The sequence below is a fragment of the Euleptes europaea genome, chromosome 10 (genome assembly GCF_029931775.1).
Source record: "Euleptes europaea isolate rEulEur1 chromosome 10, rEulEur1.hap1, whole genome shotgun sequence".
Lineage (NCBI taxonomy): Eukaryota > Metazoa > Chordata > Lepidosauria > Squamata > Sphaerodactylidae > Euleptes > Euleptes europaea.
The window spans coordinates 32,619,752-32,763,930 of record NC_079321.1 but is presented as its reverse complement, the minus strand read 5'-3'; the positions used below and the strand labels follow the sequence as shown (position 1 = coordinate 32,763,930).

General features: G+C 42.4%; 1 protein-coding gene across 1 annotated transcript; it reads right to left on the bottom strand.

Annotated features, from left to right (window-relative positions):
* Positions 1-63,509: 63,509 nt before the first annotated feature.
* On the bottom strand, positions 63,510-143,186 carry EIPR1 (EARP complex and GARP complex interacting protein 1). The gene is made up of 9 exons (XM_056856365.1): positions 143,137-143,186; positions 134,946-135,029; positions 120,388-120,520; positions 99,361-99,517; positions 88,676-88,775; positions 85,944-86,080; positions 76,719-76,886; positions 75,416-75,583; positions 63,510-63,742 (listed from the first exon to the last, which is right to left on the bottom strand). Exons 1-9 carry the CDS (start codon positions 143,176-143,178, stop codon positions 63,568-63,570), a joined length of 1,164 nt encoding a protein of 387 aa, XP_056712343.1. The 5' UTR covers positions 143,179-143,186; the 3' UTR covers positions 63,510-63,567.
* Between the last annotated feature and the right edge of the window lie 993 nt (positions 143,187-144,179).

The following is a 144,179-nucleotide window of genomic DNA, read 5'->3' as shown; positions in this document are numbered from 1 at the left end:
ATACTTTGGAAAACTGAGTAAGCCTGGCACAGCGGAGAGCACGTGAAACCGCTGCCCGTTCAGGCAGGAGACCACACACATTGTAATGCACGTCCTCAGCTCTCTGCAGGACTCTGCATACGGCAAATCGGTCAGGGCACATTTAGCAGGGAAACGGTGTGTCTTGGAGCTCTCAGCTGAGTGGAACTATCCACGACATGATGCAACACAATGTATCATGGTGTGTCAAATTTTCCTAGCGCTCCAGACCCTGTCCCCTCATTTATCTCCTGATATATAATCCTACAGAAAATGTTTTCAGGAGTGAGATCAGCAGTATGCTGCACATTTATACTTTCAACTGCTGTAATTCTTGGCACACCTAAGTGCTTGAAGATAAAATGTTTCTCTCATATTACCCCCAAAACAAGGGCATGCAATATATTTTCCGTGAAGCACAAGCAATCAATTTCAGTCGTGTTACAGCCCCTGCACTCACCCCCAGCTATTCTAATGGTGAGGAGGTGGGGACTGTCCAGAAACCAGATAGACTTGAGTGTCTGTCTAGCCATGTTTATACCATCCTCATAGCAGGGTTACCCACTGGCCTGGAGAATAGCCTGTCCCTTTAATCGAGGTTTATGTGTGGAAATGGGCTACTGAAGGTTTTCATGGCATGATGGGGCTAAATAACATCACTAGGTCAATAACATCCCGTTAAGTCTCTATTAAAGGGACAGAACATCTTTTCTCCAGGCAGTTGGCAAACCTCCCTTATAGCAAATTCCTTATCCTTTAGAACAATTCACTGTAAGTTGGAGCCATCTTAGATGTGATTAGCGGCACTAAATGGTAAGGCCAGGGGATGGGAAATCCACAGGGTTCTTTATCCTCTTAAAGCACATACTGCCCATATGAGCTTTCTGCTGTTTGAACTGAACTGCAGGAGAATTTTATTCATTTATTTAGTAAGTACTTTTTATCTGCCCTCCATCCAAGAAGCTCAAGATGACATCCATCATTATTCCCTCCTATGTTTTATCTTCACAACAACCCTGTACTGCAGATTAGGTGGAGGGTGAGAAGCTCAAGATCACCCAATATGTTTTCACAATAAGTACAGATTTGAAACTGCCTCCCCCCAGCATTGTGCAACACTGAATGGATTATTGTCCAAACACAGCCAAGTCAGTCCTATAGAAATATTAGGTTTTCTCTACCTATCCCATGCTTGACTGCAACCAATGAAGAAACTCTAGGCTCCTCTCTCTTCCTGAATGACCCTGAAAATTAAAGCACTGGTGATCTGTCAGGTATCAGTACAGTTCCACTGAAATAAATGGATTATCAGTCAAGAAGAAAAAGAAGAAGAGGAGGAGGAGGAAGAGCAGAAGGAGGAGGAGGAGGAGTTGGTTTTTATATGCCGACTTTCTCTACCACTTAAGGAGGAATCAAACCGGCTTACAATCACTTTCCTTCCCCTCCCCACAACAGATACCCTTTGAGGTAGGTGGGGCTGAGAGAGCTCTAAGAGAGCTGTGACTAGCTCAAGGTCACCCAGCTGCCTTTATGTGGAGGAGTGGGGAAACAAATCCAGTTCACCAGATTAGCCTCCGACGTTCATGTGGAGGAGTGGGGCATCAAACCCGGTTCTCCAGATCAGACTCCATCACTCCAAACCACTGGTCCTAACCACTACACCATGCTGGCTCAAGGGTCTCTGGAAATACTGCCCTGGGACCTCCAAGGTTGCCACTGGGGTAGGGATACACTGAGCAAGCTGAACAGAAGTTTCGCCACCAAACTCAGCAGAAAACACAGTATGGACCATTACCATAAGATTAATCTTATGAACATAAAAAGAGCCCTGCTGGATCAGGCCAGTGGTTTATTTAGTCCAGTGTCCTGTCTCACACACTGACCCAACTAGTTACTCTGGAGGGTCAGCAATCGGGCATAGAGGCCGAGGTCTTCCTCTTATGTTGCCTCCTGGCACTGGTATTCAGAGGTTTACTGCCTCTACATGGAGTTTCCCTTTAGTCACCATGGCAAGCAGCCAATAGACATATCCTCAATTAATCTGTCTAATTTCCTTTTAAAGCCATCTATGCCTGTGTCCATCACTACAACTTCCCGCAGCAAATTCCACATGTTAATCCCTTGTTCTGTAAAGAAGTATTCCCTTTTGTCCATCTTGAATCTACTGCCCATCAGTTTCACTGAACTCCCAGACACTTCAGCCTTTCCTCATAGGAAAGGTGCTCCAACTCCCTAATCATTAGGGTTGCCAATCTCCAGGTATTGTTTGGAAAACAGCACTGGAGATCAAATGTACCAAAGATAACAAAGTTCATATATCGTGCTTAATCAACAATGACATACACATGTGGAGTACATAAACAGTGACATTTCACAAATATATACACTATATACAAAACATGTTTGATGCAGTCTCTGTGCAGCAGAATAATGCAACCTTCTTGGTATATATTTGTTACTACTGGTAATTGAGAAAGTCCATGAGGCACACACTTTAACAGTCCCAAAGATTCACTTTATGGGAATAGATGGGGGACGGCCGTTTCAAGGTCTTTTCTTCAGCCCCAATTTCATTCAAGTTTATGTTTCCAAGTCAATTTTCTATCTAGTACATCATCAATAGGTTTTCAGGTTCCCTGAAGGATACTCCAACGTGTAGCAGTAAGCTATGCTCATCCTTGAAGGAAGAAAAGACCTTGAAATGGCCGTCCCCCATCTACTACCATAAAGTGAATCATTGGGACTGTTCAAGTGTGTACCTCATGGACTTTCTCAATTACCAGTAGTAACAAATATATACCAAGAAGGTTGCATTATTGTGCTGCACAGAGACTGCATCAAACATGCTTTGTATATAGTGTATATATTTGTGAAATGTCACTGTTTATGTACTCCACTTGTGTATGTCATTGTTGATTAAGCACAATATACGAACTTTGTTACCTTTGTACATTTAATCTCCAGTGCTGTTTTCCAAACCATATCGGTATAGGCACGGAGGTGCCCCCTATTTTGAATTGTAACTTCCAGGTATTAGCTGGAGATCTCCTTCTATTACAACTGATCTCCATCCAACAGAGATCAGTTCACTTGGAGAAAATGACTGCTTTGGCAATTGGACTCTATGGCATTGAAGTCCCTCCCCTCCCCAAACCCCGCCCTCCTCAGGCTCCACCCAAAAAAATATCCAGGTATTTCCCAACCCAGAGCTGGCAACCCTGTTAATCGGGGGCGGCCGAGTACCATCGTCCGGGCCTACACACCAGCGCTGGGGCCACTCAAGTCAGCGTGCACCTTCCGGGCGCTGGCGTTGTGGGCCCCTGTGCTGACGGAGGTCTTTGTCAGCCTCCTAAGGGCTTTAGGCACGCCCGCTGGCGCGCCTCAGAAATGGGCTGTAAGAAAGGATGTGGAAGACTGAAAAAAATATATAGGGAGAGTGAAACAGCTGTGGATATCATCTAATAAATATATGAAAAATGGCTGAACTTTGATTATTTGGAAGGACTGTTATATTTTGTTTAATGTTTCCCCTCCCCAAGCATTGACATATTCAGGGTAGCCCTTTTACCATAAGTATACCGTAAGATACCGTAAGTATCTTCATGATTATAACTACAGATGTAAAGAGCAAACACAGAGACACTACCAAATTTGGAGTAGTAACAAACCAGCCCTCCAAAGTCCAGGATTCAAATGGCCTCTTTACATCAGGCTCTTTTCAAGCTGTCTGCCCGGTGATATTACTTGTAAATTTTGTCAGCTGCCCACTGTGTTTATTTTCCATCATCCCTGACCAAGCCTAAAGGAAAGCTATTTGTGCCACAGCATGATTCACGACTTAATAATATATAGTCCACACCCACATGTCAACAAGCACTTTCAGAATAGAATACAGAAATACAAATTACATTGTGGCATGGCCCCACTATATATGATCTATGTGTAGCAGTGCAATCCCAAACAGAGTTACACCCTTTCATGTCCATAGAAATCAGTGGACTTAGAAGGAAGTGTCTCTGTTTAGGATTGTGCTGTAATGCTCCTCTCCCGCTAACAATATTCATGTAATTAAAAAAAATTTTTTACTTCATTTATAGGGGAGGGGCCGTGGCTCAGTGGTAGAGCATCTGTTTGGCATGCAGAAGGTCCCAGGTTCAATCCCTAGCATCTCCAGTTAAAGGGACTAGGCAGGTAGGTGATGGGAAATACCCCTGCCTGAGACCCTGGAGAGCCACTGCCAGTCTGAGTAGACAATACTGACTTTGAAGGACCAAGGGTCTGATTCAGTATAAGGCAGCTTCATGTGTCAGAATGTGGAGACAAACCCGCCTTCGTGTAGTAATGCGACCAAGCTTTCCTGGGTTTGGCCAGTGAATTCACACCAATAAAAGCTAAACTGAGCTTTATTACAGGAAATTTAGTAAATAAAGGCTTGTAAAACATTGCATACAGTTCTTTGATGACAGGCAGAATGAAAATAATAAATCTAGCTCGCTAACTATTTACTGGGATCCTATGCAGCAAAGATGATTCTTGAGGCTTAAAGTTTCCAAAGTCTTTCTGGCAGTATGGAGGAGGAAAGGAACAAGGTAAGGGTAAGGAAAACTAACTTCTAACATAGCATTTCTTTATGGGAAAAGTTGACTGTAACCTGCTGACTCCCCCCCCCCCCACAACCAATCATTGGGCTGTTTTCACCTAATCTTCTAGGTGCTGAGCAATATGCTCCCCCCCCCAACCAGTACATTCTAGGAGGTGAGCGAACCACCCCTCCCAACCAGAACTCCCCAGCCACAACTGAAGATTTAATCAAGTTGGTCTGAGAAAATGTCCTTGCAGAGGCCTGATATATGTGCACCTGTGGAAAGCAAAATACAGGGCTAGGCTAGAAGATTCTCTCAAGAAGGATACTGCCTTGACATAGAAAACTTTCTAAAGCATGGCATAGCATTAAAAATGGCAAAGTCACAAAGCTAGAAGACAATGCAGTAAAAGCAAAACAAACATTGCAACACAATGCAATCCTAAAACACCTTCCTGGGCCGTTCTGCAATTCTGATCCCAAATGCCCTGCTGCACATTTCTGTTTTGCACAGCCTGTGGAATGACAAAAGTATGGCATTGAGAGTGGATGTATTGTCGAAGGCTTTCACGGTCAGAGTTCATTGGTTCTCGTAGGTTATCCGGGCTGTGTAACCGTGGTCTTGGTATTTTCTTTCCTGACGTTTCACCAGCAGCTGTGGCCGGCATCTTCAGAGGAGTAACACTGAAGGACAGTGTCTCACAGTGTCAAGTGTGTAGGAAGAGTAATATATAGTCAGAAAGGGGTTGGGTTTGAGCTGAATCATTGTCCTGCAAAAAGTAAGAGTGGATGTCTTGCGCTGTCTGATTGAATTGCCTTCTGTGTTTTGTAATCCACCTTGAGTGTCAATTAGAAAGGTGGGCTATAAACAAAGTAAATAAATAAATAAATAAAAACAATGTGGCATTCCCTGCTCTAGAGTAGGCACCAGCTCTACAGAAATGCAGTTCACAGGGGGATAATCACACCTGTATTCATGTTTTGTTTTTACTATTATGAGCCTCTGGTTACAAGCATGCTGTTGGTTCTCCAGTCATAAATTTATTTTCAAGAACCACAGTGTAGTTGGACAGTGCACTGGACTTGTATTGGGAAGCCCTGGATTCAAATCCCCACTTAATTATGATGCATGCTAGATGGCCATGGAGAAGTCATTCTCTCAGTTGGGCCTGCCTCACAGAGTTGCAGCAAGGACAAAATGGGGCAGCCCCCTGTAAGCTGCCCCCAAGTTCTGCGGAGAAAGTGCAGGGCAGGAGAGAGATGTGTGAACATATATAAATAGCTGCTCTCTCAGCTTGCGTTTCCTTGTGTTGCTTAAAAATAGTCCTTATCACAACCATGCACTGTAATGAAATGGCTCTGTGTATTGATTAGTGGTTCTTGAACTATGCATTTCATTTCACTTTACATTAGAGCTATGAATTTGGCTTCAGAGCCTAAGTGAGTTCAAACAGGGTTTTTCTGCATTTATGACGTAAAATTCAAACCTCACATCACCAAATTAAGCTGAACAATGTAAAAAGGGAGCAAAGACTGATGTTCTCAAAAACACAAAAGAATCATGTACTCAGTGCTAGGGCTTCCCAGAAGATACTTGGAATTCATACTTGCAGCCTTTGCATTTATTTAACTGATTCTTTGGTCCTCTGTAGATAATGTAATGGTATAGTCCTGTAATGCTACAAGTTCTCACTGTTTGAATAAAGTTGGGGACTCTTCAGGCTCAAATGTTCCGCCTTTCCTTTGTGTGTGGCTTGAAAATTAGATGCTTTCGTGGGAAGTCATAGTTTGTTTTTTTTCATCTGAATTACAAAAGATGGTTTGTTCTCTGCCCTGCAAACTCGGATTTCAAATGATAGGTTAATCCTGGGGATGGAGGCAAGAGAATAAAACCATAGTGTGTGCACACACACATAAACACACATGAAGCTGCCTTATACTGAATCAGACCCTTGGTCCATCAAAGTCAGTATTGTCTACTCAGACTGGCAGTGGCTCTCCAGGGTCTCAGGCAGGGGTCTTTCAGATCACCTACTTGCCTAGTCCCTTTTAACTGGAGATGCCAGGGATTGAACCTGGGACCTTCTGAGCCACATGTAGACACAAACAACAGGAGGCTGGCAAGAAATTCCCCAGACTACTTCCCATAATGGCAAGACATGGTTTGTTCTTACATATGACTCTAGACAGTGAAGTTGATGAGTATTCAACACAGTTGAAGTTGATGACTATTCTGACTGCCAAAAACATAGGAAAGCTAAAGAAGGGGCACCAAAATCACACCAAATGAAGTGTAGTATACAGTCTAGGGAACCATGTGCTTCCCTCAACTAGGGGCACAGGTTAGTCCCACCATACTTATCCCACTGATTTCAGTGGTGCTCGATAGTATGTCAAATGATAATGAGGGCATTTTTTGAATAGTGAACTCCAAGAGCCAATGTGGTGTAGTGGTTAGAACATAGATCTAGGATAGCCCCAAGTTCCAATCCCCACTCTACCATGGAAAGTCACTTGGGATAGTAACTCTCTCTCAGCCTAAGCTACATCACAGGGTTGTTGTTGTGAGGACAAAATGGAGAGAATAATGACATTGTGAGCCACTTTGGGTACTTAGAGAGCCAGCATGGTGTAGTGGTTAAGAGCAGCAGACTCTAATCTGGAGAACCAAGTTTGATTCCCCACTCCTCCACATGAAGCCTGCTGGATGACCTTGGGCTAGTCACCATTCTTTCAGAACCTTTCCAGCTCCACCTACCTCACAAGGGGCCTGTTGTGGGGGGAGGGGGAGGGAAGGCAATTGTAAGCTGCTTTGATACTCCTTATTGTAGAGAAAAGTGGGGTCTAAAAACCAACTCTTATTATTATTATTCTTAGTGAGAGAAGCAATGTATAAACCCTCACTGCATTCAGTCCAGACAAACCTATGCCTTTTTAGGGTTGTGCTCTGGAGAAAAGCAGCAACAACCTGTGTCCAACACTTGAAGAAGCTCGTTGTGCAAGATGCTGGATGCAGACAACAAAAATTCACCCCTCCCATACCATTTGTGCACCTCAAAAAGTCATCTAATTAAGTCACTGATGAACACATAAATAGACAAACATCCACATGGCTTTTTTTATTTTATTAAAAAAGGTAGACAATCTACTGGACATACACACAGAAGGGAAAACCTGACAGTTGATCCAGTGTTCATTTCACTGTGTTTACAACTGTCATTTCAGTTGTGAGGCCACCCAGGAGTAAGCTGGATCCATGCCATGGAAAGGTGAATTTTGTCTGTCTTCATACCACCTTTTCTTGGAAGAGGGTCATTGTCACCTTTCCTTTGGGCCCACAAGTTCCCTTATACATGGACATGAAAATGTCCTATTTCAAACCATCCCTAAAACCAACCAAGGGGTAAAGCATTGGGTTTTGGGTTATGTGGATTCTTCTTTAGAGTGGAAAATGTTTGTCATAGGAGTGACTCAACTCTATTGAAATATCAATATTAATTTATGACTGAATGTCAGCTGATACAAATGGGATGTGTTGGCGGCAAATTTATGTAAAACTATAAATCTTACTAAGATAGATGGATGCATACCTTGATGGGAGGGATTTATGGTAAGACACCAACTTTACTTGCTTGTTTACAACCCTTTCTGTGAGCCAGTGTCTTTGAAATCAAACTCTGTTTGATCCTTTTAAAAGTCTATTCCCATTTCAAAAGCTCCAGCAGGGAGCAACAAAAATGTGTAGAGCAGGTGAAATGAATCTAGGAAGACTGAAATCAGTGTTTGGCTCTGCTGTGTTACTTTTTACTGAAGGATCACTGCAGAGAGGTGAATCATCATCTTCCGCACTGTGCTTCGTTTCTTGAGGATATTTTCACGCATGCTCCCCCTCCTCTCGCCCCATCACTTCTGCTTCCTTTGGATCCAGATATCAGAATCTGTGTTCTTTCCTTGGTCATTCTGACATTAAAAAGTGTAGTAGTAGCTGGGGCAGAGGGGGGGGGGGCGGGAGAACGGAGAAGGGGAAATGGGAGCTACATGGGAGGAACAAGGTTTACACCCCATGATTAGGAATATTGATTGAGAAGAAAATAGGATGACATAGAAAGCGACTGCTTAATTAGTATACAGTTAGAGAAAAAGAGACGAGAAAAGGGAAAATTGAATAACACATTTCTAATACAATGGCCAAACTATTTATAGAGAGTCCAGAAGGCTGAAATAAAATATTCAAGCTAATGAACAGTGGGTATCTTAAGGGCAGCAACGCTGCAAAATTCTTTCATATGCTTTCTTCCAACTTCGTCAAGCCTGGAAGATGGCTTCCTACCTTGACTCAGCCAGTCTAGCCATCTGGATCCATGCCACAGTAACATCAAGATTAGGCTACTGTAATTCATTCTTCATGGGTCTGGCCTTGAAGGAGGTCCCAGTAAAGAAGGCTGTAGCTCGAATATTATCAAGAGCTAGACAGGGCATGCATATTACCCATTTTGGAATTACTTCACTGGCTGTCTATCAGTTCCCAGGTACAATTCAAGGTACCAAGTATCAGGTACAAATAGGATTGCCAGGTCCCTCTTCACCACCAGCAGGAGGTTTTTGGGGTGGAGCCTGAGGAGGGCGGAGTTTGGGGAGGTGAGGGACTTCAATGCCACAGAGTCCAATTGCCAAAGTGGCCATTTTCTCCAGCTGAACTGATCTCTATCGCCTGGAGATCAGTTGTAATAGCAGGAGATCTCCAGCTAGTACATGGAGGTTGGCAACCCTATGTACAAAGCCCTGCATGGCCTTGGACCCTCATATCTGCAGGACCAGTGTTCCTCCTGTGTTTTGCAATGATGAAAGCTCTGCTTATCTGTTCAGAGCCTTCTGCAGGTGCCACCTAGCAAACAGGCAAAATCAATGGCTACCCATAGATGTGCTTTCGCTGTTGTGGCTCCTACCTTGCAGAATGGACTGTCTAAAATTATGTACAAATTATTTACAAATTATGTTGATTCTATGACCTTAAGCAGATGATGAGAGGGAGGGCATCTTGAGCATCTTCTGGGCATGGAGTAGGGGTCACTGGGGTGTGTAGGGGTGAGGTAGTTGTGAATTTACTGCATTGTGCAGGATGTTGGACTAGATCACCCTGGTGGTCCCTTCCAACTCTATGATTCTATTATTCTTTCTATGTAAAACCGACAGGAGAGCTTTTCTATAGAGATAATAGGGTTATACTATAACAACATAGTTCAGGAAGGCACTTTATAAAGTGAAAGGAACTGTGGATTATACCGCTATGTATAGGACATATAATCAATTAGCTGCACATATTACCCTGTTGTCTTTTCATTGTTTTCTACTGATGTAGTGCCATTTTTCATTATATCCACACTTTGTATCATGCCTAGTATACTATGCTCATTCAGATTTCAGCAGTCTTAGTCTTAGTACATTGGTTATTCAGTGTCTCCTCACATTGATTATATTGACCTACACTGTGCTTATTAGATGTCTCTTCATATGGATTGTTATTGACAGTGTGCAATCTGCTTTGATTCTCAGTGGGAAAGGTGGACTATAAATACAGTAAATTAATTAACTAAGACCTAAGTGGTTTACTTCTAAGTAAAAATGAATAGAATTTATGTGCTTAATGGAAATCTAGTGTAACAGACAGAATAGTGTTTGGATTTGGAAGGTCAGGGGGCTACATGAAGGGAACAATTAAAATCACCTTCCTCTTGTAGAATATCCATAGGATCCAAGTAGGGATGCCAGCTCCTGCTTGGGAAATACCAGAAGATGTGGGGGTGGGGCCTGAGGAGGGCAAAGGTTGGGATGGGGAGGGACTTCAGTAGGGTATAATACATCTTCCAAAAGTGGCCATTTTCTCCAGACGAACTGATCTTTGTCACCTGGAACTCAGTTGTAATCCCAGGAGATCCAGCCATCACCTGGAGGTTGGAAACCCTAGATCCAAGCCATTAAAGTCTTGGTTAGTGGGGCTGCTCACAGCAGTGTCTCCTGTACATGCATGCAGAACTGGTTTCTCCCTGAAGTTCATTCCAGATTGTACACAGGGATAAAGTACAGACTGAGTATGCTTCATCAGTCAAGATATGCATGTTTGGATCCTCCTACAACTTGTATTTTTAGGTACTTTTTCAAACTATTTCATAACAGCAGGAAACCACACAATAGAAGCTGTGGCATATGGCATACATGTGTCCTCTCCTGATCTCCAGCACCCCTTCACAAATGAGATCTTGCATAATAGGGAATTTTGTTTCCCCCACGGCCTACTATTTAAACGAATAACCACATTTAAAATACTCCTGAGGAAGAACCAATTTAAAAAGAGTCATTCAGGAATTCACTGCAAATGAATTGCTGCCTCTCCAAAGACTTTTTCCTTAGTGTAGTGGTATTGAGCTTGGTTTTTGACATTAAGACTGAATAATGAGGGATTTGGATGCCTGTTCATTATCAGCCAGTCTAAACATGGCCGTGCTAGAGGGGAAAGAAAGCTGGTACACTTCTTGTATACTTTCAGTTGGTGAGCCAGAGTGAAATCACTAATACAACAAGTCTGAAACACCCTTCCAAAACTATTGTTGTTTGTATGCTTCTTTGGAAGAAGTCACGACAGCTGATTTATGTAGTATAGATTAATGGAGTGAAATGAAATCTTACTTTAGAGAGTTTAAACAAGACATATTCCAAGCAACTGTGCAGACGTCAAAGCCAAAGGGGACGGTGCGCATGACAAAGGATCACTGTCCACCCCGCTCTTTACTCTGTACTATGGGTTTAACTGGACAAGATGGTTGGATCTCCAAGTTGGCTTTCAAAGCTAAAGCACCACTTGGGGAGAAGGAAGTAACTTTCTCCTTTCACCTTTGCACAATGCTGCCTCTGGAAACTGCACCCAGCATTAGCCTTGAAATGCAGGGGGAGGGGAGGAAAGAGACATCTGACAAAGGTCTAAAATGCACTTTCTTCCCTGTTTCTTCCCTGTTTCACCCAGGATCAAATCTTCACAAACGGATGGGACCTTATTTCCTGTCTCGACGCCAAACGAACCCGGTTTTTGTAATTCATGAGTCAAACTGTCATCCCTGGCTTGTCTCAGATAAACACAGGCTGAGTCTTCCCGCGTCACAATGGCCCGCCTGACTCCAAACCCCTCCCCTCGTGACCTCTCCGCCTTTTTTTGAAACGACCAATCACGGGGGGGGGGGGCTTACTGACTTGCCAGGAAGTACGCGTCTCCCGCATTTTCTGTTTTCATGGATGGATCAGCACTCAGCTTCGCCCCAGATCATTCAAGGTAATGCGTACAGTTCCCCCCACCCCCAGCCCGGGTTCATTTTATCCTAGCTGGAACGGGGAAGAAAGTGGGCTAAGGGACCATGCGTTTTAGACCAAAGTGAGCTCTGACTCACAAAAGCACATGTTGAAATAAACATGGTTATTCTTTAAGGTGCCCATAGACTTCTGCTTTATTTTGCTACAACAGACTACCATGGCTATTGTAATGCCCAGATATAAAGGCTGGTATAAAATACTATGTACTCATATGCACACACATGGAAGCTTTGGGGAAGTTGGCATCCAGAAGCCATGAACCAACAAATCATGCTCTCTGTGCCTGGTACGGCCTTTCACCAGTAGAGAGCTCTGAATTACCTTCATCCTTAGGAATGTGTTTTCTACTTCCAAGATCACAAGCCCTAGCACTTGCTTAGAGACGCCTTCGGGCAATATCTATAGGCTATGCTAATTAGAGTGGAGTAGACACCAAATGTGCATTGGTGCTTTTGTGTATCAATCTGCTTGTCAGCAGCCATGGGCCTGCCCCATGCGAATGCATAAATGATACTAAGCTTCCTTTGTTTCTCTGGTGAGTAACTCTGCATCTTATTTGTGGGTTATTTCACCCCAGGCCTGTGTTTAGCTAAATAAAGACTGTTGCTTTTAACCTCCTCCTAGTTGTCTCTATTGGACTCTATAAGACAACCAGGCACTTCACTATCCTTCTGCAAGAGATAACCCTGTCCAGTGCTACAGCTTAGCTTTACCAACAGGAAGTTCTTAGACCCACAGCAAACTTCTAGCAGACTCTGAGGTTTCCAGCACCATATGAACAGGAGTCAGTGAAGTAACAGCTGGATTTCTTCTAACATGAGGTAGGAGGCTTTTTATTTTTAAAGGAGTTGTTTGACTGACCTTTCTTGTCTCCTTAATGTCACACAAGTCAGTGAACTGAAGAATAAAGTTCGGCTAAATCCAAATCTGTGCAGTGAGCCCCGCGCACGCACTTCCTTCAATTTGGTTTTCTTCCTGCTGAGCATGACGAATGGCTTCAGAGCTTTCTGAAGTTTCTGGTTGCAAAACATTCTGCTCAGATGTGCCTCCAAATTCAAATGAGTCACATAAAAAAAAAAAAAAACACCCAGATTGTGCTTCCCCCTCCCTTGCAACTATAAAATAATTTTTGTGCTTGACTTTGAGGCAATAGAACCATACCCAGCCTGAGAATACTCCCCTGCTTCTTTTTTACTCCTACCATAGATAAGAAAGAGAACCGCTTTGAAGAGCTTCTTAAATCACTGCTTAGCTTCTCCATATGACATTCAGGGTAACTATGCCAATGTGCACATGCTTCCTTCACCTCCTTTATATATAGGGTTGCCATCTCTGGGTTGGGAAATACCTGGAGGTTTTTGGGGTGGAACCTGAGGTTGGCAACCCTATTTATACACCAGTTTTATCTCCAAAGAAATATGGGCCAGGTATTTCAAAGGTGTACAAACTAATTTCCAGAGCTAATTGTCCTCCTCATTCCTCATAATATATCATTTTCCTGCTGCCCTACTGTCACTAGTAGACGGATTTTTCTAAAGTTTTCAAAGCAGCTCAACAGATACCTGCTGAAAACTAAAGCCTCCCTGCAAATGGTTAAGAAATTGTTCTTGGTATTAATTTGCACATGAGAGTGGACTTTGGTTGCTTAATTATAGAGATTTGTGTAAGTTCTCTGGAGAGGTGGCATCGACATTCCCCCCCCCCAAAAAAATGAATACATTGTATAATCTTAAAGTTAAAACAGGGCTTATAAAATGTTTGTGTTTTTATGCTGCTTGTGTTTTTAATTGTAAGTCACCTCGAGAAGGACTCTTGAAGGTGGCACAGAATAAGAAAAGGCCGAGTAGTGTGGTATGGAGAAGACAGAGAAACAAGCTTCTGAATGAGGACCACAATGATGGTGGAAATAACTCTTTTATAAGGCTTCTGTAAAGGAGAGTGGATGGAAGGGAAAAGAAGTGTCATTAAGATAAGCAGCATAAATTTAGGATGTTCACCAATGCCCATTACCTCCTGAAAATAACTGCAACTAGTGTCGAGGACCTCAGATTTCCTGGGGGAGGTGCCTTACTATTACTGCAGATCAGGGCTACTACCGCCGTAACACTAAGGAAGCCCTGAAAAACAATGTTGTGTGTACAGTTTGTTAAGGCGGAGGACTGAGAAGTTAAAATGATGACTCTAAATGATTTCAGTTCTCATGTATTGTCATGTACTGGAATGTTTATTCCCTTTCACAGGGAGGCATTTTAGCAGCTCTACAGTCTCAAGGCTGTTTTCTGAGTACGTCTTCATTGTCAGCTAACGTATTCTCGTCAGTGCTGGAAACAAGACTTGGCTTTTTCCTGGTTCAGGTCAAGGGAGTGTCAGTTCAATTTTAACTGATATATAACACTCTGCAGTCAGAGAAATTGATAATTTGCATACTTCTGAAAATTTTTCACTCTCCTCCCCTGTTCCCTTGACCCTTGCAGTAGTTCGAGTACTTCATTTTTAATGGTACCTTGATCAAAAGTAACTATTATTATTTAGTATAGCAACTGCTTCCATTTTTGCTGAGAGCAGTTTCAAGCAGCCCTCTCCTTTGCTGTTCTTTAATATTCAAACAGTGACAACCGTGGGAAGATTCCCTGTCTGTCCAGTCTATTCTGTTAAGCACTGGGGTAAACAAAACCAAATAAGGAAAGTTAAGGCCCTCAAATTTTGTCCTGCTTGAGAGCTTTCTGAGGCATGTGGTTGGGCAATTGCAAGAGGTGGAGCTTTGGTCTAACCCTGGATTGGCTTTTTGTTTTGGGGGAAGAAATGCTTTGGGGAAGAAGAAAGTAGTCCCAGGAAACACACTGCTGTTTGCTGTGGTTCCTACAGGCACCACATTGATGATCATTGCCCTAACTCAAAATTAGAAGAAAAGGTGTGAGTATGAATCAAGCCTCAGTGGTGTTTTTCACACTAATACATAGTAACAGGAAATGTTATAGTATGAATTATCTTGATCTTGGTGCCAGTGACACATCCTTACACTTAAGAATATTTTCTAGCTCCTTCATGGCTGCCCTTCCCAGTCTCAATCTCCTTCTGATTTCTTGGTTGCAGTGTCCCTTTTGGTTGATGATGGAGCCAAGAAATTGAAATTGTTAATATTTTCTATTTCTTCATCATAAACCTTAAAGTTTTGTAATTCCTCAGTCGACATTACTTTTGTCTTCTTGATGTTCAGGTGTAATCCTACTTTAGTACTTTCTGCTTTAACTTTCATCAGTAGTCGTTTCAAGTTTTTGCTGTTTTCTTCCAGTGATGTGGTGTCATCTTCATATCTCGAATTGTTAATGTTTCTTCCCCCAGCTTTCACTTCACCTTTATATAAAACTAATCCAGCTTTCCTTGTGATATGTTCTGCATACAGACTGAAGAGACAGAGAGATAAATTATATCCTTGTCTGACATTTTTGCCAATTGGGAACCATTCTTTTTCTCCCTATTCTGTTTTAACAGTAGCCTCTTCTCCAGAGTTGTGCTTCAAAACAATCAGATGTTGTGGCACACCCACTTCTTTTAAAACCAGCCATAACTTTTCATGATCCAAAAGCTTTGCTATAATCTATGAAACACAAGCTGATTTTCTCTTGCCTGTCTCAAGAACCAATGTAAATTTGCAATATGATAGCTAGTGTCTCTTCCTTTTCTCAACCCATCTTAAGGCGGGTTCTCAACATTTGACATTTCTTGTTCCATATATAGTAATAGTCTTTGTTGTAAGATTTTGAGCATCACTTTACTTGCATGAGAAATTAAGGTGATTGTCTGATCGTTGCTGCAGTCTTTGACATCTCTGTTTTTGGAACTGGAAAGTAAATTCAGCATTTCCAGTCTGAGGGGCATTGTTTTGTTGTCCATAATTGTTGGCATATCCTTGTCAAAATTTTGATGGACTCAATTTCTGTGGCTGGGAATAGCTCTATTCATATCTATTGTTTCTCCCAATTGCTCTCAGTACAGCTTTCACTTCACTTTCAAAAACTGTAGGTTCTTCTTCAAATATCACATCACAATGTTTACTAGGCAGACTAAGTTTGTGGTGTAGTTTGCCATTGCCTTTCCCAGTCGTCTACACTTTATCCCCAGCAAGCTGGGTACTCATTTTATTGACCTTGGAAGGATGGAAGGCTGAGTCATAGACCTTGCCAAATATCTGGATCAATGTCTCTTAAATTTGCCCTCTTGTGTCAGTCTAATCTTAAGAAATGAGCTGAAACTTTGCCACAGGCAGTCCTTTTCTTTTTCTTTAGGCCATTGTACTCTTCCATATTTGTCTATACAGTCTCCAGGACTAGTATCAAGCCAAGATACAGAAGGAAGTGATCAATTAACAAGTTTGGCTCTCTTTTGATGGGATCTTGTTTTAAACTCACCTTTCTTAGTAACCTCTCTTGGCTTTCTGTTGTTTTCAGTTTTACATATAAATGCATCCATCTAATGGATATACATTTCATGCATGAGATGAAGTGAACTCTGATTTATGAAGGATTATGCTAGAATAAAGATGCCACTGGACTCCTGGGTTAATATCTGCACTTGATTTTCCCCCCTACGGAGCTAATAGCTGCATGGCAGGAAGAAATCTAGATCAGGGAAATGGCATAGGAAGAAAGGGCTCAGTACCAACTCCCTAAGTGCCTTTTTTTACACATCAAATTAGCATTCTAAAGGTTTTGAAGAGTTTTTTTTAAGTACAGACATTTCTGATAACTGATAAGGCCATCGTATTTATTTTGTATAGAAAAGGGTAGCTTTGTCCGGGTCCAAGCATGGATTTCCTGTGTGCCAGCCAATCCATTTTGCTAGCTATTCTGCATATTCCATGGGTCCTTGTTATTTTTTATGAAATTACACACTTGGCTTGTGATGTCAGATGGCTGGTTAGTCTTTAAGTTGCCACTGGGCTTCTGATTTATTTTGTCAACAACCAAGCCTCCTTTGGAATTTACAGATATTACCAAAGTGCCATAATCAGCATTTATTCTTAACGTTTTGCCTGTGCTTTTATAAAAAGGCAAGGCCCCTGCCTGCAGTCACTTCCCAATCTAAATATGCCATCATCACAAATTTTTCAAATGCTGACTATATACAACCTCCCAATGCTCAGCTTATGAAAGTGAGAGCCTACAGATCCAGGCGCTGAAAGAAGTCACATGTACTCGAGCCTGCATGGTGTAGTGGTTAAGAGCGGTGGTTTGGAGTAGTGGACTCTGATCTGGAGAACCAGGTTCGATTCCCCACTCCTTCACATGAGCCACGGACGCTAATCTGGTGAACTGGGTTGGTTTCTCCACTCCTACACATGAAGCCAGCTGGGTGACCGTGGGCTAGTCACAATTCTATTAAGAATTCTCTCAGCCCCACCTACCTCACAGGGAGTCTGTTGTGGGGAGGGGAAGGGAAGGTGATTGTAAGCTGGTTTGAGTCTGCCTTCAGTGGTAGAGAAAGTCAGCGTATAAAAAACCAACTCTTCTTCTTCTTGAAATCAAGAATTCTTTCAAAATCATAATGCTATACTGAAAAAGTATATTATAATTTAGAGAATATAAACATGTTTATATAAGATTATAAAGCAGTTAGGACAATTCAGTAATGGTTAGCTTTTTTGTAAGTTTAAAGCACTTATGAGCGTGAAACACTGAGTAAAATGCAGTGGATCCAATGTTACAAAGTTATAACATTATTCATAGGGAAGACAGTAAGAGGGAAATTAAACTTCCTATGCTCACCCAGCTAAAGCTTGTTTTAGTATATTTTAGATTTTCTGTATGTATTGTATTGTCTGTGTTTGTTATGTATTTTATATTTGTTCATAGTTTTATAGTTATGAAATAAACATTTAATTTAAAAAAATTCTTTCAAAATCAAAGCACATTTGCCCTTGTTGATCACTACTAGTCAATCAGTACCTGATAAATGAGAAGTGAAATGAGAAGTGTAATTCTGCATCACAGCTAAAGATGTTGAATCACAGAGATCTCAGCAATCAAAAAATCAGGTGGAGGGAAAACGGCAACTATCTTGTACACATATCAAAACAAGAGAAGATGTTTTCTCTCCCTCAAATGGGAAAAAGTGTGGTGAAACTAGCCCAAAGAAGAAGAGTTGGTTTTTATATGCCGACTTTCTCTACCACTTAAGGAAGAATCAAACCAGCTTACAATCACCTTCCCCTTCCCTCCCCACAACAGACACCTGTGAGGTAGGTGGGGCTAAGAGAGCCCTAAGAGAGCTGTGACTAGCCCAAGGTCACTCAGCTGGCTTCATGTGCAGGAGAGGGGAAACACATCCAGTTCTCCAGATTAGCCTCCGCCACTCATGTGGAGGAGTGGGGAATCAAACCCGGTTCTCCAGATCAGATTCCACTGCTCCAAACCACTGCTCTTAACCACGCTGGCTCTCAAGAAAGCATGCAGAATGTGCACTTTTGATGCCCCTGGTAGTTATTTTTTAAAAACAGGCTATCCTAAGGATTCAGGGAAATAATAAGGCAACAGCCATATGGCCAAAACAAACTATTTCATGTCATACCACAAACAGGGCACAGGTTCACCTTGGAGTGACCTTGCAATTAAGCTGTTCTGGAAGCAGTTATACACTTGAGAACTGGGGGGAGATATAGTGACTAATGCAAAGCCCAGGAGCCCTCGGTTGACTAACAATGTGTTTTAAGCACCTCGAAGACAAACCTAGGAAAGCCTAGGCATCTCGTTATGATGGCTTTAAAAAATAATAATAATAAAGTTTGGAAAGAAAATGCACAGCACGGCTGGCAAGATCTCTCAGTATTATCACTGCCCCCTAAAGGGATGAAACAGAAAATAAAAAGGAGATTCTGAAATGCACGTTTAATTATTTCAGGCCCAAATTCTACTGGGGGGAAAAATCCGTCTCAAAATAATAACTAAATAACTGGAGAAGTAAATACAGGAATTATTGTGCTGTCTGCATCTCCCGTAAGAAAAGTATGATTGTGCCGGAGTCATCTTTCAGAGCTTATAGTAAACTACTTGAGGAAACTGGCAATGGGCTGTCAATAATTAATGCCCATACTCCATACAGTCAGAAGAGTAATAAAACTCCCTGCCCCTGAGGAGGAAAGAGATCCCTCGTAAGCAGAGCTGTAGCGAGGCCACATGATGGGCAGGCTACCTCTGTCACGCTTTGTCAAGGTGCAAGACACTTTTTTGGAAAAGAAACAAGAGTGGCTTATGAGAAGAACTCAGACGGGGGTGGGGGGTGTCTACATTTTAGAGATAAGCCTATATGGCCATTTTTTAAAAATTCATATGTTCTCACAGTCCTCGTTCCCACTGCTTTCATTGACGACTCTTGTATACCATTTCCAGCGTTACCCACATCTCATTGAATTCGTTGTAGCATTTCTTCCTATTTTTCTTTACCCTACACAAACATCCCAGACTTGAGAACTGATGTACCAGCACAAGCAGTGCTTAAGCTAAGTTGGTCCACCACATACTTCTGTGTAACATAACTAAACGTGATCCTATGTCCCCATGACATCACAGTAATGGCATGCCACAGTAATGGCATATTAAGTATGGGGTACACCAGACACCTTCAAGACAGTGAGCTTCTTTTAAGAGATCAGAAAATCAGCAAGCTTAGCCGTTATGGTAATTTAAAAACGGATACTTGGAAACATTTACTCCCTGATGGATGAGAAATGGGTTGGCCTTTCTCCACCTAAAGCAGATTACCTAGACTACACAGAATAAGTTACAATCATCATGGCTGATAAAAGGCCTAACTACATACTCTGTTTTCCCCAGGTCATAAGAACATAAGAAAGGCCATGGATCAGACCAAGCCATATCAAGTCCAGCAGTCTGTTCACACAGTGGCCAACCAGGTGCCTCTAGGAAGCCCACAAACAAGACAACTGCAGCAGCATTATCGTGCCTGTATTCCAAAGCACCTATTAAATAGGCATGCTCCTCTGATCCTGGAGAGAATAGGTATGCATCATGACTAGTAGCCATTTTTACTAGTAACCATGAATAGCCCTCCATGAACATGCCCACTCCCCTCTTAAAGCCTTCCAAGTTGGCAGCAATCACCACATCCTGGGGCAGGGAGTTCCACAATTTAACTATGTGTGAGGTTCTCCCTGGGTCCTCACAATGCATTGCATGTTCTGTGCTTGGTCCTTAATATTGTATCCTTAAAGCTAGGCATCAAAATAAAGAGGCAGCATATTAGTTTCAAACAAGAGCACAGATTATGTAATCAGGTTCTGCATTGACAACTTCCTTTCTCCCTGTTCCTGCCCACACTAAATTCTGGAGTAGACTAGGGCAGCCTAAATCAGCCCTAGAGAAAAATGCCCAGTCCCTTTAAACTCTGTTAAAATAGTTTGTGTGGAAATGGGCAGCAGAAACTTTTCATGGCTTGGAGGAAAATGTCATCACCTGGTAAATAACATGCTATTAAGGCTCTGTTAAAGAGACAGGATTTTTTTCCTCTAGGAAACCCTACATCCAGCAGACTGTAGAACTGTAGCCCAGTTCAAGAGTTCAGCAAGACAATCTAAAGGCTTTTTCCCCCCCGGTGCCATCACTTAACTGGTACTCTCATTTGGCACAACAAAACTTTTCCAAGAAGGCCAGTTTTTTGTTTTTTTTAAGTATTGGGGCCTGGCCAATATGTTTGGGAGTCAAAACAACAGTCAGGTATTCACCCTAACAGTGATACCACTGGTCCTCTGTCTACAATCTGTTTTACAGTGGTTCCTGTTGTCTTTATATTTCTGCTAATCTCTGTTGTTTTATGGAGTTGTTTGACTATAATTTTATGATGTAAAAACGATCCAATGAGCTCATGGAAGAAAGGATTATTTCCAGGTCAAACCACCTACTCAAAAGCATTACACTACAACGACTTTAAAAAGTTCTGCTTGTCAATGTATAAAGTTTATGAGGAAGCATTTTTGCTCTTTGGGGTATCTCATCACCTTCCACAGGATTAGTGAGGAAATTGCTAGTTTTTTTCAGTTTGAGGGACTTCCCTTTATTAGTACCAAATACATAAATTCCCTCTTTATCTGCGGCTTGAAAAAATTCATTTTGGGAAAGCTGTGTGCTTGAGGTAATATACCTTTCAAAGCATTTGATTGCTTCTATTTATTTACATTCATTATTGCATGGTCTCTAAATGAAAATATTAATGGAAGGCAACCTGCAATAATGTGCTAGTAACCAGGCAATCTTAAGCAAGTAAACCATTGACAGTTCAAGGGAGAATTTGGGTCAAGTCAATGCATGTAAGGATCACAGCTCATCTCCCACTGCCATAAGACCCTGTCAAGAATCTCAGAAAGTTCATCTTAAGAGAGCCAGACAAAGTTCATTCCTATGACTGGATGTGGGGGAGAAAACTCTGAAGGACAATTCTGTGACCTGCACACAGCTGTGCCAGAACAGACCGGCGTTCACCCCCAGTCACCATTTATGGTGCACTGGCATTAGCAAAGGCAGAAAAGAGAAAGAAAAATCTGTAATTCACAAAAAATGTTAACAGATTAAAAGTTCTGGCAGATATATAAAATTGAAACATATATATACATATATGTCCCAAGTAAATATATGTGTTATTTTTTAAAAAAAGCAATGACTGTAAATTTAAATGACTTTGAGACAAAGGAGGAGGAGGGGGAAAAAAACCTTTCCCCAAGGCCAGCCGGGCCTCTGTGGGATTCATTCAGATAGCAAGCACTAAATCTTGATTGATCCAGTGATCACTACAAATTATCGGTAAGCCCTGCATTAAACCAGGCCCCCGTAAATTGAAGTTGACAGTATTTATAACTGAAAGGAAAGTACAGCCAGTGAGCCTTTCAGACAGCGACCCACCAGGTAAGGTCAGGGTGCTCTGCAGCATTACTAGAGGCCGTTCTGCCCTCCCAAACAACAGGCAACTCCCATGACCATCATCTCATTCATTCAGAAATAAGGCTGCTTGCTTATGTTTCCTCAGATCAGCAGAGATAAAAAGGAGGAGTGGGCAGGGACAAATGTTTCTACTCTATAGGCTTAGTGTAAGCGACATGCCCAGAAGAACCGTAGCAGCCCCGGGTACTTCTCATCACTTGGAGAAATGAGGTGCGTGTGGGGGGTGGGAATGTCTATAGCTGTAGAATAGACTTCCTGGAAGTGGCCCCATTCCCTTGACCACTTCACAGGCAGATGGGAGGTTCTTCAACTTCATACTGATGCATGATGTCATTTCTGGTGCAAAACTGGAACAAGTGTCATTGTGATGGGGCAACACTCTAGGATTTGCCCCAAATTCCACAGTTTAATCATAGAGCTTTAGAAGAATCCTAGAGCTTCACCCCAACGTGATGACATCACTGCTGTTTTTGTGCATTGAGAAATTTGTGCATTGCTGCAATCCAGTGATAACTATTTATTTAAAACATTTATATGCCACCCCCAAATTGTCCTAACCCCAAATTTCTCCTGTTAGGGTGCCAGCTGTGGCTGTCAACCCTAGGTGCCCATAACAATATAAAGGGATTCTGGCTTAACCAAGAAGAGTTCAAGCATTACCCACTCAAACATATGCTATTTTTCATCTAGCAAAATGTTGTTTCAAAGTATATGGGAGAAGCAAGACTGGTGGGCTGGTGATGTAACCAACTCAGACAGCAAATTTGAAATATAGTTCAATCATCTTATTAAGTTGCTGTCATGGGTCAGTCTGTTGGGGTTTCCTCAGATGACAAAGACCTTGAAGCTGAAGGCTATGAAAGAGAGGAGCAGCAGCAGACTGAGCAGCCACAGGCAGAGCAACCTTAGGCAGACAGGTCCTCCCTGTGTCTGCAGCCATCCAGCACAGGAGACTCACCTGTGTCAGAGGTTCAGCCACAGGCAGTGCCACCAGAGAGTCCTCTGGAGCAGAGGTGCAGGAGACTCAGGGCACAGCTACATGAGCGAAGGAGTGCTAGACTGCAGGCCTAGTGAGGAGCACTCCCTGCTGACAGTGATAAGATTAATGAGCTTCACCAGGCATGGAATGCTAAAATGGGGGCTGCTGATTCCCCCCAGGCCTACTTAAGTAGGCCTACATCAAGTAGGTTTGGCTGTTGTGCAAGCAACTTGCCACCAACCTCCCTGTGTATTGGCCTTGTCTCCCTGCTATACTTTGGATTCCTTGGACCAATCCTGACTCATGCCTTGAACTGCCCTTGTCTGTATTTGTATCTTGGACTCTGTCTGAACCATAAATGACTTTAGACTGCTTCCCAGACTACGCTTCGAGCCTCTGACCCTTGCTCTCTACCTGCAGCACAGCAATTGGTATGATTTACACTGTGGCAGTGGTGCTACCTGGACATTGCCAAAGACTCCAAACATTTGGCACATTTATGCTGAGGTATGAGTAATGAGGCATAACTACTGCAAAAGTGCTCAGCCCACATGATTGGAGGCTGAGTCCTTGGGGACCATGAATTATAACTGTATCACCTTGACTTGAATGATTAAGTCCTTAATGCTGCCAGTGTAGGACTAAAAGTTTGCACACAATGCTTGGTAAAATACAGTTACAGGAGCAAGAGCAGAGACCAATCAGGACTCTCACTAGATGGACAGCAGTTCTTTGAATATAGCCTTAATCCATGGAAGCAGAATGGGGGGGGGGTTAAAAAAAGAGAAATTTTTTTCAATTCCATAATTTAAATGTAATAGAATTCTGTTATCTTTGGTGCAGAATTGTAACACTCAGAGGAAACGTAGTCTGTTTACAAAATTCCCAGAAGACAATGGGAAAATGTGCTTGCTACCCCAGGCTCAAGAAATGGATCATCCCTATCTCAAGCAGTTCACCATGGAGCCCAAGGAGGCTAGTTAAAAGGGGAAAGTAATGGGGCTAAGCTGAGACATTATTCCTTTCGAATGCCCTTCTAACACAAGTAAACTCTTTTTCCATACAACTGACAACATATCTCGGATTAATTAGGGATGTTGGACGCAGCAGGAATACATCTGGATATGTTTCTCATTAGAAGTATGCTGAAGACATTCAATAATTTGAGCAAGAAAAATAAAGACGTCCAAGGATCCAAAATATTTTGAAGTCTGCCAGTATAACTCTCGGAGCAAGGAAGTTCAGAGATTATCATAACTACCACTAGATCAGAATCTTTGCCTGGATATGTCAAATACACGGCGGGACACTATCTAATTGTAGAACACACCGATCACACACATCTCTTGCCTTTTATTTCAACATCAACCACAGAGAGTTACATCAGAACCCGGCCTTAAATTTGTGTCTCTCCCCTCACCCCCAGGGCAGTTCTGAATTCAACCCACATCATATTGTCTGGGACTCCTCCTGAACAGCACAGCAAGCTGTTATTAAAACACTCACCTGGGAAATAACAGGGCCAATCCTAACCTACCTTTATTAAATTTAAAGATGCTTCCAATAAATATATTTTTTTAATATGTCAGCAGATGGCACTCTTTATATTTACTATCTATATGCACATACATGGAACAATCCTTTTTATTCTGAATGCCACCAAATCACATAGCATTGGGTCAGCCTTGAACTATATAGTAAGATTCAGAAGCAATTCGGGGGCTTCATGGCACACAAAGAGAAAAGGGAGGTACAACAGGGGACATGTAATCAAACGTGGAGGGGCCATGGCTCAATGGTAGAGCATCTGCTTGGCATGCAGAAGGTGTCAGGTTCAATCCCCAGCATCTCCATTTAATGGGACTCAGCAAGTAGGTGATGTGAAAGACCTCTGCCGGAGATCCTGGAGAGCCGCTGCCGGTCAGAGTAGACAATACTGACTTTGATGGACCTAGGGTCTGATTCAGTATAAGGCAGCTTAATATGTCTGGATTACTCTGATGGAGGCTGGCAAGAACACCACCACCTCTCTCAATGTAACTGCAGAACGAGGAGGTGGGGAACAAGCCTTTATTCTCCCCGTTTACGACCTGCTTACAAACCATAGGACTTACAATCTTACCCATCTCTGCCTTGGCAGCCCTGATTGGACAGAATTGGGGAAATAAATATTGTTAATAAATAAATATAGAGGTAGGTTCTGTGGTCTCTAGAAAGCTGGATTTACACATGGGAAATCCAGGCTCAAATCCCTACCCAGGGAACACCTGTGTCATGCACTAACCTCATAAACCCAACTCCCATTTGTAGCAGTTTCTGGCATTGCTCTACTACTGAACCACACCCTTCCACATTCAGAAAAAGGTTTATGAAATCAGGAGAATGATGTTATACTACCGGATTCATTTTTTCCCCAAGAATGTCTTCTGTATGTATCATTCACACAATGAAGAACTGTTTTCCACTTAGATAGTTGCACAAGATCAGTGAGTTTACTGATGAGGTAAGATTTGACTCAGAGACCTCATCATTCACAGCTTACACCCTTAGCTGGTATATTACGTCACCATGTAGCAGCCTTATAAGAATCTTTAACAGTAATCCATTTGATGTTTTGTTGTCCAAATGGGAAAACATTACATTCTGAGACCAGTTAGGATTAAAGATTGGCAAGGCTTTGCCAATAAAAATACAATGCCATGATTCTTGTGTTTTGTTGCTTTCCCCATTACAGCTGTTCAGCACAGCACTTTGAATACTACTAGGCCTCACCAGAAAAAGAACGTGTGCCTTTGGGTTATTTTTTCCTGACTTTTGAGAGGTACTGTTCTTCTAAATGTGTTTCTGTGATCCTAAATGTGAATGTACTGACAGCTGCTGAACTGCTTTGTTTAGCTGTCACCGCAGCAGACTATAAAGTACTACAGTAAAATGGACACTTCGGTGTCTGACATCTGCCACACAGCTATTAACCGCAGTGCCAACAAAATGGTATTGCAGGATTAATTAATTTGGCCAGGTGCACACAGCAGAACACACACTTCACTCACATTTAAACATCTGGGCTTATACCCTGCAAGGGTTACCTTAGGCAAAAACACCCAAAGAGATTTTAAGGCATGTATCTTTGGATACCATGTGAAGCAATGCTTTCTAGAGGAAACACACACAACAGTTGTTCAGGAAAGTATGCCCCCAGGGTTTTAACATAAGTCGAAAAGAAAGTAACTAAAGAAAGTAACACTATACATGCTTAAAAGAAACATTCCGGAAAATGGTTCACATCAGCAGGTTTACCCTTCAGATTCCACGAGGCTGGGCCTCTGTGTGAAATATGGGCAAGAAAGATGGGATTTCTTTGTGAAATTCAGAGTTGGGTTGATAATAACGGTGATGACCGTTAACACTTTTACAGGCGCTGATTGTAAAATGTTCAGAGTGTTCCTCGCGGTCAGATGGATGGTCAGGGGGTGCCTAGCAACCGCAATGATAAAGACCCGTAGAAATACAGTTCTGCTTTGTGTGTGTGTGTGTGTGTGAAAAAAGTGTTTGCAATTGGTCTGAGATTAAAGTCTTCATTTGCTAACTACATGAAAAAAAATATAATTTTAAATGTGATCACTTTATGGAAACACATGGAATAACTTAGCAATGGATAATCATTAGAACAGTGATTTCCAAATGGCATAGCAAGGAATGTTACAGTGCATTCCCAAGGAGAGTTACTCCAGTCTAAGCCCATTCATTTCAATGGGCTTAGACTGCAGTAACTCCATTTAGGAATGCACTGTTAGTGTGCCATGAGAGAGGCTGAACTGTGCCTTGGAAAATGAAGCCAGCATATCAGATGCATCTGCTACTCTGCACAGTCACCACATACAGCTCTGGTGCCATCCATTTCTCACCTATGTATGAGCCCGATTATCAATCTGAGGGAATGAAGGACACGCCAGGATTCCCTGATGTGGACAATGCAATTGTTTCCAAGTGGGGAGGAAATTTCCAGAAGCATTGCCATTGCCCAGAAAGCCTCACCTGTGACCGCTAAGAGATTGAGGGTACAATGCCCAGAAGCAGAATTAATTGGGCTTTCCAGCAACTGCCTGCCCACTGTTTTGGAGGCAGACTGAGAAAATAAATATGGGTGCTTCCAGATGACCATTTTTGTAAGTTTTCTAGTGCTAGCAAGTGGTCATTGTTCACAATCTAGACCTTACTCTGGTAATCCTACTAATTGCTCCCTCCATGCAACTGCATTCCCTTCCCCTCTATGGAGCTGGATGCCTCACAGTACTGGCTTTCTGCTCCCTCTAGTATTGTGTAGAGCCAACTTTGCTTGTCTCCTCACCAGCAGCCCACCCTTTTTGTCTTGCTGCTATTTATGCTCTAGTAAGAGACTGTGTTCTTTCTTTTCAAAAAGCTGTATGTGAAGGAAAGCATTTCTCCACACTCTTGCACTGGAACATGGTACGCATGGTTTTTGAAAGTTCTGGCAGCAACAGTGAAGCTGACAAAGCTCTCACTCACCCCCTCTGGATAAACAGTGATGTAATTGACAGAGGCAGAGGAAAGGAGAGCAAATGACTGTGAAGATGACTTACGGTCACAAGCCAACTCAGAACACACAGGTGGCATGTGCATTTATGCAACATTGCAACAAACCTGCTCTTGAGAAAAGGTAACACTAGGGAAAATAGGGATCCACAAGAGCTTAGGAGAATTGTTGCCTGGAACAGGTGCATAGTTCCAGTGCGGGAGCAAATGACTTGTGTGGAAGTACCTTCAGTTCTTTCCATCATGGCTCCAGCTCTGTGGAATGGACTCCCTGAAGAGGTGAGGGGGGCCCCTCCTTGGGGATCTTCAGAAGGTGCTGCAAGTTCTGCCTGTTTGCCAGGGCTTTTGAGGGAGCTTGAATTGGCAGACATGTTTTAGAGAGAAAGGGGAAGAGGTTTGGGTTTGCTGTTTTATTTTTGGCTTTAACTGAAAATGTTTTAAACTATTATTGTAAGTTGCCTTGAGCCACAGAGAAAGGCAAAATATAAATGTTTGAATAAATGAATAATGTAGGCAAAGCCTGTTTGGCGGGGGAAAAACTCAATTCAACAGAAATCAAAATTATGCAGATGTTTCCATTTTTATTAGATAATTTTAAATCTTTCCAATAATAAGCAGTTGTCCTGTGTTACCTTACATGCAAGAGCTCCCCACTCCCATTCTTGAAAATTGGTCTGCAAAAAAAGAAATGTTCTGAATTTCTCACTACCCTAATAAAGAAATTAATGGGTTCCCCTCCAGAATTTTCCAGATGATGGCATGTTGCTATGGAAGTCACCCATTTCAACAATCTCTGGAAAGAAAGCACAGTACTATTAATACACCACTAATGAAAAGAAGTTCATAACCTCTTGGGGCCGATAAATTGGAATGCTGCAGATACAATGTTTTGCACGGAGTTTTAATCTGTGGAAATGATTGCTCAGAATCGTAATAGCCAACCCCACCAAGAGGCATGCTAGCCAAACATTCCCATCTAAACTTGAAAGTGATAAAATGTACCACAAGCCTAGCATGTTGAAGATACTCTTCCTGACCCAGTCCAGCCCTTACTGGACTTTCACATCTGAATAGCTACTGTAAACCAAACTGGCTAGCAGTGGATTTATTGTTATTGCTATTCGCCCCCTGGCTATTCTACAAATAATTCATTATTATCGTAGCACCAGCCAGTTTAGTAGCACCTGAATAGGACAATTCCTAGCAACATGCACTAAAAGCACAAGAGTAACTTGTGTTTCTTACATACAAAACAAATCACTATATTGTATTGAAATGGTCATTCCATTTAATTTGAACTTGTTAAAAGGATTCTTCAGCTCTTTGCTGCTCTCTTTTTCCATGTGTTCTGGCACATAACAGATTCCTTGCAATCTAGGGATTTTTAACATGCAATCTGCTCCAAGATATGATACTCTAAAATGCTATCAGAAGACCTTTGATTTTATGCATCTCACTAATTTACCTCTGACATCCTTTAAACTATCCATAAAAACTCTTCAGTGATGATTCCAGTCAGGTTTCAGTTTATCTGATTTTGATTTAAACCCTGCAAAGAATTATTTTGCAATGGAAACAAGACCTTTGCCATTAGTCTTAACCATTATAAATGTATGTGGATGGGTGGATGTTTCTTTTAACGTTGTAGGCTGTATCCATGTGACCCTGTTTTTCAAGGGGTGAAAGAAAATATTGTACAATAGCACACGTGTACCATTTTGTACACATTTTATTTAGAACATATTTTATGTTCTCTCCAGGACATCTGATCAAGGCAGCTTATAAGTAAACTATAATAAAACACCAAGAGATAAAACCAGGTAAAAATTAGCCAACTACTAACGCAGCATTAAAAAAAAATCAAAGTCAGAGTATAAGTACAGCATAAAATGTCTAATGGCTTCAAAAAGTCTCATAAAACAGGCAAGGGCCAACTGTAAAACATTTTGAAAGATCAACCCCTACTTAAAAAGGTATGTTTTAGCCTGGAGCCTAAAAGAGGGCACAGTTGGTGCCAGGCAAGCCTCAAGGAGAAGGACATTCCACAGATGAAGGGCTACCACTGAAAAAGCCCTGTCTCTGGTCACCACCCACCTCACCTCTGCAGGTGGGGGGCACAGAAAGCAAGGCTGATAAGGAGGATCTTAACTGGTGGGCTGGACAGTATGGGAGGAGGTGGTCCTTCAGGTATTTCACAGCCTTCAAGACGTTTAGCGCCTGATAGGTAAGAACAAGCTCTGCAAATTGTACCCAGAAACAAATGGACATCCAGTTCAGATTATTCAGCAAAGGACAGATACAATCCTTTTATACCACTACTGACAGTAGCCCTGCTGTTTTATCTTGGACTAGTTGAAGTTGCTCCAGAAGTAGTCACTACTCTGAAGATGCCTGCCACAGCTGCTGGCGAAACGTTAGGAAAGAAAATTCCAAGACCACGGTTACACAGCCCGGATAACCTACAAGAACCAATGAACTCTGACCATGAAAGCCTTCGACAATATTTTGCTCCAGAAGGTTGGACGAGAACCAACGGGTTGAAATTAAATCAAAAGAGTTTTCATGTAGACATTAGGAAGATTTTTCTAACAGTTAGAGCAGTTCCTCAGTGGAACAAGCTACCTCGGGAGGTGGTAAGCTCTCCTTCCCTGGAGGTTTTTAAGCAGAGGCTAGATGGGCATCTGTCAGCAATGCTGATTCTATGACCTTAGGCAGATCATGAGAGGGAGGGCACCTTGACCATCTTCTGGGCATGGAGTAGGGGTCACTGGGGGTGTGTGGGGGAGGTAGTTGTGAAATTCCTACATTATGCAGGGGGTTGGACTAGATGACTCTGGTGGTCCCTTCTAACTGTATGATTCTATTATTCTATTCTATGTTTGTGAACGGTTTTCAAAGGCAACCCCACATAGAACATATCACAGTAATCTAACTTGGATGTGATCAGAACATGGATCACTGTGGCTATATCACTTCTTGAGGACGAATCATAGCTGTCATATCAGCTGAAGTACTACATGCCACAGAGAAGACCTGTGCCTCCTACCGGGGTCAGGATCCCAAGTTCCAAACCTGTTTCTTCATGCGGTTCCCTTGAACTGCCGGATATTCCAGGGGCAACCATGACAGAGCCCATTTTCCTGATAGTACAAAGCCCTGGAGATCTAGAATTTATGATACCTGCTTACACCATATAGAGCATGAAGAATCAGGCCAACACCCAAATAGTGCTAGTCAATAAAGCATCACCCCTCCCCCCTCCCCCCAATAACATGGCTCCTTGTAGAAAGCTAGCTGCAAAAGCTGCTTTGTTCTTGCTGGTAATGTTGCAGTACCACTTAACTTCTTCTACCTTGACCTGAGCACGGAGGTAGAACAGTAACCACAACTTTTAATTTGTCTGAATGCAGGATTTCTCTGGTCTTAGTGTAACAGTGTCACAGCATAGTGCCTGAGAATGTGAACTGGGTGATCCCTGGTTCCAATCTTACTAACTGGGTCTCAATTAAATCCACTCCAGCTCCTCTTGCCCACTAAAATGTGGGCATAATATTGACCTAAATTACATCCGCAGACATTTTTGAGTATTCAAAAAAGACAAGCAGTTTAGGGTCAAGAACAGGGGCGTTTGCACATTGCTAGCTGTGGCACCGGGCCAGTCTTACCATTAAGCAGATTGAAATGGCTTCCTTCAAACAGCAGATTCTGAGATACCATGAAAGGGCAGCCAATTGTCAATTATTTGCTTCTAACCTCCAAGGGGAGTTTTATTTAGATTTGCTGCTGCAGGCACCAAAGGGTCCTGGGGGTTGTCTCTGAGGATATTCGAGTCTCAGGGAGAAGACACAGGCATGGAAATGGTAATGATCGTAGGTGAGCGTAGGCATAAAGGTGGGGGGAGAGAGAACACGAAAAGAGTCAGAGAAGAGGTGTAAGGGGAGACAAGGGAGAAGCTTGGCAGCAGAAAATAGAAAAAGCAATAAGGCAGCCGCAGGATCTGCCTAACAGATGAGACCTTAACAGGGGAAGTCTAACGCAGGGTCTGCTCCTGCCGTTTCTGTCTGTTTCCTGCTGGTCCACCTTTCCTGCAAATTAGGAAGGGACAGCAGGAGGTAGGGAAAGCATAGCAACAGCCCTCGCCAACATAGCTGGGGAGTGACATAGATCTCCCGGTTGGTGTCTGTCAGGAGGGTCTTTGCCATTGCCGACTTTGCTGTCTTTATAGCACTTTGCTGCTCCACCGCATAAAGCTCTCCCTCCAAAAGCTAAGCTCAGGGTAAGAAGATATCACATGTTTTTCACCGCCCTGAAATGGGTCCTGTCTGTGCATTTATCAAGGTATGAAAGATAGTTATGTGGATGTACTGACACTTCTCAATAAATAAAACGCATGCAGCAGATCACAAGTTATTGACAAAGTCAATACCCTTGGCTTGCCTCCTATCCTGGTGACTCATGGTAGGCTTTTGCTTGTATTTAGTTTAGAGTTTTTTCCCCCAGAGTCCTTTTCAGACATCCATGTGTACTGGGAGCCTGGCAACCAATACAGATCCTCCCGATATGCGTGGTTGCCATGATGTCGATGCACATATTTTGCCAGCACATATAGCTTTGGAACATGCAAGCTAACCACTGGGTTTCTCAGGGTTCTAAGTTGGCACATACTGAAGCTGTACATACCCAAAATAGAGACAGAGCCCCTGTTCACATGACATGGTGACCGTGCCTATTGGAAGCCTCATGGGCAGCCTACATGCGGGCTGCCAGGCTCCTGGGATGCAGGGATGTTACACCTGTATTTATTTTTAACAAACGCTAACAAAGCTTTTGCCTGTATTTAGGAAGGAGAGCCAAAATTCACACAGAAACCATATAGTCAATATTTGCAATTATATTCCAATAATTCATCCCCCAACAAACCATAAATACAAAAAATCCACAATAGTTGTATAATACAATTTCATCAAATATGATTAACAGGTAAGTATATAAATATTTCTATCAAACATTATTTCTTTCTTTTACAGCAATATATTCATTCATCAGATGCCAAACAGGCGAGGAAGACGGACGTTGCGTTCTTCATCAGTTCCTCTACCTTGATATCTTCAGTTGATATATACTCCCTTTCATCTCAAGTTACAATTCTGAACTCCCCATGGGTAGATAACTCCCCATGGGATGTGGGGATGTTACACCTGTATTTATTTTTAACAAACACTAACAAAGCTTTTGCCTGTATTTAGGAAAGGCCTGTTTGTTCTGTTAAGCAGCCCACAACTGACATATCAATGGCAGCCAAGCAGAGGGAATGCTAAGTAGGCAAACTTGTTCTGCAGTCTTTATTCACCTGGGAGGGACAGATTAGACTTGCCTCTGAGCCTTGATGAACTGAAAGTTCAACATTTCTTTTCCAAAACTGTAAAATTTCACACGAGTGACTTATAGTACAATGCTTTGCATTTCCTCACCTTCACGAAGAGCAATTATGAGAAGCAAGGACAGGGGGATGCCTGGCACAACTACATTGTGTTGTGTCTTTGTGCACATCACCAGAAGCTTCTTGTTTATTTCTTTAGAAAAAAGTATACTGCTCCACTTGATAGCAAAAGGGCCTGCCCAAACCTCCCGGACTGGAGCTGGCAACCCGCTGTGCAGACACTCAACTATTGTGCTGGCCGCGTGCCCGCCCCAAACGCTATGGGACAATCGCTGTGTGCTCCGTTTTCACGGACTCGTCCGCTCCTGCGAGCACCGTTCAGTTAGCAGCTAGGAAGCAGATGCAGGGGCAACCTCCGGTGAACCTGAGAGAAGCCATGTTCCTGTGCAAACCCTGTTCCAGCCGCAGCCATGCCATAGAAAGCAGACAGTCACGTAGTCGATGTCAAACACCCCCCCTTCCTCCTGCAGCAGCTACCGCTTAATGGGCCGTCAACAGCGATCTAGATATCAAGATGAGTCGTTCCTCTTGCCATGCCCAAGCGATCCTAGGACGTTTGCACAGATCGCACTCATTGTTCCAGTATGTTAATCTCGTCAGCAGAGAAGTTCCAGTTCATCACGGGTTGCAAAAGTCATTGGAATCAGAATAGATTTCCAAATTCTCACTACCCCACCCCAGTAGCCACAGCTTAGTCCTTTTGTCACCTTTTGCCACCTGGGAACCTAGGAGGGGTGAAACCCCTCTCCCTGCCCCCAGAAAAATAGTATAACTGGGGTGCCCCCTGCCCATTTAGCTCTCTTACGTAGCTCTCTTACAACGTCGCTAAGATCTCTCCTGGATCTCAACCTTAGGTCTTTACTGGCACCTCTGCCGTTGCTTTGTTGGTTTGGTTTGCGCAGCCTTATCTCGCTCCCTCCCGCCTTGCTGGTCAAGTCTACTGGAACCCCTGCCCCCATCTCAGTTTTAACTTTCAATCTGTTTTAGTCTGCCTGAGCTTGGACACCACCACGTCTGGAAGGTAAATATAATCCCACCAACAACCTCCTGCCACGTTGGCATCTGTGCTTATACTCCTCTCTTGATATTCCTAGATTCTCTGTATGATTGTGTGCACCACTGATTGATTGAAACGGACATAAACACGTTTAATTGGAAATCCTCTGTTCCTGTCTTTATTTTAAGGTCACAGTTACGGACTCTGGTAGACAAAGGTTGCGATACCGCTATAAAAATAAATATTGTAATTTGCCACCTTGCTTGCTAATTCCCCAAGTTAAAGGGCAATTTGGCTAACACACTCTAGAAAACTGCTTGGGGTGTCTCATGAAGTAAAACACAATAAAAACCATAAAACAGCATAAAAATCAAACTAACTTTTTTAAAAAAACAAAAAAACCCCATCCATTAAACCCACAACAGTCAGGAATGCCAGCAGCTTTTTCAGTGTCTAGTTATGATCTGAAATAAGGCTCATAGGATTTCATATATAATACTTGGAAGTCTGCTGTGCCTGACTTTTGATTCTTGACTCATGGATGAATGCTGCTACCACAAGAAAAAAAGAAAAAATGTTTAATGGTCCCGTTAAGAGCTGTTTTAAACACCTGTAGAAATCATCTGAGTTTTGTTCACAAAAGATACAAAAGACTATTGGAATTTCCGTATGGAGAAATTATGTGCTTATATGCCGGGGGCAAAATCCTAAATCCAGAGGATCATTTTCATTCAAAGTCTTCCATAGGAAGATACTTTGGCATGCATGATACAATCAGCCAATCACAGAGTTCTGAGATTCTTAAAAAATCAATCAACTTAATTCTTGTCACTTCCATCAAAGTTTAATTGCATTCCATTTCTTAATTAATGACACAGGATGCATCACAGTTTGTCCATCCTGTGGAGGATGTTTACTAGCTCTTTCTACTCAGTAGAATTATAAACGAGCCCAGCTTGTACTTTTTATACTGAGTTAAAAAGGTAAAGGTCCCCTGTGCAAGCACCGGGTCATTCCTGACCCATAGGGTGTCGTCACATCCCGACATTTCCTAGGCAGACTTCGTTTACGGGGTGGTTTGCCAGTGCCTTCCCCAGTCATTTTTCCTTTACCCCCAGCAAGCTGGGTACTCTTTTTACCGACCTCGGAAGGATGGAAGGCTGAGTCAACCTTAAGCCGGCTACCTGCAACCAACTTCCTTTGGGATCGAACTCAGGTCATGAGCAGAGCTTGGACTGCAGTACTGCAGCTTACCACTCTGCGCCACAGGGCTCTTATACTGAGATAGGGGTGCTTAAACCCCTAATCTGGACTCTAATCTGGAGAATTATTCATGGCTGCGTAACTGTAAACTGCTGTAGGCTTCTCAAATTTCCCATGTAAGCTTGGAATCTAACCCTGTAATTTCTTAAAACTTATTACCTATATCAGTGTTCCCTTAAATCTGCTTTAAGTACTTATTGCACTTCTGCCCTGCTCTTTCTCCAGCAGCAGCTTTCATTTAGAAGAAGAAGAGTTGGTTTTTATCCCCCACTTTTCTCTACTGCAAGGAGTCTCAAAGTGGCTTACAATCACCTTCCCTTCCCCCTTCACAACAAGCACCTTGTGAGTTAGGTGAGGCTGAGAGAGTTCTGAGAGAACTGTGACTAGCCCAAGGTCACCTAGGAGGCTTCATGTGGAGGAGTGGGGAAACAAACCCGGTTCTCCAGATTAAAGTCTGCTGCTCTCAACCACTACACCACGTTCCTATCCTAAGACCTGTTCAGGTTCTGCAACCAAACTGTATCATGTACCTTCAGGCCATCCCATATTCTCACCTCATCTTCATTGCTGGACTCCAAGAAAGAAAGCTGTGTAAATGGCTCAGAAAGGGAAGCTGGAATGTCCTAGGAGTTAAACTGTGGAACTCCCTGCCCCAGGATGTGGTGATGGTTGCCAATTTGGAAGGCTTTAAGAGAGGAGTGGACATGTTCATGGAGGATAGGGCCACCCATGGCTACTAGTAAAAATAGATACTAGTCATGGTGCATACCTTGTCTCACCAGTATCAGAAGAGCATGCCTATTATATTAGGTGCTGTGAAACACAGGCAGGATAATGCTGCTGCAGTTGTCTGGTTTGTGGGCTTCCTAGAGGCACCTGATTGGCCACTGTGTGAACAGACTGCTGGACTTGATGGGCCTTGGTCTGATCTGGCATGGCTTTTCTTATGTTCATATGTTCTTAAGCCGCACCCTTTCCCTTATTGGGGTGAAACCACAGTTGTTAATGGAGGTCAACTGGATGGTGTCTTACTTCTGAGGACTCCAGTAATGCAGTTGCAGTCATACACTATAGAGAGGCGTTTGATGTTCCAAAGCAGGTTGTCCAGAGGGGAAGGATCAGTGAAAGCTTGATAATGGCTAGGGCTTCCCATCTGAAGGGATCTGTCAGCTGCCAAATGGAAATGATCTATATTACATTCCATTAACATTACATGAGAACATTTGTGAACATTCCATTAACAATGAAAACATTCTGTTCTTAAAGAAACATCACCTTGTCATATTTGCTGGCTCAGGATTGCCTTCCATCTACAGCCTAGTTCTCACTAAGGCAGTAAATCATTGTCTGGATTCTTCCCAGTCAGACTGCAAGTGTAGACTTCCATGTTACAAAAAATAAAAAAATAAAATCCCGCCACAGAGAAAACTAGATGTTTTAGCCAAGTCTTCTTCCCGGCATTCGAATTTTCTACTGCAGGGATTTTGTCTTTTCTATGGTTTATGGCAAAACAAGTCCCTCAGCCACCTCTGCTCAACTATGGGGATGTTGAATTGATCCATCTGGCCCAATTCCGTCACCAGCCCTTAGTGACACATCCATCTCTCCTGCCTTATTCCATCATTCCCAACAGAAATAAACATCTTTTCCACGTTAGCCTCTATTGAAAGTAAACATTTTTCTCCATGTCTGCTGGCAACCCTAGCAGAAATTGAAAACCCACAGGGCACCTCTATTATATAAGATGGGGATCCCAGACCTAACCTGTGTGGTGTAGAGCCAGCATGGTGTAGTGATTAGGAGCGGTGGACTGTAATCTGGAGAACCAGGGTTTTATTTTCCCCCTCCTCCACATGAAGCCTGCTCGGTGACCTTGGGCTAGTCACAGTTCTCTCAGAACTCTCTTAGCCCCACTTGTCTGTTGTGGGGAGAGGAAGGGAAGGTGATTGTAAGCCAGTTTGAGACTCCTTAAAGGTAGAAAAAATTGGGGTACTAAAACCAACTCCTCTTCTATTCTGTAACGTGTGAATTTCCAATTCTATTGTGTTTTTACAAAGCAGCAGAGTTGCAGTTCAACATTTATGTTTTAAAACTGAAAATTCATCAATGCACCATTCCCAGAAGAGCACACAAGGAAGCAGCCAATGGTGAAGAACCCCTGCCTATAAGACCAGATGGTTGACAAAGCAGTAGACCCTTCATTTTTCACCTAGCCTCCCTTTAAAAACAACTCCTACATCCACATAGATTCTAAAGGGGACAAGAAAGGAGAATGAAGTGTGTGTGTGTGTGATTTCAAATTCTAACAGCTCTTTCCACAGCAGTTAGAATCAGTGAAATTAGGTCAGCTGACTGTTCCTCTCTGAATAGTGCCAGAAGCCCGCTTTTCAACAACATTTGTATTCAGCTTGTATTTCCTTAATTGTAACCAATTATCACACTCTGCCTTGAAGCAGATTACGCTAGCCTGTGCCTGAAGCCTATTGGAATTGCTGCCCCTGGCAGAGAAAAAAGAAATTGGACGTGTATTCTAGGCATATGGCGGCAGATGTGTTCCCTGATTTTATAGTGCATACACCCTGAGTAAGCACAGCTATCGTTTTCCTGGCTAGGTAGGTTAGACGCCAATTCAAAATTCTGACATTTTCTCTATGTTAGTTTCTGGAGTGCCCTGGCTTCTACCTGAAGTCAGGGAAGAGAGTGTGGCTCAGAGACAGACAACATGTTTTGCAGGCAGAAGATTCAGGTTCAAGTCCTGCCATCTCCAGTTAAAGGATTGCAGGTAACAGGTGTCAAGGGCCTTTTTCTACCTGAGACCTTGGAGAGTTGCTACCATTCACAATATCCTGGGCTACAAGGACCAATGATCTTGCTTGATGTAAAACACCTTCATAAGTAAGTGTTTAATAACCAGAAAGAACTGGTGTAGCTATATATTTGTATATATGTGTGTGCTTGATGAGCAACCAGAAGCAGAGATCTCCCTGGTCCAGTCCCTGGTTGCCATGGTGGAACAGCTAAGGGTTAGCTGGCTGAAGTTAAATCCTGTGAAAATGGAGGTCATGTGGCTGCAAAGTACTCTAGCTATGGGGAATATGTCACTACCATCACTCAACGGAGTCCACCTTTCTACTGTGGACTCCATTAAGTTTGGGGGTTTGGCTTGATCCTATGCTTTCCATGGACAAACAAGTATCCATGTTGGCTAGAAAGGCATTTTTCCATCTTCACTGGGCCCGACAACTTTCCCCATATCTATCTCAGTCTGACCTTGCCACATTGATCCATATCACGGTAACCTCTAGTTTAGACTACTGCAACACGCTCTACATAGGGCTACCCTTGAGGTCATTCCGGAAACTTCAGGTGGTACAGAATGCGGCTGCTAGGTTGCTAACCAAGTCATTATGGTCAGGTAATATCACACCAATCCTGAAGCAGCTGCACTGGCTACCAATTAGTTTCTGGATCCAATTCAAGATGTTATCACTTTCCTTTAAAGTCCTTAATGGTCTGGGACCCTCATGCCTATGGGACCACCTCTCCCATTACGATTCTCCCCACACCCTTTGTTAATCTTCACAAGGCTTGCTGGTGGTCCCGGTTCCCAGGGTAGCTTGACTTTATTCCACCAGGGGGAGGGCCTTCATGATTGTGAAGACATTCGTGCATGACAGGACTTGCGGACGTATCAGAGACTCTATAAGGCAGAATTATTCTAGCTTGCTTTGGGTTCATAATACATTCTTATTGTGGAGTATAGTTGGCTTGTGGGTAATTTTTGATGTTACTTTCAGGGATTCCTATAGTTTTAGGGAGGTGATTAGATTGGTATTATATATTTGTATTTTTATATGAGTCTACATTATTGGATATTTATTATATACTTTTGTAATGATTTTAATTGATCTAATTGATGTACCTGTTTTAATTGATGTAATTGCTCACTGTTGTAAACTGCTTGAACTCTTAGCTGAAGAGAAGCAGTATAAAAATGAAACAAATAAAACATATGGTTCTTGTTAAGCCATCTGTTTCTAACCTGGTAGGAAGTGAAATGCAAGAACTCAGCAGTAACATGACGACATATAATTCAACCAGCCTACGTAAATTAAAACAGCAGTTGCAGCAACAGTTACTACAACCTTGCTGGATCTGATTTCATTAGACATGGACCAGGTGAGGTTTCTAAAATGAATGAGAAAGCTGCTTTTTCAATTTTTTAAAACTGGACACAAGAAGTTGCCTTATACCAAGTCAGACCTTTGGTCTATCCAGGTCATCAATTTTCAGATTTTCTTATTTCCTTTTGGGATGTCTTAGAATAATTTAGTGGAATGATGCATCATCATAATCTGGTAGCACTGGTGCGGAGTGCCAAAGAATTCACAGAAGATAGAACAAGAAATTAGCCTTTGGGTTAGTCTTTCATCGGTACTGTCATGCTCGAGTAAGACCGCCAATATTTTCTATAAAGTCGAGAACTTAATAGATGCAGTTTTTGATAGGGGATGGCTTGGAATAATTCTCCGGTGATGCAACAAGCAGATCATTACTCCTGTAAAGTGGAGCTAGCCATTTTGAGATTTTTTTTTTAAAAAAAACCTTACTGCTTGCCATGATCAAGTAACCTTGAAGCCCTGTTGTTCTTACAGACAGATGCTAGTGCCTTATATTACCATGCTGGCTAAGCATGACCTCCAGGAGTATTACCGAGTTTTAATGTTTAGAAGTGCTGTCTGAGAGAGTAGCTTTGTTTACAGTATGGTCTATTTCATTGATGGACTCGGCAACTGTGAGCTGTCCATGGTACTTATACTCAGAATGAGGCTTTTTCTTTAGGGTTAATGAGTTTCAAAACATGGGACCAACCAGAACTGTGCCCTTTTCGTACTGATATTTTCTTCCACCTTATCATTCAATATGCTTCAATCCCCTTTTTATGGTTCTGAAAAAGACCATGTTTACCATAACTGTTCCCAAATATGGGTTCTCCTTGCTAAATTTGCATTTTTGCAGAAAGCACCGTGTAGTAAGGTTTATGAAATATTACTGTCTTATAAGTTCATGTACTTGTAAGATGCAAATAGGTAATTTATGTGAGATACCAATCATTGATGGGAAAGGGTTACACTGTAAAATAAACATGAAGTGGAAAGTTGATTTTAGTAATCCCATGGCTTCCTTTCCATCTGTACTGCTAGGGATGAATACAAGTCCTCCACAAAGAATTTGGTTTGGGGTTTTTTTTATTTTAGGTTTGCTTCGTCTCTGTAATGCTGCTTCAACAACTATTATAACCACACATGTCACATTTCACTCAATTTGTACAGAACTGCTTGAGTGAATATATGAACTGAACTGCAACATTCAAGTGTAAATGCATTTCCATCTGTGAAAAATTATCTTTGAAATACACATTTTGGTAACATTTTAATCTATGCAATATGTGAATAGTAATTCTGCAGTAATTTATGACCAATTAGATCACATGATGCCTTACCATTGCTGATCTAGAATTTATTTTCAATATTATAGTCATCCAATTAAAAGCAAAAGCTATAGGCTAAAATTCCAAAGCAATTAACTCACATTTTGTTAAGAATCAAACTTTGTCAACTTTGTTGAGGCTATTTGAACAATTAAGCTGATGGAGAAATTGTTTGCCTTCACTGGATCTGAAAGCTATATAAATTTGAAGTCCCCAGATCCAATTCCATCCTTGATCCCCATTAAATTCTTTTAAAAGTACAATGGGCTTAATTTACTGGTGGTGGCAGTTTAAATAGAATGTCAGTTGTCATCTTGATATTGTATTCCCAAGATGCCTCCCTTCTTAATTCGTTGTTTTCCCCCCGCTGAAAAGAAAATAGAGTTTAATACATCCAAATGCAACAGCATATCACCAGCGCCACAGAACCTGCATCTGTCATACATTCACATGCTCTTTTCATACATGGATGTTCGTGATAGCTCATATGAACACACACAGGGTACATTCTTAATTTTAAAAAACATCTAATAGATTTCTAGGCTGTCCTTGTAAAAATAAGGAACATTTACAAGAGGTGTTGATTCTCATCCTAAACTACCTCACAGGGTTGTTGGGAGGATAAAATGAAGGAGAGCAGAACAATGTAAGATACTTTGGGCCCCTATTGGGGAGAAACGTGGGGCATAAATGAAGTAAGTAAGTAATATGAGGGGCATCTATTATTGTTTATGGAAACCTGAAAATACAGAACATCCCACTGTGGAATCAGCAATGGATCCTTAAAATAAAAGAACAGCAAATTATGAAGGAACTCGCAGGATACATTTCCACATTTCTAAACACAACAATGTGCATATATGAAACAGTCATCAGCGATCAAACACCAGATCACTTTTGTATTTCCCATCACCGCATCAAGCGCAACGCTTTTCAAAGAAGGAGGTTCATATTTCAGCTGTTAGACATCAAACAATGAAATTCTGAGTGATGCAAACACGTAGATGCATCAGCCATGAGGTTGCATCTGAACCAAGAGCTTTTTACTCCAGTCTCACCATTTCAGCAAGAAACGGGAGGTGATTTCTAAAAAGAGAACATACTGGGGCACAAGTTATCCCCCTATTTTATCTCCATGCCATGTGCCAACAGGGTCCAGTCTACTATGTAGATATGAGGGGAGGCTGCAGGAGTTCACTCAGCTATCTAATAAGGCTGGGAAAATGAAAAATACCCTCTAAGTGGCCAAGCTTAGCTCTACAACCTCTGGATATGCATGAGGAGCAGAGAGACAGAAGCCCAGCTGAAGGAAACTCAACTGGACATTCTGTGTATTGCACATCTTTTTGTTGTATGTCAATTTAAGTATAAAACAAATACATAAATAACTGTGGCACAGTACTCCTAAGTCAGTTTTCCTAAGACACACTTGGAAATTAAGGAAGGAAATATTTTCCTGAAACTGCAAAGGAATACAAAAGTTAAGTCAAGTTATAGGAAGATACAGAAGCAAAACCCAAAAAGTTCACCCCTTTAGGCTCTTCATTATTTTAAAGAGAATATGGAGAGGTAGTGGCACGTATAGTCTGCTCTGCCAAGTTCCTTTAATTTTCCGAGATGGCTTTCTCCCTCAGCGTCAATGGCTAAGAATGGTGCGATCGAGCTTTACTTTAGTCTTCATCAAGCATTCAGTAGATTTGACAGCGTATGATAAATTTGTAGTCATAATTCATACCTTATTACAAAATTGTCTGAAAACCCAAGAAGCAATTTGAGCAAAGGGCATCCTAGCATTCGCAGTGTTGTTGGGCCAGTTTTAACCATGGAAACTCATTAACTGGAAAAGAATCAGATTTTCAGGGGTACTTAAAATGCTACAACAGCACAGAGGGAAGCATTGGGTGGATCCTGTGGGGAATTCCCATGGATGGATTGGGTTGATTTTTGTCAGTTGCCCCTTCCAGCTGCAAGCCTCTGATGATTCCCCCATGCTGTTCCTGGATGGAGATCATTCCCATGAGTGGAGATTTTCCATGGGATCCAAGCTATTGCCTTGTTATAAAAGAAAGTTGTCAATGGAAAATGGCGGCTGCAGTATCATCTTTTCGGTGGCTACCTTGTGATGAAGTGATGCATGCTTTATGAAAATCAAAAACACCACTTGGGAGATAAAAAATTAGGTTGAAAGATATTTCACGTCAGGAGTTGACAGCTAGCTGGTAGAGAGGAAAAACTCGAGTCCATTCTCCCCCTCTTATTGCCAGAAATAAATATTTTAGGCAGAAGAGGACAAGTAGAAGAAAAGATAGAAATATGAGGGGAAATTATGTAGAAAGGAAATATATGGACTGGCCTCAGCTGGCATTGCTTCCCCCCCCCCAAAAAAAAAGTCTGTTCATTGACTGAGGCCCCAAATTTTACAGAATTTGATTTATGCATGAGCTAGAAGATAAGTACTATTACCTTCCAGTGGAAAAGTATTTCACCTTGGGTAGAGTAATAATTATATCAGTCAGCTAAATAATGTGAACAATAAAATACCAACTTTACTGGGAAGCCATCATGACATGGCAACTATAGGAGATTAGGGTATCTAATTTATGCTTCAGGTCTCATTTGAATTCCTTGGGCATTTCTATCCGAGCTGTAACAGGCAGCTGCTTATAAATCATTATAATATGCACAGAATTTTCTGCACCAGCAGATTCAGACCTCTGTTCAGCTGGTCTGAGCCTTAAGAAAACAAAAGCCTTGGCACAAGGGTGGCTAACATTTAATGTACACAATGTGTAGGGTTCGCGGGCTTTACAAAGCGCAGGAGTCCTGCACTTGGAAAGACTTAACATGACTGATAAGGAAGCACCAGCCCTCCTTGCAGACACATGCCTGTCAACAAGAAAAAGGGTAGGCTCCAGAGAGATGTCTGGACTTTTCACAGGCATGCCGCATGCTTTAATTTGCCTTTCCCACATGTTCTTTTTTTTCTTTCCAGCAAATCATTTGCACTACATAGCAGACGCTGCTTGGAAAAATAGTCAGCAGCGACTCTGCTTTCAATTAGATGTTGGGGAGAGGGGGCAACGCCTGTGAGTTCCACAAGGCAGAAGAAGGCCACGTTCGGGGAATCACGACTGCAGCTAACTCGAATCCCATCACTCTGTGTGAGTGTATTGTTCGCTGCCCTTTCAAGACAGGCAATCACAGTACAGCATTCATTAGTATTCCGGCTGTCAAGTGGTGCTCAGTGGTTGTCTTGCACTCTCTGATTAAAAATTAAATAACATTAATGTTGCACCATCCCTCCATTGCCAGGTGCACATGATTGTTTGGGTTTCTTCCCCCCTATGTTGCGGGGTAATAAAAGCCAACAATTTGTGGGGGGGGGGGGGAAGAAACACTACACAGCATTACAAAATCCATACCTTTTCAAATATTGCCTACAGGGTGTTTCAGTTCCCCCAAAGGCAGCATGGAAGTTGGTGGGTGTTGGGTTTTTATTTTTTTATTTTATTTTTTTAAGGCACTGCAGTTCTTCCTGATCTTGAGTGGGGATGCAAGAAACAGATAGACGTGATTATGATCCTAATCGGGCCACAGGAAATGGCTCTGTGAACTACAACAAGCCGATCTGTTCACTGGGGGGACGTGAGCGATTGTCTTTCCCCCTGCTCTGCTTTGTCCTACCGTAACCTCCAATTATGAGGAGGATTGTACCGATATGTTTCCTCGCTTGAAAATATGACAACAACAGGGGTGGCTTGAATGCTCAGGCATTTTTCAGCCGAAGATATCTAATTCTTTTCACTGCTCTTTTCAGGTTGCAAGGCAGATGTGACACTAGAACTCTGCATTTTAATAAGCAACAGTTGAGCTATAGTCTCCAGTAAGGGCAATTTACAAATAGACAACAAGTTTTCGCTGACAGATCTCTCCTACTGGAAAAGACAGGAAGCTGCTGAGGAAAGGTGGGGGGGATCACTGTGTGCACTGCCAAATGGAGTATTCATGTTGAAAGCTCTGACTTTGGTGAAGGTTAAAAGAAAGAAGCTGCCACCAGACAGAGGACTTTTTTCCTCCTCACTTTCCTGTGTAAGTAGTAGTCAGAAACTTGGGGGTAACGGCAATGTTTGAGGCTAGAACCACCATGCAAATCCACAGGTTGTCTTTTACTTCCAACATTCCTGGATCTGGACAAAACAACACCTTTCTTCTACATATAAAAACAGGGTTGCCAGGTCCCTCTTCACCACTGGCAGGAGGTTTTTAGGGCAGAGCCTGAGGAGGGCGGGGTTTGGGGAGGGGAGGGACTTCAATGCCATAGAGTCCAATTGCCAAAGAGGCCATTTTCTCCAGGTGAACTGATCTCTATCGGCTGGAGATCAGTTGAAATAGCAGGGGATCTCCAGCTAGAACCTGGAGGTTGGCAGCCCTATATACAAACACTGTTTGGCTCAGCACTGTGCTAGATAAAATCTCTCACATCCATTCTGACTTGGACTCTGTGTTAGCATTGACAGGGTCTGATGCTGGCAGGGTGCCAGCTTGTCCTATTTTGTGGGATACTTTTAATCTATTCAGTCTGAGAATGCAGCTAGGACTCTTAACAGTTTGAGGCCTATCACCTGTTTGTGGCTCTTGCCCTTAAGAACATAAGAAAGGCCCTGCTGGATCAGACAAAGGCCCATCAAGTCCAGCAGTCTGTTCACACAGTGGCCAACCAGGTTACTTAAATCTTCCTGGGGGTGGGGGGTGGCTGACTGAATTCAAGAGCTAGTTAATGCTTCCTTAAGAGAGGGGGTGGTCATCACAGCCATGAAACACGCTGTGGTGTGTCCACTTTCTAAAGAAGCCTACCCTTGATCCAGGAGATCTCAGTAATTATTGACCAGTCTCAAATGTTCCATTCTTGAGCAAGGTGATTGAATGGGTGGTGGCTGGACAACTTCAAGCTTTCATGGATGAGGCATATTGTTTAGACCCCTTCCAGTCTATGTTTAGGCCTGGTTATGGGATTGAAATAGCCTTGATTGCCCTGGTGGATGACCTGCACCAGGAGATGAACAGAGGCAGTGCACCCATGTTGATTCGAAACCCTTGAACTGGGGCCTGGAGGCCGTTTTGTAGTGGATGTGAACTACTAAACTAAAGCTTAATCCTGAGAAGATGAAAGTGCTACTGGTGGGTGGAAGGTCTGACCCAGGATTTAAGGTATCACCCATTCTGGATAGGGCTGCCGTTCCCTTGAAGGAATAGGTCTGTAGTCTGGGGGTGCTCTTGGACCTGGGCCTAGCACTGGATAAGCAGTTGGCAGCTGTAGCCAAGAGTGCTTTTCATGAGCTTCAACTGGTTCACCAGCTGTGGCCTCTCCTGGATAGAAAAGATCTGGACACTATGGTGCATCCCCTGGTTACACATAGATTAGATTATTGCAATGCATTCTATGTGGGAAGAGTTCAGAAACTTCAATTGGTACAGAATGCTGCATCCAGGATGTTGACTGGAGTGGGTTGTTGGGATCATATCACTCCAGTCTTGACTCACCAACACTGGCTTCCAATTTGTTTCTGGACACAATTCAAGGTGCTGGTCTTGACCTTGAAAGCCGTAAAGCTGTGGTGCTGATTCTTTGAACATTTAGCCCTCTGCTTAAAAGGAAGATACAGCTGACCATGAAATTCACCCACACACAATGTTGGGAATGAATTTAAAGGCTTCCCCTCATGAAAAATATCTGAAGGATTCTGTGAGAATCTATACAGGGATTAGATAAGATTAATGAGATTTCCCAGAGCACTTTTACAAGTCCTTAGTCTTACCCTGAAGCACTTTTTTAACGTTCATATTCAGATTGTGTATTTGTTTTATTCATAGTCTACCTTTCTCACTGAGACTCAAAGTGGAGGACACAATTTAAAATACAGTAAGAACAGTAGGGAGCTGTAAGGAGATTCTGGCAAAGAAAACAATGCAACAGATTCGGAGAACTAAAACAAAGGTCAGAATCTCCATGTGACAGGAAGGGGATCTGTGATTGGATGATCCCCCAGTATGCAATTTAGCTTCAGAGCAGCTTCCCTGTGAGGGTGGAGGCAGTCATTTAAGAAGAAGAAGAGTTGGTTTTTATATGCCGAATTTCTCTACCACTTAAGGCAGAATCAAAACCAGCTTACAATTACCTTCCCCTCTCCTCCCCACAACAGACACCCCGTGAGGTAGGTGAGGCTGAGAGAGCATGACTGGCCCAAGGTCACCCAGCTGGCTTTGTGTCTAGGGGTGGGGGAACAAATCCAGTTCACCAGATTAGCCTCCACTGCTCATGTGGAGGAGTGGGGAATCAAACTCGGATCTCCAGATCAGACTCCACCGCTCCAAACCACTGCTCTTAACCACTACACCATGCTGGTCTCAAAAGACTTAAAAGGTTCACAATCCTAGGATTGCAATACCAGCCATGTTGTTATACTGCATTTCCTTTTCATCTGGTATTAAGAATTTAGAATCCCCACATGACAGATGCCACTATGATTTCTCATCAAGGGGATACGGATGAGCAAATGAGAATGGAACTTCGTAGCAGTCTTAATGCACGGGGCAGCCAGTGAGCCTCGCTGCCTGCACAAGAGCTCTGCCAGTATCAAAAGTCTGCAATCTTTTACCCGCAGAGGTTAGTCCAATAAAAAGCTATCATCTCTCCTGGGCTGTGCGTCTCAAAGCTAAAAGCGTCAGAGAGCCGGGCTTCTGACAAATGAATTGCAGAAGCTCTGGATTGTAGCAAAGGGCACTTCTCAGGCACTGCCATTCTTCACCAATTACAGTGCCGGTTTTTCCATATTGCATTATAAAGGAAACTGCTGAAACTGTGCAGGAAGAACTAAGATATATTAGCCTGGCCTGATCTTAAATCATTATAGCAGTGACAAGCGTTCCTCTGCATGAGGCATGAGGAGCAGCGAATAAGGTCAACGCATCCTTCTCCTTAGCTGTTAAAAACACCATAAGCCCGAAATGGGTGTCTGATATGCCCATCCTAACAACGTTCATCTTACAAGATTGCAATAAGATTTAGCTTTCTAATAATTTGGCTTGAGATGGCCTTGTTTCCTGGGAAAATAAATGTGCCCAGGATGGCAGTCTTCATTTATTATTTAAATTCAGAGACAGACCAGAGTGTAACAACAAGTAACTAACAAATTCAGATAAGGCTGGAGGGCAGTTTGGAGCACAGCATGGTGGGTAGGGACCGATCTCGTCAGATCTCAGAAACTAAACAGGGTCAGCCTGGGTTAGGACTTGGATTGGAGACCACAAAAGGAAGTCTAAGATTGCTATGCAAGGCAGGCAATGGCAAGCCACCTCTGAATGTCTCTTGCCTTGAAAACCATAGTGTTGCCATAAGTCGACTATGAACACATGAAGCTGCCTTATACTGAATCAGACCCTGGGTCCATCAAAGTCAGTATTGTCTACTCAGACCGGCAGCGGCTCTCCAGGGTCTCAGGCAGAGGTCTTTCATACCCCCTACTTGCCTAGTCCTTTTAACTGGAGATGCTGGGGATTGAGCCTGGGATCTTCTGCATGCCAAACAGATGCTCTACCACTGAGCCACAGTCCCACCCCTTTTATGACTTGATAGCAAAAAAAAATGTGGGTGGGTGCGTGGGAGAGGAATGCTGCTTGGTGTTTTTTTCACAAGTGGCTTGAATATTGCTCACTGACCAATTCTCCAACAAAAAACAACAACGGATATTTTGAGGCAAACATTGAAAATATTTGACTTGGCCTTACTTATGTCATGATCTTTGATGTGGCAAAGCTGTGCTTGTCTTCCAAATGACTTGTTTTTTCTGCTGGTGGGTTTCAGACACGAGAAGTGAACCCTGCTAGTAGAAAAATAGCCGGAGAAATTGGTGGAAAGGGCAGGGACTGTGGGCAGAGGAAAAGTTTAACTGCTACAAATACTGTGATTTTAATTGCTCCCACTGCCCAAGGCATATGAATTCTGCACAATCAAAGTTGGGTTGTGACTCTGTACTGTCTTATTCGACTGCCAGCTACCTTTCCTGAGGTCAAAACTCTGGGCAACTCTGGAGCCATATGCCTTTGGTTTTCATTCATTCATTTCACAGCTTGGATCCATTAGAGTTTTTCCATGGGCAAAAGGATTTCCACCCATGGAGCATGACTTTCGTATCTCCCCCTCCTGCTGCAGCCCAAAATGCCCCCTGAAATGCGGTTCCTGGGAGTCCCCTATCCCCAGGAACAGCTTTTCACGGGGCATTTTGCACTGCGACAAGAGGGGAGGATAGCAAGACCCAAGACATCCCAAAAGCACTACCAAAATGTGGGCAGACCCTTGCACTAATATCAATGCCTGTTTGCTCAGGGTTTATTAATGGATTCATGTGACTAGTTAAAACCTTGGGTGCCAAACCCCTCAGCAATCTTCCCCATGATTCTTAGTTCCCTAGCTCCCCAACTTGACTTGACTTACTTCAGAGTACTTTAATCATTAAATTGTCAGACCAGTATTAATACAAGAGATATTTTTCCCTTTGGAATGCAGAATGCTTCTTTTCTATTAAAAATCAGAACCAAATGTTTCATATGTCTCATCTATGCCTTTCCTATCCTTCTCAAACCTGTTGTATTTTGTACTTCTCTGTTCTCAGCTGCTCAGACCACTGACCTTCTTTAGTATCAACAGTATCCATGGGATCCCTGCCCAGAGTCACTACAAACAGAACAAGTTTTGGCCAGGTCACATGCAGAGCAAACACCAAATCAATACACACCTATTGTGACAAGCCTTTTTTTCCCCTACTCAGGGGATGCATACAGCCTCCTAAGATTTTTGGGATCTAGGTTTGTTTTTAACTATAAACCTTCCCCTCAGTTACCAGGTGTTCTAAAGGTAGCAAGTGTATAGGCTTTGGGTTTACTATCATATGGTAAGTTTTGTGGTGCACAAAGAGTTTATGAAGATCACTGATGCAGGATTTTAATATAAACAAAAAGATGTATTTATTTACAGGTTGGTCTCAAGGAATAGATCAGCAGCACAGGTCTCCAGGTAGACAAAGGAGAAACCTGCCTGAGGCATATAACTATAAATTAGTTATGGCCAGGGCTGTGCACCTTTTCTTCGATGTTTTTTTGGGTTTGGGTTTAATAAACCCATACATTTTTTAAAAAAATCTGAAAAGCCAAATTCCTTATATTTGGCTTTTCAGATTTTTCAAAACTTTTTGGGTTTAGTAAACCCAAACCAGAAAAATATGTGGCAGAGCCCAGCGTTCAGTTCTGTGCTGCCTGACCCCTCTGGAGTCCATGTGCAATTCGAAGATGGCCCAGCGTTCAGATCGCTGTGGGCCTTCCACCTCCAGAGCCCATGGACTTCAGAGGCTGCAGGCAGCAGCAATCCGAATGCAGATCCCCACTACCTGCCGCCTCCGAAGTCCATGTGGACTTCGGAGGCGGCAGGCGGTGATCTGAATGCAGCAGCCAGCAGGTAAGTAAGGGGGGAGGGAGCAAATGGTGGTGGGGCTAAAGCAGCCCCGAATAATGCTTACAAATTTGGCATTATTCGGGATCCAGTTTTTTGGCTCCTTTTTATTGCTGCAATTTTGTTTTACTGGTAACCTCCTTCCCCTGAAAAATACAGAAGTATTTTTCGGGTTTTTTCAGTTCGGCTTTAGCCGAATGTACCTCTAGTTATGGCTTTAGAGAGTAGTTACAATTTTCTTTAATGCTTTCAGGCACAAACAGGCTTTTACTGACTAGTCACTAGGTCGGATCTTCTCACATACTCAAGATTCTGCCCACACCAGCCTGCCCTTTCCCAAGAGTCAGACTAAATTGTACAAAGTCTGCTCATCCCCAGAGACAGGCCTAACAATCAGGTACTCTGTTCTCTCCCAGAGTTAGAGCTAAACCACTCTGCCACACTACCAGTCAGAGCTACCTGTCACTCTGTCTGCCCTTTTGCCTGAGCCAGATCTGAGCTGTCACAGCTCTCTCCTTGAGGCAGATGTGAACTCCCTTTCCTCTGCTTTCCTCCAACATCCCATCTCCCTTCTCAAAGGCAATTGGATGCTGGAGCAGCACTCCTCTAGGCTCATCTGAGTGGCTGTTTTTCCCCCTACAGGGGCAGGACAGCCTTCTGTCCATCACACCCATGTTTCAAATGAACGGAAAAATACGTTAACTGGACCTGGGACCTAAATTTTAGTTCTGTTGGCCTCTGAGGCCTGTAGATCTGGGGAAACAGCCAGTAGGTGGCAGCCTGAAGACTGTAGATGGTGTACAAGGGCATATGGGAGGAGGCAGTCCTTTTGATATTGCCAAAATCAATTTCACAGGAACAGATAGACAGTTTAAACGAAGCAACTGCTTCTCAGGAAGCCGCTGCTCTACTCCTATAAAATCAAGAGAAATTTGTCAACACACACACATTGCTCAAGCAGTTTGGTTTTATTGGCTTATTTTTTTAACTCTCTGTAATGGTTGCTCAGCATGGTTGACAGCAAGATTAAGAACAATTAACATGTTTAAGGGTGCGTATAAAGTACTTTAAAACAAGGGATTTGCTGGGATTCTCTCTCCCACACAATGAGCCTGGATCCCCCACCTAGGCAACACTTTAGATAGATGTAATTATTTATAAATCCTCCAATTCCCAGAAAGAGATTTTTGGGCAGCTCAAAGGGATTTTTTTTTTGGGGGGGGGGGATGGATGCAAGCCAAATGACACAATGTTTCTCTATCTTGAACCCTTCCCAAAATTTATAAACCACCCCAAAAAAAACTGCTTATGAGAGCTGAAGGACTCTCATGGATAGGGATGCCAACTCCAGGTGGTGGCTGAAGATTTCCTGCTATTACAACTGGTCTCCAGGCAACAGAGATTAGTTCAGTTGGAGAAAATGGCCACTTTGGAAGGTGGACTCTATGGCATTATACCCTACTAAGGTCCCTTCCCTCCTCAAACATTGCTCTCCTCAGGCCCCACTTCCAAAATCTCCAAGTATTTTCCAACCTGGAGCTGGCAACCCTCCTCATGGAAGGTGGGGGCTGCGACTGAAGGGAAGAATAAAAATTTCCTGCTCCATTTTCACCAAAGCTCACATAAGAATTGGGGTTTTTTTTTTGCTGATGTCTGCCCATTTCCCCTCCATCAGGATCAGCTTTTGGAGGGATTCCAGTAGGAAGAGGATGGTGAAATATATCAATTTAGAGAACCTGCCATGGTTTATCCAATCCAAGCCACTGAATGCAAAGTTTGAACAAACACAGAAAAGCAACCTATTCACCAAAGCAGACTTTAATATTTAGTTTAAAATGCCAGGTTCAAACTTACCTGGAAGTTCCTTTTCTTGGATCCTGGTGGAACAGTTGTTTATCAGGTACCATAATCCTTCTTTACAAATTAGGAGGGGCTAGAGTACCTTCCTTAAGGCTTCAAGCCAGGTGTACTTTATCAAAACTCTATGCTCAAAGTAAAATATTAGTCTTAAAACAACAAGATAAATAATATAAACTGGAACGACATGCCAGGATATCTGCTTAGGGCACTGGTTCCCAACCAGGGGTCCGTGGACCCCCAGGGGTCCGCGATAACTAAATTAAGGTCCGCGAAACAAAGTTATAAACCCATAATAAATTAATATTTTCAATTTAAAGTTCTCTATTATAAAAATATATATTCAAATATTATTCTAAGCTTAATGTTTAACTAACAGTTATGATTAAAGTTTATTTTCAAATTCTCTGAATTTTTATTTTGGACCTTGGGGTCCCTGCACTGAACAAAAAAGTCCTAGTGGTCCCAATCCCAGCCCCGCTGTGTGCCCGCTTAGAAGGCTCCAACCTCCCCCCCCACCACACTACAAGCCCGATTGGGCTTGTAATGTGGAAAGGGAGGCTGGAGTCTCCCTCCCAGCCCCGCTGTGCGCGCGCTTGGAGCACGTACACAAAGGGGCACATATAATGCTCAGCTTAGCACATGCTAAGTGGCTTCACTGAACTACAATATAGATGTCTTTAGTATAGAAAAGAGGCATGGCGCTGGCCAGAATATCCCAGTTCTATCTCATTTAGTTTTGGCTAGTATTGCCACCAGTACATTATTCCACAATCTTAATGTAGAGGATAATAAGGATGCTTAAGTATTGTTGAGAATGCGGTCTTTAAACATATATACTTGATTCTGAGCTATTGTTGCACTTCCATGATCATTCACTTCCTGGATTTTCCTGTAGGGATAACAGAATCAAGGGGATGAGTGTGTTACCACAATATCCAATAAGGTGTGGATCCAGCCTGCCTTCATTGTTATTTGTGTTATTTATAGTCCACCTTTCTCACTGAGACGCAAGGTGGTTTAAACAGTTTAAGTAAATACAATCAACAGGATGGGACACTGAATAACCAAAGCAATAAAGTTTGGATTGTGGAAATCTGAAAAGAAGCATAAATCTGAAAACAGAGCTGAAACAAATCTGAAACAAGCCATAAGCATGACCATGACACATTAAACGATGGTGAAATTACCTAGTAGGATCATACTTACAGCAACAGACAATACATACTGTTCACAGTAGTATAGTCTACAGCCCCTATCCCTATACCAAAGCATCTTTCTGAACCATTTCATTACAGTACCTGTTACCTGCTTAAGAAAGCCCTCCTGAATAATTCAGTATTGAATAGTTTGGGGAAAGCAGGAAGAGAAGGAGCCTTTTTGACCTCGTCAGTCAGCTCATTCCATAAGGTGGGCGCGACAACAAAAGGCAAATGTACAGGCAGTTATTGATTTTGCCCATTTGCAGGTTGGCACCTGCAGGAGGCCCTACTAAGATGAGAGAAGCTGTCGCAACGGAGCATAGGGAGAGGCAGTCCCGGAGATATGATGGACCAAGGCCATGAAGGACTTTGTATGTCATAGTCAATACCTTGAATTAAGGCAGGTAATTGATGGGCAGCCAATGGAGTGACTGAAGAACAGGAGTAATATGCATGCTCTGCCCAGCTCCTGATGATAACCGAGCTGTGGAAGGAGCATTCAATACACCAGCTTCTGGGCAGTGGGTGGTGGCATCAAGGGACACCTCTTGTTGAGCTGCCACTGGTGGCCATCGATAATGAATTTACCTGCTGTCATCGACTTAGATCACAGGCAGAGAAGCTCCATATTTGATGGGAGTAGAATTCAGTGCAATAGACCCTCCTTTTCTTGACTGAGGTTACAAGAGTCTTCATTAGTACCACCCTTGTTAAATTCCAGCCATTTTCTGAAATTCATAAATCAGTTTTCAATAACTGGCCATGATAGGTTTTCTTCTCCGCTTTTCCAGAACTGGAGGATCCAACTCCCTGGTACACGATTGTTAACAAAAACTGAAGCTCAGCCTTGCTGTTCACCACACCGTAAGATTTCGAAGTCCTCCAACCAAAGCTGTGAAGTGTGGTAGCTCTTATGGACCACCGCCTGCTGTCATAGGCATGTAGTGGGTTCTCAATTGGCAAGCAACGTCACTTTAAATGCAGTCTTGATATCAGTCCAATTGGAAAATTCATTGAAATGCCAAACATTACTTTTCCCTTTGTATGCCCTTTTCACCTCCTAATAATTCACTTCTTTATCAATAGCAGAAAGTTTATATTAGGACAGATTGTTCGTTACACCAGATTATCCAATTAAAGGACTTCATGGCTGTAATAGTTCTCTCACTCAAAGTAATTTTTTTGGCATAAAGCAGCCCAAGGTGGCAAAACTATGGCTTCTTTCTCCACTAGCCTGCTTATGGCTGAAATCCAAACATCACTTTCCTGGGAGTAAGCCCCACTGAATAAAATGGTACTTCTACACAGGCCCCTTTTGGATTGCTCCCAGAGTCAGGCTACAAACAGTGGATTATTCGAAATGTTTATCTTGATCAAGTCTTCAAATCAGCCTAAAATCTAGCTCAAATTGCAATTAGCAGATACAATTATGAACATTTGTAAAAAGTCCCTAAAAGGTTCGAGAAACAAACCACTGATCTCTTTGAGTCTGATATAGACATTTAAAAATGTTTTTCATACTTTTTCATTCTTTCCCATTTCCACTTTCCAAGCTGATCTTTCCCTGATCTTGTCGTTTCCATTTCACTTTTCATTCTGTATTTGTCAGTCTCCCTTTTATCTTTCCCTTCTCCTTTGTCTTTTTTCTCATTCTCCCAAACCTCTGTGTGTCATTTTCTTCTCACTTCACTAGTTCTGTCCCTGACAAAAGCGGCAGGTAGAATGAGCAAGAGCAGTGTGCAAATTGATATGGAAAGTATCTGTGGCTTAGAGTTCAGTAGTCCTCTAAGATTATGTCTGCCCCTCCAAGTCCACTTTAAAAAAACAACCATTCAGAGCAGTTCATAGAAGAAATAGATGTGAACACTTTGTGGGAACCAGCAGATCCTACAGCAAAACAGCTGTATTGATCTATCACTGCCCAGAGTAAGGTGTAAACAAATATTCTTCACGTCAAACAAAAAGAATCACAGTCATCACTGCAGCTGAACAGAACTGGCCAATTTCTATTACCCTCATTGCATCCAGCAAATTTTAGTCATGCGGTTACAAAAAAAGGTAGCTGTTCACAAGATTTTTTTGTTAAGGAACAGAAACATTGAAATACTGTGGGTATCTCCTTTGCACTCTGGAAAGGCAAAAAACCCACTGCCATTCTTTCCCTTAAGCTGTGGTGTTCTACACCATCTAGCCTTACCCTTTTTCTCTGCTGCCATGGGCACTCGCATGGCTCCACAATATGCCAACATTTTCATGGCAGATCTAGAACAACGTTTTCTGAACTCATACCCACTGGCACCTCTCCTTTACTTGAGATTCATTGATGACATTTTCTTTGTCTGGACTCATGGCAAAGAAGCCCTTGAAAGATTTCACCAGGCTTTCAACGACTTCCACCCCACCATCAATCTAACTATGAATTATTCTGAACAAGAAATCAACTTCCTAGACACCACAGTACGGATCCATGGGGGACACACAAGCACCACATTGTACCGGAAACCGACAGATCGGCAAACGTATCTACATGCGTCCAGCCACCACCCCAACCATATCAGACAATCCATTGTCTATAGCCAAGCCCTACGCTATAGTCGCATCTGCTCCAATCCTTCAGACAGAGATACACACTTGAGAGACCTACAGCAAACATTTTTGCAACTACAATATCCTGCAGATATGGTGCGAAAGATGATTGAGAAGGCCAGAATGATACCCAGGCACAACTTACTACAAGATAAGCCCAGAGAGAATGACAACAGAACACCTCTGGTTGTCACTTATAGCTCCCAACTAAAACCAGTCCAACGTATTATTAAGGACCTACAACCAATGCTGGATTGTGACACTTCCCTCACTGAAGCACTGGGGGGAATGTCCCTTTCTTGCTTACAGACAGCCGGCTAACCTAAAACAACTTCTCACCCATGATGATAAACTACTTAACAAGAACATGGACTCTGGCACCAAGGCCTGCAACAAACCAAGGTGCCAACTTTGCCCTCATATAGATTCTAGGAACACCATCTCTGGACCCACCAATGTCAGCCATACTATCTCAGGTTCATATTCCTGCTCATCTTCTAATGTGATTTATGCCATCACATGCCAGCAATGCCCTTCCACAATCTACATTGGACAAACAGGTCAGTCTCTTAGACAAAGATTAAATGGACATAAGTCTGACATCAGAAACCACAATATTCAAAAACCAGTGGGTGAACATTTCAACCTTCCAGGACATTCTGTTGCACATTTAAGAGTAGCAGTTCTCTTACAAAGGAATTTTAAAGGGAGATTGGAAAGAGAAACTGCTGAATTACAGTTGAAATTCAAACTAAAGTCAATGCATTTACCTGGGCTGAATAAAGACCTTGCATTCATGGCCCATTACCAATGCTGATTTCTCCACACCCATCTCTCCCCTGGACATCACAGACTCTTTTGCATATCACACCTAATCCAATCAAGCCTGCTATTCACATTTACATACTGTTCCTCTACTTAAAGGCCGATGGATTCACATTCTAGCTGTATCTGAAGAAGTGAGCTGTGGCTCACGAAAGCTCATACCCTACCAGAAAATATTTTTGTTAGTCTTTAAGGTGTTACTGGACTCTTGCCCTTTTTGACTACCACAAATAGAGTGTTTGGTGTACGTGAGGACAAATACTCATTTGTATGTATAAGTACACAACTTAGAATAACAAAATCATAAGAGTTCGAAGGGACCACCAGGGTCATCTAGTCCAACCGCCTGCACAATGCAGGAAATTCACAACTACTTTCCCACACACACACACACACACACACAGTGCCCAGAAGATAGCCAAGATGCCCCCCCCCCGTGAACTGCCTAAGTTCATAGAATCAGCATTGCTGACAGATGGCCATCTAGCCTCTGCTTAAAAACCTCCAGGGAAGGAGAGCTTACCACCTCCCGGGGAAAGTATGGGTGCCCAGGGACCTCTGTCCTCTGAGGAACTGGCTCTGTTGGAAAATTCTTCCTAATGTCTAGATGGAAACTCTTCTGATTTAATTTTAACCTGTTGGTTCTGGTCCGACTTTCTGGGGCAACAGAAAACAACTTGGCACCATCTATATGACAGCCCTTCAAGTACTTGAAGATGGTTATCGTATCCCCACAATATTGCAGCCTCACAGTGAGCATTTTGGAAACTGTGCAATCCTAACAACACTTTCCTGGGAATAAACCTTATTGAATGGAACTGAGTAGGATTCTGGGTAGACCTGTTCAGGATTGCTTTCAGTTGAGCCATTCCTTCTTCTTACCTTGGGGTTCTTTCCTTGTTTGGACCCCGATTTTTATAGGAAGACTGAATTTTTAAGTGACATGAAAGGACCTTCAGACAGTTATATTGGCATTCAGCAAAATGTACAATTTTGGATAAGAGGGAAAATCCAAATTAGACAGGTCTGGAACTACAAGAGGGGGAAAAGTCATTTCCCCCCTAACACTCAAAACATTAATACCTCAAAACCCCTTTAGAAATCATGTGTTTTAGATAGTGCTTCCACCACTTTAAAACAATTTAAAAGCCTTTTTAAAGCAAAAGAAAAACATAACCAATCGTGGATTCTTGAAAGGCACTTAGGGGGGAAAAAACAAAAAGAAAAGAGAGAGTGAAAAATCTACAATGAAAACCCCAGCAAATAAAGATCTGATCATCTTTCGGCCTGGATTTAATGGCAAAATACCCCAACAATAAGTTCTTTGTACATTCAGGAAGTTGTTTCTGTGCATGCCACCACTGGGTTAAGGTATGGCTTCCATTCACCATTTCACCTTTAGCACTCATTTTAAAGGCCATGGTCATTTCAGATTCTTTTTAAAAAGTGTGCCCTCACACACACATCCTCTGCACACACACAAAAAATTTCCATTGATTTCTGCAGGTTTTGCATTCAGTACCAAACATGCACTTGGAAATTCACAGTTCCTATTTGTTATAAAATGCAAACATTTCATAATTATACATAATAGGTCTGTTAATGGTGCAGGGCTGGGTGGAAAGTGCTGAAGAAGAAAGCTGAATGCCCTGAATGGTGCCAACCTAATGCTTGTTTTTTAATCTTTTCATTAAGCATTAAAATCTCAAAAGCCAAAGGCAGATAATGTTGTTTTATTAATAAAGAAGGGAATGGAATATGCAAATCATGGGTTGGATTCAAAGAGTGTCACCATATTCACACGACTGCTCTCGATCCAACCGTACGGTGAAAATATTAAGTCCTTTAACAGCAAATGACTCATCCCTGGGTACCCATAACACACACAGTATTTTCAAGTCAGTTCCTTTCCACAGCTTGTTTCTTTAAGATAAAAGTAAATTAGGAAAGTAGGCTACAATTGCAGCAATACTAACACTGGAATAGCCAGGTGTAAATTGTTAATTTCCTTTATTGTGCAGGGGGTTGGACTAGATGACCCTGGTGGTACCTTCCAACTCTATGATTCTATTATTCTAAGCCTGGCACCTCAGAACTTGAGGATCTGATTCAGGTCAATGTAAAACCCCACTTTCCTAAAAAAGAACTTATTTCCATGGAATTTAAAAAAATGATATGTGTTCAACACATAAGGCTAATTTAGATCAAAATGCAAATTCCCCCCAACCTCTTTTCCTTGAACTACAACTGCCTAATGCAGTCTACAGAGGGGAAAAATGCCAATTTCCTTGTATGTATTTTGTTCTCACACCCATCATTTTAGCATTTTATTCATACTTTAGAGGAACACACACAAGAAGACAACCCCAAATTATAAGAGCCTGTGCTAGCATATAGTTGCTCGATTAGGATACACTGAATACCTCTTATTGGGCAAGATTGACAAAATTCTTTATCTGAGTTTTTATGGCTCCTGATATTTCTCTATTGATGTTGTTACCTTTGACTTAGTTATTATACCACTTTCATATAGTTTTTTTTGGGGGGGGGGTTCCTATGCTTTTGACGAATACACTAACTGATGTAGCTGAGTGTCACAGACTATGACATAACTAAGACCAAACATTCTCATTTTTTACCTCAAAGTATCTATTATTTTAAATGCAGACCTGTCCAGTGAACAATATTCAAGTCACGTGAAAAAATGAGCAGTCATACATGTACACGTGAAGCTGCCTTATACTGAATCAGACCCTTGGTCCATTGAAGTCAGTATTGTCTACTCTGACCGGCAGCAGCTCTCCAGGGTCTCAGGCAGGGGTCTTTCAAATCACCTACCTGCCTAGTCCCTTTAATTGGAGATGCCGAGGATTGAACCTGGGACCTTCTGCATGCCAAGCAGATGCTCTACCACTGAGCCACAGCCCCTCCCCATTTTCTGTACCAGTTTCTTCTCTGCTGCTGTTCTCTGGTGGCTTCGTCAAATAAGATTACATGGCCTACACACCCAGTCTGACCCAGAGGTATCCAGGGTGTGGTTCAGATTCACTCAGGCTTGAATCGTCTCCACATTTTCATAACTATAGTCACCTCTGCTTCTAATTTGGGAGTTTGGGAGCTCTTTCTCAAAGGAGAGGGGGGCTGGGGCTTTGGGGCTTCCCTTCTGAAGCTGACATGGGGGGGGTGACCCTTGACAGGCAAGGAGCAAATCCCTTTTGCTGGGAAGATTTGGTGTGGGGGGGTGACCTCTGGTCTGAGCAGAGAAGGGAAAGGGTGCATTCACCCTAGATCGGTTTCAGAAAGGGAAATGCACTTGGGGAGGGGGCTCTTGGAGGGGCCATGGCTCAGTGGTAGAGCCTCTGCTTGGCATGCAGAAGGTCCCAGGCTCAATCCTCGGTATCTCCAGTTAAAGGGACTGGGCAAGGAGGCGATGTGAAAGACCCTTGCCTGAGACCCTGGAGAGCCGCTGCCAGTCTGAGTAGACAATACTGACTTTGATGGACCGAGGGTCTGATTCAGTATCAGGCAGTCATGTGTTCATATGTGAGCATTCCAGTGGTGTTCAGAGGCAATGCAAAATAACATGAAATTGAGATGTTAGCATTTGGAAGTGTATCCATGTACATAATAGCTGCTTCTGGTCCCTATCAGGGAGGAAAAATAGGATATAAATAAATGATCCACCAGGATCACCCAGGATGTAAGGATGCCCAAGAAACATTCTCGTAGTTTTACAGAGGATCTCCATTATGATGTTGCTGTCTTGGATGACGATGAAACTGACTGCGTATGCAGACACAGATTATCTAATATCATGGTGGATTATCTAGGGAATTGCCTGAATGGTCACTAAAGATGGTGGACAGTCGAAATATTGCAATGTTTGCAAGGAGTCCTGAAACTATTGCACAAAAGGGGACACTTCTTTAACAAAAAACAGTAAAAAACAAATGTGAATACCCTTTACTGAGCCCCAGACATGACTCACAGGTAATGTGGGAAAGGAAACAATCAAATTTGTGTGGGAAAGAACAGGTAACAGAGTGACATGCTGGGAGTCTGGTGATGATGTAAGCACAAAAATGAGGGCCTCTAATGTTAGCAAAGAGGGATCTTGGACCAGACTCTCCCTGGTTAAAAACTGGTTAATGTCTTCATACTACAATTTTCCTTCCACGTGTTAATGCCCACTGTTAGTATGATTACTAATTATTTGCATAGCACTTGCCATATATGAACAACAACCTTGTGAAGTGTGGTGCTATAGATCACTTCTACAGGCAAATCAGATCCATTCTCTAAAGCTTAGTTTCTTCAGTAAAAATACTCGCCCACACTTTTTAAAAAAATATAAAACCTACTATTTATTCATTAGTAAGAGTTTACTGCTGAAGCCAAGAAGAGCTCAAGCTGTTAGCTCCTGCAGAGTGTCAAGTTGATCTGGTCTGAAATGGATGAGATATTAAACCATGGAGGAAAAGCCCTAAGGGTGATGCTAATTACTGAGGAAACATGGGAAATGTTGGAATACAGGGGGAAAGAAAGAGGTAATAGGAGTTATAAATTTAGATCTGTAGTTTGTCTGCACAGGCTTATTAGTCAGCCAAGAGGGAAAAAAACAAAAAACCCAAAAACCGAGGGTTTACTTGGCCCTACAAACTGTCACATTTTTACAGTGTGTATTGGCAGCAATGTACACACATGAAAAATCACGTTTAGATGTGTTTCGATCCAGCTGCTGGGTAAAGACAAGGAAAGGTTAGGAATAGGCTGACCCTTTAAACATGAGCACAAGCAGTCACTATAGCAACAGCAGGAATTATAGGAGGAGGGTGGTATTGATCTCCCCCCTCCCTGGCCTAGCAGCATTTTTTCTCAGCTTATTTGGCCCTTACACTGCCTTCTGCACAATCACCGGAGCATGTTTACTTAAACCAAAAGTTAGGGAAATTATAACAGGAACAACAGGGATGAGATACTGGGTACCAATAAATAAAAAGGCGCTGATGTAAGTTGGTATTAGCCATGGTTCTTATCTGTTGTCTGGACGAATGCATTATTACAGCGTTTAAACTGAAGAGTTTTAATTTGATAGCCATGTTTTAGTTATATCGTTGTATGTGAGACCCTTCTGAACGAGATGGAGTACATGTATGCACTCTTGTTATTATTCTTTTCATGCCAATAAAGGTGACTGAAACTGAACGGGGATGAGAAGGAAAAGCAGGGGCACAAACATAACTGGCAGTGGACTGTGGTGGCACTTAGGTGCTCTTACCCAGGAGCAAGCCCCATTGAATACAGTGGGGCTTAGTTCTGAGAAAACATGCACAGGATTCAAAATATACAAACGGTGCCCCCGCCCCCAGATAATTGTTCTTTTAGCATTATACTAGCACTCAGATTAAGTTCTACTTAGGCTGTAACCAGTTATGGCTAGAATTCTGTGGGGGTTGGGGGTAGCTGTGCTGAGGAAAAGACACTGCTCTTTCCGCAGTTCCCGCCATTGCTGTTGCCCCATGAAAGAAGAACCCTCAAGTGGTGGGAATGAATACAAGAGGCAGTTGTTGGCTTGCTTCCTCTCATGGCTGTAAGGTGAAATTGCTGAGTATGAGCACATTCCAGTACTATTTTGAGGCACCACAAAGTTAATGAGAAGTCTGGATGTTAGCATTTGGGAGTGCCTATAGTTTGTCATTACAGCAGCAGCCAATTGGTACCCATGAACCAAAAGCCATTCTTTTTTATTATTTAAAATGTATTGTTGTTTGATATAGCCCTAAACAGAGGGAAGGAAAAGGGAAAGAGACAATTTGTTGATCCCAGTAATTTTTTTGAACAAAAGGTTTTCTGGTGTTTTAAATGCACCAATGAAATTAGGCTAGTATAATTTGCTCTCGCTGAAAACTCTAATTCTTCTTTTAGGTATATAAGTCCTTAATATCAAATAACCATGCACAGCTGGATACAGAATTGTTCCTGGGTTGTACCTCCTGGTAAATAATAGCTTAGAAACAATCCTGTCCAATCCTTTCCCTCCATACAAACTGGGATTCTAAATTGCATTTTAATCCATTTCTGGGGAAAAACAAACAAACATACAAATTGACTCACGTGCCTGAACTCGGATATCAATGCAAATCAAAGTTTGGCTGAATGTTTTCCAAGCCAGGATGCTCCATTGGCAAGGAGAAGAGAGATGCTTAGGGCCATCATGAACAAGAAAACTTGTTGCCATCTATGAATGAAGTAAGTGACTATTTGTTTGGGAGAGGTACAAACTTACTGATGCTATTTGTTTTAGTCAGTACATCCCCCTGCACCTGAGTACTGAATCACCCTGGAACCACTTGGGTGAAAGTATCATCACGTTTTTCATCCAGCTCTGGCAGTGCACATGGCTTCCCCCTCGCCCATTTTACCCTCACAACCACCCTGTGATGTAGGCTAGCTTGAAAAGTGACTGGTTAGGACAAGGTTTCCCTGTCAGCTTCATAGTTGACTGGGAATTTGAACTACATCTACCCTGTCTTAGTTGAACACTCCAACCCCTTAACCACATACGGTTTCTGAAACTGGAATTCGTTACTTTGGGGTCAGAGTGTTATTGTAAGAAGTCCATTTTCTCTGCACCCTGCCCTCTTTTCTTTTCCATATAAAAATATTTTAAAATAGATACCACTATAACATTCAATTAATTCAGGTAATACGACATATCACATACACACACAGGTAGGTTGTGACTGCTGCGGCTTTAAAACCGATCCGCACCACTTCAGCGACACATATGCCCACTGCTCAACAGAAAAAAAATACACATTTTATTTTCATTGTGGGTTTTTTTTTATTTTAAAATATTTACACCAGAAAGAGAAAGGTGGCTATTCCATTCGTGACACTTAATTGAGAAATTTCCAGTTATCAGCCAATATCAAAATAACGAACCTGAAGGAATGAGAGCAGATTTATAACAGTATGTGGTATTTAAGAGCTCTGGGAACTCTGTTAATAACAAGCCTTCCATCATAACTTAACGAGGCAAATAGCCATGGGTCGGCTGAGGACCATTCCACAGCGTAGACGCTGTCTTCATGTTCTTCGTAGGTAGCTATTATGCTGTCCTGAAGTGGCTCTTTAATCCTAGAATTTAAAAGAGAGGGGGGGAAAGAAAATCATTGAAGCGGCTCTGATTTATAAGGCTCTGAAAAATGTCAAGTTCCTCCTTAATAAGCAACATTTGCCGGTTGAGTGTGAGGGAATCCAAAAGGAAGGTGCTTGGCAGGAATAACTCTGTACTCATAACGCTTGGGGGATTTGCAAAAGTATCTTAGATCCTCTCTATCCTGTATCTGGAGGCTCATGGAGGGGTTACTACAGATATCATCATCCTAAGCAATTTTTTAAAAAGGCATCAGAGAGGCATGCTATGGCTTAGCTGGCTTCAGGATCACTTCAAATGGGCTAGCCTTTCACTGTATAGAGGCAAAAGGGGGTTCCCAGACGGTATTGAGAAGATGAGTAAGACAACCTCATCCTGAAATCAATTGAAATTGCTTTTTATTGAAGCAAGATATAAAGCTGCTCATTACTTTACCCAGAACATTGCCTTCTCACTGTAGTGATCCTTGTGAAGGAGTAGGGAAATCATCTGTTGCCTTTTTTTAAACCTGACCTCCCACCAAGGAGCTCAGAGTGGCTTTCTCTAGTTTATCCTCACGATTCTGCAAGGCAGATTAGGACTGGGAGAGACTCAGCAGCCCTAAGTCACCCTATGAATAGGGTTATGATCTCAGGTCTCCTCAGTTCTGGCCACTAACTACACTGGCTTGTCAGAAGAAAGCAGTAGCAAGCAGACGCACTGGTGTTCTATTTCCATATCCACCCCCCTCCCCACACACAGAGCAAGAAATTAAGCAACTAACAATGCAATCCTACACAAAGCTACGCCAGTCTAATATCGGTGGGTTTAGATTGGATCAACTCTGTACAGGAGTGCACTGTAGGAATCTCTTCAAACTACAACACGAGAAACATAACCAGTTCTTGGTGGAGCAAGGTAACATGTTTATTTAAGACGTTCATAACAATCAAAAGCTTTTAGAGAAGAAAATATGATGCTTTCTCAGCATCCCATGATGGCTCGGCTCTCAAACAGCTAAGAACAAGGTAGTTATGCTCACAAATTCCTCTCTAATGCAGGAAGGCATTAAGGATGCAAGGGATTTCACCTGCAGGCTCTGGAAGTGAGCATGAATCAGCATGGACATGCTATCTGGAGGGAGAAACTCGACAGTTTGCATAAAGTGCACCTCTCTGACATGGACTGCTAAAAGAAAAACTGGCAGTGGGGATCACTCTGTATGCCTAGTTGGCTTCCCCAATGGTGTAGTATGGTCTCTCCGCAAGTAATGGGCAATCTAAGAGAGTATTTTCATAATGGGGATCAAAAAGTGCAGAATGGCAAGCCAACAACACTGCTTCAATGCCAGCAATGCTAAGAAATGTTGGCATTTTCCAATTGTGCAGATCTTGTAGAAGTCTACCACCTAGCAAAAGTATAGTGACAGGTTATGATACGGATCTTTTGCACACAGCACCAAGTGATGGGGTGTATAAACATGACTATGGGAAGATTCATACATAATGCAACCCACAGTTTGTTATGGGAATAAGTCTGAGGAGTCCTTGAAATCACATCTCCCCACCTCCTGCCCTATCTCTTTATGCACAGCTAAAATATTTATTAATTAATGCCCTGGATGGCCCAGGCTAGCCTCGTCAGATCTCAGAAGCTAAGCAGGGTCAGCCCTGGTTAGTACTTGGAAGGGAGACCACCAGGGAAGCCCAAGGCTACTATGTAGAGGAAGGTACTGGCAAACCATCTCTTTTAGTCTCTTGCTTTGAAAATCGTACTGGGTTGCCACAAGTTGGATGCGACTTGACCGCACTTTACACACACACTGATGTGTTTTGGAGCCAGGGTGGTGTAATGGTTAAGAGCGGTGGACTCTCATCTCAAGAACCAGGTTTGATTCCCCACTCCTCCACATGAAGCCTGCTGGGTGACCTTGGGCCAGTCACAGTTCTCTCATAACTCTCTTAACCCATGCAGAGGCAGGCAATGGCAAATCACCTCTGAACATCTCTCGCCTTGAAAACTCCACGGGGTCGCCATAAGTCGGCTGCGATTTGACAGCACTTCACACACACAAAATATTAAACATTTTAATGACAAGTACTCTATGAATCTTCTCTACCCTCCAAACCAGAATTAAACTATAGTTTGGAGGGCACAACACAAAATCATAATTTGCCAGTCACAACTCATAGTAGTATATGAATATTCAAGAAATAACATATGAACCAGTCTGTATTTCCTTGAAGATGAGGAGATATAGCAGAAAGCAGAGAAAGAAGAATAAAGGCAGGGTGAAGCAGACTTTTCATATTAGAAAGGCTGGCATCTACATTCTTATCCAATGCCACTGTGTTTCTGCATATCCATGATACATCTGGCCTGTTCACAAGGCAGTGTTAATCAAGGATTGTATTACAATTTCCCCCACCACCATACTTTTATTACTTTTTCAGATATGCCTTACTACAAACTGGGAAATAAAAGAATTATCACAGCAGTCACGCATAGAAGTATGCAAGATACAGTCAAGATTCTACAAGAACCTCCTGGGCAAGGGCCTTTTTGGCTCTGGTCCCAGCTTGGTGGAACGCTCTGTCAAATGAGACCCGGGCCTTGCGGGACCTGAAGCAATTCCACAAGGCCTGTAAGACTGAGATGTTCTGCCAGGCCTACGGTTGAGGACAGCAATGCTTTCCATCTTGCTGGTCTCCCTCACCTTTGTTTTTATTATTTACCTATCATATTTATGTAGTCCCCATCCCTTCCCTTGCTGAGGGCATTTATTGTTTTTCTCTTACTTCTCCCTCTGAATGGGTTCCCACTATTGTTTATTGTGACATGGTCTTAGGGTGCCCTGGAAATTTTTAAAGAGATACTGTAGTTTTAAATTGTAAATTGTTGGGTTTTAAACTGTGCTGGAATGTTATAAGCCGCTCTGAGCCTGACTGAAACTTGTGAAAGGGCAGAATACAAGCCAAACAAACAAACAAATAAATACATAAATGCAAGTCAGTAATTTAGCAGGCTACAGGGAAATGCAATAGAAACAAAGGGAGAACTTAACACAGAATTATAGTGGACCTCCTGCCCCTGCTGCGCCCTTCCACCAGAAACGGCAATTTTTTTTTTAAACTGTGTTGTGGAGCACTATGAAGACAAGACTCCTAGTATGGTACCCTGTGCGCACAGCTAGAGGGGTTTATAAGGTATGGTGGCTGTCTGGTTCTGCCACAATTGCACAATGCTGATGGAAAGTTACAATTAAAATTGCTCCTACTGAATAAATGACAGCGTTAATGCTTCATTGTTCTCTTGTGTTCAACATAAGGAATGATTTACTTGTCATTTTTAGCATAATAGCTTAGCAACAAAACCAGATGCAGTGTGAATGTAAAGCCTTGTGATCATTTTATTGTTTTCTGGAGCCTAAAGATATTTAGCCTCCTGTACAATGTTGTCAGACTTCCTCTTAAACTGACACACCTGGCTTACATGAAAGTTGGTCATGTCCCCAGACAGCAATGTGCCTCCTGCAATGTTCACCTACTTATCCAAGACTCCATTATCCTGAAGGGTTTCGGATCTCTCTGAATGAACAAGGGAGCAATGCGTGGCGCACACCACTGTCAGGGGACGTGGCCGACTTTCCGTTAACCAGGAGGCAGGGGGTTAACAAAGGGTTCAATAAATAGGCATTAACAAACAGCTAGCTTACATCATTTCCTTCATGCCCAGTATTATATACTTCAATATACTAATGTTTTGTGCAACAATTAAAACTTAAGTCATAAGGAGGAAAGATTGCTAAAGAAAGGCACATGGCATTTGCAAAGAAACTACTGTTGTGCAATTCTGCTCTACTGGGTTATATTTAGCCTTCATAAATTGTTTTGTCTTTTGCTGAATCTCCCTGTGGGGATTCAAGTAAACTGGTAGAATGCAAAACGGAAAAAGCTCTTTATTTTTCCCTTTGTCTTTGTTTAAGCCACAGCCACACAAGATTGCACTTCAGGAAGACCCACAAGGTTTCTTCCCCATGCCACCTTGATCAAATGTAGCTCAAGTTTTGGATCATTGCTGTTGCTGAACCGAACAATAACCTAAGAATCTTCTCTATAAGGATGAAGATGACAGTATGCAACACGCACTAACAGCAGAGATGAAATGTCAAGGAGCTTTGAACCACTGTTTCAAGAGGTCTAAGGAAGGCCAGCCATATTTTATCCTTGCATTAATACAATGAAAAAAAGTTTCTTCCAGGCTTTATAGTGTTTTCTATAGTGTCTGGAGCGGTGGACTTTAATCTGGAGAACTGGGTTTGATTCCCCATTCCTCCACATGAGCGGAGGATGCTAATCTGCTGAACTGGATTTGTTTCCCTACTCCTACCCATGAAGCCAGCTGGGTGATCTTGGGCAAGTCACTCTCTCTCAGCCCCACCTACCTCACAGGGTGTCTGTTGTGGGGAGGGGAAGGGAAGGTGATTGTAAGCCGGTTTGAGTCTCCCTTAAGTGGAAGAGAAAGTTGGCATATAAAAACCAACTCTTCTTCTTCTTATCGTACCCCCTCACATAATGAGTCCTGATGCTACAACAAGTGCAATGTTGACATTCACATTCTGAGATCCAGTCTTGATCTACCTGAAGGAGAGCCAGCTTCAGCTTCATTCAAGAAGGAGAAAAGAACCATAATATCTTAAGCCATCCTAATAAGGAAAATTAAACCAGTATAACATGGCAAGGGACAAGCAGTAACCCCAAATTTTGTATTTACAAACTTCATGTTCTGTTTGATATGGTCTTGTTTTTATTAAACATAGCCTGCTCTATAAACAGATAGGTAACTAACTTTCTAAACAAGTACTGTTTACTCTGATACAGGAAAGTACTCCAGACAAGAATGACTGAAAGAAAGATCCTGATTTTTTTATTATGCGTTTGTCAGCCTAGTTGGCCAACTATAGTCTACAGAGGGCTGGGGAAATCACATTAACAGTCCCATATGGATTAAGACCTGTGACAGATAAGACAGCTGGTTCCTATTTCCCTTGTCTCCCATGTGAACAGCATGGGACCACTATCAAATAACTTGGCCAAAAGCTTCTGATGCACTAAAGTTTCATTCCATTGCCTAGTTTGAAGGTGAATAGCATTGCAGTCTGGTGATACAGTTTCTAATTATTGCTCATGCTAGCAAACGTTACAGTTTCATAGCACTTGAGACTCCATGTGGCCATCACCAAGTTCGACAATATCAAAATGTGGTTTTTAAAGCCAACAGAAACTGCCAAGCCATCAAAATGTTCAACATTAAACATCTGGCTGAAATGAAACTGTTCTGGTCAAGTAGCAACAGCAGGGGTGTTCAAGATGGCAGCCTGAAGTTCAAACAGAGCACCCAAACATCCTGAAGATGCCCTGTCTCTATAGGGCACAGTATTTTTAAAGACAGACAGAAAATCTTCAGTTTATCGTTCAGCAGGAAACATGAAAATATGAGCCAATAATTTGGTTCAATTGCAATCATTTAAACTAAGAAAACTGAACAAGTTCCAACTCTTTCTAAGTGAACAAAATTGAGTCTTATTGTAGAGATAACACAACTTCCAAACCACTACTGCTTTGGAAACCTACTGACTGAAAACTTTTTATACTTCAGTGTTCTTTTACACCGGGGGGCCACACTTATGCACATGCTCATCATTAACAAGAGTCAATTAAAATATACATGGCTGCTGGATACATGGCCGCTAAAATGCTACATCAATTCTTCCTATGATTTTAAATGTTGCCATTCACTCAGAGAAACATACCATGTTGTCTCAAAACTAGTATGGAATTTGGATTTGTTTTCCAGAAAAAAATGTGTGATGCTTGTTGGATTTGACCATGGATCTGTTTGTCTAGTATCCTACTTCCAACAACAGCGAGCCAGAGAAATCCCATGAAGGCAACAGCCTTCCCTGATTGATTCTCCCCTTCCTCAATAGCGGCATTTAGTGGCCCACTGCTTCTGATAGCAAAGTAGCTACCAGACCACGCACAGTCGAAGAAGAGATTTCTAAATAGGGGACCCTCCTAGATATGCAGAAAAATGTGACCTTGTAAATTAACCAAGAGGAAAAAAACAAAAATAAAATGGCTTGATGAGAACTAATATTCTCAGGAAAAACAGAATCTTGAGAAGAAGTTCAAGGCAAAGGGAGAAACAGAATTGATCTGTTCAAGACAATGAGAGCTTAGAGAATCCTGACGCTTCCAAATTGTCCCTGTCCCATGAATCCTTGGGGGGGGGGGGCGCTTGTCATGTCTAACAGGCATTGACAGAAGTATCATCTCTGAATTTGAGAATATAATTACCAGCATCACAACCCTTTTGTATAGAGTTATGGGGCACTCACATTTGGAATATTAAACACCGGCTACTACTCCATCAGCATATATGTGGTTAGGATTGCTGTACCAGATATTTAACTGTGCGTTTTCAGTGAACCCCATTAGCTATTTTGTTGCCCACTAGCCCAGTTTAGAGAGATCCTTTTGGATCCTCACCATCCTAATTTGTGTATCCTGCAAGCTGGGTTACATCCCTGCTCCCCCTTGCCTCCAGATTGTTTATGAATACTACATACCACTCAGTACAGAACCTAGGGACCCCTTACTGCTTAACTCCTTGCATTCACTTTGTAGCCTTTGGTGAAAGACTTTGAAAGACAATGCGTTGTAGTAGTTAGAGTGTCAGGCCATGACCACAAAGCAGAGTTCAAAACCCCATTCTGCTATGAAGCTGACTGAATGATCCTGGGCCAGATGCTTTTTCTCAGCCTAAAGGGATTGTTGTAAAGGAAGGTAGCATGGTACGGGCCAATCTAGTCAGATCTCAGAAGCTCAGTAGGGAGACATTAGGATGGGAAACCACCAAGGAAGACTGTATAGACTGTATATACCTCTGTTTCTCGCTTGCCTTGAAAACCCCTTGCTGGGGTTGCCATAAGTCGGTTGCAACTTGACGGCACTTATGTATGTAAAGGGGTTGTTGTAAGAATAAAATGGGAAGAGGCAAGGTGGATGAGGCAAGCCTTTTCTTTGCAGATAACTGGTTAGCTACCTTCCAATCTTCAGTTACAAGCTGCAGTGTTTTGTTATTTCTTGCTGGGCCAAACCAAGGTTGATCAACAGCATTATGTTAACAGCAGCCAGATGATTCTGTTTCTAAGAGTCCTAACTGAGTCCTGATTGTAGAGGTTAGAGGTCTGGGCTGGGATCTGGGAGACCCAGGTTCAAATGTCCACTCTGCCATGGAAGCTTGCTGAGCGACCTTGGACCAGTTGTGCTCTCTCAGCCTAAGCTACCTCACAGGGTTGTTGTGAGGATAAAATGGAGAAAGAAATTATGATGTAAGCCACTGAAAAGTGGGGTATAAATATCTAAATTAATAAACAAGCAGTTCACGGACTGTACATTATTTGCTATTTTGTCCCCAAAATAGAGCAGTCCATAAGATTTGTTCTATGGAAGCTATGAAAATTAAACAGAAGCTACGTATTTAAAGGCAGTATAGCTCTAAGTATAAACTCAGATATATACTTATTTGGTTTTTTTTAATTAGATTTATACCCTGCCCATTCCTGGCCACAGCCAGGCTCAGGGCAGCTTACAATGATTCAATACAACAGCAAAAAATCATAAATAAAAATGTATAAGCATAAAAATCTACATCTACCAATCGTTTAAAACCTATCTAAGCAGACTGGAAGCAGATAGCACCCTAAGTTCCTCCCCGAACGTGGATTAAAAACCAATATTATATAACATTTACCATAAGAGGGAGATCAACAGGCCCTAGTAGGCAGTGATACCAGTGGAAATAGCAGGAAGTAGGTAGATGGGAGGAGTTTGAGGGAGGGCAACAAAATCAGCATGGGGGTGGGGAAGAAAGAGAGGCCAGTGGTTGTATAGCCATCACTGCCCTCATCCGTATGCCTGGTGGACCATCTCCATCTGACAAGCCCTGCTGTATACTGCCTTTAGATAGTTTCCATTAAATTATCAAAGTAATGTTCGTGGGAGATAGGTGTAACAAATGCTTTATGTAATCCTTGTTAAAAAGACATTTAGCTAGTGAATACTACCACATTTTATGTTTTCATAAATTAACCCTGCCTGGTGTACTTTTTGCAGTCACTGAACACTATTTTCATTTGGGGCAGGGGAAGAGAAAAAATGTCTATAATATCTCAACTCTTATTTTTCAAAACTCAACTCAAAAGCCTGAATAATTTTAGCCTTTCTTCATAGGAAAGTATGGTAAGTCATTGAACACTTTCATTGCCTTTTGCAGTTTTTTTTTTTTAAGATGGATGATTACAACTATACTATACTAACAGAATGGGATCCTCATCTTCAGCACTGAAGAAAGTGTGTACAAGCAATTTTTACTGCCCTCTCCTTTCCATATACTGTGAAAAATTTCATGGAACCCCTCACAGGCTTCCTGTGAGTATTGTGGCAGATACTTGGGGTGGGGGGATAAAAACTAATGACAAAGAACTAATGACAAAGAAATGTAACAGGATTGTAGCCTGCTTCAATTATTATTGTAGGTATCACCTTGTTTGTCTATACCTGGTAATTCCCCTTCCTGCATCGTGTATACCTTGTCTTAGGAAAGCTCATTGCTCAGATTGTGTTCTAATTCTGGAATCCCAGTCATATTTGCTCCCTGATTGCAATGTTTCATATTCTATAATCTGCTTCAGATCTCAGGGAGAAAGGCAGGCTTTATGTAAAGTAAGTAAATAAGGGGTCCCTTGATTTTTTTAGAGTGTAAAAAAATGAAAGAGCTGGAAAAAGAGGAGCCACACACAACCATTCACATTGCAGCTGAAAGCATGACATGTGATTAGGCAAGACGCGGAGGCACTCTCAGTACTTTGCACGTGACGGCTCCTCCCTGTTGCAAGCCGTTCTTGTACAGCAGCCATATGGATTGAACAAGCTGTTTTTCCAGTGTTCCCACAAACCATCAGCAATGCTTCAGGAAGGAGTGGAAATCATGTCAATGGCCAACTCATGAGCAGCTTGTAGTGAAAAACAGCTGCTAGACAAGTGTAAGTAGTCTTCAAATGAATTCTCTTTTGTGCAAAATGGTCCCCAGTTTTTATTTGGTTCTTGCCCTTGCTGGCTGAATTTTTGATTTGTTATGGGCCCAAAGGACAGCAGAAACAGAAAAGAACTGATGACCAGATTTCTGTCTTAACCCCCCCCCACATGCCATGAATGGTCTAGCGAAGCATGTGCCTTTGCTTCCCCCCACCCCCCAAAAATTTTTTTTCACAAACACAGCAGGCAATATGTGAGGCTCACATATGTATATTCAGTATTATTCACTATTATGATATGGGCAGGTCTTCATTCATAAACATGTGGACTGTATCACATGCTATATTCTATGGGCGCTGCAGGCTCAAGCTAAACATTTGGTCCTGCATTTAAAAATGATACAAAATGGAAGCAGTGCAGCAAATGCCTTAGAGCAGGGGTGTCAAAGATAAGGCTCCAGGGCCCCTTGAGAGCTCTTATCCGGCCTGTAAGCCAGCTGAGGCAGCCACCACCACCCGCTCTCAAACTGGGCTGGTAAGGCAAGGCCCGGCCCAACCAAGTGACATTTATGTCATATCCAGCCCTCGTAACAACTGAGTTCGACACCCCTGCCCTAGAGGGCAAGCTAAAAAATTCCAAATGACATCAATCAGTTGGATGGCTACACAAAAGGGCAACAATGAGACATGCAACACAAAAAGAGATTAAATGTCACCATATTAAAAAAAAAATGATCCAAAAGTTTAAGAGGGAAAAATGGCTAAGTAGGCAACAGTAATCCTGAGAAAAATTTATGGTAATTAACTGAACATGTCAAGAATGTCATGCTAAAGCACAAAAAGACAATGTCATTTTTATTTGTATTTCTGCGATAGAAGCATTGTTTCTAAGACTGTGAGAATGCTCTGCTCTGCAATATTAAGACATCATCAGAAGTACTGTGTTCAGTTCAGAGCAGGATGTCGGTTCAGGGAGATCATAGAATCATAGAGTTGGAAGGGACCACCAGGGTCATCTAGTGCAACCCCTTACACAATGCAGGAAATTCCAAACTACCTCCCACACCCCCAGTGACCCATGCTCCATGTCCAGAAGATGGCCAAGGTGCCCTCCCTCTCATGATCTGCCTAAGGTCATAGAACCAGCATTGCTGACAGATGGCCATCTAGCCTCTGCTTAAAAACCTCCAGGGAAGGAGAGCTTACCACCTCCCAAGGAAGCCTGTTCCACTGAGGAACCGCTCTAACTGTTAGAAAATTCTTCCTAATGTCTAGACGGAAACTCTTTTGATTTAATTTCAACCCATTGATTCTGGTCCAACCTTCTGGAGCAACAGAAAACAACTCGGCACCATTCTCTATATGATAGCCCTTCAAGCAGTTGAAGGTGGTTATCATATCACCTCTCAGTCTTCTCCTCTTCAGGCTAAACATATGCAAGCTCCTTCAACCTTTCCTCATAGGACTTGGTCTCCAGACCCCTCACCATCTTTGTTGCCCTCCTCTGGACATGTTCCAGATAGTTAGCAAATTTGAAAGGATTCAGAGGAAAGCTATGAGGAGAATAAAACATCTATGGAAACTCAAGTCATTGGTGGGAGGACTAAAGAAATGGGGCAGGTTTAGCACAGCTAAGAAGTAGAGGAAGCAGGTAGGTTAGTAGATGTCAGTCATATAGCACCTTACAAGAAAGGTGGGGAGGACAACCGTTCACCACATTTACCAGTAGGCAAGAAACTAAGCAGTGCATTTAAATGACAAGGAGATATAGGTTTTAGGACCAATGTATGTATGGGGGAAGGGCTATGGGCATCTCCTTCCAAGTCTATGAAAGCCATTAGAGATACACTTAAATATGAAACTTCCCTGAAGGAGCAAACATAAACAATATAAAGTTACAATTTGCATATAATATTCCTTTCAAGTGTTGAAGTTTTTTTTTTTTAATTGAGTACATTACCATTTTAAAATATGGTGTGCTGAAGACCATGCAGAGAGCTTCCTCTCATGCAACATTGGGGCTGCTGGGCCCCCTTTCCTACTGCACCCCCCCCCATCTGAAAAGCAGCTCCCGAAAAGTTCAGGGGCTCACCGGAGTAGCATTCATTGCAGTACAAGGAGAGAAGTTCAATTAGCACAGAGGTACTGGGTATTTCGGTGCCACATTTTGAAGAGGCCATTGGGATTTTAATGGAACAGAAATCTGTTATTTTGTGAAACCAACACCACCTGCCCAGGAGACACAATTAAGGAAAGCCCAAAACTTTACCCTTTCAGTGTCATAAGGAGCCCCATTGAAATCAGCAGGCTCCTGCTGACTTGGCCCTGGATCCAAGTCAGTGTTATCATGCAACTTCCACAGGTGAAATAATGAGCAGTCGTGAAAGTTCTGAGAAGTGCCAGTACCACAGCCTTAGAAAGGTAACAGACCCCAGGAAGTTAAAACTACTTACCTATAAGGTACATACACAAAAATCCTAAAAAGTCAGTAGAAGTCAACTCATTAACTACCATGAAAACTAAACACAAAAGACAAGTTGATTAAAACAAACAAACAAACAAACAGGTTTCTCACTTGTCCTCCTGCTGGTGGTCTTCCTGGTCGCTCAGTTCCTCATCATCTACCAGGTGACCAAAAGGCTCAGAAGAAATGGACACCATGTTGGAAAGAATGACTCTGCTGTCGCTGCTGGCTGTAAGCACCAATTGGTCATGGGAATGATTGTAACGGACATTCCAAACCCTAAAGAAAGTTTTTTTAAAAAATAAACTGTCAGTAGAGTCACTGAATCACTGCTTATAAGGTACAAATAAACATGTTACAAAGACTTCAGAATGCTAGGCCAGTTCGCAGAACAGTATGAACACAAAATGTTTCCACGAAAGGAAAAACAACAGCCAAATATAACAAAATATAACAAAACAAAACCTGAATTATGTTTTAACTTGCTAAATAAAATCCAAATTTTAAACATCCTTACCGTGAACCTTGTAAGAATCCATAACACAAAGAGAGGCTTAAAGCCATTAACCATGTTTGCAAATGTACGTGTCAAGTTAATACCAAATGTATTCGGGCTTTCTGTTATTCCAACCATCTAATAATAATCTGCTGCATATGTAAAGACTTTTCTGTGAAGTCTCAACTTCAAGACCTTTACTAAAGTAGCTTCAGAGTTCAGAATTATTCAGCCAGAGATGCTGCCACCCTAAAGCATATAAAACTGGAAGTACACTTTGTCCCTTGGCTGTACAGGCATCTTTCAACATCAGTCTTTACTGAACAGGTTCATTAATCTCTGTTGTAGAACACATTAAAGCTACTTTACAATATATGGAGAACACCATTCTGCAACACAAACCAGTATTTACTAGCTTTCAAATGTACAAGCAGGGTTAATAGCCGTACTCTTCCATTTTGGAAGGAAACAGAAATATCTACAGCTCTACCTGAACTTGTCTGAATGGCTTTCATACCTGGACTACTAGCAGTCAAACAGATAAACTAGTGGTTTTCCAACCATGGGCTGAGATCCTCAGGAGAGCCACAGAGCTCTCCTCTCCCCCCGCCCCAGCTCCGGGTTACTATAATTTGCAAAGGTTTGCTGCTAGTGCACGTCCATTGAAAGCAAGGTAGCCAACTCCTTCTGCCTCTTTGCACGTACACAGAGTAGCAGCACAAAGGTGAGGTCTCTTAGTGTTCCACGTTCTTTGCCAAGGCAGAGCTTTTCTGTCCTGGTACTTCCATTCACATCCTTGCAGTTAAGTGGGTACCATGCTGCTGCTCCTTCAGGGGGTTAAAAACACAAAGTTCCAGGTCTGGAAAGGTTGAAAGCCACCGTAATAAGCCCCTTTAATCAAATATATATTAACTTTACCAGTGGGAATGCTCTTCTAGTGTCTTCACTGGCTCACTGACATTTCTGGTGTCCCAAAATTTCACTTTGCAGTCATCTCCACAACTAGCCAGATAGTACTGTTTGTTGGGATTATAATCAAGGTCCCGTACCAGCTGTCCATGAGCACTTTCTATGCAATATATTTGGCTGTAGGCAGAGGGGGGGGGGGGAGAGATACAAAAGTAGCTACATAACAAAAACTAGCCATACTGCTAACAGAAAATATGTTTGCTTCAATTCAGGGCCATGTTCACTCACTGCATTTGCTTTGGTTCAAGCAAACACATTCCGGGTTCAATCCTTAAAATTACTTCAGTGTTACAATGGAGTCTCTGTCTTTAAGCAGCTGGATCACCGTTAGTAAACAGATTGTATTTGGGAAATTAAAGTGTATGAGCACCTTGTTATAATGTGGTTCTAGTTATCACCCCACCATCTCAAACCCCAATATTGTGCAAGCCACTATCACCATCATCACCACGCTCACTTCCATTAAGGATAAACACCTGCTTCACCACAAATGCAGATGGGAAACACCTGCCCGTTATGCACACTGGTGCTGTCACTGAGCAGCTATGTCAATGCCATGTAAGAGAACATGCAGGTGAGGAACTGGCGTTCCACTTGATTCAGTGCAGTTAATTCAGGGCACCATTTTGCTACAGTGGAGACCAGGCAGGTCAGATCCTGGCTACAGATGTCTCAATCTAGTATTGATTCAAGGTGAACATATTCTTTAGGACAAACTCTCACTTTCCTACTAGGTCAGGGGTGTCGAACTCATTTGTTATGAGGGCCGGATGTGACGTAAACGTCACTTCGTCAGGGTAAACCATGCCTTGCCAGCCCAGATCGGGACTGGGGGAGGTGGCTGCCTCGGCTGGCTCACAGGCCGGATAAGAGCTCTCGAGGGACCAGATCCGACCAGCGGGCTGTATGTTTGACACCCTTCTACTAAGTTAATTCTCCAGGCATCTGATATGACATTCAACACTAACTATACCACTTGTAGGCAATCTCAACCACTTCCAATAATAGATTGGTACATATCTGTCTCTCAGGAGAGATGCAGATATTACAAAGCAACATGTTTGCCACCACATGCAAATATGGTAGGAAGCCATTGCTGACCCTGTAATCTTCAGCATCCACAGGTTAAAGGATCAGGTAGTAGGTAATGTGAAAGACCTCTACCACAGTCCCTGAAGAGCTATTCTTATCTAAGCAGATAGTACTGATTTTTGACGGACCAAGGGTCTGATTAAGTATGAGGCAGCTTCATGTGTTTCTGATACATGTACTTTTAAGACACCTTGAGTCCCAAACATATACATATGCACACACTACTGTTTTACAAATGTAGGTGAAATATTCCAGGCACAATCAGAATATCAGCTTGAAATAGTAGTACTTGGATCCACATACAAAAAAGAAGCAGGAACGAGCTTCAAACTTTTTTTAAAAAAATGATGTTATAGACATGATGATCCCCATGCATGAGAATGACAGACCCCCAAACTATTTTTCTTTTATTTCTACTAGGAAGAATACCAAATTGGATTTTAAGGGACTTAAGAAACATTCCATCCAAGACGCATGGTCAGTTGTCTCTGCAGCCAACTTTCTATGTCACTTACAAGTACTGTATTCCTAAATATTTACATCTGATAGTATTTTTTTTAAAATAGTTTTATTGTTAGAAAATACAAAGAAAAACAGATCACAATTAAACATGAAAAAGACAATACATAAATTACATAGACCAAGGAAAAAACTAGAAACAAGACAATAAAGACCAAAGAGAGAAGCCCTGCATGAACTTCATTTGCTAACCCCAATGGGTTAGCAATACATTCAATTAAATTTTCTGCTCATTAAGTCATAAAATATTGGTTTACCTAATTAAATTACTTATATTACAGTTAGAGGTTTTCCCGAAATAAATTAACAAATTACCCCACACCTTATTGAATTCTTTCTTCACCTTACAGCCTTGAATTACTCTGATATTAGAAATATTATTTTCCAAAATCATAAAATTATTTTCTGTCGCCACCTGTCCAACGTAATATTTTCTGCCATTTTCCAATTTGCAGCAATCACCAACCTCGCTGCTATAATAAAAAAACTTACTAATGTTTTCTGTATACAATTCCCATTTTCATTCAAAAATAGATTCAAAAGAGCAATCTGCAATGTGGATTCTATTTTTTCTTTGGTAATCACCTCAATTTCCTTAAAAATTTCTTTCCAAAATTTTTGTATAACTGGACAGTCCCACCACATATGAATAAATGTACCAATATCCCCACATCCTCTCCAACAATTCCTATCTACTTCCTTATTTATACAATGTAATTTTTGTGGGGTAAAGTACCATTTCTGAAATACTTTTATGCCATGTTCCTGAATTTTCATAGATATCGATTTAAGAGGGGGTCTTTTAAAAATTCCCTTCCACTCTCCCTCACTCAAATTCATTTGCAGCTCCCCTTCCCATATCTTCTTTAATGATGATGCAGTTTTATATTCCTGATCGATTAATATCTTGTATATTCTTAAAATCAATTTCTTTTCCTTTACATCAGTCTTATCAACTAGTTCCTCAAAGTCATTCAACGGCTTTTTCATTTGTTCTTGTATTTCCTTCTTACTCAAAAAAGAAGTTATTTGATATTTCCATAGCCCCTGACTTTGTTTAGGAAAGCCCATTAACTCCCCCTCTTCTTCTATGGTTTTCTTTATGTTTTTTAAAAACATCCTTTTATCAAGAGTCCTTTCAAATTCCCTTCCAAAACCTCTTAAGACCTAAAAATTTGGATGGAAGACAAAAGGTATTAAAGGGGAAGAAGTCGGATATAAATTCTTTTCCCATTTGTTCCAACATATAATCGGGCTACATAACGTAGACCAAGGAGTTGTATTTAAATTCTTCCCTCTTTTATTTTGAAGCAGCGCTTGAAGACCTACTTTCTCTAAATAATACAGATCCATATTTAATTTCTTTCTTTCTTTAGACAAAGAGACCAATGGAATAATATGTCTTAATTGATATGCTTTATAATATAATGTAATATTTGGTATACCCCAACCGCCTTGACCAGGTGCGCTATATCTTAAAAACTTGGAAGATCTTACATCTGATAGTATTAAACCTAATAATCCTATTGTAAATAGTGGCCAGCCCTGACCTGGATGGCCCAGGCTAGCCTGATCTCGTCAGATCTCAGAAGCTAAGCAGGGTCAGCCCTGGTTAGTATTTGGATGGGAGACCACCAAGGAATACCAGGGTAGCTGTGCAGAGGAAGGCACTGGCAAACCACCTCTGTTAGTCTCTTGCCATGAAAACCCCAAAAGGGGTCGCCATAAGTCGGCTGCGACTGGAAGGCACCTTACACACACACAAATAGTGGCCATAGGTAGAACTATAGGCCTTAAACTGCTACCTTTGAATAGAGATTATCATTCTGAACTAAGACACAGATTAAGAACATAAGAAAGGCCCTGCTGGATCAGATCAAGGCCCATCAAGTCCAGCAGTCTGTTCACACATTGGCCAACCAGGTGTCTCTAGGAAGCCACAAATAAGATGTCTGCAGCAGCACCATCCTGCTTTAGAAATGTCAAAAATCTGTGATCACAGTCATGCAGATTATGTATGTTGGTAGTAATACATTTAATTAGCATTAATTCCATTTTCCCCCCCAGCAAGATATGAAATGAGAGAGGTTTCTTCACTTTTCTGCAATATACAGGATCAAATACAACTGCAGAGTAAAGGAAAGGAGATCAAATAACAATAGGGAGATGTATCTGCCTTTTCTTCCCTTTCAGAGATACTGGCATAGGATGGGGCATAATGCAATTTCACAGGCGCTTGTGTGGAAACCAAGTCCAAGCTTGCATACTGCCAATGGAACTGTAGTAGCTGAGACATTTATCACCTCGTTTCCCACAACCCTCCTGCCTCTAGTAACCCTCTCTCTGAAAAAAGCAGCTTAATTCCTTGCACTACAAGATCATCCTCCCCTTTCCCCTCATTTCTGCTATGGAAAAGGGACAGCAATTCCACAGCAACAGCACCCCCTTTAGCTGAGTTGCTTGCTCTGTGATAGATGGGACTGAGAGCATACACCATTACTTCGCCGTTCATTAATGTCAGAGACACATAGCCAAATGTGATTTTCTTCACAAATAAGAATTCCTAGTTATTTAACCATCAGTAACCAGCCACAAAGTGTTGGATCTGCTGCACTAATGTCGGCATGAGGCCCCTTATGCCAGGCAAAGGTACCCGTTAGCAGAACAAATCCACGGGTGACAATGAAGTCTAGTTGTACAGAAAAGGTTACCAGAGATTTTGACATCATGATTCTCTGTACTGCACCCCTGCCTTTTGTTTAAGTAAAAGGTAAAGGTCCCCTCTGCAAGCACCGGGTCATTCCTGACTCATGGGGTGATATCACATCCCAACATTTACTAGGCAGACTTTGTTTACAGGGTGGTTTGCCATTTCCTTCCCCAGTCATCGTCCCTTTACCCCCAGCAAGCTGGGTACTCATTTTACTGACCTCGGAAGGATGGAAGGCTGAGTCAACCTTGAGCCGGCTTCCTGAAACCAACTTCCGTCAGGATCAAAGTCAGTTCATGAGCAGAGCTTGGACTGCAGTACTGCAGCTTAACACTCTGCGCCACGGGGCTCCTTTTGTTTAACGCTTCTGATATTGAAGTGTTCGGTTCTGTGAACCATGGTACTAGTGTAAGCTCCACCCACCACTATTAAGATTTTAAATACATGAATTGAATAATAGGGATACAGCTCAAACCACAAGATATGACTCAATTAAAGGTATTACACGCAAGTGAAACAAACTGCACTGTTCAGGAAACAAAGCTGGAAAGTTCTGAAAGGAATGAGGCTGTGGTTGAGTGTTTTCTGTTTCTGGTCCTTTTGTAAGAACAAAGACACTGAAGTCAAATTATGGCCACAATTAGCTCAAGAACAAACAGAAAAGTATTCTTTTTCCCTCTGTGACACATCTTTTGCACACTGGCAACAAAATTACAGGAGCCACCCACCCCTCCAAAAGGCTCATTTAAAAAATAATAATAAATTTTATCTATACCTTAGCACATGTTCAATGTAACTGGATTAGGGAAGAAAGAGATAGTGTTTGGGAAGAAGCAATGAGATAATGGAGAAGAAGAGGAGGTGATGTGAGAAGGGAGCATTGAACACATGAACACACATGAAGCTGCCTTATACTGAATCAGACCCTTGGTCCATTAAAATCAGTATTGTCTACTCAGACCAGCAGCGGCTCTTCAGGGTCTCAGGCTGAGGTCTTTCACATAATCTACTTGCCTAGTCCCTTTAACTGGAGATGCCGGGGATTGAACCTGGAACCTTCTGCATGCCAAGCAGATGCTCTACCATTGAGCCACGACCCCTCCCCATTCAACTCTGATACAGTTAATTAATATGATGCCAGTTCTAGTGCAGGCCCACAAAATTGCTCCCAACTACAAGCCTTGTGCCTCTTCTAATAAGCATGGCGGCTCCCATTCTCCCAGCCTTGGAGCTTCGGAGGAGAGTGGTGGGGCCAGCCATGAAGGTGTGCTGCGAAGGTGTTGCAAGTGCTTCGAAAACACACCATGACACAACTAAACCCCCTCAACCTATAGCTAAATTGGGAATCGGGGAAAGGGGATATGGAGACACTCTAAGTACCAAACCTCAGCAAAACACTGGGGATTTATTTATTTGTGTTATTTATACTCTGTTCTTCTCACTGGGACTCCAGGAAGATTACACAGAATACGTCAATACAGTTAATAGGATAGGGTATCCAATAAACAATGCAATAGGATTTGACTTCTAACCAGCCAGAAATCTGAAACAGAGGTGAAGCAAAGTATAAGACTGCGACTGAATTAAAGGAACTGTAGGGTCATGATAATCTTAGATTTTGCTTGGCTAACAAGCCAACCAAATTTTTAGATGCCTGGCTAAGTTTGCTGCCCAATTTTTTTAAAAATTGGCCCTGCCCTTTCAAAAAGAGAGTTCCCAATTCAGATAGCAGGACAGTGCAAGGAGTGAGAATCATGTGTAGAAGCTTAGAAGGAAACAAACGGGTTGTTTTTTGTTTGCCAGATGATGGCTTCAAAAAGCAAGAAGCCTCCATGTTTTACAACCATCCTCGGGCAAGCTAAACACAATGATTCCCCCCTTTCCATCCATTCTTGGAATTCTGACAGCATTCCAGTTGGGCCAGTTCAAGCAGGCAAGCTCTGGCAGCCCAAAGAGAGGTGGAAAGAGAGAGGATTCCTACCAGTTTCCTATCATTTACCAAAGAAGACCTTCTGTCTCCACACCTATCACAGTCCCAAGGATGGCCGGAAAGGGGAAGCCTGCTCTACCCCTTCTCAGCCTCCCACTTCCAATCATCATTGCTGCCATTTCCTACCCTCTCACACAATGGTGCTTCTTATCATTGTCCACGAGTCCCTCCTCCTTCCTTCCATATGCTTCAGCTCCTCTTCACCTCCTGCTTCTGCCCCGCCCTCTTCCTTCAGCCCTCCTGTGACTGTTTTCTCCTCATCCTCTCTGCTGATCCTTACTCATGTTTATTTGAAGTGGCTGGCAAGGGTGACATTATGGGGAAAGGGCAATTGCTCATGACTGGAAATGCCACTCACTTTTCTCACCTGCTGCTGTGCCCGGCCAGCCTCCCTTCCCACTACGCTATGACTACCTACCTCACTGGGTGGGGGAGGTGGTGGCAGCTTCTCCTCCTCCCCCACCCACCTGAACCATTTCTGACTCAATACTTCACCATCAACCTCTGAGCCCAGCTGGAACTGCCACTGCTGGGTCCAGAGCAGTTCCTGGAGTCCACTGCCATCAGCTCTGCAGAATCAAGGTAAGCGTGTTCTCTGCACATGTGCTATTTTTTGGCGGGGGGGGGGGAGGAAATTTAAAACCCCAATGTATTTTTTTTTACTATTTTAGATTTTTCTGCAAACCCCCAAGTTTGCAGGAAAATCTGTTTAGTGTTGCCCCAATCTGTAGATTTAGATATCTGCAGATGGGGGCCATTCTTCACTATTAGATATATAGACAGAAGAAGGAACAGATACCCCTTCCTTAATTTGAGATGCTTCAAAATCAGCCCGGAGCCTTCAGTTCCCAGTTTTCGTTTTCATATCCATTACAACTTCCAATTTAAGGACATTGTGTTTATTCTAGTGTTATACTGAATATATTTGGCATGATTCTGCAACACTAACATTAACTGAACAGAATGAGTTATTTCTGGTCACTGCTATTCTTCTGTTTACCAAGATCAGCTTGGGGTGTATAGATCTGTAGCCCATCATCTTCTCTGTGCAGAATGCCTGGGCGGGGGAGAGGGAATATCTGAAACCTACCCCAATGCTAACTTGGTTTTTGTGTGAGCAAGACACCCAAAACTTCAGAGAGAGCCGCCTGTTTTTAAATGTATTAAAATGGTTGAGGGAGGAAGGGGCAACAATGGATAGATTGCTTTGGTTTACAGAAAATCGAATGAATTTTAACAACAAAAAATACTGGTATGGAGGGGGGAAGTAAATTCATTTATCATGTTTATACACAAGCCACAATTCCCTTGGTAGTCACACAGTGTGATCTACAGTCTACTGAAACCACTCCTACCAAATTTAAAAAAGCTACTCTGCCTAATGCTTGAGATGGAAGGAAGAATGCTCCCCCTTGAACTTGCGCAAAGTCATGGGCCTTTACTTGTGATTTACCAATATTGATTTAGTAAACAGGACTAAACTCAGGTTTTGACAAATTTTTGCCAGAAAATATAATGGGAATGTTACAGAACTGCACAAAGTAATTTTTTTATATAGATATACAGGTTGAGTATCCTTTATACGAAATGCTTGGGACCAGAAGTGTTTCAGAATTGATTTTTTCAGATTTTGGAATATTTGTATATACATAATGAGATATCTTGGGGATGGAACCCAAGTCTAAACACAAAATATATTTATGTTTTATATACATCTTATACACATAGACTGAAGTTATTTTATACAGTATCTATAATAATTTTGTGCATGAAACAAAGTTTGTATACACTGAACCATCAGAAAGCAAAGATATCACTATCTCAGCCATCCATGTGGACAATCGATGGTTGTTTGGCATCCCCATCATTCCTGACTCTGAATTTATATTCTACCAATGATCAATTTTCCCTTGAGGACACTGAATAAACTGTCTGTATTGCACCTGCATTTTGACTGCGACCAGTCACATAAGGTCAGGTGGCGTCATATTGGCATCATGTTGGTGCTCAAAAAGTTTCAGATTTTGGATCATTTCAGATTTTGAGGTAAGGGATACTCAAACTGTATATATATTTAACATTTCCAAATTGAAGAAATCAGATTTTGGATATAAAAAGAGCTTAATTGGAAACAACAGAAGTATACCGTGACACCCATGAGCATGCTGTAGCCATAAAACTAAATTTAAAGTCACCTCCCCCTGTAAGGCAGCAGCAGTTATTACAAGACATCCGTCTTCTGAGGCTAGTGATAAATTACTGTGTGCTGAGGGGATAAGCTGTATCTTAAAAAAGCTTGCACAGACCTCTGTTGTCATGGCAACAGATGTGCACAACATCACTTCTCTGCTTATCAAAATCACAACTGGAGCAGGAAAAAACTCCCATGTTTTTTATATTAAAGCATCAGGTTGGTTGGCATTCAAACTGTTGATATGTTGGCGCCCCAGTACTTACCAAATAGGTGCCAAGCAGCCAGCTGTCAATAATTTGGAAACTTCTGGTATGTCATCTTAAGAGATGCTGTCAAAATCAAACATGAACTCAAGACCCATTCCCACAAATTAAAAACTGATCTTTGGAAAAGCAACATCAGATTTTAAGCAAGTACAGAATCATTCTACACCGGACTGTACTGCACAACTGAACAATGATGCCTAAAAATGTTTTAAGGGATTCTCCAGCTCGACTGAAATTAATGAAAGTGTTACATAACTATAGGATTGCAAATATATTAGGAGGGAAAACCAAGAAAAAGCCGCTGAGTGTCAGGGTTTTTATAGTCTACTGAATCAATGACAGGCATGTAAACCAGAGCAGCTAGCAAAATAATGGCTAGATGGATTGACGCCATACTTGTTACCTCATAGTTCGAAGGTCCCACCCTCGGATAGCAGTGTCATTGGCTGTTGCAACCTGAGCGCAATTGTGGTGGGGACTCCATCGCCCAGAGGTAAATTTTAACTGTCCTTTTCCTTCCAGTGCTGCTGAATTTGACAGCTGTGCATTAAAAAAAAAGAGAGAGTGAATGTGGGGGAAGGGCATGCAGTGTTTTCACAGCTATACAGAATAAATTACTTAACAAAAAACCACAAGCAGAACAGAGGGAAACTGAAAATTATTCCAGTGTCAGACAATAATAGTGCTGCTTTAAAAAACTGATATTTTCTTGTCCACAGGTTACACATTGTTCTACTTAGCACAGACAGTTTCTTTAAATAAGTACTGTATTTTTCTGTGTATAATTCGTTTTTTTCTTTACAATTTTGCCCCAAAATTGGGGGTTGTCTTATACACGGAAGCTGGCCATTGCCACTGGCCCTGCCGGCCAGGGCCACTGGCCTCTTTCCCAGCTCACTCTCTGCTCGTCAGCTGACGGGCAGGGGAAAAAGAGCAAACAGCCAAAGAGTCCTGTTGCCCTGGCCGGCCAGTGTCTGGAGTTCAAACTGGTTGCCGCCCACCCGACTGGGTTGGGTGGGCGGCAACCAGTTTGAATGCCGGACGCCAGCAGGCCAGGGCAACAGGACTCTTCCACTCGCTCTCTTCCCCACCTGACAGCTTACAGGCGGGGAAGAGAATGAGCGGGGAAAGAGGCTGTCAGGTGGGGTGGGCGGCGACCGGTTTGAACGTTGGACGCCGGCCGGCCAAGGCCACCAGCCTCTTTCCCTGCTTGTTGACAGGCGGGGAAGAGAGGGAGTGGCGAAAGAGTCCTGTCACCCTGGTCGGCCAGCATCTGGCATTCAAACCGGTCGCCGCTGGCCCCGCCTGTCAGCTGTTGGTGAACTCAGGTCGGGAGCAGAGCTCGGACTGCAGTACTGCAGCTTACCACTCTGCGCCACGGGGCTCTCAACTATTAGACATAAATTGTATACAGTTGCAGAAATAGTTACCATTTGGCCTTAAAACCAACAACAACAAAAATCTATCTCTTCAGAAAGGGGAAACATTCCTCTTCTTTGTAAAAGCCATTGCAGTCCAGAACGATGAACCTTACAATTCTTATTAATTTCTCCCCACTGGAGACCCCACTCAGGTCATTCCTCCCCTATCCTCCAGGAGCAGCATTTAATGGAAAACATTACGTTGCCGTGTGAGGGGAGAAGACAGGGAAGTTCCGTTTCGCCATTAGAAAATTTAGTCTGGATCCAGCCCAAGGTTTTTAAAGTACTGTATTCCTGGTCCATGCAGCTCTAATGTGAAAGAGCTACAAAAACACATTTTTAAAAATCAATGTACTGAGTTTTAAAAGTTATGAACATTAAATGATTTTCTCCTATCACAGGAGTACATTTTTGTCACAAAAAAGCCCCCTCATGTTTGCTTCTCAACCAGTCAGGCCTGTATGTATTCTGAAAAATTCCATATAAGAACAGAAGTTGGAACTGGATACTAAATTCAACATCCTGAGAATTTCATTTCTCTTTCCCCCCCTTAAGATCTATTTTCTAGTTTGCATGGCTATGGAGACATTGAAAGCATGTAACACCAAGGGATGTTAGAAACCTGTGGAAAAGGAAGGAAGGGGTGCAATAGACTTTCAAGTAGGCATTTTGTTAGTGCCGTTTTAGCTCATCACCTGTCTGTCTCCATGAACAACAGAATCATACAGAACAAGCAAATGCATGCAAATCAGTTTAATTTGTACAAATGGAACACATCAGAGAATTCAACTTTTCATAGTGTAGAACCTGGATGCAAACTTTTCTTTTTTAAGTGGACATTTCACACCGCTTTATCATAGAGAAAGTAATTGCTATACTTTGGCAAAGTGAAGAGTTAAATCAGGGGAAACGTTGATTTGGAGGAACAGGGCAGCAAAAAAATGGCATAAGGCAACGATGACTTCCTGAAAGCAGAATCTAGCAAAAGCAGGCAAGAAAGCCCCATAACTTAACGTTCAGTAGAAAATTCTCTCTCCTTTTTTATTAAACAGCACGGCTTGCGACAGACTGGAGAACATCCCAAAGGAAATGCTTATATTTGATACAGATTGGAATTAAGGAGAAATATGGCAACTTTGAGATTATGAGCAAAAAAAGAGTGCCTGAGACAGTGAAAGCCTAATTAACATTCAAAGAACCTTAAAGGCAGGCAAGGCAAAGCAGCCCAGGGGAGGCAAGAGGGATGGGAGGAAATGCTAAGTACGTCTGTAAAAACCTGACACTTCAATCAGACAAGAATGTTGATCACAGCATGCAAACAGACGTTACTCTAGAAAAGGAGTTGGCCAACAGTTGGCAAGGGAGAGGGGGAGAAGGAGACTGGGCAATTCGAGGTAACATTGGCAATAGCTAGAAGGAAGCCAAAAAAAGCTGGCTGGCTATCCAATGTGGGGGGGGGGGGAGGCTACGCCAAGAAACAATGAAGTTTCACACCAAAATTATGAATATTCTGCTGTTCATATGAGCAAGTGTACCGTTTCTGAAACAATTTTATGGGTGTCAAAAAGATGTCCCTTATTTAACAAATATCTGTTAGCTTCCCTTCGAGAATGGAGCAACACAGTGCTTTTCACAACATCATTAAAGATGTTAGCAGCTTATCAGTAAAACCAACAAAGCAATGCAACTGTAAATTGTTACATATCCACCTTACCACAGCTTTGCTTGAACTTTCTTGTAAATCCCACAGAAGTAAGTAATTATCCGCCAGAGAAATTAGCTTTTTGCCATCTCCCATTGGCTCCCATAAGACACTGCAAACATACAAATGCAAAAATGTACTTTCAACAGTGCTAAAATATATGTAATATGCAATATAAAATATATGTAATATTCACTTTCAGTGGAAGCCTTCCACATAACTATAGTCTTCAGAAAATTATTATTTTTTAATTATAACCTCATTTCTCCAAGCGGCTTACTAATGGATATCATAATAAACCCAAATTGAAAAACGTAGTAGTATAAGTGTATCACCAAGAAGAAGATACTGAAATGAACTAATTTGTTATTCTTATCCCATGAATAGATGGGTGTTGAGTGCAAATTGGCAGGTTTTAAGGATCAATCCCTCTTCAATTTCCCATACAGAAATGGTAAAATGAGGCCTCATTTACTCCACTCTATCAACGTGACCTTTTCCTCCTAGCCATCTCCCCATTCATCTTTATTTGGCTCTCTTGAGATAAGTCCTCACTATCAAGATTATTTGTTTTAATGATAAATCATAATCAATTGTTGAAAGGAGCTGGATAAATAAGGGCTCGTTGGCTTGGTTTCATCTCAAGTTAATAAACTATTGTATCACTGGCAACACACAACAACTCGATATTGCTAGATATCATTCTCAGTCTATGTTAAAGAACCCTATATTTCCAATCCTATAATCTGTGTGGGGAAAGCGCCTGGTTTAATAAGTGAAACAGCAGCACCCTATCTACAAAAAGACATTAAAGGAAATATAGTTAGGCAACCTTGCAAGTGGTCGGCCTTCATCCTGAGAAGCAAGGTAAAGACTTTAGATACTTTAGAACACACAGTAAAGATGTTGCGCTTTATAAATGTTGGACATATATTGCTCAAGTCAACTGCATTGCTCAGGATACACTGGATATAGATGGAATCTGGAATCTTTAGTAAAGTATATTTGGGAACATACATATTAAATTAGCAGAACCAGGAGTTGAATTCTAAAAAAACCACAAGTACAGTTCTGCATACAGAATGGGACATCCCTGCCTCTTCCTTCCCACTCTCTGCTCTGCAGTTCTCTATGCCCTGTGAAAAGTTTCTAATGAGAATCAAAGAACCCCACACAACGGTACTCAACATAAAGCGCTGAAGCTAGTGAGAGATGTGATGGAAATCACTGACTGACCACAAACACACACGGAAGTGCCTTCCACACTCACTAGGGCAAGCAAAAAGTCCAAGTATGCATTAGTAGGATAAAGCGGAGCACCTCAGATTTTGTTCGATTACTTGATGTAACAATATCACAGATGATTTGCAAATTGTTCCCTTGAGTGCTCATTCCATTGACTTTGGCTTAGGTGTCTTTCACTTAAGATGTGTGAAGAGAAGGATAGTAGCACTCTTCTTAAAAAAAAATTTTTTTAAAACATTATTGCATTAAAAAAAAAATCTCTGAGCTAAAGAAAAAGGTGTTACAAAACTGACAGAAGGGGGCTGATTAGAGATAAGTATAAAAAGATCCAGGAGTATTCAGTGTGTCCTTGCAAAATGGACATTTTACTTTACTGCTAATTCATTTTATTGGAACTCAAAGTTCATTCTTTTATAGATGCAATTGTAGCAATCTTTCAGGATTTATGGTGAAAATGAAGGTTACTGTTCTTTTAAAAAATATATACAGTAATTCACGTATAGCACAATTGACCAAACTTGCAAATTACAGTAGGCTAATGGCAAAGACCAATGCCTGAAACACACACTTCAACTAACAGCTAGGCATATCAGAATTTTGTTTTCAAGGTAAGAAATACACCCCTCCCTCTGTGAATTCAATCTTTTAATCTGTTATTATGAAAGTTATATATATTCATAAGGCTCACTGATAGGACACTCATTTAAAAACACTCATTTAAAAAAAATTAAAGTCTTTCATCAAGTTGACAAAACAACCAACCCTTTGATGAATGGCTAAAAAAGTTAAATTCCCATTTTTACTGAAAAATAATTAAAATATTTTATACTTGGTGTCATTTTTGACCACCTTCTTTCCACAAGCACGAATGGGTAATCACACTCCCCGCCCCCGCCCCAGTGTTCTAGGAAAGCAGGCAGGGCCATTGCCCCATAGGAGGTGTGGTTTGCAAGTGGTCCCTGTCATGCCTGGAAGTTGTAAGATGCTTTGAAGCTCACCCAGGAGTCCTCAAAACTCCGGAAATGCTCTTTCCCAGGGAGGAGGGCTACAAATTGCTCAAATTGCCAACAGAGTGGAGATGAGATCCCTGCAAGGAGATAACCATTTGCCCAAATGCCAGGAAGGGCAAGATGGATGGCTATTGCAATAACATGAGCTGTGCAATAAAGCCAGGAAGATGTGGGCTCAATGCTGACTGGGGGAAGCAGTGCCATGGTCCCACGTGGGCATCAGTTCCCAAACTCAAAATGGGTTAAGGAACTTTCACCCAGCTGGGACAGGAAGAGTTAAAAGATCTGAACACCTGGTTAATGGTATTCAAGCTGTGCAATTCAAGCAGCGTGGTCAGGCTGGACTGGACACTAGGGAGGAAATAGAGAGACTGCCAAAAGCTTGTACCCCTCCTCCTGGAGGGATGGTGAGGTAACATCTGTGATTCTGAAGATAGGCTAGTTAAAGCTTTTTACTTTATTTTCTTAGATCTACAACTGTTCTTTGTGCTGGGATATCCCTTTCCCCTATGTACAGTGCTCTAGAGACTATAAAGCTGTGATGTAAAAGGTGGAGGAGGGGGGAAGCATCCTTTTACTATTTTGTTATATCATGGGGAAATCTCTCTCCCCCCCTCCCCACTACTATAAAGTACGTTCTAAGTTGCCAAGCACGATAGGAATGAGAAAGAAGAGAAAGAAGAGTTGAGAGACCAAGACTTGGAAATAAGGGGGGCATGGAAAAATTAGGAGGAGGAGAGAAATGAATGAGAACAGTGCAGAAAAGAGGGAGAGAAATTAAGGGAAAGAGAGGGAAAGGTTGTTTTACTTGCTGCAGCAAACTAACTACTGCTTTGCAAGTTCTGGCTAGGCAGGCAGAACTATGGAGCTGGGTGTAAGGAAAGGAAGAGGGAAAAGACAGACTGCTGAAGACAATGAACTTGTTAGCAGGCTGCAGACCGGCAGTTACTGTAGCAGCCATCAGCCATGCTGGCTTGTCTTGCTCCAATGTAGGCTTAGTTGATGGGCTTAGCTTGACTTGATCCGTTAGGGAAGGCTGCTTCGGTTTTGCAGAAAGGCAAGTCTAGCCACTAGTCAGAGTGCCTTTTACTGTGTTCAGACTTCCCTGCGCCCCTAGTGGCTGCTGCCAGAACTGCATTAAACGTAACTTGTCTCTTGGTGGCCCTGGACACAACCCTACATGCTCATACATGCTCCGGTAATTTAAAAGGTTATCGTTATATATTTAATATGAATAGCTGTATCTTATATTATTGTACGTATTTGGTGGGATGTTGCAAAGGGCATACAGTAGTCACATGGTTTCTCTGGATGATCGTAAATACAAATGTGGATCTGGAGTGAGCACTACTGTGCTACATGAATATACAGATGAAGGACACTTTCATTATTGGTTTACTTCTGAGGTGTGAGTAAAACTTTTTGCTATATTCATGACCCAGTTATTACATGGGCTTTTCTTTGGAAGGGATAATTAAGAATTTTAGACTCACGGTTACCATGCAAAATAGGCTGGGATATACGATGTTGGTCAGGTCTACACAGGGAATTTCACAACTCAGCCAGAATTTAACTGGGACTTCCACACATACAAACCCATAAAAGGCAAAGCTAACTTATTCTACCATCCCTCTCAGTATAAATAAATAAGATGCCCGCTATAACTGTGGCATGTTTTTAAAAATTAACATTTACAGCTGCTGTCTTGACCTTCCTCCTCCACCAGCTTTTCTCTTGACACCCTACAATCTGGTTCTCTCCTCTTCACTCCATTTAAACTGCCCTCGTGAACTCACTGATCTTATCACTGCCAAATCCACCAGGCTTCTTCTACCTCTGCTCTCTTCCTCCTTGACCTCTCAAGGTGCTTTTCATACAGTTGATCACTCTTTTCTGTTTGACTCCCTTTCATGCCCTAGATTTCTGTGGCTGTCTTTGATTCGTTCCTACTCCCCTAATCTCAGTCAAGATTTCTGCTACACCTCTTTCCGTGTGTGTTCCCAAAGGATCTGTATTTGGCCTGTTCTCTTCCTGTAAGACTTCACTGAATCCTATAGTTTTCAACACCATCTCTACACAGACAATACCCCACTCTACCTTTCTGCTCCAGACTTTGCTTCCTCCATCCAACCCCATATTTACAGTTGCCTGTCCTGTTTTTCTGATTGTGTCTCCAATATCAAATCCAGTGTGTTTCAGCTATTAACATTTCATGCTCTCCTTGCACACTCTCCATATCCACAGAAACCAGCAACATCTTCTCTTTGGAAAAGGCACACAACACCTTTGACTCTTTTCTCTCCTGTCACCAAGTCAATTCTCCCTTTACAATAATGTGAAAATATGGTCCTTCCTCTCCATCCTCTTGGTGGAAACACTGGGTTGGGGAAACAATGGGTTGGGCCAGCTATCCACTTGCACAAGGACTGTGCTTATTCCCTATTTTTACATCTCGCCAGCAGTCATTTCCAACTCAAATTGCAAAAACTAAGATACATGTGCTAAGGTAGGTTAGGACATTGAAGTTTGCAGCTATCTCTGTTGTATTATATTTATTTATTTAACTTATATTTAAATATAATAAATCATATAAATATATATAAATATAACACATTAAAACATACCAATAAAAGCTTAAAACTAGACCCAGTTAAACAAATATGGCACCCTGACTACTAACTAGCTCCTACAAAATTGGGTATACTTAGTATTGGGTATACTTAGAATTTTGTTTGTAAAATACAAAGTTATTTATACTTTTAAATGTTCTGAAAACGCTAATCAATATATTATATGCTAAGATGTGAAGCATTTATGTTATTAAAGTGACAAAACAGGTTCAGGGTTGATTAAGTCCTTGCATCTATTTTAATTTTATCCAGATGTACATTTTGCTCCCCCTCACATGGCTTCAAATTTTCTAGAAAATGTTATACTTCTAACAGCGCAGACAATGGGCCTAGAAGGCTTTGACTCAGCTTAGGACTGTGCTGTAATTCTCTTCCCTCAAACAACTTTGCTCTCTCCTCTTGATGCCCCTTCCAGCTACACGATGCCATCATTCTTCCTTCAAATCCACCTTTTTCATGAAGGCTCCAGAAGAACCCCTTATTCGTCATCCTCCACTGAAACTAAGCCTAAATAGATCTAACTGAACTGAATGCATATTATTCCCTTTTACAAGGAGATCATGTGAGTCTCTTGCATGAATGTCTAGAAAATTAGTCGTTGGGGAGAGATAGTGTGCACAAAGTAATAATTAAAAAAGGAATTGCTGTTCAAAGCAACATGCAAAAATAGCTTGGAGGAAGATGGAAAGGAATGGTTAGGAATTAATGAATCTTGCTTAAGTTTTCGCTTCTCACATACACATGAATGTATGCTTGTCTTAGGTAAGATGTGGTCAGAAGAGACTACATGGAAGAACAAACTGTAGGGAGATTGTGGAACTGAACTTTCGACCTGTATGCCGAAATCAATAGAAACATTTCCCCTTAATTAAACGTGGACCATCTGGCCAATGGGCGTTCAGGGCAATCTAGAGAGTGAGAAGCCCAGAGAAACATCCAATCTCAACAAACCCAGCTTCTTTTTACACTGTCATGTTCATTCATTGCAGGAGCATAGCTGCGTATGACTGTGGGGACCAGCTTCCTCGTTGCCATCCTGCCTCCCTCTACCATTACCACCCCTGAGAAGTCCAGGCATACCCTTGCCTTTGCAGGGGCTTTAGTAGATACCCTTAATTTCCCAAGAGGGGAGAAGGTGGGGAGGCAATATAAAGTGTTTTGTAGGCTTTTACTTGATTACTTGCTGTAGCATGTATAGGGCGCTATTGTGTTTAATAAACCACTTTGATTTGTAATCTAACCAGGTATGAACATGGCTGGATTTGTTCTCACTTAAAACCTGAAAAGAACCTGCAGCACTGTGAGCTACTTAGAGAGGAGGAGGAGGTGAAGTTGGTTTTTATATGCCAACTTTCTCTACCATTTAAGGAAGAATTAAACCAGTATACAATTACATTCCCTTCCCCTCCCACAACAGACACCCTATGAGGTAGGTGAGGCTGAGAGAGCTCTAAGAGAACTGTGATTAGCCCAAGATCACCCAGCTGGTTTCATGTGTAGGAATGGGTAAAACAACCCAGTTCACCAGATTAGCATCCGCTGCTCATGTGGAGTGGAGAATCAAACCCGGTTCTCCAAATTAGAGTCCACCGCTCCAAACCACCGCTCTTAACCACTACACCACGCTGGCAAGAAATACCTTGCATGTAGAAAATTAGCATAGGAGAGACAAAGCTGGAATCGTGCTGCTGAGTACACAGAATCTTCATTTGTGTGATCTTCAGACCCCAAGAGAGTTCAATCGCACACTTTTTCTGACCATATAGATTGGCCCCAAGAACTGACCACGACAGTTTTTTCATTCTGGAGAAAAATCCATAATCATGGGGGAAATACATAACACACCATGGACTCCTTCTGTTCCTCTTGACAATGTACTGAATCAAGGTAACAGCAGAGGTCATTGGGGTACGGACTTTGCTGGAAACTCTCCCTGCCCTCTCTCCACCAAGATCAAATGGATATCTATTTGATTATGGTATTAAGAGTCGGAAGCTAGCTAGTTAGCTAAAAGGTTTCTTTGATTATGCTTTAAATCTTTGTAGAAACGTAAAAAGCAACTGCTCTGATTTGGATCTTGAGAGGTTTTAGATCACCAAGGTAAGAAATCAGAGACATTTTACTGTAAAATAGGGTCAAGGGGGGGGAATAAAAAAAACTCAAAAGAAAAGCAGGAAGGACGGGTCTGTGTGATGTACTGCCATGAAAGAAAGCAAAAAGCTCAGTACAGAACAGGATGAAGAGGGAGAGGAAAACGTGAAAGGGGAATGCAAAGTTAAATTAGTCCGAGGAAGTCACCTTGTGCCATGTTCTGAAGGCAAGATAGACCTTTACACTTGGCACAAAGAGAAACCGGCAAAAGAATTCAGAGAAGGAATGCTGTTTAGAAGTAGCAAGAGAACATGTCCTCTGAGCTCAGTGAGAGAACAACCATACAACACCAATCTCAGTGCAAAGCTACAAAGAATAGGAGCACAGGACATGCATGGATAAAGCGAAAGAGAATGCATTAGTGATGGAAATAAATATCTGCAAAACTTGAATGCTTATCAGAAGCTACTACTGCAAAACTGTCTGAACCATGAGAGAGCTTGTAAGTGTGAAAAGGCAGCAACGATTAGTCCACCTGTATATGTGCTGCTATGAGTTCTAGCTATTTGATTTCTTAATTTCCTTCAGGCATCGTATATGAACATGTTCTGCAAAGTATGTTTCAGGTGGGTAGCCATGTTAGTCTGTAATAGCAGAACAAAATCTCAGTCCAGTAGCACCTTAAAGACCAACAAAAATTTCCAGGCGTATAAGCTTTCATTAATCCAACTCACTTCCTCAGAACTGACAAAGAGAGCTTCGACTCAAGAAAACTTATACCCCTGGGAAAATTTTGTTGGCCTTTAAGGTGCTACTGGACTCAAATTTTGTTCTACTGGGAAGTGTGTGTTCTTTGACCACTTTGGCAATATGTATTTAAATTACAGAGGCTCATCAGCATGCCTAATTGGACGCTGAATGAATTAGCCTCAGTGTAGATACAGCATTGAACCATGGTTTGTTTTCTCTAAATGGGATTTAGTACTATATCTGAACAAGCATTCCTTTAATTTTTTTGCCATAAAACTGGCTTGAGGACCATGGTTGCCAGTGGATTCTTAAATTTAGTGAATGTTAGCCATTTCTCTAGATTATGTCCCAACCCAGCTAGCAGTGGATAAAACCTGAGCTGGCTCCATGGGATGGTGTCCTGGGACTCTCTGAGAAAGGGTTGGAAGACAATAATTTGGCAGCTGGAGCAGAACTCTACTTATGAACCAAAACTTTGCTTTTAGATTTATATTACATTGACCCAATAATATTGTATTCATCCATACAAATGTTATAGTTTAATGTTAACGTCTGAGCCGAATCTCAGATGTTAACACCGAAAATTTGCCGTCGCTAATCTTGTACAAGGCTACATTCAGCTAGCACCACTAACTTGGAAGATGCACTGCTTCCCAAAAATGGAAGCAGCAGGATAATTTCTGATAATTGTAATAGTCACTTTGCATATTCACATTCCACTTTCAAAAGTGTAAAGTCAAATAGGAATCTACTGGATATCGCCAAATAAACCATGGAATGAGGATTTTTGTGCCTACTTTCATCTCAAGGAATTCCAAAGGAATCCAAAATGGGAGGACTTTTTAAAAAAAAGACCTCTGTGGACAGTGTCCAGTAGAACCTAAGAAACCAAAAGTCAGGCTGGTCAAAGAGAATGACCACCAGAGTCCTAGATCTCTCTTTGGCCATCACTACGTATAGCAGAAACAATGATAAATGAGAACATGTGTTTGTAGAATTCAGCTTTTCTTGGTGCGGAACTGGTCTCATGGGGGAAAGCCACTATTCTTTCTTTTAAAAGTTCTGACAATGCTTTGGATATCACCCAGGGGTCCCCAAAGCTCTGGGAACAAAGCTCTTTCCCAGGAAAGAGGGTTATAAAATGTTCAAATTGCCAGCTAAGTGGAGATGGGTCTCCTGAAAGGAAATTATCCACAACCCTAATCTTTTGCACCATTATGGGTCATCTACATAAAAAGTGAAATCTTGAGCTACAAATTCGGTAAGCATTAATTACCTTCACAAATATTTATTCACTTCACTTCATGTACCCCACCTTTCTCCCCTATGGGTACCCAACGCAGCTTACATAGTTCTCTTCTCCTCCATTCTATTGTATCATTCAGGTACTACATTTTGGCCTGGAGTTTTATATGTTTCAACATCTCAGGGATCAAGTCAATATGTAGGTGGGTCTCTAAAAAGGTGCACTGAAACTTTGTTAGACAGAAGCATGAAAGTTGTAGTCCAATGCATTTCACATATCTTTGTACTTCTGCAAGGTGCTTAAGCACTTCACTGCATAGTATCTCAATTCCTTCATTAACAGGACCACTATTCAGAGAACCAAACAACTAGCTTATGGGAAGCCGGACACTTAATCTTTAACAGCATTTCTGCATGTTCCCTGGCAAGCTACTCAGAAGAACATCAAACAGTTTGTGAAGTGGCTTGGAATGCTGTATTTTTTTTAAGCTGAGGGAAGGAACAATAACATCTCACAAGTTATGACAAAAATTCTTGAGACTAGCATCAGACAGTGACCTCTAGCTTGATCCAGTCATTTCTATGCTGGAGTCAAGCAGATTTCATATCTGCAATGCTTGCTTGGACTTGACATTGTCGTCAGTTTTATCAAATGTTTAGAAATATGTTTTAAAACATAGAAAAACTATACATATTATTTAGAATCAAGTAGTTAATGAGCACACACACTCCTTGTCTGGTCTGGAAATTTAGGATACAGTGTTCGGTGGTAGAGAGAACAGTCGAGGGGCCTGGGGCTAAGTGGAAGAACCTCTACTTTGCCTGCAGAAGGTCCCAGTTATCTAAAGGGTGGCAGGTCATTTTTTTAAAGCAAAGGAGGCCAAAAGAAATGCAATGGTTCACTGATAGACCACCTAGCACTTTCTGATTTCTATGACTTGTGAGGGTACCCTCTTATGCAGATCAATGATAACTTAGCACTAAATCAAAAGAAGCATGCACCTTATTAAACAAAACACATAACAGTAGAACATGAGGATTCTAGCAAAGAAAAGTTGACTGTGCAAGACAGAAGTTAGTCAACCTTGGTTTACAGGACTGTTCATCACATGCTTGCTTTCACTAATGCACAAACACTAAGGAAAAACAGTTCTAACTTGTTAAGACATCCTCAGTGAACACTCTGAGCAAATATTAATCTTCATTAAATAAGGGAAACATGGTAAGACTTGACAAGGCTCAGCTATGCATCATTATTAATTCCAGATAGGAAAACATCTACTTTCTTACTACAAAGTACACAATAAAATTAGACTTCAAATAGGGAACGTTTCTTAGAGATAAACGAAACACAAGGCTGGAGAACAAATATCAAAAGATTTCTAAGTTACATTCCATACAATGATTGAGCTATTCAAGATAGTACTAGTTGGTATGGCATAGAAAATATACATAACCACGAATATGCAAAGAGGAAAGGCATAGCAGAATTATATAAGGACTTGTGCACTAGTAGGTGATAGTAGGACTAATACTTCTAAATACCACATAACAGGGATTAAGAGATGGGGAAAAAGGAAAACGCAATAAGTATAATTTTAAAGAGGATTTATTTAAATGTACAATGTCAAAATTTGAATATAAAACCAGCACTGAGCAGCATAAGCCTATCCCTCCAATTTTTTTATTTTTTTTTTGCAGAAATATAAAATATGCAGAATCCTACCCGGCCATATTGCCATGGGCTGTGTTGTCAAGGTGACAGAGTAGCTCCAGGGTTTGAGTGTTGCTTGATGAATCATCAGGGGATTCATGACTGCCTGATTCCAATTCCTTCGGCATCCTCCAAACAGCCGCACATGTCATGACTTTACTGTCTGAAGCTAAGGAACAGAGGATAATGTCAACAGATCATGGGAGGAGGGAGAAAAGGGAAGAGATCCTGGTATAGAGTGAATCAGTGTTTTGGTGACTGTAAGCACAGCACATCTGCCATTTTAAAATATTCAAATAATTCTACTGAGCTTTATTTTTTTAAAAAAACAGGCAAAACGATAGGCTACAAGTTAACAAAACCTTTTTAACGCAGAGCCTACAATTAGCATAGATTTAACCCACATTTCTACATCCTAAATATTCAGTGGATAATGCTGTGCTGCTGAAAGTACTTTTCCAGAGCTGCTTCTTGTACATCCATTTCAATTAATATGGGAAATTACAAAGATTTCTCGCCAAGTGTACCATTTTTTATCTTAATGGTAGTAATGCAGGCACAATATTAAAGTCTCTCTCTGTCTGGCATAGCAGGACCTTCTTTTTTTTTAGTCTGCATGTGTGACAATAAATCAACTCTTCTGCATAGAACTTTTAAAAAATCTATACCTTTAATGCTTCCATTTCAATTCCTTGGGCCTAAAATTCAAACACATCAGCCTAAACCCCCTCCCTAGTTTATCAGTTCCCAAACTTTTCAGATCCAAGTCCATCTTAAATTTGAGAGTTTCCAAAGAAAACTCCAGAAAGATTACATTAAAAAAAAAAAACTACACAGTGAGTAGGGAAGAGAATCCTAGGTAACAACCTAGTTCTCAGAGGGTGACAAATGAACATAAGAAGAGCCATGCTGGATCAGACTAAAGTCCCATCATTGTGTTCACACAGTAGCCAACCAGCTACTTCTAGGAAGGCCACAAATAGGAAGACTGCAACAGCATCATCCTGCCTGTTCTTCCCAGCAACTGATTTAAAGAGGCATACTACCTCTGGTACCACAGGGAGAAGATATCCATCTTGCTTAGTAACCACTGATAGCCCAGTCCTCCATGAATTTGTTCACTCCCCTTTTAAATCCTTCCAAGTTGGCGGCCACGACCACATCCTGTGGCAGCGAGTTCCACAAATTAACTATAAGCAGAGTGAAGAAATACTTCCTTTTGTCTGTCCTGAATCTCCCACCCTTCAGCTTCAGTGAATGCCCCCAGGTTCTAGTATTATGGGAGAAGGAGAAGAGTTTCTCCTTGTCCACCCTCTCCACACCATGCATCATTGTATAAACCTCTATCATGTCTCCCCCTTACTCGTCTTTTTTTCTAGGCTAAGCAGTCTGAAGGGTTTTAACTGATCCTCATAGGGCAGCTGTTCTAGCCCCCTGGTCATGATGGTTGGTCTTTTCTGCACCTTTTCAAGCTCTACAATATACTTTTCCAGGTGTGGCGACCAGAACTGTACACAATACTCCAAGTGTAGTCTCACAATACATTTGTATAAGAAAAATATGACTGACAGCTTTCTTATCTATTCCAGCTCTAATTATGAAAAGCATGAAATTTGCCTTTTTCACAGCAGCTACGCACAGAGTTGTCCTGACCTGGATGGCCCAGGCTAGCCTGATCTCATCAGATCTCAGACACTAAGCAGGGTCAGCCCTGGTTAGCATTTGGATAGGAGACCATCAAGGAATACCAGTGTTGCTGTGCAGAGGAAGGCACCAGCAAACCACCTCTGTTAGTCTCTTGCCATGAAAACCCCAAAAGGGGTCGCCATAAGTCAGCTGCAACTTGATGGCACTTTACACACACACACACACACACACACACACACAGTTGTCATCTTCATCGAGCTATCCACTACCACCCCAAGATCCTTTTTTTGGCCTGTTGCTGCCAACTCTGATCCCATCAGTACATATGTGAAGTCGGGATTATTTGCCCCAATATGTATCATATTACACTTGCTCACATTGAATCTCATTTTTCATTTTAATGCCCATGCCCCCAGTTTGAAGAGATCCTTTTGGAGCTCTTCATGAAGTGCTTTTGTCTTAACCTAAATAATTTGGTCTCATCTGCAAACTTGGCCATCTCACCACTCACCCCTAACTCCAGGTCTTTTATGGAACAGAGGATGCAAAATCTGCACTACTGGATGAGGGTGGGGCAGAAAAAAAATCAACACACATGATGAATGTAATAAGATTTTAAGCTCCTTCACACTGTCATTTGAAATATAATTAAAATAGGTTGAACCACATAAAGCATACACAATTGCATGAGAATACAAAAATCTCAAGACTGAAGTCTCCAGCGCCTTGCATCATGCACACTAAATTTATGCTCCTGCAGATTAAATGGCAAAATGATAACCACCCTCATTTAGTGACTTGCTGTTCAATATGGCACAAAGGCTGTACAAGGTGTGAGACCAAAACCCTGGTGAGGGCAGTAAGAAATGAGCAGGTCACCTTTGATGAAGGTGATAAAAACGCCACCAACATTAGGGGGGAAAGAAAATACAAGTTGCAAAGACAAGTGCTCCGAGTAAAAACTTAATGAATCAGTAATTCTAGCATTACCACAATTAGCAAAGCAAGGAGGGCGGGGGGACTGAAATATAAATGACTTTGGATTTGGGGACAGAGTTAGCATTAGCCAGATTTTGCTTTCAGAACATACTTCTGGGATTGCAACATGAGTACTCTGCACTAGTAGTACTGGTATATCTTATTCATTGATACATATGCCATCTGACTTCAGTTTAGGCCAAAATACTGTGACTTGCCCAAGACCACCCAAAGATCTTCAGTGGCTGAGAAAGGATCTGAACATGACTCTCCAACATAAAAGTCTAAGAATAACTACTAACAGCCAAATCACAAGTTAAGTCTAAACAACTGGTTTCCCACAAAACTTGCTGGGGGGGGTGAGTCCCATCTCAATTTGGCTTTACTTGCCTTCACGCCTCATGCATCACCAAAATTGTTAATACAAGATTATCTAGTCATTCCTTTACTCTTGGCCCATAAGAGATCTTTGGGATCCTTAAATCTCACTTGGTGTCAGAGAGATACAAGGAAGACTGGTGGTCTTTGTAATGCCAACAGAAAGACACCATTTGTTTTTTCTTGCTCAGAAGAACTAAGGTACAGCCTGATACCAAAAGGCATCAGTGTATATCTACTTGCCTGCTGGTATTGTACAGAGATGCCAGCATGAAAAGGCCTTTGAAGTGATGGTCAGAAACCCCTCCCCCTTTGTTTAACATCCAGCCTGAAGAAGAGTTCTGTAGAACTTGAAAGCTTGTGTCATTGTAGCTGGCCCTAATAACAGGTATTACTTCCAGCTGGGCTGGAAGTGGGCAGCACCCGCATTGGTAGTTGTATATGAAACTGCTGGGAGAGGTCATCTGGGGATCTGAAGTGAGGTATTCACCAATATGTGGGTGGCACCCAGCTCTATTTTTCCCTAACAGCTAAGTCAGGTGGGTCTGTGAAAGTCCTGAGTAGATGCCTGGAGGGATGGATGAGGAGCAGGTTTGTACCTTGGGGGTGCTACTGGATCCGGGCCTACGATTGGGCGGCTCAGGCTTCCTCCGTGGGAGACATCACTTTTTATCAGCTCGAGCTGGTTTGTCAGCTACAACCATTCCTCAAAAAGTGTAATCTGGCCACAGTGATCCATGCTTTGATCACATCCAAATTAGATTACTATAGTGCCCTTGAGAGCTTTTATCCAGCCCACGACCCAGCCAAGGCAGCCACCTCCCCTAGTCCGGATCTGGGCTGGCAAGCCCCCTGCGGGTTTGCCAACTGAGGAAGCCACTCCCCCGCCCCAAGTACTGATCTGGGCTGGCGAGGCATGGCCCGGCCCAACCAAGTGACATTTATGTCATATCTGGCCCTTGTAACATATGAGTTCGACACTCCTGCTGTAGTGTGTTCTACATGGGTCTGCCTTTGAAAATGGTCCAGAAACTTCACTGGTCCAAAAGGAGGCAGCAGGGTATTTTCTGGGACTAATTACAGGGACTGTTATCATCTCTGTGCTGAAAGACCTGCACTGGTTATCCATCTGTTTCTGGGCACAATTCAAAGTGCTGGTTCTTACCTTTAAGGTCCTAAATGGCTTGGGACCAGGATTTGTAAATGGCCATCTAATACTGTACTATCCAGCTCACCAGTTAAGAACTGTCTCCCCTGCTCTGGTCTCTGTGCCCCCACCTTTAGAGGTGAGACAAACAGTGATTAGAGACGGCATTTTCTGTGGTGGCATCTTGCCTTTGGAATGCCCTCTCCTTTCAGGCTTACCTGGCAGCTAATTCACTGCGCCTTTTAGGCACAAGGCTAAAACATTCCTTTAATTACACCTGTCTTGCAGAATGCTGCTTCCAAAGCTGCATACCAGGCCTCTATCTTTAGAAGGGCTTTTACAACAGTTCTTCTTTGGAGGGCTTTTAAAAAAATCTTGTTACTTTGGTACATTGTTCAATATGCATTGGACTGTTTTTTTGTGTTGGGTAGGGTGTGTGGTCATTCCTTATTGTGTTTTACTTTGTGTTGATACGACTATCTACTTTTTAAACACATCAGCCACCTTGAGGTATTCGTGGAAAGGTAGGAGAATATTTTTAAACTATGGTACATACATAATTAGCCATTTGGTTTAGGGTATAGTAAAACTCAGATTTAATAAATTAACTTATCTCATTCTCATTCACACATCATGATAAAACTAACTAGTAAGCCACAACTTTGCCACCATCTGGTACATCTTCCAAATCAAATGATTGAACACACCGACATCTTGTTGGCAATGTACATTATCAAATGCTCTCTCATGCATACCATAGTATCCCCCCTGGAGGAGTTGCTATTAACTCTTGGAGTTTTAGAGGCCAGCCAGCTCTATGATTCTTAAAAACCCCTACTGTCCTCTGTTTATATTTGGTAAAAGAGGCTACATAATTGAACTCCCACCTCTGTTACTTAAAAAAACTAAATTCTTTCCTCAACATAGATATTAAGTTGTTAGTCAACCAGGTAAGGGTCCTTCTGTCCTTCAAACGGAATCAGCCAGCATGGTGTAGTGGTTAAGGATGGCAGACTCTAATCTGGAGAACCAGGTTTGATTCCCCACTCCTCCACATGAGCAGCAGACTATAATCTGGTGAATCGGGTTGGTTTCCCCATGCCTATACATGAAGCTAGCTGGGTGACCTTGGGCTAGGCACAGTTCTATGAACTCTCTCAGCCCCACCTACCTCACAAGTTGTTTGCTGTGGGGAGAGGAAGGGAAGGAGATTGTAAACCGGTTTGATTCTCCTTTTTAAAAAAAAGGTAGAGAAAGCCGGCATATAAAAACCAACTCTTCTTCTTCTCCTCTTTGCAGGTAAGCAAAATGATAACACTTTACGCACAGTGTACAGACATCTGTGGGTACCAATCTGGCCACATCAATGCAAACTTTAACTGGAACACTGGCCACTGTTGTGTGTTACGTGCTATCAAGTCACTTCCCACTTATGGCAACCCTATGCAATTAATGACCTCCAAAACATCCTGTCACTGACAGCCTCGCTCAGGTCTTGCAAACTGAAGGCCATTGCTTCTCTCTAAAGACTATTTCTACTCCAAATTGTTAAAAATTTGCTACCACAATCTGTTTTAACACCAGAAGCTGGTACAAAATATTCTGTTTCTAAAGCCATTAGTTAGTGAAAGTCCATCTCGAATCAACTTGCTTAGAAACTTAGACAGGCAACAAAGGACGCTGCTTCAGAACAAAACTTGCCTTAATGCTGAACTTTTCAGAATCCTTGACATATGAAAGGGGTCTAATTGCTCAAGAGTCTGAGGCTACACACCAGTAGTCAAACTGATTAGTCTTGTGCATTAACATTTACTTTCCCATCCTGTTACACAGAAGAAAGTCAGCTGGGTGTCTCAACAGATCAGCTCCTACACAAGTGAAATGGAAAACTCACAGCTATCTAAGGCCAGTTCTAGGTTTCAGAGGTCCCTGGCCAAAACACCCTCCAATAACCCTCCACCCCACTGGATACATGTGAGCACAGAAGACTTAAAAGAAGTACAGAGGGGTCATGCCCTGCTCCTTCCCCAGGGACTGTTTCATATGAAGTGGGAGTCTCGGAGGCTGCTCTGATTCTCCTATTTCCGGGGGAGGGGGGAAGTGTTGGGAAATAGCAATATGTGACCCCTTTGTACTCGTTCAATCCCAAACAGCAGCCAGCCTGCACCAATAATGCCTCTGTATTATACACTGATAGCAAAACAGGCGATAAACACGCTCAGTTCTATATGGCAGGACTCAGTACCGATGCTCCATGTAAACCACACGAAGTCTACAAATAGAAATCTATTGGGGGAAACCAGCATAAACTTTTCTAAATGGTCTGAGAAAACAGAAGAGGTGTAGTTCCCTTTATCTCTGAAGACATGTTATCTATGCCACACTTACATAGCATTTTCTCACATTTATTTATTTTGAAGATTTATACCCTGCTTTCTATCGTTTAGGTCTTCTAGGTGGGCTGACGCATGTTACCATTTGTCTTCCCAAACTCAGTAATGGTAGGCTTCGATATACAGATCTTCCACCCTACAACAACCCCCCTCGTATTACCTCCTGTCTGTACTGGAGGGCCCCCACCCCTCTGGCCCTGCCTGCCAGAGATGCCCATTAGTGGCAAATTAGTTCTTCCCATGCACTGTTAGCTTCATGACAGTTACAATTTCCATGCTAGATGGCATTGCCCCCACCCATGCCAGTGATGGCTCTTGCTATCTTGGCCTTATTGGTGATGGCTGGGGAAAGAGCCAGCCTGGTCCAGAAGCACCCACCCCAACCTTATGACTGTACTGACGGCAATATGCAAGTCAGAGCTGTACTGTCCAGAAGCACCCATCCCAACCTTATGACTGTACTGACGGCAATATGCAAGTCAGAGCTGTACTGTCCAAATTCCCCATATTTAGCCCATCCCATACATTAAGTGAAGAGCCCCATGGCGCAGAGTAGTAAGCTGCAGTACTGCAGTCCAAGCTCTGCTCACGACCTGAGTTTTATCCCAAAAGAAGTTGGTTTCAGGTAGACGGCTCAAGGTTGACTCAGCCTTCCAGCCTTCCGAGGTAGGTAAAATGAGTACCCAGCTCGCTGGGGGTAAAGAGAAGATGACTGATGAAGACACTGGCAAACCGTCCCGTAAACAAAGTCTGCCTCGTCGTAAACAAAACTGCCATTTGTCCCAGTCATCTTATTCCTGCTCCCTATTCCTGTAATCCTGCTCGTTCCCTCCAATTCCCTTCCTTTTGTCTCTCCACCAGACACCCTACTGCCATCTACGTTCTTGGAAAACCTTGAACAGCTGTATGGTTTTCTCTGGAGTGGAGCCATTCTGAAAATGCAAACCCCAAACAGCTACTGCAAGCTTCTACAGCCATCTTCAATACACTTCTGCAATGGTGAGGTAAACAGCAGGTGATTTTGGGCAACAATAGTGGCAACCAGGAATCAGGGACAATGTGGGGGAGGGGGGAAAGGAAACCATTGCTGCTTCCTCCTCTATGAGGAGTCAGGAAAGACAGAAGGTGAAGCAGTGCCCCTTCCCTGCCCGCTCAATATACTTCCAAGCATGACAGCTCTGAGCATGACAAAATGCTGACAACTGGTCATTATATATACAGAGAGGTTTATTTTATCACTGATTAGAAGTAAGCGTGCAATGATTAAACCTAAGTCAAGGGGAGGTTATTTACTCCGTAGGCAACAGAATATGTGCAGGTAAGGCATTCAAAATTATTTCCTCCCATGCATTTGGCCACTGTGTCTTCTAGCCCTTTGTTTAAACTGCTGCTTCGAAAGAACGCAATCCAGAAGGGCAAGGCATCAAATGTACCCTGCTCCTGTGTGCTAATGAAGGACCGCAACTCTCCCTTGCTACGAGACCTATGCACTGACGAGTAAGAGAAACAGAAACAGAAGCGTGCGGGCCGGGTGTTTCGTTGCGCTCCCAAGGGTTTTAACCTCAACCGGAGCTGCTGTCTGCAGAAACCCACGCTGGAGCTGGATGAGCTGAGGCTTCAGCGGCTGACAGGACTTGCTCTTTGATGCGCTCAGGTGGTACAAAGCCAGCTGGCTGCCATTACTCTGTTGCCCTGGGAACCACAATTGAAGTGTACTTCTAAATCTGCACAGGAGGTACTTCGGCACCACCGCCACAGCAGCTCTCGCTGTGCAAAGTTAAAGTCGCGTAGCAGCTATAGCTACAGCCCAGCTGGTGCCCATTAATGTTCCCGGTATGACAGGAGCAGGCAGCTAGAGCCTTCGAAGCCTCGTTCCAGCCGCGGACAAAACAGAAGGATTTATCACTCCTATTAATGGAGAGGAACACCCTTCGCCCGTTTTAATAAGGGGGCGCCTCAAAGGAAGCAATGGTTTCAAGAATGGCTTTTACTAGGTTTGGGGTTGGCTTTCTATAGTTAAGGAGCAAAAGGTGCCCCTTTTGCAACTAAGATTACTTAGAAGTCCCATTGAAGCAAGCTGTGCAGCACTGGAAGGGCAATTTGAAAGACGGCTTTGCTTGGCCGGTGGAGACAAGAGTTTATGGTCAGTAACGTTGCTTAGAATTTGTGCAGCGTGTTCCCTCCTCAACATGAAGCGCTTCTCAGTCATTCTTACATTATTCTTATATAACAGTATATACATTATCCCATACTTAGGGGTCTGAGAGATCATGACGGGGCTGGTCTGTCTAGAAAAAACCCTTTTTAATTCATGTTGTAAAAGGGAGGGGGTTGTAGTTCCTCTCATGCTTAGAGACAAAAAAAACCCCCTATTCTTTATGTTTCCAGGTTTCAGTACTGGCATCAAAAACAAAACCTACAAGACAGCCCTGGCAAAAATTCTGTCCTTTTCTCAGTTGAACCAGAGTAATAGATAGGTGGTCTATTAGAACTTCAAAAACCCTTTATTATTATTTAAATAAAAATATTTTAATGGGATGGAGGTCAAATAATAAAAAAGTCTCGAGTCTCTTCCTCATATTAGCTACACACTGCTGTAAAATAAATTTTAAAAGTGAGTGTGGAATCAATCCTGTCCCATTGTCTACCCCAGTCTAAATATTTACCCCTGCAGGGAAAATACTCAGTACTCTTAGATTAAAATCTAATGAATGCTTCATATAGATATTTAAACTTTAGAAGGCTTTTCTTTGGAATTAATTTGGCTAAGAGCAGAGTTCAGCGACTCCATTACAAACCTTCTTCCTACCTCCAACATAAGAATGAGGATGAGGATAACACCAAATCAAGAATCTGGAGTAATAAAACCTTCCATTTGTTTTGTGGCACTTACATCTTAGCAAAGAGCTGTAATGGCAGCAAAAGAATTTTTAGTCGCTTTTAAGCATGTTGCTTCTCTGTTGTGGCAAAGAAGCCTGTGCTGCCACAGATGCTTCTCAACGATACAGATAACCCTGCTCTTTCCATCTCAAATGGCCTCGTCAGTGATGATTCGTAACTTGTCTGTCTGTTCTCTAGCCAGGACCGCATTTTCTATAAAAAAAAAACAGATCAACACTCAGGGAGAAGGATACGGCAGCCCCCTCCCCCCAACCCTCCTGCAAACTGAAGAACTGCTCCCTGAAGAACATGCAAGGGCCTCCATGGAAGAGAATTTTTACAAATGCAGCAGTAAAACAGGATCAGATTTTCAAGCCCTGAAGAGACAGGATGCGTTCATGACTTCGGACTATTTTTGATGCACTGGGGTATGTGTGTGGGTGTGGGTGTGTGCACGTGTGTGTAAGGAAGTGGCATATTCTGAATCCTGAAAAAAACAGGCAGTGTATCATCGAATCTTCTAAATCCTCTTAACAGCAGGGCAAGCTATCTCCTTTGCCAAAGGAGACAAAGAGACCCTCACCTACGATTATAGGACTTTGCCCTCTGCTGGCTACTTCTACAATTACATCAAAATAACACAATTGTGCAACCAGTCGCAAAACCCTGCTTGCTCAAAAAGCACGTTGCCACAAAAGGGCTTGCTAGTCGAGTATTCATTTTTTATTTTTTTTTACAAGGGAAGAACGGTGAATGGAGCTATTATTTCCGGCACAGGGCCTTGAAATATTTATGACAGACACTTCGGAAACTGTCTCTCCCTCCGCCCCAGTTTTCAGAGAACCGACGCTGACTTGTATGACAAAGTATGCGTTGCAGCTCCACTGTAGATAAGCCATTCTTTAATCAAGCTGAGCCTTCACTCCCCCTCCCCTGCACTGTAGGGAACGACATCCTCCTCTTTCTACTGCATTTCCATAATTTCAAATCCAAATACGATGAAGCTCTGAACAATCTCACACACAGAGAGAGAAAGAAGTTATAGGGGGAAGATACATATGTGTGTGTGGAAATCTTAATGAAATGCTAGGCTGCACATCTTTTTTTTCTCCTAACCCCGCTCTAATAAAGTCAGGTAATGGAAATGCAAGATCCCAACAGTATTGTTAATTCTGCTACGTTGCCCACTAAGCCACTGATGCTAGAGCACAGAGGTATAAGTTACATATCTATTGTGTCAACTAATCTCTCTCAGGGACAAAGGCTTTCGCCCTGAAGGAGAGGGCAGGTGGCAATGCCAGTTGCTCTGCCCTCCAAGGATTTTCCACAGAAGTAAGAGGTGAAGGGGGGGAGGGAGCAGATTTAATTTCCTACAGCTGTCAAGCTGATGTGATAAATCGGCATCTCCGCAACTACCAATGTCAGACCTTATGAAACTGTCCTAGTTTTAAAGTGACAGAAGCTTGGTATAAGGGCGATTTTTTAAAAAGCGACTTTATTATATTATTTATGCCTGCCTGGAACTGTGATCTTCCCCCCAACCCCAAAAACTGAGGCTGTGCGCTACTGAATAGTTTTGTAACATACCAGCAAGCTGGGCATGTAGCGGACAGTCTTGAGAAAAGGCAGTCTTGAGATTCAGACATTACTAATCAACCCTGAATATCCATTTCTTGTTGCTGGGGGGGTTCATGCGCCTGACCCTCTTCTGTTCCTGCGCAGAGCATAACAACGAAACTTAAGTAGGAAACTCCAGTTGCCTGCCATAATGACATCAAAGTGAGCAGATTGACTGGAGTTAGTTTTCCTCCCAGAAACAAGTTTCTGAACGAGCTTAATCCAGGATTAGCACCTGGGGTGTGTGGGTATAAATAGATTTGCTCTGATTAACCTACACCCCAGTGCCTGCACATTATGGATATCCGGCACTAGCTTCTAAACAGGATTCTCTGTGCAAGGAGGTAGAGAAGAGGAGAGAAGAGGCAAGGCAAGGGAGGGGCAGTGGCTCAGTAGAGCATCAGCTTGGCATGCAGACGGTCCCAGGTTGAATCCCCGGCATCTCCAGTTAAAGGGACTAGGCAAGTAGGTGATGTGAAAGACTTCCGCCTGAGACCCTGGAGAGCCGCTGCCGGTCTGAGTAGACAATACTGACCTTGATGGACCAAGGGTCTGATTCAGTATAAGGCAGCTTCATGTGTTCATGTGATCCTGGCAACGACCTGGGACTGTGCATATGCTGGTTTAACATTGGTAAAAGTGACATCTGAATGCAGCCACAGCTGTTTTTGTTTTGGATAGAAACCAACTAGAACCAACCAGGTAACTAACCCCACCCTCTCATAATATAAACTTACATTTCTTGCTGCAGTTGCACACATCTCATCCCAAATTACTTCATTGATGGCTGCTAAAAATGAAGAGGTTCCAAATATTTTGGCTTCGGCTATTAATCGCTATCATTTTTCATATCAAACTGCGGCAGTTGCCAAGTTAAAGAGTTCTCGACATATTGCATTATATAAGACTTTCAGAACAAAAATGGTCCAGTTGATCTACCCCTCGCTTTATACATGGTTATCACAGTATGCTCACTTTAGGGCTGTGTTACACCAATCATCTTTTATTTTCTCCTCTGAGGAGAAATGTAGCTGAGATTTTAGCCAGGAAAGTGCCCTGTCAGGGAGGTGGGGGGGAATGTAAAACGCTCATGGGGTTTCACATTCAGTAATAGGCAAAACTATACTACTGCCTATGTCAGTGCGTTACACAATTTGTCCTCATTTGGGGAAAAGAAACTTCATTTCACGTTTGAGAAACATTCTGATGCACAACTAAGGGGATGAGAGGGCAGAAGTCAGGGACTTGGTCTCCTTGTGAGGAGAGCAGAACAATATAAGCTGCTCTGGGCCCCCACTGAAGAGAAAGGAAGTAAATAAAATTGATTAGTTAATGATGTGCTGGGTCTGTTCAAGTTTTCTTTTTTCATTAAAAAAAAAAGGAGGGGGCAGGTCAATTTTTTCCTCACCGACTTAAAAACAGAAGAAAATAAACCCTGTGTGGGCTGTACTCAATACGAGTGAGTGAGTGAGAAATTTACTTGTGTGTGGCCATAGGCCTTCACAAAACATCATCCACAAAGTAACACAATATTTAAAAAAGACATGTGCAAGAAAATAAAATCTAGTAGGGTTAACATGGATACGAAGCACCAAAAACAACATCGTTTGTGGGATTCTGCTCTAGGTACTCAATACAAGTGTTTGTCAAACGGGTGCCATGGGAATCCCTGGGGATCCGTTACAGTAGTAGCTGGTTGGCAAGGGCAGAGATCAAGTTCTCCTCATACCCTGCTAGCAAAAGCCAAACAAAAACTAAACTGGGTTCTCTCAATTTTCTAAGGGCGGGAGCAGGGACTCCCAACCTCTGAGAAAGAAAATGGGAGTTGCCCTCTCAGTTCTTTACAGTAAAAGCGTTGTTATCTGCCACTCATGGGGGATGGAGAGCCGGTGTATTCAAGCTTCTTGCTCTGCCCTGCCCCCTACCCAGAGGAATCCAAATTAACTGAGCCCCACCCCATTGGGAATGCCATGGAAATAGCTCCCATCACCTGGCAGGACCCTTCCCCATCTCCCCCAAGCCACAGAGCCATCCTACACAGCTGGCAGACAAGTGAGCCAGCTTCTTGGGAGCCAGCTCTGCTGGCAGCTTCTCAACAGTGCAGGGCAGGCTGTGGGGGAAGAAGCCACCCATGGACACTGTCAGTGGGCATGCTGGCTGTGGGAAGCCCAGAAATGTCCAAAGGCATCAAGCTGACCAGCTGGTTGGTGGGAGTGGGGCACACACGTGCCAAAAGATGCAGAAGTATGGCGACTGAAGCGGAAGAGTCTCCCCTCTGAGTGATGCTGGTTCACTTGAGTGCTCTAGGTAATCCAGCACTTGAAAACAAATCCTCTACGTTTGCATGCAGAAGGTCCCAAGTTCAATCCCTATCGTCTCCAGTTAAAAGTATCAGGTAGTAAGTTATATGAAAGTCCGTGACCCTGGAGAACTGCTGCCAGTCTGGGTAGACAATACTGACTTTGTTGGACTGATGGTCTGAAAAGGCAGCTCCACATGAGCACATGAAGCTGCCTTATACTGAATCAGACCCTTGGTCCATCGGAGTCTGTATTGTCCACTCAGAGCGGCAGAGGCTCTCCAGGGTCTCAGGCAGAGGTCTTTCACATCACCTACTTGCCTAGACCCTTTAACTGGAGATGCCAGGGATTGAGCCTGGGACCTTCTGCATGCCAAGCAGATGCTCTATCCCTGAGCCACAGACCCACATCTTCATGTGTCTTCATACTGTATTACGAAGTTTACATGCTGCCTCTCCAGATAACTGCTGGGCAACTAACAAAAAAATACAATAATAATAAACAACCATAAAACCATTTATACTAAAACAAGCCAGGGAGGTTGACAGGGCTCTTTTGAAGGCTTTACAGAGCCTCAGCCACCAACTCCAGTCACTTAGCTTCACCTCAGAGCACAAGTGACAAACCTTGCCTTAGATTAGACCATAAAAACAGGACAGGGAATAGAGGCCTGAGAATATTTACTAAAATCCTAGCTGCTCCTTACCTTCTACAAGAGAAAGCCCCTCGGGTATGCTAAAGGACAACATAGCCTTTTAAGACATTTTGGATCCAAAGAAGCTGCACATATTATTTTACACTGGTCAAAACCACATTCCTGTCAAATAGTCTTGGATAATTATTTCAAATTTTGTTTATGGGCTCCTGTAACCTGCATATGGTATCCAAGACCAAATCTCTTCTCAGTTCCTCTTCACCTACGGCAAACCTGTCATGTCAATTCCACCACCAACTCACTCACAAGACTAACATTACAGGATTCATACTTTACTAACAAATGCACTAAACCTCTCTTTTGTTCCCATCATCTGTAGAGTCTCTCACTGGAAACCAATCTTTCACAATCAAGGGCCTTAACAGTAAAAAGCCTAGGTAAAACTGGCTTAGTTCAGACATAATGTGAACCATGCTTTGATTACAGCTAGCTTGAGGAACCAGGATTTGGCTTATAGATGATCAATACAATCCTGGTTTAAATCAACAACAAATGCCAGTTTCATTCCCTTTGCTCTTTCCTCCACCACCAGTACAGAAACCCAGCTGGTAACCCAGCCCACACTGCAGCACTGAGAACAAGTCAGGACATCTGCATTCATACATCACGTAAAACCATCATTAAGGTACACTAACAGTCATACGTTATCTTCCAACAATGGTTTCAGGTTCCTGATTTGACATACTCTAACTACTCATAGTTAGTGGAGTGTCCCACATTCAAACTAGCCACACATAGCTTAATTAAACCATGATTTTGTGTCATATCTGAGTTGAGACACTGTGAAAATGGATAATGGATAACACAATATGGTTGCACTAGGAGTAAAAGTGAAGTACCCACTTAAATCCTTACTATTGCTAGTTTAGCACAGGAAAAGACTTATCACATTACATTAAGCTTCACATCTTTCTTGTCCCCCTTAAAAAAGGTGAACACGTTGAGCTGAGAGGAGGGTCAGAACAGAAGGACAGATTTGACCCTCCGTGCATGCCTTAACTTTCATTCCAGGACCTGAGTGTTCAGTGGAGCTCATTAATCAAATAAATGGAATCAAGGTCAAGTTAAACCAAAGGCCTCCCTTCACTCAGATAATAAACTGCTTAGATGATCCTACCTAGCTTGCTCATTTTCAGTTTTACAAAAATTTGACGCCATTTGTTCAGAAAAGCACCTATTTTCAAATACCAGTATACACTTCTGAGGCTTTTTTTCGTGCCATCTAAAGGCTTTTTCTCTATAACCTGCAACAAGGTTCAGGAGCACAGTCCTGGGTCTGTTCCCAAGTGGAGTCTCAATTCCTACAAACTTTTAAGAGGCAGATATGGCGTAATAAGTTGGCGAAGATCCTGCCCTTCTAAGAGAGACTTCAGCCCTATGTTCCCGTCAAATACCAACGAGGCCTCCAGACTGCAGGTTTGCAGATTGTGCCAGGCCCCTTCCACCTGGATACTCACACAACTGAAATCAATGGCTGGAGGAATGAGCAGAACTGAGTGCAAAAGGACCACCTAAACAATAACAAAGGCCATAAGGATTCAGTATTAGCATTTTTAATGGAGCTCCTTTTCCCAGACCCTGGCCAGTTCAGTCTGCTAGTCCTGATTCCAACTTCCTTGTCTGGCCTTCCCAGCACCTACAACTCCGCACCTACAACACTGAAACTGGAAAATAAGGTGCAATCCTAGTGCCCTAGAAAATGACCAAAACTATTATCAATGAAATTCCAGAGCAGCCTGAATAAGCACCTTTCCAGGTTTCAGTTTTCTTCATACATAAGGATGTGCGTTAAAGGTTATAGATCAGCAGTTAGCCCCAAAGCCTTAGGCATTCTCAGATTCTCTGATTTCATTTTTTTTTAAAGAGATTCGTGAGAATTAAGTCATGCCGGATATCTGTGGGTTGTCTTTCATTCCAGTCCTCAGCTTTGTCAGCTCTTCATTGTTTTAATTTTGCCAGCTACTATAGTTCCAGAGTGATCTACTGTCCTTTTGCCGGTTTCACCTTCTCAAAGTAGAAAGATTTATTGCAATCCAAGATATAATGATCTATCCGCTTCTAAGAGACAGAAAGTCCCCCAGCGATTATACTATTGCAACTTCCCATTCGGGGCTATGCATGCTTCTTTATTACACCTCCACTAGAGACTTGCCTGGCTGCCTTATCTATTTGAAGGTTAGTTTTTCTTCCTGCTGTTGTGATTGTTCACTGGCGGTTCAATTATGCAGTTGCATGAGACACTGGCCTGGATCAGGAGAACCAAGAGTGGTGTTCTGCCCACATACTAGCCATTTCTCCTTCCCACTGCAGCTCCCTGTGACCCCTGAAAAGTTGCACCTAATGATCATGGGTCCTCATCAACCGGATACAGAATAGGCTCTGCAGTGTGAAGTGGGAAATCAGTTGAAACTGCACCCTAACTCTTGCACAAGTAGAAGCACAAGAGAGTGGTTCACTAGCAAAAGGGAAAGTTTAGGTCCAGCACAATGCATCCCTCTGTTGTGGCTTACATTTAATCGGCATTTCCCTTTGTTTAAAAAGAATTGGGTTTTTAAATTTATCTTCCTGCTCACCTTTTACAATGCTAAGTATCTCACCTTACTCTTAATTGACTTCCCTGCACCCTCATTGCAAATGCCAGACAAGGATGCCAAATTTAGTTTATACAGATCATAAATTAATTCTTGTAGGTTATCCGGGCTGTGTAACCGTGGTCTTGGAATTTTCTTTCCTGACGTTTCGCCAGCAACTGTGGCAGGCATCTTCAGAGTAGTAACACTGAAGGACAGTGTCTCTCTCTCTTCAGTGTTACTACTCTGAAGATGCCTGCCACAGTTGCTGGCGAAACGTCAGGAAAGAAAATTCCAAGACCACGGTTACACAGCCCGGATAACCTACAAGAACCAATTAACTCTGACCGTGAAAGCCTTCGACAATATAAATTAATTCTCCTCAACAACAGTGGACCACAGCCGGACCTTCTTCATGCTCTTCAAACCAGCATGGATTCAAGACATTACCAGACTTTAGGAAATGCCTGTAGATACGAAGACTGTGGAAACAGAGTTCTTTTCACTTACAGGAGCCACATGTGTGTGAAAACAGTTAAGTATACACATGAAGCTGCCTTCTACTGAATCAGAACCTTGGTCCATCAAAGTCAGTATTGTCTACTCAGACTGGCAGCGGCTCTCCAGGGTCTCAGATAGAGGTCTTTCACATCACCTACTTGCCTAGTCCCTTTAACTGGAGATGCCGGGGATTGAACCTGGGACCTTCCGCATGCCAAGCAGATGCTCTACCACTGAGCCACGGCCCCTCTCCCTTAGATAAACTCAGAGGTACACCAAAAACAGGCCCAGAAGTAGGAAATAAAATCCTGAAAATCCTTGACTTAGTACCTGAAAGAGTACTATTTTAACTGTTCAGATCTCAAATGTGCATGGTTTTTATTTGTCTGCTGCACTGTGCTTTCTCAGGCTAACAGGGATGAGCATTATAAAGAAAAACACACACTAAATCCCATCCTGAAAGTTTTGACTTGCTGTGGGCCGACAGGGCTGTTCTGCGAGGCTTGGCCAGTGGACGGAGGCCTTTTGCAGCTCAGTTAGATGTACAAATGACCAAGCCGGAAGTGGCGTGCTGCCCCTGGTGAGAAAGCTGGATCTGACCCTATGAGCCGGGTCTTTAAAAGCCCATGGGGAGATCAGTGAAGGGGGTAAGCTGCCTTGAGGGATAGGGTTGCCAGGTCCCTTTTCACCACTGGCAGGAGGTTTTTGGGGTGGAGCCTGAGGAGGGGAGGGTTTGGGGAGGGAAGGGACTTCAATGCCATAGAGTCCAATTGCCAAAGCAGCCATTTTCTCCAGGTGAACTGATCTCTATCGGCTGGAGATCAGTTGTAATAGCAGGAGATCTCCTGCTAATACCTGGAGGTTGGCAACCCTATTAAGGGACCAGATGCAGTGCCTGAGGAAGAGAAGAAAGCAACAGGGAGACTGGAGGCAGGGACTGGAGACAAAGAGACAGCAGCACGTAAGACAGCCCCGGAGGAAGTCAATACCTTGGTGTGTAATAAAACTTAATAAGGTTATGTGGCAAAGGAGGAGCAAGGGAGGGGCCTTGCTGGCATAGTGGAAACCCCTGATCCAAGACCACTGTAAATTCAAGGGTAATTATCCCACACACCCCTCCGGTTTTGGAATGGCAGGATGCAATTTTGAGACTATCATACCTTCATTCCAGCCTTCCTCTGAGGAGTAGGGTTGCCAGGTCCCTCTTCGACACCGGCGGGAGGTTTTTGGGGCAGAGCCTCAGGAGAGAGGGGCAAGGGGAGGGACTTCAATGCCAGAGTCCCATTGCCAATGCAGCCACTTTCTCCAGGTGAACTGATCTCTATCGGCTGGAGATCAGTTGTAATAGCAGGAGATCTCCAGCTACTACCTGGAGGTTGGTAACCCTACTGAGGAGGTTGGGGCAGCATACATAATTCTGCTCTCTCCATTTTATCCTCACAAAAACTCTAAGAGGCAGGTTAATCTGAAAGAGACAGACTGACCCAAAGTCATCAGCGAGCTCCGTAACTAAGCACATTTGAGCTTAAACTTCCTTGGTCCTGCTCTGACACCAGTATAAACTATTACAAAAGTAATCAACTCCGTTGATGATATGTAATATATAAATGACCAACAGACCATATGATTTTCAGCCTCTTGGGCTGAAATTATACAAAATTATACAAAACATTATTATTCAAAAACAAATCAGAAAATGGCCTTTATAAGGTATTTTATCTGAAATTTGTAAACCTTAAAGGGGGGAAGGAGAGCCAAATTAATATGATATAATTACGGGGGGTGGGGAAAGGAGAGCCAAATTAATATGATAGATATAATGACTATAGCCAAATTTTTAACAAATTTTAAGAAGATATTTTAAGTTATTTTTTAAAGGAAATATATGTACCTGGCGGTATATGTAGCCTGTAGTCCAGGCCCAGTATTTTTATCCATTTTATTGTGCACACCTAATAATTATAATAATTTTAAAGAATTTTTTCTTTTCAGCTCAGCCCTTAGGTTCCCTGCACTTTTTTTGGTTGAATTCATTTCCCCTTTCTTGGTTGCCTATTCTGACACCCCAAGCACTATACCACACAAGGTCTATACACACAGTAGAATGAAGAGACAGAATGAAACCCCAGAATACAGGTAGAGAAACAAATAACATTTCCAATGCACATTTGCATAAATGCTTACTGAAAGCAGAAACCTAACACAGTAAAGAAGGGACTTAAATAGTGCTGCCTAGTGTGTTAGTTTTCTTCTTGTGGGTGTTTTAACTCCTCTTCTGTCCACGCATCAGAAAGCTTACCTGAATATGCAATGGCTACTATTTACACATTTTAAAAAACTACAGGAGATCAAGTGATAGATCTCCTCACATAATATCTTCTTTGGCCATCCCTCCCTCAATGGGCTTAGACTGGAGTAACTCTCCTTAGGAATGCACTGCAAATGTACATGTTAAGAATATAGCTTCATCTTGGAAACATATGCACAGGACCACACAACAACAAGATTAAAAAACAAACTCAAGCTCTGCTTCTATTCTATGCACTTTCGTCCTGCCCTTTCTCCAAAGCTTGGTGAGTAAAACTTTCCATCAGCTCCATTTTATCCTCAAAACAACCCTACGAATTTTATGGTACACATGGCCCGGACTGACCAAGTGACATTTCTGTCATATCCAGCCCTCGCAACAAATGAGTTCGACACCCCTGCTCTACCCATTACGCCACACTGGTGCTACTTCTAGAGGAAAAAACTTCATATTGTTGGAATCAATAAGGTCTAAGGCAACTACAGATACTGAAAAGAATTCCAGTGGCTGCAACAAACACAAAATTAGCAACTGTGCAACTTAACTAAAACATATGTTGTGCCTAAGGATGTAAAATTTTCAGAAATGTTGAAGCCATGAAAACAGCATTTTTCCCCAGGAAAAAACCCAGAGATTTCGGAGGAAATTGAATTCTATACTATACTAATTTTCCTATCAAGCTTAAACCTATTTTGCTGCTTTATCAACATAACATATACAACTGTATTAACTGACATATTTATACAAGAATATAAATGCCTTTGTTTTCTACAAGCAAAATTGCAAATATAGCCAAAATTATAGTGAGATAGAGCTGCAAACTTCCACACCCTATATTATCTTAACACATTTCACTCATTCCAAAGTGGCCACATACACACACAAAAATTATATATATATGGATGTATATGTGTGTGTGTATAAATAAATAAATAAATGTGTGTGTGTATGTATATATATTTCTTAGCATTTTTCCAGTGCTCCCCAAAGGTCCTCAGGCCTTTTAATGCTATGGATTTTGAGTTAATAGAAGCTTGTCTTTAAAAGAGTTTCCCTCATTCCAAAAGGAAAACAAATTATTTTGTACAAGTTCTTTCAGTGCTCTACAAAATTTCCCAGTGTTCCCCATCGGAAAAACTGGAAAAACTCCCCCCCCCCGCCCCCGCATCTCTAGCTGTGCCACAATCTAAGAATGAGCTCTCTGGATGAAGCTTACTGGTGGAACCAACAGAGCCCTCCAACTCCACCGGCTGGCTACTCTCGGCCAGGTGCATGTGTAGGTAACAGGAGCAGCTTTCATGCACCGAGCGGGGCAGCTGGATGCCCCTGTTCCAGCTAACGTCTGGCAAGGAGAAAGATATTAAAAGCTCCATTGAGATTTCCTACCCTGCAAACATCAGTGAGCACAATACATGGGTGGATGGTGCCAAGAGACCATGTTTGCCAATTCTATTACAAACTGCATTTTTTACAAAGTTATGCTCCAACAGACTGTTTAATTTAAAATATTAGAATGATTCATACACATAAGGCCATTATGATACAGCATATACGTTATCATTGGTATGTAAATAATTAAAACAGAACTCTTTAAAGTACACTTACTTTTATTGTAGCAAGTTGCAAGTACACCTTTATCAGCTGGACTGGCACTTATGTGCCAGATTTCACCAACTTGATGGAGGAGAACATTTTTGTTTATAATGTTATTTTCATCATCAAAATCTATTATGTGAATCTACAAATACAATAAAAAGCCTGTTACAACATTATATGCTTCAGACAATGGTAGTTATAAATGACAACTGTGCAAAACAACAACTGTGAAAACAAAGTATGAATTTTTACCTTTCCCCCCAATATTGGTAGAATTTTAATCACTGAAACAGCAGCATGATTGAGACAGAATGACAAATGTTGCAGCATGCTCCATCTTCCAATGACAATTTGCAATATCAGAGACTGGATGGAGATTCTTTAACACATAAATTTTGCCATGGCCCATTTTTGTAGCACAGGATGCTGCCTGAGTTTCACTTGCTCCATTGCCACCATCTTAGTATGGGGTGCTTAACACCACTATTCATTGTATGCTTAATCAGATAAAAGTCCCACTGAGTTCAAAGGGCTTTTTGCCCTAATAAGGAAGAACAGGTTTGAGTAAGTGTCCTTATGTCATCTTCTGCATGACATCTAATGTTGGTCTGGGCTGCTTTTGTTGTGAATGAGCCGGGGGGACCTTTGGACTGATGATCTCTCCTCTTTACTCCGCTTTGGCCAAAGCCTGCTAACAAAAGATGTCTGCTTTTTCAGCATTTTGTCATTATGCCCAAATAACAAACTATAGTTTGCTTTCTTTCCTACAAACCAGGATTCAACCAAAGCCTGGTATGTGCTCCTCTCTATCAATACCTGTCCAACGTGATCATCAAATCAGGATACTATCCCCCCATCACTTGATGTAGGATGTCATGCGCGTTCGCATATCCGAATTCAACAGGAAAAAATAGTCAAAAAAATAAGAGAATACCTATGAAGAAACATGGATTTCATGTGGAGAGCTTCTATTTAAGATTCATGGAATCGCCATCCTTGATTACACATACAGATTCTCAACAAAGGTAGCCCAGAATAAGTCCACATAGATTCCATGTAGAAGGGTACATAAAATGACAACGCTTTCTCAAGAACACGGCTGTACGTCACGTGGCACTAAGGTCGTTTTAAATGATTGGGAATTTCTTCTGAGCAAACAACAAACTGTGCTGTTAAGCACCACATAATGCGGTGGCAGTGGAAAAACTAAAGCTCAAACAGCATCCTATGCTACACAAACAGAACACAGCCGCATATGTCTGCTGCAGAATATCCATCTAGTCTCCATTAATAAAAACTCATATTGGAAAGATGAGGCAAGTTTGTTAGCCTCCTGGGTATCATCTAAAGGGACAGAAAGGTAACAGTCGTGTTGCACCAGAACAGAAGGCAGAGTATTGTCGAAGGCTTTCACGGTCAGAGTTCATTGGTTCTCGTAGGTTATCCGGGCTGTGTAACCGTGGTCTTGGTATTTTCTTTCCTGACGTTTCGCCAGCAGCTGTGGCCGGCATCTTCAGAGGAGTAACACTGAAGGACAGGACTGTCCTTCAGTGTTACTCCTCTGAAGATGCCGGCCACAGCTGCTGGCGAAACGTCAGGAAAGAAAATACCAAGACCACGGTTACACAGCCCAGATAACCTACGAGAACCAAAGAAGGCAGAGTATTTCTAGAACTATCCCCCCAATAAGTACTGTACATGCAGCTTAAGTAAAGTACAGCATTAACTAAACCTTTCATATTACTTAGCATGCCTTTAATTTCTTCAAACCATAAGAGTCCCATCAGGGTTTTGTCTATTAGCCTCACTGCCTCTCCCCCCCTTCTATTTAATCTGATCTGAAATTAAAAACTAAGTACTGGCTAAAAACAAAAATAAACGGGGGCAGAGAGAAAGAAAGAGTATTTTTTTCAGGCCAATGCCCTCAACAAATATAAGGCATAGATCACTAAACAACTGCTCGCTTTTCTAGCTATAATCACATGGGATTCATGTACACAATCAGGTGTCCAGAGACAACTCGTTTCCATCTCCAGTTTGCTTACACAATAAATGAGCTCAAAGCAAGCCGGACGCTAGAAGAGCATCCAGAGACAGATGTTCTTGCAAGCTTGTTGTACAATGTCTGCCTAAGCGAGATGCCTACAACACCGAGGGGAAAAACATACAAACAAAAACCCTTTCTGAGTTTGGCCTGAACAGAGCAGCATTTTAAAACAAAATCTTTGCCGAAAACACTGCAGAGCAGATTGCACAGGCTGGCTGGTTCATCTATATGCTTCCAGCCTTCTCTAAAAACGGGAAGCCTCACGTTGAAATTATGAAGTAGTCTCCTTGGCAGTGAAATTGATTCCCTAAAGGTGAGCTACAAATCAAAATTCAATTTGCTCTACCAACATGTATTATATGCCCCTACCAACCATATAAAGAGGGTCATTCAACATATAAAGCAAAAGAGCCTTCTGCCCTATCTCAGGTCCCTCAAAGTCAGACACTGCTGCTTTCTTCTCCCCAGCGCGATGATTCAGAACCATATCAGGCTCTAAGGACAAGCGTTATTAAATACAGCATGTCATATTTTCCAGGGGTTTTTCTTATTATTATTATTTTCTGTACCCTTGTGGATATGGGGGCATGGAAAGCATTAAAGGTGAGATGAGAATGAGGTGCACAATTGAGCTTTCTCAGGTTGGTCAGCAACATCCTGTGGGAGGGAAAGAAGTCAAATCTTTCATTTCTTGGGGTAAAATTCTCTTCACAGCATGCCCAAAGGCATTTTTTGGCACTTGCTCCTGACTTCACACAGATTCTGTTCAGAGATTCGCCCTTTCATTTCAGCACCACAAATTTCTAAGCCTCTCAAAACCCATTAAGGTTAACGCTTTGGCATACATTTAGCTCCTATGTGTTAAGCTAACTCCTGAGGTCACACAAAACAGATTCTCCATATACTGAAACACAAGCACTTACGGGGTGGGGAGAATCAGAAAGAAAATGAGATGATTTTAAGAAAGAAATGGGATGACCTGACTACTTCCCTGGTCTGCACTGGATTTGTGGGGTCTGTGGTATCATCTCACCCACAGCATTTGGATTTGTGGGGTCTGTAGTATCATCTCACCCACAGCATGCAAAAACAGCTGTTCGCTTATCCTGACATGTCTTTATGCATGCATTTTAGGGAGCATGTTCAGCTCCCTCCTTTTTCGTGTGTAAGAAAACAGGAGACCTGCATCTGTGTATTGATTTTCGTCGGCTGAATGCGGTTACCCAGACTAATGCGTACCCCCTTCCCTTGATTCCAGATCTACTCAGCCAATTGAAGGAGGGTCGTATCTTCACAAAGTTGGACCTGGTCAAGGCTTATTACCGAGTGAGAATTAGGGAGAACGACGAGTGGAAAACCGCCTTTTCTAGTTGTTTTGGAATGTTTGAATATCTGGTTATGCCATTCAGATTGAGCGGCGCCCCTAGAGTTTTCATGCAAATGATTAATGAGGCGTTACATGACTTGTTATTCAAGGGAGTAGTGGTGTATCTGGATGACATTGATTAATTCTAAAACACACAAAGAGCACGTAGAACTGGTAAAAGAAGTGCTACAACGTCTTCGGGAAATCAACTGTATGCCAAAGTTTCTAAATGTGAGTTCCATCAAAAGTTCCTGACTTTTCTGGGATATGTAATTTTGCATCAAGGCCTAGCCATGGATCCCGAGAAAGTCAAGGTGGTGTTAGATTGGGAGCCGCCAACCACACAAAAACAACTGCAACAGTTCCTGGGGTTTCGCAAATTTTTATAGAGGGTTCCTCCCCAACTTAGCGCAAGAGGCTTTGCCAATAACAAATTTGTTGAAAATGAAGGGGAAGGGCCCTACAGCCACGCTGCCCTCATCCCGGTTAGACTGGACGGCAGAGTGCCAACAGGCTTTTGATGCTCTGAAAAGACGATTCACCACGGAGCCTGTTCTTAAGCACCCAGATACTGAACAACCTTTCATAGTCCAGGTAGATGCTTCTGATGTAGCAATGGGAGGGCCTTGTTACAAATGGGAGAGACAGGCCAGCTTCAACCTTGTCCTTACTTTTCTAAGAAGTTCTCTCCATCAGAGTTAAATTGGCCCATTTGGGAGAAAGAGGCAGCAGCTGTCAAACACGCTCTCACTATCCGGAGACATTTTCTGGAGGGGGTGGAGGTTCCTTTTGAGGTCTGGACTGACCATAAGAACTTGGAGACATTAAAAGGAACACGTAAGCTGACCGCCAAACAGGTACATTGGGCGGACTTCTTTTCCAAGTTCCGTTTTGTTTTGAAGCATGTTCCAGGCAAACAAAATCAGTTGGCAGATGCATTATCTCAACTGCCCCAGTATCAAAGCAAAGTAGATCGCCCCACAAACTTGTTATTCACCCCGGAACAGAGGGGGGAACAACCGGGAGTGGCTATACTTACCCGGTCCCAGACACGGGACTCCCCCCCTCCCCCCCATTAGAAGGCTTACCGGACACTTTCAAATCTGCCTTGGCTCAAGCTTGTCTTGAGGAGAAAGCCGCGAAGACTCTGCCTGAACAAATGATTCAACGGGGGGAGTTCTGGTTCAAAGACAATAAATTGTATGTTCCAGTGTCCTTGCGGTTTTGTGCAAACCGGTGCCAAAGTAGCGGGGCATTTCGGTTTTGTGAAAACCCTACACCTTTTACGCAGACAATTTTGGTGGCCAGGAATGAGAACGAATTTGGACTCCTTTATCCGCAGCTGTCCTACGTGTGCTACAGCCAAAAGGGTAATGGGGAAACCCCCAGGACTCTTAAAACTGTTAGAAACACCTTCAGCCCCTTGGGAGGTCATTGCCATGGATTTCATCACAGATCTTCCTCCCAGTCAGGGAAAGTCAGTACTTTGGGTGGTCACAGACCTGTTTTCTAAACAAATACACTTGGTCCCTTGCACAGGGCTTCCCGCAGCTCAAAAACTGGCCCGATTGTTTGTGTCACATATCTTTAAATATCATTATTTCCCGTGCAAAGTGGTCTCTGACAGAGGATCTCTGTTCGTAGCTAAATTTTGGAAAACGTTCCTTAAATTGGTGGGGGTTGAACAAGGGTTATCCAGTGCTTACCACCCCCAAACAGATGGCCACACTGAATGTGTCAATTCAGTTCTGGAATGTTATCTGTGTTGTTATGTGAACTACCATCAAGACGATTGGGTGGATCTCTTGCCGTTTGCTGAATATGCTTATAACAATGCCGCCCATCAGTCCATGGGCTTTAGCCCATTTCAAGTAGTCTATGGTAAAGACTTTGGACCTTTTGGAAATGTAAACCTTTCTGGGGAGGGGGAGAGTACCGAAGTAAGTGATTGGGTAGACGTGGTACAAAAAAACGTGGCCATGGTTGCAAAAGAATCTTGAACAAGCCAAATGCAAATATAAGGAACAAGCAGACAAACATCGGTCACCTAGCTGGAACATCAAGGTGGGGGAGCAGGTATATCTGTCCACTAAAAGCCTACGCTCCCTACGCCCTTGTAAAAAACTCAACGAAAAGTACATTGTCCCCTTCCCAGTCTCTAGACTCATAAATGATGTCACTGTGGAACTCAGTTTGCCGAAATCCCTTAGAGGCATTCACCCTGTGTTCCATGTCAGCTTACTGAAATGGTACATGCCAGGTCCAGAATGGCATCCCCAACCTAAACCCGAACCCCCAGTGTTGGTGGAGATGGAGGAACATTTCGAGATCTCCAAGATTTTAGACTCTCGGTTTCAGGGTAAAGTCCTTCACTACCTAGTCCATTGGAAACACTTAGGCCCTGGGCATGATGAATGGGGTACCCAAACGTCATGTCGCCGCCCCCCGCCTGATTCGCCTGTTTCACGAATCCTATCCCCAGAAGCCACGCTCCATCTCTGAAGGGGGGAGGGCCCTGGGGGGGGGGCAGAATGTCAGGAGGTCGGTCTGATCTCTGGCTTATGCTGGTTCTTGAGTCGGCCTTGCAGCTGGCTTGGACTCTGACTCTCTCTCAGGGGGAGTTGGCGCCATGCCACGGCCTTGGCTCTCATGCTTCTCTCCTGTGTACAGCTTCACTTTTATCAGTTGTTATGACTCCTTTCCCTCCCTTCCCTAAGAACCTGTTTCTAGAGATGACTTCACTGTTTAGCCTTTTCTGCCTAGTGAGCTATGTACCTGTAAGCTTGCTGTTTGGAAATCACTAGCAACTTTTCCTGTGTGAAATGCAGTCAGCTTCTGTGAACTGTCTTGTGCTCTAAATAAAGTAGCATTGCTTAGGATGCCTGCCTGAGCGTGTTTGCTTATGGGATGCAGAGGATGGACTTCTGAGCCTGACACATGGTCAGATAGGTAAACCTCCAGAGAAGGATTACAATGAGACCTAACATATGGAGATGGGTTAGAAGACTCCTAGAGCAAAGTTTATAAGCAGCAGTTTAAATTTACATACACACACAAGCAAAGAAGTAGTTGTAAGCAGAAGGGTCCAAAGGCCATAAGATGCCAGAAGTACAGGAAATGATATAATCTATACATCTAATAGCGATGAGTGAGCCCCATCTGCGGATACCTAAATTGGATCGGGACCACACAAACACTAAACAGATTCTTCTGAAAACTTGGGGTACTCCCACCACCAGGATGTGCTCTGGACCCGACCACGGTGGCAACAAATGCCTGGAGCGACTCCGGGCCTGGCTACAGCAGTGGCAGCCATGGTGGATGCCTGCAGCTGTTCTAGGCTCAGAGCAGCTCCCAGGCACTTTCTCTGGGCTTAAGGTAGGGGGGGGGGGGGCCTGGAGCCTCGATGTGGAGGGAGATGGGATTCCCCCAGCGAGTCCCACAGGACTCCCACTTGTTACTTATAATTCAGATGTGATCAAGAAAAGTACAGAGACCATTCGCAACAACCCAGGAAACAGGCCCCGCAACAAATCCAGATACTAACTACATCTCCATATCCACTTAGCCAACACTATTACAAGAAGCAGAAACATCAGCCATTTGGGGCCACCCACTTCTGTTCTCCTCAAGGAACAATGACTATGAAAAAGAATAAGGGACACAAATCTAATATGGGGGGGAGCAATATTCAGAAACCAGCACAAAGATATTTCAAGGGCTAGGAAAGATTTTTAAGTGTAAGGATATGTCACTGGCAACCAAGATCAAGTTAATTCATGCCATAGTATTCCCTATTACTATGTATGGGTGTGGAAGTTGGACAATGAAGAAAGCTGACAGGAAGATTCCTTTGAAATGTGGTGTTGTAAGAGTGTTACGGAAACTGTATACCGCCAGAAAAACAAATAAATGGGTCCTAGATCAAATCAAATCTGAACTGACCCTAGAAGCTAAAATGACTAAACTGAGGCTATTGTACTTTGGTCACATTGTGAGAAGACAAGAGTCACTGGAAAAGACAATAATGCTAGGAAATGTTGAAGGCAGCAGGAAAAGAGGAAGACCCAACATGAAATGGATTGACTCTATAAAGGAAGCCGTTTGCAAGACCTGAGCAAGGCGGTTAAAGATAGGACGTTTTGGAGGACATCGATTCATAGGGTCACCATGAGTCAGAAACGACTTGATGGCACTTAATACACACATATCATAATGGGGAGGGAAGGCAGCATGGTACAACCCAATTTCATCAGATCTCAGAAGCTAAGTTGGGTTGGCATGTGGTTGGGAGACCACCGAGGAAGGAAATGGCAAACTACCTCTGCTTTTCACCTGCCTTAAAAGCCCCTTGATGGGGTCGCCATAGGTCGGTTGAAACTTATCAGCACATACATATATTGTAACAGAATGGTTCAGGAAGGTGCTTTAATAAAGGGAACAGGTCTGTGGACTATTTTACTTTTCATAATACGGTATGTATTACTTTGCTCTCACTGCATCATTTTCTGCTTATGAAATGCAGAAAATGATATTACATGTCTTATACTTAGTTTTTAGATTTCTGTAATTCTACACATATTCAATTGCTTATTAGTTGTTTCATCCTGTTGATCGCATTGACTTACACTGTGCAATCTGCCTTGAGTCTCAATGAGAAAGAGGGACTATAAGTAATGTAAATACATAAAATAAATAATTATTAACAAATATTTGGGTGCATCTATTGAGATCTGAACAAAGGGCAATGGATTCCTCAGACATAGCAGCTGTTAATCACCTTAGCAAAACTGGGGAAATTATGTTACGGCCCAGTCAGTACTTGTCCTAGTCAGAATCTAACAAACTAGCAACAAGGCTCAAAGGCAACCAGGCAGGCAAGAATAAGTTTGGCAGGATCCGGAGGGCTAGGGATCTCTACAGGGCCTGGAGAGCCAGATCTTAGCAATAAGCTACCATACACACCAAAGCACAAGCTGGTTGTTAAGAAGCTGAACAAGCAAAGGCTGGGACTCAACTGCAGGATTATATAGGGATCCTGCCAAGATCTAAAGAGCTGCATCCTCCTGCTGACAGAGGCCGGAGTGCGGTAGGCTCCAAGCTACCAAGTGTGCACTCCTCTGCCTGGGCCAGGTTTCAGCTCTAGCCCGCCACCTTCTCTGTTCCTGGGATCCTGGAGAAGATTCTAGAGGTGGACAGGTCCACTCAGGGATTTCCTGGCCTGCTAGTTGCAAGGGCAAGTGAATGGGAGCCTGCTGATGGAACTCCCCTGGAGCTTTTGTAGTGCATGAAGCCTTGGACATAGCGGGAACCACAGAAAGCCCCTTTTCCTATGAGAAATCTTCTTCCCAGGTACAGACTGGGCTAGGGCAAGCCTTGGCACTATTACTATAAATCATCTTTGCACTTTTCTTGATTACCTTTGAATTTTACATATTATTGACTTGGATCCCATGAACTGCCAGTATAAGATGCTGACAGTCTGGGATCTGCCCTGCCCCTTGGAAAGTTTATTCCCAGGGTCAAGGGACTCATGCATGGCTCCACAGGACAGGCAGCTGTAGCAGGGAGGGGAAAGGGAAGGAAACCTTTCTGTCTCTTGCATGAGCACTGCGCTCCTCCTAATCTAAGTCACTACTGTAAACTAAGCAACTAGTATAAGTCACTATCCTAGATGAACTACATTTAACGCCACCAAAATAAAAGTGTCCTACAATCCACATAAAGCTTGCTGAAAGCTTCCTTGAGAAAAACACCACAGCTTTTCAAGCATATTAGGGGACAGAAAGCATATTAGGGGACAGGGCAGGTGACAAGCAATTTACAAAGGAGACAACACAGAGAACTATTACAGAAGCAAAGAGTAGAGGACTGCCCAAAGAGTTTAAACTGATCACTTTTTTATCCCTTCCTTACTCACAGGTATGGAGGCTCTGGCTTACGCTGCTGGCTTAAAGAGAGGAGAAGTCGATCATGTGAAAATTAATCTGCAAAGAGATTTTTTTATTTTCCAACAGTTCAGCACGTTATCGCCCCCTCCTTAGAAATCCCAACCCTTTAAAAACAAATGCCTCTCTCTTAAGCACGATTACAAATATTTTAATTGTTATTCTTCATTCACCACAGATAAAGGTTAGTTGTTGAAACACTCTGACAAATGCTCTAACAACCAACATTTAAACAGCAGAGGCCCCAGATTTCACTCCACCACGTTTTCCATATTACTGCTTAATGAGCAGAATGCAACTCTTTTTTTTCCCTTCATGGTTTATCGCTTCAAACTTCTTTAAGGGATTCCACCCATGCCTGCCCGCGAGTTAAAGCCTAGTTAAGCACTGCAACCCTGATGTCAAGGCACCATCTGCCAAATAGTGTTCCAAAAAAATCACTATTACCTGGCCTATATAGAGACTTGGGCTGCTAAATTAAGCAATAACAATAGAGGCTCATGACACTTCTTGGGGATTAATCACTGACAGAGGAGCTGATAGCTTCTAGCACAGCCAAAGGCCATTAACCCCATCAACTCATTAACACCCCTTGCAAGTGCCCTGCACCTCAATTATTAATGCTGGCACACAGAAGGGGGGAGGGAGAAGGGGAAGAAGCCATTGCTGTGGGTGTTTTGGTCTTGGGAGAAAGTCAGATTTTTGCTCAATCAGGTCTTCTTTGTACAAGTTTTAATGGTACAGAATATTTTAAAGGCACATATCTATCTACTGCCAACACAACTGAGCGCACAGAGCTTTCTTCACGTATGTCGACTGGCCAGCTGTTATAAGAGTACATCTACACATTGTCAGGGAAATACGGCTGCTGCCAAGACACAGCATTCGCATGTTCCTTCCTGCTAGAGAGAGCTCCTCTACCCATAACAATGCTGCCAACGTGCTCCCCTCCTAGCAAATGATATGAAGAAGGGGCGAGGATATGAACAATGTGATGGCATCACTTGAAAAGAGGAGGGCTATTAGCTGCTGTGGGATCTCATTGTTGACAATGCCTCATGCCTCCAATAACATCAATTTCTCTAGTGCATCCTCACCTTTCCTCTGAGGAGCTCAGAGCAGAATATATGCTTTTTCCTTATTTTTTTTATCCTCACAACAACCTTATGAGGTAGGCTAAGCTGAGTGTGTGACTGGCTAAAGGTCAGCTACCTAGCTTCATGGAAATTTGGGGATCTGAAGCCATGTTTCCCAGAGCTAGGCCAATACCCTAACTACTACACCACACTAGCTCACATGGTGTTTATGGCGGCAGATTTACGCGATATGCCTAGGAGTAAGCCGAATACGTTGCTTGATTTTCACCTGAATGTATCATTCTTCTTGTAAAAATAAGTACGTTGTTTTCATTGTGATTAGAAGGCCTAGATGGACAAAATTCAATATTTTATGCATGGACGTTAAGTGATGAGTGAGTTGTACAATTACGACCCTGCAGCCGAGGGTAACAATTTGGGAAGCCCAGGTTCATCTCCCCACGCTGCCATGGAAGCTTGCTGAGTGACCTCAGCCCAGTCACTCACTCCCAGCCTAACCTAATTCACAGGGTCATTTGAGGATAAAATGGGAAAATTTTGTAAGCTACTTTGGTCCAGGACATAAATACTGCGAGGAGGTCCAAGACTTAAATAATGAAAGCCAGCTTGAAACTATCTGGGTAAAAATTAAGGGGGAGAAAAACAGTGATGTCATTGTGGGGGTATATTATAGATCCCCAAGTCAGACTGAAGAGTTGGATGATGCCTTCCTGGAACAGATGTCTAAGCATTCAAAAAAGAGAGATGTGGTAGTGATGGGAGATTTCAATTATCCTGACATCTGTTGGAAGACAAACTCTGCCAGGACAATAAGGTCCAATAAATTTCTCACTTCCCTTGAAGACAACTTCATTGTCCAAAAAGTGGAAGAAGCAACAAGGGGAACAGCTATTTTGGATCTGATCTTAAACAATAATGATGACCTGGTTTATGGGGTGGAAGGAGTGGGAGTGACCATATTCTCCTGGAGTTTGTTATACAGCAGAAAGGAGAAGAAAGGAGTAGCAAGACATGTATTCTAGATTTTTAAAAAGCTGATTTCAATAAATTTAGGGAACTACTGGGGATGATCCCGTGGATAACAATACTGAAAGAGAAGGGAGTGCATGAAGGATGGGAATTTCTTAAAAGTGAGATATTGAAGGCGCAACTTATATCAGTTCCAATGAGGAGAAAAAATGGTAGAGGTTGGAAGAAACCAGGGTGGATGTCTAAAGAACTTTTGGTTGAGATAGGATTTAAAAAGGGCATGTACAAAAAATGGAAAAAGGGGGAAATCAACAAAGAGGAATTCAAACAAGTAGCCAGCATATGCAGGGAGTAAGTCAGAAAGGCTAAAGTGCAGAAAGAGCTCAGGCTTGCCAGGGAAGTTAAAAACAACAAAAAAGGATTTTTTGGTTATGTCCATAGCAAAAGGAAGATCAAGGTAACGATGGGGTCACTGCTTGGTGAAGACAGCGAATTATTAACAGGGGAGACAGAAAAGGCAGAATTACTTAACACCTTCTTTGTCTCAGTCTTCTCCCAAAAGGGAAATAGTGCTCAACCTGGGAATAATGGAGCAGAGGATGCAGTAGAGGAATTACAGCATAGTATAATCACAGGGGTGGTACGGGAATACCTGGCTACTCTTAATGAATTCAAGTCTCCAGGACTGGATGAACTGCATCCAAGGGTGCTAAAAGAACTGGCCAAAGTGATCTCAGAACCACTGGCAATAATCTTTGAGAATTCCTGAAGAACAGGAGAAGTTCCAGCAGACTGGAGGAGCGCAAATGTGGTCCCCATCTTTACAAAGGGGGAAAAAGAAATCCCAAACAATTATCGCCCAGTCAGCCTGACATCAATACCAGGTAAGATACTAGAGCAGATAATTAAACAGACGGTCTGTAAGCACTTAGAGAGAAATGCCATGATCACTGACAGTCAACATGGGTTTCTCAAAAATAGGTCATGCCAAACTAATCTCATATCTTTTTTTGATACAGTGACAAGTATGGTAGATGAAGGGAATGCTGTAGATGTAGTGTACCTTGATTTTCAGTAAAACCTTTCATAAAGTCCCCCATGATCTTCTTGAAGCAAAGCTAGTAAAATGTGGGCTGGACACTGCTACTGTCAGGTGGATTGGTAATTGGTTGACCAACCGAACCCAAAGGGTGCTCATTAATGGCACAACTTCATCCTGGAGAGGAGTGACCAGTGGAGTGCCACAGGGGTCTGTCTTGGGACCGGTGCCATTTAACATTTTTATAAATGACTTGGAGGATGGAATAGAGGACATGATAATTAAATTTGCAGATGACACCAAGTTGGGAGGGGTAGTTAATACCCCAGACAGGGTCAGAGTTCAGAATGACCTTGATAGACTGGAGAGCTGGGCCATAAACAATAAAATGGGTTTCAATAGGGAGAAGTGTAAGGTACTTCACCTAGGCAGAAACAAAAGGCACAGGTACAGGATGGGAGATAGTTGGCTTGACAACAGTACATGTGAAAGAGATCCGGGAGTCTTAGTGGACCACAAACTGAATATGAGTCAACAGTGTGATATGGTGGCTAAGAAGGCCAATGCAATTCTGGGCTGCATCAAAAAAAGTATTGTGTCTAGATCAAGGGAAGTAATACTACCACTGCATTGGTCAGACCTCACTTGGAATACTGTGTTCAGTTTTAGGCTCCACAGTTTAAGAAGGATGTTGATAAGTTGGAGCCGGTCCAGAGGAGAACGACCAAAATGGTCAAAGGTCTGGAATCTATGCCCTATGACGAGAGACTTAAGGAGTTGGGTTTGTTTAGTCTGGAGAAGAGAAGGTTAAGGGGTGACATGATAGCCATGTTTAAATATCTGAAGGGATGACATGTTAATGAGGGAACTAGCTTGTTCTCTGTAGCTTCAGAGACTAGAACATGGAGTAATGGATTTAAACTAAGAGAAAAGTGATTCCACCTAAACATTAGGAAGAACTTTCTGACAGTGAGGGTGGTTTGACGGTGGAATGCCCTGCCTCGAAGGGTGGTGGAGTCCCCGTCTTTGGAGGTCTTTAAGCAGAGGTTGGATGGCCATCTGTGATTTTGGGATCCTGCATGGCAGGGGGTTGGACTGGATGACCCTTGTGGTCTCTTTCAACCTTGTGTGATTTTGTGAACCCAGCATGCAAATCGGTAGAACAAAACGCTCACAGCATCATACGAAAGCAAAAGAAATGGAGGAAAGCCCCTCTTTAGACATGCTGACTTTTCATGTATCAGTTTTATTTTGATTTTGTGATTTTGATTTGTGATTTTGGTGATTTGGGTCCTGACTAGGGAGAACAGTGGGGTATAAATGAAGACACCAACGACAACAATGCCAACAACAACAGCATTGTTTACCAAACTGGAGGACAAATGGAAGGAAAGAAGGCATAGAAACAAGAAGGCAAAGGAAAACAGAAGAAAGCAACAGGCAGAAGACTGCAAAAAGTGAAAAACCAAGAAGGTGGGCAAAAATAGGATTAAAAGGGGTCAAGAAAAGAAGGAGTAGAATTCAGGGGACAGAGTACAATCATAGACAATTTTTTGGTTACAGTAAAGTGAAAAAAACCTGCTTGCTCAACCTCAAACACAGGTATCCCCTACAGAAACACACACACCCTGACATATAACCCCCGCAAATTATAAAGACAGTGCAGGTTGTAAATCTGACCTGAAGTACCTTAAATATGGATTCACCTGCATGAATAAATCACGCAGCCTGTCCAATTCCACAATGTCACACGGCTTCCACCATAGTCTTGCAACTCAGCCCCCCCCCCCCCCAACTATTTGGAGTCTAAAGGTGGGTCCTGGGTCTGGAAAGGTGGAAGAGCACTGAACTACCGAGTGTTAACCCACATTCCTCCCTTGGTGTAATATATCCTTCTTTAGCTGATGAGTTATTATCAGCGCAAACAAGATTCTTCTTTTGTGGTTACAGCTTCACAACTAAACAATGTTCATGATTCCACACAATATTTTTAAAATGGCACACTGAGATTCAGTTTGGCAAGGAAATATCATTATCCTGCTAAAGGCTTAAAGAAAAAAAATCCTGATTCTATTTTCATACAGCTTTTAGACAAGTTTACCTGATTATCATATTTAAGAGACTGTGTTCCAACCAAAAACCGTATTGCATCTGTTTCCGCGGTCTGGGGTGTTAAAGCTCGTGCCTAAGGGGGGAAGAATGATAAAAATACAATCATATCCAACACATTTTAGTATCTTGGAACATACAGGACAGCAGATACCAAGGACAGTGTTTTGACATTTAATCCATCTGTATTTTGACTTCCTTTTTGTATGCAAGTTCTTTGTTACAAGGATTATTCTGTGGGGGGTTTTCCTGGTGCCTCTACCCCTCCTACTTCCTAAAGGACTTTGGTGGGCCCACAAATGTGTCATGCTTCAAGTGTTAGACTTCCACAATTTTTTACCTATAATTACAACCATCTTTCACTTTTGGGAAGCAGACACAGAGATTATTGAGTGCAACTCCATACTGCAAATGATTATAAAGAGCAAGTGAAGGGAGCTCCAGAAGAAACTAGTCAAAATACATGTGCCACGTACATTTTTTTCACACAAAGAAACAACCTTGTGAACAGCAAGCATTGTTGTTACTTGGAACACGGGATCTTGGAATAGTGAAAAAAAATAGCACTATCTTGGACCCTCCAAATGGAGGGTTAGTTTCTCTGTCAAAATACACGCAAATGACAAAAGGAGGCTCTGACCTAGCAGGACGTATACCACAATCTATCTGCCCACCTTCAAAAGCATCACAGCTTTATTGTTTCTATTGCAGCAGGCTCCCTCGGCTATTGATCCCCCTACAATTTCTTGAAATATAAGTAGATGAAATTGAGTAGCTTTGTTGACAAACACACAGAACTCCTAATCAAATCATCGTACAAATGCAAATCAACAAACAGATAAAACTAGGTGGATTTCCTACACAGCAGGGACGATCCCTTACCTCATTCCAATAACTAAAGGTTTCCTGGAAACAATGGCAGCTATAATATTAGACCTGAAGCACAGCCAGTAGAGCTCCCTTGACAGAACAGAACCTTCTCATCTCACCTCTCCTCTCCCAAGGCAGGCAACAACTCTAGCATGCTGCTCCTAGGTGACTGGTGACAGCATGGAAGCAAAGTGGACATTTGCTTCAGTAGATGTCCCCCGCCCTTCCGATTGCAGAAGAGTCTTCTATCAGTGAATGATGACTTTTAGATACTATCCGTATACATTTTGCAGTGGAAAGTAAAATGGGTGACAGTTGTCAAATTCTGCAAGTTGCTTGGTTATACCCACATTGGCCTCAGAACAAAACGTGACTTCGTAAATGCAAAGAAATTGCACATGGAACACTAGTTTCCTCCATTAGCTCTACCTGCTGACTTGTGCTGCTCCTTTGGGGACTTCAAAACACTTAACAATATTGTAAAGAAAAACAGCGTTGCACTTACCTGTAACTGTTGTTCATCGAGTGGTCTTCTGTGCAGTCCCACATGGGAACTGCACTTGCACAGGCCAGGCCAGCCTGTGCAGTCCCATGCGGGATTGCACTGAAGACATGACAACAGGGTTGCACTTACTTGTAACTGCTGTTCATTGAGTGTCTTCGTGCAGGCACGCATGGGACTGCGTAGGCCGGCCTGGCCTGCGCAAGAGCAGTACCCATGCGGGACTGCGCAGAAGCCACGAAGATGAACAATATTTACCATCGAACATTTCAAATACCACACCAACTCTACTGAGAGGGACACAGTTTATCAATGAGCCTCCCTGAGGCCATGCACAAAGGCCCTTCCCTTATTACATCTGCAACAGTCCCTTTTGCATGGTTTTTTTTGCAGACATTACAGAATTGTACAGATGCTGTAATTATAATTTCGGTGGGTGTCAACTGGTTTCATGATTGATGTCTATTCTAGCCATTAGGCTGGGTTTTGGTTGTTCAGTACTTATTTTAGGATTTTTTTAAGGTGCTATTAAACTCCTAAACCTTCTTTTGAAGCAGGTGAGATTTTTTTCCAGTATAAATAACTAATAGGTCCCAGAATTACACACAAAACAGTTACTCACACATGACAAATTAAGAAGAGCTGTCTGGAGAAGGAAACTAAAGGATATATCGGGGGGGGGGGACACAAACCTTGTAGTAAAAATATAATCAATTAATTATAAAGAACTAGGATTTTCACTTGACGCATCCAAAAATAGCTGATGCAAACATGAATTATGTACACGCATACAGTGAAAAAGCTAGTATGCATAGAAAAATACACATCCTTTCAATAAAATTCAGCTGCTGCTTTGTTTCCAAAAGCTAAGCACTATTCACCATGAAGCATGAAGGTATACATGGCTGCTAAGCCTGAAGATAACAAAACAATTAACAAAAAATTGTTTAAGTATTTGTTTAAAATTGAATTCTAGTTAATATATTACTCTTTTCCTCAGGTGATGGATTTAGAGGATACTTTAAGGCACCTGCTGTACTGAGCAAGTTACATCAAGACTGCTGAACACTTTTAGTGGCCAATTTAAATCTTGGAAATGGTTCTAGTTCCGAAAGAGTGATTTACAGCTCTTCAACCTTATATGGATGCATAAAACTAAGATGATTTCTAGGGTGCTCCTTCTGTTTTCTGATTATACGTTAAATCAAGCTTCCCCTTCAAAAAGAAGACACAGATATGTAGACATTCTTGGCATCCAGATAAACTGGCTGCCCCTAATGTTATTTAGTTGAATCCCACAGATGTATTTTAAGATTTATTGGAACTTGCTTCTATGCAAAGTAGTGTGGCTTACACACATGCGGGGTCCTGGAGAGCGCAGAAGGTAATGCTGCTGCCACCAGAGGCATTCTTTATAATCAGATGTTGCAAATATACTTAGTAAGGCATGGATAATTTGGGAGGCATGGAGAAGGAAAGCTCACACAACCACTTTCACCCTTCTTCTTCATGTCCTCTTACATTACCCAAGAGCATTTTCACATGGGGTGGGAGCCTTTATCGAGCCCTACTGGTACTCTCCATGCAATGGGACCTACTAGTAACCTTACTGTACTTTCTGGAACCCATTTGCACCGTAGTTTCCCCCTTCCAAGCATAAATCATAAAGGAATTTCAACTCAGTTGACAATTAACCGGTTTACAAGACATCTCATGGCTGTTTTTCATCCTATACATAGGCAAAGCCTCCACTGGGCTCCTTTCTAAACTGTCCCTCCTCCTCGCTGGTTTTGTGAACCACCTGCAAGAGAGTTGGACTCCAATTTTGGATCCCACAGTTGAGAACTACTGACTGTTATCCAGCAATCCGTTCATGGAATGTGCAGCTTTGCCGTATACTTCTTCCTTCCTTCAGCCATGTCTGACCTCCAGAGAAATTACTCTCTGGGTCATAGGACCCTTAGGGAGGAACAGCTGCATGGCTAAGGGAGCTGGAGTGAAGAGGGCAGAAATTGGGACGTCGTCTCTGCTCCCTCTTTAGCAACTGCAGCTCCACTGAAAGGGCAGTCTCACCCCTTTGTCTTCATCACTCCAGCCCCTCAACCCGTGTGGCTATTTATCCACATGGGTCCAGTAACACTCTGAGAGAAGCTTCCTGAAGATCAGAAGGAGCTACAGGAACAGAGAGGAATGTGGGAACCCTCCCCATGCTTTCCATGGTTGGACATGAGCCCCTCCCATGACATCAACACCTCCTCCTTCTGTCTCCAACTCATTGACTAGATTGCTAATTGTTTTCATATAGGATGAAGTGCTTTGGAATCCATTATGTATAAGAAAAGGCGTATGAGTAAAACCAGGTTTTTAAATGTAATTGTCATTTAGGTTTAAGGCAGGAATTACCTCTTAACTAATGTGCATGCGCCAATTACAGCAAAGCTGGGAAGCAAGGAATCCTTATGCCTGCTTTTGTTATCAAAGACACTTTGATGTAATTGGAAACTGCCACTTATAAGGGCAGATAAGTGGCAGACACTCGATGTAATTTAACTAGTCCGTTGACAACCATTGCAAACTTAGTACCCTTGCAGATTCTTGAGTGCCATGCTATTAGCTCAACTTATGCATCGGTACACAAGAGCGTAGCAAGCATTCAGAAAACAATGTTCAAAATTCAAACACACAACTATTATTTACGTTAACTAGAAGAATCAAAAACATTTCACATACTTAAAAGTGCAGCAACACCTTAGTCAAATATTAGTCATATTCGCACTGAAGCAATGTGGTACAGAGCCCAAAGTTCAAAATAAAGTTAATATATTGCACTATGGTCTTCAAAATCTACAACCTGTTAATTTCCCCAATACAATACTCCAAGACATCCTGAAAATATATTTAGCCATCAAAGAAGAATCTTAATGGCAACGTATACATACTAGAAGAAAACATTTTCTACAGTTACTTGGAACAGTCATTAAAATAAACTTGAGAATAAAGTTAGTTAAGTACTACTTATTAAGGAAAGAAATCTAAGAGGATACAACGTAAAATAGAAGGACTTAAACATCTATGTTCCATTTCTTTCCAGCACTGAGCCACTAGATAATGTTAGACTCATATATGGTTTATTAGCGAAAGACATACTAACCTAAAAACTCATTTAATGCTTCTGCTGTCTGTTTCTTACATGCAATTTTAAATATGGCACTAAACTGTTCATCTTTTTCCTATTCCAGGAGTCAGGAGGAGAAAGATTTATTAACTTGACAATTTCATTTTTATATAATGTCAGTCTGAAGTCAAGCTGGTAGGATTTAAAGTCAACAATAAAGAAGTCTATGGAACATATATCCATACTATGCCCACAACAGAGATGTCAGAATTGAGTGTAGCTCAACTAGGACAAAGAACACTGAAGCACACCAAAAGGGCAACATCAGAAAACAGAGGTTATGGAGGATGTTCTCAAAGTACTGGGATGTTCCAGAACATTAAAGGTACTTATCTTCAAACAGAAGTGTTATGGGGGGGGGGGGCTATAGCTCAGTGGTAGAGCAGATATATTGCATACAGAAGGCTCCAAATTCAGTTCCTGGCATCTCCAGCTGAGGGGTCTCAAGAAACAGGCACTGGAAAAGACCTCTCTCTGCATCAGAAAACCATTGCCAAATAGGATAGCAAATAATACTGAGGTAGATAAGCCAATGTAAGTTTCATATAACTAAATATCAACATCTTGGAAGCCAGTTACCAAAGCTCTCCTACAAACTGTCCTATGAGAAACAAGCAATTTGGATGACTGTGGTCAGCCCTGATTCAGATATAGGCATTCACTTAAGAAGCTCTAAGCCTCTAGTTAGATTCCCTAGTTAGAATCTAAGTCTCTAATTAGATTCCCTAGTTAGAATCAGGCCTGACCAGGGTCATCCAGAACAAGCTAAAACCCACAGATAAGTAGTTCACAAGCAAGAAGTCCCTTTTAAAAAGAAGCTCCTAGTCAATTCAGATTCCCATATTTATAGGTTTTTAAAATCATCTTCTAACAATAGATAGGCTGTTCCACTTGAGAAGGGCTCACATTCTTGGCTAACAGATTATCTTACAACTTTAACACTATACAAAGTTACCTATACTGGAACTATATTAAAATTGTCAGGATAAAATGTACCAAGAATGAACTAACAAAAGGTTATTACAAGTTTCTCATACATGTGAATATATTTTGGTCCTCAATCAACACACCCTATCTTTCAACAGTGTCTTCGCTTCTGTGAAGCTGGACATTATTGCCATTCTCAAGATGCTTCTGCATCTGGGCCTCCACACATTGTATGCATTGATATGGGTTAGACTGTTTCTGATTTGCAGAAGGCCATATAATTGTGTTACTCTTTGTTTTTTTCCTCTTTCCAAGGCTATTCTGTTCTGGGTTTCTACACTCCCTTTGGATTGTTTACCTGAAATGCTAGACCAACTCTGTTTATGGTGTGCAAACATCCTCCATGATCTTTTTGGTCAAGTCCAGTAACTGATCCACTATATACTTGGCCATATCCATGACTGTAGCATAACTCAAACCATCTTATCTAGAAGCACTTGAGAGCTCCAATTACAGCATATGACAGTTCCACAACCCACCCCCGTCTAAAATGTGTATAGATGTATTCTGACCCAGCCTAGGAAGCTGAGGAACTGAAAAACCCTTCGTTAGTATATGTCTGAATATGGCACACAAGAGGATGATATGAATTATCAACACATAAACTGTTTTATTTTACTCTTGTGGGAAAATGGTCGAGTCAGACTGTCAGGGAGGTTTCAGGTTTAAACTTGTCAGGTGAAAAGGCAACAGTAATGAAGAAAACTTCCTATAATTACATACAACAGATAGTTTCTCACAAGAATGTTTTGTTCTACCCACAAGTGTTTGTAATTGTTGAGAGAGATACTTGGCTGTCACTCCTTAGAGAAACAGGCATAAGCTTATTTGACACAATTTCTAAAGTCTGTGAAGGCAGAAACATACACTCGGGATCCAATTTTCCTTTTTTAACACTTGATAGGGATCACCCCTTTTTCTTTGGAGCTGTTTCCCTCAGAGAAGGATTAATGGTTTCACTTCCCTATTTCAGGATCCTCCTCAATCCTACTCTCCTCCACTTCTCCACTCCCTAGCAGCCAACCTCTGACTGCCACTCTCCCAGGTCAACACTAGAATTTTTTTTTTTAAAAAATCTTTCCATCAGGGTTCTCAGACGGGTATAAGGCATCTGCAGTTAGCTGTCCATCATACAGGACAAGGCAAGATGATGGTACACTCGGAGTGTAACAGAAGCTTGTGTGACAAAGGTGCCATTCATAGCTCTTGGCAGCGATGTAGGAAGGAAAATTTTACAACGCTATATTATTCTGTGGGAAAATGTCCACCCCATGGACCTAATAACATCAATTGCACCATCGTGGGCTCATCCACTTGCACATCACAAAAATTAATATTTGCCATCACAGGTCAACAATGTCTACACAGGACAAACATGTCAGTCTCTGCACGAGAAAAACAATGAATACAAATTAGACATCATAAATCATGACATTCAGAAATCAGTGGAGGACTACCTCAGTCTTCCTGGACATACTATTACAGACTTGAAAATTCACTGCTCTACCAAATATATATTAAAATGCTGAATTAGAACTCATCAAAACATTAAACACTAGGGGCGCTTTCACACAAGCCAAATAATGCACTTTCCACTTTCAATGCACTTTGCAACCGGATTTTACTGTGTGAAATGGCAAAATCCACTGGTAAACTATCATTAAAGTGCCTTGAAAGTGGACTGAAAGTGCATTATTCAGGATGTGTGAAAGGGCCTTACATTTCATCCAGGCTTTAAAGTGTCACTGGACTCTTGTTTTATTTGAAGCTACAGACTAACTCATCTAGAATATGCAACTTTAAATAACCCTGAGGAAAAAATATAAGATGGCAATAATTATAGATGCACGGGGGGGAGGACACGAGATAAAGGCAAAGCATAAATATAATGATTGTAAGCCTATTATAGGGCCCCGTGGCGCAGAGTGTTAAGCTGCAGTACTGCAGTCAAAAGCTCTGCTCGCGACCTGAGTTCAATCCCAACGGAAGTTGGTTTCAGGTAGCCGGCTCAAGGTCGACTCAGCCTTCCATCCTTCCGAGGTCGGTGAACTGAGTACCCAGCTTGCTGGGGGTAAAGGAGAGATGACTGGGGAAGGACCTGGCAAACCACCCCGCAAACAAAGTCTGCCTTGGAAATGTCAGGATGTGACGTCACCCCATGGGTCAGGAATAACCCGGTGCTTGCACAGGGGACCTTTACCTTTACCTTTAAGCCTATTATAATAAGGCTGTTAATAATGACCGTAATAGTACATTACATTTTAATGTTAGATGAATTCATAATGAAATCAAATGTTTTATGTGCACCCTTGCAAAGTATGTAACGGTATATAGCAGTGCATAGTAAGTAGTTATATCACGTTGTGCTGTCTTTGTGATATTGTATGTATTGTAGTTTTAGTATGCAGCATATAGTGTGAAAAATATTTTTCCCCCTCAAAAAAATCGCCTATGCAACTTGTGACACTGAAAATGAAGATTTCATAATAAACCATAAAACTTATTCAAAAAGAAAAGAAAAAGGACATAAACTCCACAACCAAAGCAGAATAGAATCACCCAGATTTGGCCTCATAAACCTGATGGACAGTCTCGAAGCTGCTCTTAAGCTTGCAGAATGCAAATGAGCCCCCTCCAAAATCCCCTTACCTGGAATTCCAGCCCATAAATCACAGGCGCGTCATCCTCCATGGTCGGACCGACGCCGTTTCCCCAGTTCAACGCTTGAAGAGCCTCACCGCAACGGGAAAGCTACCGATGCCCCATCGAAGAACGAAAGCAAAGCGTGTCACAAACCTTACATGTCCCAGTTGGGCTTCCGTCTTTGTTCCGCTTCCGGGGGAAAAAAATACAGGGGGACGTAAGGGAGACGTTCGTTACGTACGGGGGCGGGGGAGAAAGGGGATGAGCTTAACAGCCAAGCGAGCTCTTCTCCGAAGGAACGACGGGAACGGGAACTCTACGTCGCGCATGCGCACCAGTGGAGCCCCCCCCCACCTTCGTTGCAGTGAATCGCAGGCGTCGCAGCAGCGGCGGCGGCGGCTGTCAGTTGGAGCCGGTGAGGCGCGGATCCAGATAAGGAGCGGAGTTAAGATCTCCTTTCAGTTCCCCCTTCCGAGGGTCTAGGCTAGTCTTTCTTAATTAAACAGTCCCCGGCGCTGCTACTTGTCCTGTGATGGCTTGTATGAGACTTTTCAAGCCACAGGTGAAATGGTTGCTGCTGGTTTTTTTGAACAAAAACCTGTGCTTGGGCTGTGACATTTAAGGCCGCAGTCGGTGTGTGTGTGTCGTGTGGTGGTGGTGTACAGAAAGCTGGCACGGGGAGGTGGTTGTGAATTTCCTGCATTGTGCAGGGGGTTGGACTAGATGACCCTGGTGGTCCCTTCCAACCCTATGATTCTATGCCAGGGAGAAGAGTAGGCTAGAAAACGTCTTCCTGATTAGCTTGTTTACTGTGTACAGAGTGGTTTTTAGAAATGATAGATTAAATCATGTCATTTCCTTCCTCCCCATGCAGTGCCAAGGGGAACAGTCCAGAGACAGATAGTAAATCATGAGAACCTACACTTGCGGTTTCAAATGGTGCAGCACATAATTTATTTTTTAAACATGCCTTCAGAAGTAGGTGCTAAGAGACCTTGGAGTATTCCCTATGGCGGCTCGTTGGTCTGAATTGGAAGATGAACGTGTAT

Bases quoted from the DNA above. Each gene is read 5' to 3' on its own strand.
- EIPR1 (XM_056856365.1), bottom strand. From the start codon at position 143,178: ATGGAGGATGACGCGCCTGTGATTTATGGGCTGGAATTCCAG. The intron at 135,030-143,136 runs GTAAGGGGATTT...TTCCCCCCTTAG, and splicing joins TTTATGGGCTGGAATTCCAG to GCACGAGCTTTAACACCCCA. The intron at 75,584-76,718 runs GTAAAGTTAATA...AACTTTCTTTAG, and splicing joins CTAGAAGAGCATTCCCACTG to GGTTTGGAATGTCCGTTACA.